The 144,179-nt window shown below is 36.3% G+C and overlaps 5 protein-coding genes across 5 annotated transcripts; 1 reads left to right on the top strand and 4 right to left on the bottom strand.

The window, feature by feature from the left end:
• Nucleotides 1-29,500: 29,500 nt before the first annotated feature.
• LOC113095142 (succinate--CoA ligase [ADP/GDP-forming] subunit alpha, mitochondrial-like) lies at nt 29,501-47,729 on the bottom strand. Its single transcript, XM_026260755.1, has 9 exons — nt 47,605-47,729; nt 46,191-46,291; nt 43,208-43,324; nt 42,729-42,941; nt 41,140-41,197; nt 40,193-40,276; nt 39,949-40,100; nt 32,553-32,741; nt 29,501-29,821 (listed from the first exon to the last, which is right to left on the bottom strand). The coding sequence occupies exons 1-9, from the start codon at nt 47,636-47,638 to the stop codon at nt 29,795-29,797; spliced, it is 975 nt and encodes a 324-aa protein (XP_026116540.1). The 5' UTR covers nt 47,639-47,729; the 3' UTR covers nt 29,501-29,794.
• A 948-nt stretch (nt 47,730-48,677) lies between these two features.
• On the top strand, nt 48,678-51,260 carry cisd2 (CDGSH iron sulfur domain 2). Its single transcript, XM_026260770.1, has 3 exons — nt 48,678-48,926; nt 49,548-49,762; nt 50,293-51,260. The coding sequence occupies exons 1-3, from the start codon at nt 48,824-48,826 to the stop codon at nt 50,380-50,382; spliced, it is 408 nt and encodes a 135-aa protein (XP_026116555.1). The 5' UTR covers nt 48,678-48,823; the 3' UTR covers nt 50,383-51,260.
• Nucleotides 51,261-51,454: 194 nt separating this feature from the next.
• On the bottom strand, nt 51,455-60,875 carry LOC113095149 (sodium/hydrogen exchanger 9B2). The gene is made up of 12 exons (XM_026260768.1): nt 60,038-60,875; nt 59,378-59,591; nt 58,969-59,139; nt 58,244-58,386; nt 57,917-58,044; nt 57,655-57,830; nt 56,448-56,554; nt 56,184-56,333; nt 55,746-55,854; nt 55,446-55,582; nt 55,116-55,299; nt 51,455-52,906 (listed from the first exon to the last, which is right to left on the bottom strand). The coding sequence occupies exons 1-12, from the start codon at nt 60,128-60,130 to the stop codon at nt 52,845-52,847; spliced, it is 1,674 nt and encodes a 557-aa protein (XP_026116553.1). The 5' UTR covers nt 60,131-60,875; the 3' UTR covers nt 51,455-52,844.
• Nucleotides 60,876-91,304: 30,429 nt separating this feature from the next.
• LOC113095189 (neuromedin-K receptor-like) lies at nt 91,305-125,684 on the bottom strand. Its single transcript, XM_026260825.1, has 5 exons — nt 125,096-125,684; nt 120,114-120,302; nt 119,282-119,432; nt 95,814-96,010; nt 91,305-92,666 (listed from the first exon to the last, which is right to left on the bottom strand). Exons 1-5 carry the CDS (start codon nt 125,461-125,463, stop codon nt 92,378-92,380), a joined length of 1,194 nt encoding a protein of 397 aa, XP_026116610.1. The 5' UTR covers nt 125,464-125,684; the 3' UTR covers nt 91,305-92,377.
• A 3,127-nt stretch (nt 125,685-128,811) lies between these two features.
• Nucleotides 128,812-136,631, bottom strand: LOC113095182 (arylamine N-acetyltransferase, pineal gland isozyme NAT-10-like). Its single transcript, XM_026260816.1, has 2 exons — nt 136,256-136,631; nt 128,812-131,581 (listed from the first exon to the last, which is right to left on the bottom strand). Exon 2 carries the CDS (start codon nt 131,572-131,574, stop codon nt 130,732-130,734), a length of 843 nt encoding a protein of 280 aa, XP_026116601.1. The 5' UTR covers nt 131,575-131,581; nt 136,256-136,631; the 3' UTR covers nt 128,812-130,731.
• Between the last annotated feature and the right edge of the window lie 7,548 nt (nt 136,632-144,179).

Genomic DNA, 144,179 nt, shown 5'->3' with positions numbered 1-144,179 from the left:
TTTTTTTGCATTATTTATGACAATGCAAGCTGCATGGTTCCAGGAATGGAGATATGCATGCTTTCATTCTCAGCTGTGTAGACATTCTGCACACTCACACTCTCTAACACTGCTGTGAACTTGTTATGAACAGTAAAAACCCTGATGCTCCACACATATTTTGAGTCATTTACATAAAGTATAAGCACTGACCCAATGACAAATCAGCCAACGGACTATACTTTTCTGGAGGCTGACCAGTAAAAATGAGTCCTACGAGCTAAAGGAGGATGATAGATTGATGTTATTTTGGTTATCAGCTAGTATTTCTTCATTTATCATAAGATTTTACTGGATATTTAATCACAAGTTTAACATTTATTAATCGGAATAACACCTTAAAATTTATATTTTTAACAAATTCAAAAACATAAATTTTCATAATGTAATTTATACATTTTATGACAACTAACATCAGTATTTACAGTATTTAAAAATACCATTTTATTTTTTAGTATTTGTTTGTGTGTGTGGGGGGGGGGGGCATGTTTTTGTGACATATCAGGACACAACTCTGTATAATGACATGGGTATGACACAGGTATTACAAGGAGAGGGTGACTTATGAGGACATAACCCATGTCCCCATTTTTCAAAACACTTATAAATCATACAGAATGAGTTTTTTTGAAAAGGTAAAAATGCACAAAGTTTCCTGTGAGGGTTAGGGTAGGGGTAGGGTTGGTGAAGGGTGATAGAATATACAGTTTCTACATTATAAAAACCATTACGCCTATGGGATGTCCCCACTTTTCACAAAAACAAACGTGTGTGTGTGTGTGTGTGTGTGTGTGTATACACACACACACACACACACACACACAGGTGCATCTCAATGAATTAGAATGTCATGGAAAAGTTCATTTATTTCAGTAATTCAACTCAAATTGTGAAACTCGTGTATCAAATAAATTAAATGCCCACAGACGGAAGTAGTTTAAGCCTTAGGTTCTTTTAATTGTGATGATTTTGGCTCACATTTAACAAAAACCCACCAATTCACTATCTCAACAAATTAAAATACTTCATAAGACCAATAAAAAAATAAAATAAAATAAAATGGTGAATTGTTGGCCTTCTGGAAAGTATGTTCATTTACTGTACATGTACTCAATACTTGGTAGGGGCTCCTTTTGCTTTAATTACTCCCTCAATTCAGCGTGGAATGGAGGTGATCAGTTTGTGGCACTGCTGGGGTGGTATGGAAGCCCAGGTTTCTTTAACAGTGGCCTTCAGCTCATCTGCATTGTTCGGTCTCTTGTTTCTCATTTTCCATTTTAATTAATCAATACAATCAAGAAAACTGCCTAATGTAAGTCCTACAATTTATTATATATCTTTCAATCAAGCAGATACATTAGAGAACAACAAATAGTTGCAGCAAAGATTTGAAATGTGAAAAAAGACACTTCAAAAGCATATCTGCAGAAAAGAACATTCAAAACCTTTGTCAAGAGACCCCACAATAATATTGCAGACACAAAATAAAAAGGCCAGAGATAAATTAACCAAGAATGTCCATGAGACTTTTCCATTCGACTTTGGCTGGAGCATTGCATGGGTGATTTATGAGATGTTCTCGGTTCAATACGGGCAGAACCCTATAATACAGCACGGTCTTAAAATGCGCTTCTCTCCAGCTTGCTCTTCTCTGCTCTATCTCTCCGTCTCTGTTTTACATCGCTACTGGCCCCGCATACTTTTAACCTTCTGTTCTTCTCCAGATGGCCACTCAGTGCCGGAGATATCCAGAAGCGTGACCTCTTACTGCGGGTCAGCCTCACTCACTCTGGCGATAGAGCTCCAGCTTTAAATAACCTGTAGCCGCAAAAATCATCTGTCTGGACTAGTGCAGACAGAGGTGTAGCTTTTGCGAATATTCCTAATGGCTGGTTTTATGGGAAGAGATTTGTGCCTTTCTTTCCACCGTTTCCTTTAAGAGCGATAGGCTTTGAGAGATTGAGATGATAATGCCGGGGGATATAAATGGGAGCATTGAGAAATCTCATTTAAAAAGCAAGGGGAAGCGCAGCCTTGTAAACAAAATTCTATTTCACATTGTTAAAAGGTAATTTGTCTCCTTCGTGGCAGGCAGGGCCTTCATAAATAAAACAGCGAGCATTTCAGGTGCTCCTCTCGTCTTCGATTTCTCTTGCGCGCTTAACTTTTTGTTTTGCCTTTTCTTTTATCATTTCTACATGCGGCGCGAAGGTTGAGGGGATGAGAAAAGGGACGGCAACATGAGACGGGCTGAACGGATTTAAAGACTTCCAGGCAAGATTTAAAGGAGAAGCTTTTAACCCGACGGCACAACTATCTGTTTGCGAAACCTGTTGGAAAGAGTGTGTTATTCTGTAAGTGTTGCGGAGGGACTGCGCTCATGGAATGTGCTCAGGGTTAATGTGTGTATCCAGAGGAAAGTACAAATGCATGGAATTTCAATTTCACATGCTGCTCTCAGTACCTGAGGTGTCTTTTCTTGTTAATTTACATTGGTAGTTATTAAAGAAAAGTCCCAATTACAAAGTCTATGCATGTAAGGGAGCCTCATAATGAATAAAACAGTTGAAAAGACAGATGCCACCAGCAGAGAGATATCAAATATTGTACTAGGGTCAATGACAAATAAGAGTGTATGAGAAGCAATATATATATATATATATATATATATATATATATATATATATATATACACACACTGTATACTCTGCTTCTCATACACTATTATTTGTCATTGTCAAATACATGTGTATTCTATTTATGGTGATTTCCAGAAATTATTTTATAAAGATACAAAAAAATATCAATAATAATTTTTCAAACTTTTTTGCGCAACATCAACTGCCCTTGCATTGTCATAAAATTGCCAAATTATCTTATATTTTAAGAGAATTATTGACTTTTTTAATCAGGATGTGGTAGTAAATTTCATAAAAAGTAAGTAACATGAAATTAAATGTGAATCATTTAAGTAGAAAGACTGAAATTGTGTATTCTCAAAAAAAAAAAAAAACACTTTAGATGAAAAAAATACAGTGCTCATAACTTTAATTTGGCTTGCAAAAGCATTTAAATATTACTATGGGGGAAAGTATTCATTCAGTTTATAATTTGTTTTATTATTATTAGTGCTGTCAAATGAATAATCGCAATTAATCGCATCCAAAAAATCCAAAGTCTTTATTTACATAATATATGTGTGTGTAGGCTACTGTGTATATTTATTATGTATATAAAGATGCACACATACAGCATATATTTTGAAAATATTTAGCTATATAAACGATATCATATATAAATATTTAATACATAAATGTAACATATATATATGTTATGTAAAAAAAAAAAAAAACTTTTATTTTGGATGTTATTAATTGAAATGAATCATTTGACAGCACTAATTATTATTATTATTATTATTATTTTAAAAGTGTCATGAAAGTGTTACTGGCCCTTTAAAATAGTGAAAATGATAACTAACACACTTCAGAAATTGTACTGCATGAAAAACTGCCTGATTTACAAAAAATCAGCTCCCATCAGACATTGCATTTAAATTGTAGCTTCATCTGTAACAATCTCCAAAACAGCAGCAATTCCTAAATAAGACACAAAAGGAACAGCATTATTTTGAACGGAGGAAGGCTAGTGGTAAGAACACAGAATCGTGAGCAGACTGAATCCTTCTGGTATCCATCAGAAGGAGCTGAAAGGTGTAGACACGGCACATTGTAGAACATCTCCAACTCCCAGAGCGGCTGAATCATTAACTACTTCGCACAAGGTTACCCAAAAGGCCCCATGTATTTTACATGCCCTTCTGTACTGATATGGCAACCACTGTCTGTCTGCAGTGTGCTGATTTAAAGCACTGGGAGTTAATGTTGCATCCACAGCTGAATCTATTCCAATACGCCCACCCTCGAAACAGGGCTCTAAATCAAGCTAGGCATCTACATGCAAATTCAATTAGTGAGATTTATGTCACTAACGTGCTCGTTACGGTGTTAGTGACAGAAGGGGATGTAAGACATTGCCGACCAACTTTCAAGCACAAATGATTCCGTACGTACAAAGTTCTAGCTTACATCGTATATTTGTCCTCTAAGGATGTAAATATCTTTACGAATGTTTAAAACAAAATTTGCATGTGTAGCAGGAGCAGTTCAACCAAAACAATGTAAATGTACTCAACCTCATCCAGATCACTGGAGAAATGTATCATTACATCACTTGCTCACGAATGAATCTTCAGCAGTGAATGGGTGCCGTCAGAATGAGAGTCCAACAGCTGGTAAAAACATAATCCACAAAGTAATCCACATGGATCCAGTTCATCAAATAATATATTTTAACCTTAATTAATGTAAAGTGAAAAGCTGTTGGTGTTAAACAAATCCATTATTAAGGTGTTTTATAATCCAGGGTCTATAATCCATCCATAATAATAACACTTCCTCCTGTGAAAATGTCCATCCACCATTGTGGTCTCACATCAAAACCCACTGACATATTTGTTGCAAACTGTTTTGGACTCCGTTTACTTGGCTTGGTCTGTGCATCCTTCTCTACTGATTCAGACGTTTTCAAAGAAGATTATAGAGGACTGGCTGGAAGCAACCATTTGAAATTTAAAATGTTGACTGATGATTTTTTTTTTTTTTTTTTACAAACACATTGTTTTCTGCTTCACAAGATGTTAACTATGTGTGGAAAACTTGTGGATTAGTGTTGTGTTTTTAACAGTTTGGACTCTCATTCTGACGGCACCCATTCACTGCAGAGGATCCATTGGTGAGCAAGAGATGCAATGTTTTCATTTCTCCAAATCTGTTTTGAAGAAGAAACAAACTCATCTACATCTTGAATGACCTGAGGGCGAGTATATTTTTAATTATTTGCACTCTTTACATTTTGCTGCACAATTAAAACATTTACCTCTATATTAGCAAATAGCATTGAACATTTACTGTCCGGACAAATCATATAAAGAGCTTCCACCCTGAAAGAAATCCAACATATCATAATCTTATGTAATTCATTATTTAATTTCATTCCATAGCAGCTGTCATATTTTAGATCCAAAAAAGAAAAGTACTGTATTTATGAAAGCTATTACTGCTGGCAGTTTCTACAGTAGTCTACGAGCAGTTTTGAAGTGCTGGAGGTTTTTCTTGCATCCTCAGAGTATGAGTGCATATAAACAGATTCATAACAGAAGAGAAATTGCATCGAACAGTTTGAACACTAAGAAAGAAACGGTTACCAGGCAACTTGGGCTGTGTCAACTCAACCTCTTTTTCAAATCCAACCTACAGGACTGACTGTACGCTCTGCAATTTGCAAGTGATCAAGCCTCGGTGTGGAGTGATTTTCTGGCATGTCTTCATTGCTTGCAATAGTTAAGAAAACAGATATCAGCATGGTGCCAACCGTCTTTCCTCTTCAAAAACTGGCTGTAGGAAACTGGGAGTTATGAAGAGAAAACACAAATCAAAATACTTATTCATTGTGAATGACATAAAATAGCATCAGTCTTGAGGTAGCCTACAAATACAGTCATGTTTATTATAATAATAATAATATAATTAAATTCAAAAGATTGGCAAAATCTTTTAACATTTTTGAAAGTAGTCTGTTCACCAAAGCTGTGTTTACACAGTACACAGGAGTATTTTTGTTTTTATATCATCATATTTATTTTATTGAATTAATTTATTTATTTTACAATTTTAAATGGGAAGTTGTGGCCTAATGGTTAGAGAGTCGGACTCCCAATTGAAAGGTTGTGAGTTCGAGTCCTGGGCCGGCAGGAATTGTGGGTGGAGGGAGTGCATGTACAGTTCTCTCTCCCCCTTCAGTACCACGACTTAGGTGCCCTTGAGCAAGGCATTGAACCCCCAACTGCTCCTCGGGCGCTGCAGCATAAATGACTGCCCGCTGCTCCGGGTGTGAGTTCACAGTGTGTGTGTGCATTTTGGATGGGTTAAATGCAGAGCACAAATTCTGAGTATGGGTCACTTGGCTGAATGTCACGTGACTTTCACTAAATATCTGTTTTATATTTCAATTAGCAGTCATTACTGCAGTCTTCGGTGTCACATGATCTTTCAGAAATTCGGATTTGGTCCTTGGGAAAACAAAAAATCGTAAATGGTTGTGTTGCTTGACATTTTGGTGGAAAGTGATATTTGTTTCAGGATTCTTTGATTAATATAAAGTTTAAAAGAACATAATTTATTTGAAATCGAGCACAAATGACCCTAAACTTTTGAACTATAGAGTGAGTGAAAGAGTGTGTGTGTGTGTGTGTGTGTGTGTATAAATTCCCCAGTTTAATGGTCTGTTAAAACACATTAATTAAACCATTTAAAAGGTCAATACATTTTTTTTCCCAAAATATAACCCTATATCAGAATAAAAAATTAAAAAAGTGCAATAAAAAAAAAAAAAGTTCAACAGAACACAAATATTAATTCACTTGATGTTAGATTTGAAGCTAGACTTTCTTGAAGACTGTAAAGAAATAATTTTGAAAGCTGTTAAGTAAGTGGATCTTAAGTTCAGCTGAATTATATAATATTTGCTTCTTTTAGTTAACAAGAACATAATGTATTGCCTGGGAAACACAGTCATGTGCTCCTTATGTGCCATATAAATCTGGGAAAAACGGGATACTGGGAACACAGGACTGACCCCATCTAGTGCCATGCTCACCATTATGCAACGAACTTCAGTTACATTCGCTGCTTTTTTCAATGCCATCATTTCTATGTCATGTACAGACTGACAAATCTTAGAAAGTAGAGTGAATGAAAAGTGAATGAGAAAAAGATAGATTCTGCGATCTCCAGACTGATTAAGCCAGAAGCAATTCCCTTTACGTTTTGTGGCCAACGTCTTTTCTTCTCTTCAGAAAAATGAATTTCCCACAAACCTACCAACCCTTGTTCCGAGTCCCAGAATCAGAGCGTCGTACCTGAGCGTCAATCCTGCTAATGCATTGCATTCGATTAGATCTTTCCAGACGTCAATCACAGAATGAACTGGAAGCAGACCAGTATTCTCCACAGGATTAAGCCTCTGTTAAATTGGCTGCTCTATGAAAAAAAATAGCCATGAAGCCAGTGAATAAAGCAGGTCCATAAAAAACAGATATGTTTGAGAGGCAGAGAGAAAAGGATTGCAGGGGGTGAGAAAAAGTGAGGCAGCCCTCTGTTTAAATTAGAGAATTACTTCTCTGGCTCTACGAAAATGGTGGCAAACTTTAGGGAATTATTCACTGAAGGATAATTAAATGCTCCGTGAAACTTTAAATAAGCTAAATAAATTGCTTTTCGCAGGTATGCTTTCTTCCACCTTCATTTTTCCCTGAGTCCTCATGTGGGCCAGTGTATATGAAGACCTCTGGGAGTGCAACAATGGCGATAGAAAAACAAGCTGAAAGTGGCAACATAACAAAAGTAAAATGTATCCATACTGCAACATTAAAGAGATACTGTAGTTCACCCAAAGATGAAAATACTGTCATCATTTTCTCATCATTTCAATTCTGACTATTCTACTGTACAACTCGAAACATGATATTATGAACAACATTTCAAATGCTTTTCAATGGAGTCCAACTAGGGGTCATTTGTGGGAAAAGATAAATATCTTTGTCATTGTTCTTATCTTTGTTATTAAAAAATAAGAACAAAAATCTCCATTACAAATACACATATTATACAAATAAAACAAAAAGTGCTTTATTTGTTTCAGGTAGTAAGTGTATGTAGCAGTAGCATTCAATAAATTGTATGAACAGATAATAATAAAAATAAAACACTATATACACTTCATTGTATAAATTGTATAAATATATTGATTCTTATTAAAGCAACTGTATTAAAGTTCTTCAGTCAAGAGAAGTGAGTGATTTTTCTCTTTGTGTTTTGTTTTACTAACAAAGTTCCCACAAAAATGACAATTTTAAGTTATTTTAAACATGACTGAGTTTCATGCTTTTGTTGATCAGACGTTGTTTTGAAGAATGTGGGTAATCAAACTTCCATATTTTGGTTACTGGTTACTAACATTCTTCAAAATATCTTCTTTTGTGTTCACCACGAGAAGAAAAAAATCCATGAAGGTTTGGTACAACATGAGAGTGAGTAAATACATTTTTGGGTGAGCTATTCCTTTAAAGACAAGCAGCAGCATATTCAGTGCTATTAGTCTGCTGTCACTTTAAGACATGCATCTAATCTACAGGCATGCGCTAATTTTTTCTTGACTTTTTACTTTAACTTTTGACATAACCAACTTATATGTAAACCTTGTGTGTTTTTGACAATATTAGCACAATCAGTGAAAGATAACTTAATCCAGTAATCAAATGGATGCTGTTTGACAGGCTTTTTAGTGTGCATGTGTTTCAGGTGTACCAGCAAGGTTTTAAAGCACTTGCAAATAATGTACATTAGTGATTGTGAATAAACTGTGCCATGTGAGTGTACTCTACAAATGATGTGTTGTATATTTGAGATGAACGCACCAGAACTGCAACTGGAATGTGTGCTGCAGCATGATACTATGATATTTCTTTCGTTTGACCACAGGTGGATGTGCACCTGGTTTGCTTGGCCAATGCGATTCTTCAATGAAACCATTCAAAAGTTCAGCATTTTAAAGCAAATACTTTCTTTTCCCCATTCTGATCTGGTTTGCTGAAGTAATTTATTTCCCCAAATTAAAAATACATAGTCTCAACACCCTGAGCTCTGAGTAGCTCTGGTCACGTTTCAGTAATACAGCAGTTCATATTCAGCAGTTCATTTAGACTTGCAAATCAGATCTGCAGAGACACTTCAGTTGGTTACTAACCCTTGGCCCTTCTATAAATTATACAACCTGCAGTTTAAAATAAAAAATAAAAGAGAGAGAGAGATTGAATTAAAAATCTCAAGCAAACCACGGGACAGTCAAAAGGATAACTTCTGCATAATTTTACCATTTTACCCCCTTTTTGAATTCTTTCCCCTAAGTCTGAGATCTAATGGTCAATTCCACCTATTTCCATCTGCTCTGTTAAATATGGAATATGCATATCTCATAAATTAATTCTCTGCAGTACTTACTAAGCCCGTTTCCACACTCAGGTTAACAAAGTTGTGATTGCTGTGCAACTCTTTCCTAAGGCAAATGTCAATGTCAGTATGAACAGCTCAAGTCTTAATATAAGAAGATCAGTGTGGTATGATGCCAGCTTGAGTAATAATGTGGGTTGCATTTGCAAATATTATTTTTTGGTTAATTTACTGGGTCAGTGAACCTGCAAAAAAAGTCAACTGAAAGTATTCAAATTGAAAAATGTGTGTTAGCTTATTTAGAGAAATTAATTATTCAAAAACAAGTGTTAAAAACAAGTTAAGCCAATACTCCTTCAATACAATGCTTGTCAATGCACCTTGTGTAAGTTTTACAAATGTATGCCATATAACCAGAGGTGTATAAATACCAATACAACAAATAAAATAAAGTACTAAAATAAAATCCTAGTATCTGTCTCACACACACCTGTTGTGTTGCATCAGAAGACGTTGGATGGATTTGTTTTGTGTGGTTTTAAAAGCATCATTTTTATCGTTATCATCTGTTTGTATTCGTCTCAAGAAAGAAAGTCATATGCATCTAGTACAGCATGAGAGGTGGCGTATCCAGCTTGGATATAATGCCGCCATAACACATGTAACCTACAAACTGATAATAATCAAAAGCAGGACTTTCATCGAGTCACACAAGCCACAGGAAGGAAACTGCAATTGTGCAGATCATTTGTGGAATCGAGTGACATTGTGCCCACTTTATAATCTAAAGCAAAGGTTTTTCTCAGTCAGTTCTTTTGTCAGTCAGTGGCTAGTACATCTCAGCCTATCTTTCAAACTCATTTTCTTCCTCAGCTAACACATCTAGTGATCTGAGGTCGGTGGGAAACATCTCTCCTTTTCCCAAGCCTCATCTGTTCTCCTGTCTTTCTTTCATTCACTGTACACCCACCATCCCTTCCGCTTATTCTTTTTTAAGAAGATGGTTCAGCATCAAAAGCAGCGGAAGGAATTGTCACTTCAAAGTCTGGTACCTCCAATCCCTCAACCCAAACTCTTCGTTCTAAACATGTACTCGTTGTTAAACTGTGTGACTTTCTTTCCTCTAGAGACCACCAAATGAGATGGGACATTCTTTTCCATACAATCAAAAAAAAATAATAAAAATACACAAAAGCATCAAACCTGTAGTACATACCACTTCTAAGTCTTTAGAAAGTCATTCGATAGCTCAGTCAGAGGAGATAAAAATATATTTAAAGGGGTACTTGCCCCACAATTTTGTTTAATTTTGTCATCATCTATTCACCCTGATGTTGTTCCAAATCTATATGAGTTTCATTCTTCGGTTAAATGCTAAATAATAATAATTATTAGAAAATGCAGGTAACGTTTTCTGTTACTAATTGACTCTCTTTCTCTTTTTTTTTTTTAAACCCACAACCTCAAAATATAATTTGTGTGTGTGCGTGTGTGCATGTGTGTGTGTGTGTGTGTGTGTGTGTGTGTGTGTGTGTGTCACAGAAAGACACACTGAGGGTGAGTAAAGAATGACAGTATTTTCATTTCTGGGTAAACTATCCCTTTAAGGCACTGTTAAACAATCTTTTCTTTCTGCTACATCTCTGTAATTTGTGTGACTGAATATGTACATATTCAAATGCGCCACATTGCGGTTATAAGACATATGAGAACCAATAACGTTTGGCATCATTGATGCAAACCTGCTCTGACACAATTTGCTGTGCTATATCTGAATATTGTAACAACGCGAGTAAATGATGATAGAATTTTCCTTTACGAATAGAAGGAGTAGGCGGGAAATAATAGGCATTAATACTCCTTTACTCGTTGCTTTCATTTCATTCACACTAACGGATGTAAATTTGTCAGGTTGTTAAATGTAATTTGCCTGTGGAAATGTAATTTCCCATGAGAGACTTCAGTGCTGTATATTGGTGTGGGCTGTTAGCATATGTGAGCAAATCATGGTCTTCAATCAGGTTCTGTGCACCATATGGCTCAATACAATATTATATCTCTGCTACAGTGCCAATATTTTAGGGAAATGTGATAAAAATGTCATGTTAACATTCATCTGAAGGCTTCAGCCTTCTTCGAAATATTAAGTGTGTGGATTTTATCACATTCTGGGTACAAATATCTCAACAAACGTATCACTTCTAATCCAAGCTGAGTGAAATGCAACACTTAATTTAATCAATATTTAAAGCTTTCTTCTTTAAACCCAAATTGAATAAAAGAAATAGTGCTATGAGTATGCTATGAGCACAGCCAATGAGTGAATAAATTAATATTTTACATTTTGTATATTAAAAATACATAATTATATTAATATAGTATTTTATAATATACAGTATGACATATTATATGTATAATACATAGTATAAATGTGCCTTTATACATGAAATATAATTTCTCACATATTTTAGGAAGGGTAAGCAGATCATCACAACAATAACACGTTTGAAAAACCTGCTGGTATTAATTTGATTGTTTGCAGATTCCATAAATGCAACCGAAACCAAACAATGACAATTTATGAGTTTGAAAACTAAACCCGTTAAAGTTTGCTGACAGTTTCCTTCTTCTGTTCTGTCATTTAACTCTGCTCTTTCTTGTCATTATTTTATATTCATATGCCAACATCAGAGTCAGTCTACTGTAACATGATTTATGATGTTGTGTGCTAAGTCGCCGTGTGCATGGGGGGACAACAGATCATTCTAGGCATTTCTTCTCACTTCTTCTAACACATCAGCACAGTGACAAATTAATGATGTGAAGATGCATTTTTTGGCTCCTCAGTTTGAAACTTTAGTGAACAGCATGAGTACTCCAATGGTGCATTCTTCTTTTGAGATTACCAAAACATGTCAAATGTATTTTAACTATTTGCAAAAAAAAAAAAAAAAATATATATATATATATATATATATATATATATATATATATATATATATATATATATATAGGCACACATTCACTGTTACTGTATTTTTTAAATTCTGAGAACAGGTGTCAAATACAAATGTCTTCCATACATATTTCCTGAAATGTAGCGCTGTGTTTATTTCACTGGCAACCTAAATATAGTGCAGAACTGATGCATTTCAGAACGTAAAATCACAATTATAAAACTATTAATTATTAAAAATACATTTTTAATGGGGTCTCACATGTTTGGACCCCACTGTACATGTAGTACTACTTTTAGAATCTTTTCAGAGACATGAATGATAAGAGGAAAAAAGAGTGAAGAGAAATACAGTGAGAGAGAGAGAATAAAAATGACCACAGGGGACAGTCTGGCTGAGAGAAGAGAGAATCATCATGTTGATCACCGGCACACAGCGGGGGGACGCGAAAATGTGTCAAAGATGACAAGCAGGAGTACAGGGGCCACAGCGTGGGCTGTCGCAATATATGAAAAAAAAAAAAAAAAAACAGGATCTTGGAAGAAAAAAAAATAGAAATTGAAAGTGAGAGAGAAGAACTATTGATTTCAGATAGCACCCTGTGCCAGAGCGAGCAGCTTAGATCCAGATAGCCACCATCATTAATGTCAGCCCAAAGTTCACACGGATCAATTTTGGGACTAAATAAAAACTGGAGGTAATCTCCCCTCAATTCCCAACTGAACACCATCAACCACTAGCTAGAAGTGCTGTATCAAGGTAACCTTTTATAAACTGTGCCCACCAGCATAAGCTGAAAACATAAAGAATTCAATGGGCACCTCAGAAGGATCATGTGGTGCTTAAACTCGTTTGCGCATTTATTTTGGCATCTGTTCAGTACTGAAGCTATAAAAAATAAGAATAAAAAAAAAGTAATGATCACACAGAGGTTATATTATTTTTTTATACAGGATTTTTTTTTTTTAACCTTGCACACTGAACTATGTTTTGCAATATGTCTGCGCTGATAGCCTTGTGAGCAACGTGATGACACATTGTGCAGTAGAGCTTCAGGTGTCCCAAGATCAAATCCTACCTCGTGGACTGTTCCTGTTCCCCGCATAACTCACTTCCTGTCATATCTTTACTGTCCTGTCATAGAAAAATCCCCCCCAAAAAATACAAAATCCTGGAGTAAACTACCATAGTAGTAGTTTACATTCAGTAAACCAGGCTGATAAAATTCTGTCCTCATTCCATCACCTCCATGTCATTCTAAACATGTAAAGAAGAAAAAGGTTGTTGTTATGTTTGTTTCTCTCCATAAAATGAAAGTCAATAAAGTTCAGTGTTGTTTGGACATTTTTCACAATTCTGCAAATGAAATGACTTGAGGGTGAGCTTATTTCATTTAATTTTTGATGAGATATCCCTTGAAATACTTAATTCATCAGAATTGTGAAATGTTATGAACAGGTTCTAAATCCTGAGATGCTCAGACTGAATTGAAGCAGCAGTTGAAGAGAAGAGTGATTTGAGATTTCTGTCTGGTTTCACAGCTCGCGGAGAGCAACATCATGCCATTTTGCCTCAAGCCAGCCACACGATTGCAGTCTTAGATGCATTAATTATGAGCCATTCTGTCTAGTGAGAAGATCTGATGGATTTTATTTATTAACTTTTTGGGGGGTGGGGTTAGTTGCTTTCTGAACTCCTGTGTCTTCCAGAGTGAGTTCCATACATAAACTCCGGCCGTAAAGCTTTATTTAATACAAGGGGTCATCTGAACTTTTAGGTAACCCTCAGGGCTCAGCCTTCAGGGCAACATAAACAAGACACAAGAATCAAAAAAACAAAAACTTCAGGAAAATAGAAGAGTTTTGCCTTATGTTACAGTATCTTTTATTTGTTTTCTTTCATAACAATATTACAATTAAACAAACATGAGCAACAGTTAATTATATTAGAACTAAGTAGGCCTACTTCAGTTTAAGCTGGTATTGTTTTTATTTCTTAAAAAAAAAAAATGGTAACATCTAAAATTGCATAATGGCAGTTTATTACGGAATATTTTTTTTTTCTTTTATCTTCATTGTTTTTGTTTTACTCTTTAATTAAAAAAGAAAAAATAAATGTTTTCTTGTAAACATTGTTTTAACTGATCGTCATTAAGACCCCAGTATCATCTTGTTAAGTTAATAAATTAAAACAACCTTGCATTATATTATTAATATTTCGATAACAAAATCATCTTTAAATCTAACTCTCAGTTGACTTCAGCTTTTTTACTTCCAAACTGTTAGGCATGCCATTAATATTCTGGCCATTGTGTAAAAAAATTAATACATTTATGAATTTTAACCGCTTGAGCAGAGCATGCCTGCTTCACTCTTTTATAAAAATAAATGACACAAGCAGATTCATTTTTTACAGTTAGTAAGAGTTCAAAAGGTTCTGCATAACACTTCTATATCATAATTAATTCACCTAAACTTTTAAACTGAACGGCAGGCCTGCCTGTTACATGAAAATTGTCAATTTTAATGAAAGGGGAGCTCAATATCTCATTTCCTATCTTCAAATTGAGCTCCTGAAACCGATTTTGGCAACCTTGAACATGTTTGGTTCTTAACTGCTATTTAATGTCTATATGGAGGATGTGTTTGAAATGAAATGAGTTATGAGACGCACATTTTTATCAGCGAGACGCTGAAGGTGAGCTAAGCAAATATTAAGAGAATAAACTGTGTGACAGAGGCCCATCAGAACCATTATTGAGCTGATTATACAGCATGTAAATCACGCCGTGCATCGCAGTCGCCAGAGAGGAGCCAGACAGACCCGATCACCATTAAGCTGACAGATACCAAATGAAGAGTAAAACACCACTGAACTCGACTCGTTTTCCCTCAAGCCAGGTGATTCATAGTTCCCCAATCATCCCACTCTCGCTGCACTTTTCCGACCTCCTACAACTGATTAAAGGGCGCTTTTTAATATCTGTCTTAAAGCTGTGCCAGGGTCTTTAGAGCAGAAGCTTTATCAACGAGAGCAAACCGTCATTAAAATCAGAAAAACCATCAAATATGGCAGGCAATGAATGTGTTATTTCTCACCTAACAATTAAGTCAGGCTGGAGTGCCACCGATTAATCAATGTCTAAACGACAACAAAAGCAGAGACTGATTAGAGCCGAGGAATGACCTGGAGACATATTATGTGCCATCTGCACACAGGAAACAAATAACTGTCCACATATCAGAGCAAGCCAAGGCATCTAGCTTGTGAATTTAATTTACCTTCCAATGATTGTGGCCAGAGTATTTACTTCTTTTTGGGGGGCAGCCTGCGCCAGCTGGACCAGCTGGATTTCTGCAGCAAGGCCAAACTTTAAAATGTAACCTAATTTTAAACACAATTTTTCCATGTCATCTTAAAAACCACAGTAAGAATATATAAGAAGGCAGACAGCAACTTTATTTCTTTAAAGGGAAATTTTACTCTAAAATTAAAATGCTGTCCTCGCTTTGGAGTATCAATAAATAATGACTTAAATTTGAGTTATTATACGGTTTCATAAGACTTAGGCTTTGCACTTTGTAAAGCTTAAAAGTTTTAGAACCCATTTATTGCATTAATTTTTTTCCCCTTTCGGTCGTTAAATGATGACAGAATTTTTTAGTTTTAAAAGTTTTTATATGAACTATCTACATTTAATAGTCCACCACTTTTCAACATAGTGGCAGCTTCAATTTTTCTTTCTTTCCTTTTTTTTTTTTTTTTAAAGAAATTAATACTTTTATTCAGCAAGGATGTATTAAGTTGATCAACAGTAAAATGAAAGACTTCTACATTGTAACAAAAAAACTTTCTATTCATAAAAAAAAAATCCTGTAAAAACCCATTAAGGTTTACATTACAGCACAACTTTCAGCATTGACAATGCTATATGTTAAATATAGCATTTAATTGATATATATATATATATATATATATATATATATATATATATATATATATATATATATATATATATATATATATCAATTAAATAATTTAAATGCATTTTCAATTAAATGCATTTACCAAATATTTGAAGGGTATACCGTACATGCACTTTAAACTTCTGAGGTATTTTCTTAATCTAGCGAGACCTGAGCTTCATCCCTTAAACTTGCAGACTGCATTGATTTGTGTAAAAAAAAAAAAAAAGTCAGCACAGACACTTCAGGGATTTTAGAAATTTCAAACTGTCACTAGGGCAATCTCTCTAAATATTTATGTACCAACCAGCACAAACTCAAAGCAGACTTCTGGACTTGCGGTGCATAACCTTGCTGGGATAAATTAGATACTGTCTGCTTCAATACTGTTAGTAAACGCTTGCTCAGTGAGAATTCATCTTAATTTCCTGAAAGTAAAAAGGTTTTATGCATCAATATCGCTCACTCTCTGTGACTTGCATGTTGCTTTTAATTTTACTTTACAAGTTTCTTCATTGGCTATGCTGCTTTCCACACCAGAATTCTCATTCATATTTTGTCTGATTAGAAAATGTCAGGCCTCACCTTCACCTTTAAATTTCACAAAACTTATAAAAGTGGATGCCTTGTAGCAAGTCTGAAGCTCACATCATGACTAGTGATAATGAAGTAAAGTAGTTGAACAGTGCAAAACTACCCTGGACTTTGAACTCAGGTTGAGTACTACTTAAGCTGCAGCTCTGCAGAAAAAGCATTTGTGGAAGAATTCTGTAGAGAATTAAATACTATGGAAGTCAATGGGGACCATCAGCTGTTCGGTTACCAGCATTCTTCAAAATATCTTCTGTTATGTTCACCATAAAAAAGAAACTCATACAGGTGAGTAAATGAGGGTGAGTAAATGATGACCCCATTTTATTTTGGGGTGTGAACTATCCCTTTAAGTGCTCTGATGTAATTTAACAAAATTATGTAATTTGATGACTGCAGTTTTACCCATTTCTAAGAGATCAAGTAAGACATCAAGACAAGCTAAATGTATATGTTATAAATGATTACAGATTAAAAACAAGATATCACTTAGGAATGAACACCAAACTTCTGAGGCTGGACAGGACTGTAAACAAAATATAGCATTCAAAATTCACATTAATAAGTAAACGTATTTAGATAAAGTAAGGAATTTGATGACTTAGATTTGAGAATGTAAAAATTAAATATAAAACATGCTTTGATTAGCCAGTGAAATGATCGTGCAATAAGAATTTGTTCCTAGAAATTGTTACAAACAATACTGTTTAGAAACATTAAAAATGTTAGGAAAGGATACAAAGGATGTTTGTGGATTTAGAAAAGAGAATAGACATTAAAATGGATCATTTCAGCCTTTGGTCATTTGCTAAACCCAAAATAAGAACTACAGTATATATATATATATATATATATATATATATATATATATATATATATATATATATATATTCTACTGCAGAGTTCATTCAAAGCAATTAAAGTTCAAAACAGAAGCAAGTACATATTTTATTACTTGTTTAGCAACTTTTAGGAAACAGTAGTGCTGCGGCTAATGTTTTGCTTGTCTCTTTCACTTCATAGCTAACTTTTTTAGGATGTCAGCTCAGTGAGCTGAGAATTCAACTCGGCAGCCCTAAAATTTTACTTTATTTACAAGCAGCCTTTCAATGGCAGTCAAATAAAGGTTCAGTTTCACAGAAAAGACAAAGTACGACGAGACTGTCATACATCAGCAGCATGGATCTCCGTCAGAAGTCATTGGAGCAACGGACAGACGAGATCAAAAAGCATTAACGATCTCTCTAAAAATGTCCAAAAGAGAATGAAAGTGAAAATTTTTAAATTGTTTTTGTCCCTGTCACTGGAGTGAAATAATCCATCTGAGCCTTGACCAAAAATGATATTTTTGTGAACCGTGACATATACGAACTTCAGTGACAAACTAGATGAGAGCATAAGGGCTGAAATCAGAACTTGCCTATTTGCTCCTCTGGCCGGAAAATAAGAAAAAAAAAAAAAAAGGAACTGGATTCTTGAATTGAAGCCTCAGACGAAAATGGAAAACCTAATGGCCAACAATCACCCACCTGACAAACATCATGATTGTGAGTAAATTGTTTTTAAAAATAAAAGAACGTAAAAATAGATTAACAAAACATTTGGATTTACTCACAATCATGATGTTCCAAATACATATTGCTGGTTTTCTTCTCTAAAAAACAAATAGCTAAAAAGACATGAAGAATACATTCCTTTCCATATGATAAAAACAACTAAAATGTGGAGCTTTTTGTGCTCATGAATCATATTTTAATGGATTACCACTGAGTAACAACTTAAATGTAGGTCTTTTCCTCAAGAGCTCACACATAGGCTACTGTATAACCAGTCATTTGGAATGCTTTTATGACACTTCTCTGGTGCTCTTTTTGTTTTGTTTTTACTTACTCTTTAAAAGAAGCCTGCTCGTAAACATCTCTGTTTTATGTCATTTTATTTTTGGCTGCTAGATTGAAAACTTCTGAAAATACCTGCTTGGTTTCCACAAAAAGCATTCGGGGGAAAAAAATAATAAAAACAGTTATCTACTGTTATCTCTGCTATAGATTCACTTTTATGCATCCACTACATGCTGTGTTTCTTCAATTCTTCAGCTTTATTATTTTATTTTATATTTGTGCTGAAGAGAACTTATATGCCTTTGTGTGTGTGTGCTTGTAATAACAGTGTGACTTACAGTATATTGTTTCATGGCTGTGACAGTTTATTTTAAATGAAAGGCACCGATTTCTCACCTCTCAAATCTCTCTAGATATATTTCCCCTTGCTTAACTTTACTCTTTTAACTTTTTCCTGGCTTGTCTGAATCGACCTAAATATATATTATATAAAATTATATATATAAATATATATACTAAACATATATATATATATATATATATATATATATATATATATATATATATATATATATATATATAGTTATGTGACTCTACAATTTTCATAGTCATGAAAATAAAGAAAACTCTTTGAATGAGAAGGTGTGTCCAAACTTTTGGTCTGTACTGTATAAACATTTCTAGCCGCATTTGGGTACTAGTTACAAAGATAAATGTTTGATATGAAATAAAAAAATACACAATGGTCAGAAAAAGAATCTTCCAAAGAAACTCCTGAGACACTTTGACCCAGTTGTTCTTCTCTCCGGGGGAAAAACACACACACAGAAATAAGACATGCATGCAGAAGGAACCCCTGTGGAGAAAACTTCATTCAAAATCAACACCGTCTGCACAGCTTAAGAAGAAGTCCAAAAATCTATTGTGACTAGGGTTGTTTCAAACAACACAAAGAAAAACACAACAAACACCAAGAGAGCTGCACATCATATTCAAGATACCAAATATTAAATTACTAAGTGTTGACGTTCCCTCTATAGCACTAATGGAGGCATCATTTCATCTGATGGGAAATGCAAGAAAGATACAGATGCATTCATTTTTAGATAATGACAAAACTTGCAAACTTAAATGAAACCCTCTCTCTTATTTCAACAGTGTTAAAAGCATCTCACTTTAATAGCTCTCCAAGCAAAGAGCTCTTTTGTTTGACTTTCTCGATCAAAAAGATAAATTGACGTGTTTATTTTGACGCTGCTGCTGTATTGTTTTTTTTTTTACAGAGTGGGAAGTTGGCAAGGAAATGCACTGCTTCTAATTTCATGATGTGATGGGATCTGCCTCCCTGGCACATGACTGACGAGCTCATCATATGGATGGATAAGTGATGCTAAGTAAACTGTTTAGAATGTAAAACTGTCGCTGTGATGCAATGCTATCGCTTTCTTTTCACAGGCAAACAACAAGCCTTGGGAACCCAGAAGCGTGATGAATGGAAATGCCTTAATCAGTGACTAGACTGCAAAATCCACCATCAAATTAGCTCAGGATATCGCCGGGAGAGAGACGAGGCAAAAAGTGAGAGGGTGAGACAAAGATGAATGATATCCTTGAGACGCGATGATGGAAGCCCTCTCACTATTTCATGTTTTCAAAAGTGTCGCCTTTGAAAGACCGACCAGGGTTCTCTTTGCATCGTTATTAAGTTGCATCCGTGGTGTTTTGCTGCTTGATAAAATCAGCATGGATGTGTGTAGAGGTTAAATTGCATTAGCATGCAGCTGCGTGGGGAACGAGGTGCTTTGAAACAGGATGTGATCAGGCCCCGGTGCTTTGAAACGTTCAGACGTTCGCCGTCAATGTAAGCGCACACTGGTGTAATCACAGACTGAACTCAGAAACCAACCGGGGAGCTCAAGTATAGCCCACAGCTTTTTGAAGTGCAAAAACTGAAAGTATTTAATCTTATTCCAGCGCTAAGTGGGCAGCCCGGGCCGCGTGCTTTATAGCGGTCTTATACGAGCACTTTACCTTTTCTCCAATTTCATGAATTCCAAAAGCAATGAAATAAAAATGGCTGGGGACTCGGGCTGGGAGAGGTTTGAAGCCAGTGCCAGGAGCTTAGCAGTGTTAAATGAGAGCAGCTGAAGCATTTTGGCTTTAAGTAAGATGTCAGGCTGACTGCTTGACCAGACCACGGAGGGGAAGACTTTATTTCTCCAGCTTACTGAGGTGAGCGCAGCTGAGAAGAGACTAGATGAAGCACAGGATCGCAGCATGGCTTGTTGTAGCCTGCAGCTGCTGGTATAGTTAACAGGGTTGGACAAAAGAGGAAGAATGAATCAGTGGATTTTCATTAGGGGCTTTAGAGTTCTGTTTGAGGCACTCTGAAACACGTATGCTGGATTTTGTTATGCCACGGCTGTGATTTCAAAGTTAGGGTTGTGAAATATAATCTGCATTTAATAATTGTTGGATGGATGGACATTTTGATCATCAAGCCAATAGAATACTATGATTTTTAGGGTTCAATCAGCTGTTCACTATAGTATGCAGGCAAAAGTCTAGAGATGAGAGACTAGGAGAAACTAAAGAAAAGAGAAAAAGAAAAAAGAATAATAACCTTGTTTCTTTCCCCAAGCCTTGGACTCTTAGAGGTGAGCTGAGGAACAAAAAAAAAGTATCTGTCCACTGAATACCAAGAGATCTGAGCAGAGAGATTCCACCTGAGAAACTGTACCTAAGGAAATTAGACTGGCCCCTCTCCAAAAACCCTGGCTTCCATAGACACTCAAAATGAACTCGAATGAAATAACTGACAGGCGGGAAACGCTTCAGTGTCTTCTGATTGGCCAAACAACAGTGCCATGCAGTCAGATGCGTTTTACATTGATAAGCCTAGGGCTGTCAGAGACAGCTGTGATATCTTAGGACATATATTCCAGTGATACCCGTCAAGTGAGAAACATCTTCTATGAGTTATTCTTTAAAAAAAAAAAAAAAAACACTTACTGCTTCTGAAACTGCTTCTGAAACGGAAGGAAGAGCATGACATTGTCGACACAAAATCATGATTTGATTCCCCTTTAATACATGAACTGGTCAGATGTTTAGCAGTCATTAAGTATACGTTGCTTTGAATAAAATTGTCTTCCAAATGCATAAAAGTCATGTAAATGTTATTTTAGCAACATTGCCAGCTGTAAAACCTTGTTTTTATTTATTTGATGGAGCTGACAATCACTTTGAAACCATCTTAAATCTCTTAATTCATTTTTAATCACAATTAAATGCTAGCTTTGTCAATATTGATACAAATCCTAATTTGAATGTAACTACATGTTTTTCATCTGACAGTTCTGACAAATAATGAAAGAAAAAGAAAAACATTTAGCCAGAAAACGGATGAAACAGAAGATTAAACGCAATTGAATCCTGTTTAACATGCTGTACAGATCCAAAAGAATTCCCTGGTAAATATTCCATAATCTGTTTATTCTTTTTTTTATTATTATTATTATTAATACATTTTCAGGAATTGATTGTGGATATTATTCATTTCCAGCCCTAGTTTAAAGGAATAGTTCAAGTAATGATGAAAAAACCTGCAGCTTTTCTCCCCACAAGGCATTAACTGATGGACTGGAGAGATGTGGATTACTTGTGATGTTTTTATCAGCTGTTTGGAGCCTCATTCTGACGGCACCCATTCACTGCAGAGGATCCACTGGTGAGCAAGTGATATAATGCTGAATTTCTTCAAATCTGTTTTGCTAAACAAACAAACTCGTCTACATCTTGGATGGGCCGAGGGTGAGTCAATTGAGCAAGTTTTTATTTTCACGATATTGTTATAGCTTAATACCGGACTTTAATGGCTGTTTAAAAAAGTTGGTGGCAACATCTATCAGAGTTATCCTGGTTCACTACAGTGAAATAGAGTAATCCAAATCCTTATTACGTACTTTCAGCTCGCAAATAGTACTGTCACAGATAACAATAGTACAAATGCTAATAATACAGAAGCTCATCAGCACAATAATAGTACTGTCCCTCTGCGCACATAGGAAATGAAGGTATAATGGAGTTTCAAAAGCCCCAGTTAAACCTAAGTTCGCAACAATAGGCGATGTAGCCATTTGCTGGTAGATTTGAAGTCGATTGTGTTAAAATGAATAAAGAACTTCAGTGAAGCTATCACAGCCTCTTCAGAAACACATTAGGAGGGAATTCTTTCCATTTAAACCATGATCACATTTCTCAAGCGAAGTGTCACAGTGAAAAAACAATAGCTTATTCCTACAGAACCGCCTCGCTTTGTACTCATCAGCTTTGCAAGCGTGAAAAATGAAACCTTATTTTCAGCCCAGAGCAAAAATCATCTCTAACTGGCTTCAATAGGAAGCAACTGTTTATCTTTTTCCCACCCATGCTCGCCCTCCCTCTCTCTAACCCTCCTCTTCATGTTTTTTTGAAGCGCTGCGGTAAGTCTGAGTCACTGCTATTGGCATACAGCAATACTTCATGCAAATGCTAATTTTTTATCAGTTTTTATCACCTCTCTCTCTCTCTCTCTCTCTCTCTCTGTCTCACAGGTTTGTTCATTTAAAAGGATTTATGATGAACAGCCATTGCGGCAACAGTGATGAATCATACTGCCTGTATATCACTCCATGTTTACTTCTAGAACAAGCGGCAGTATCTAATTACATGGATAAACACCACAGAATGTTAACTATGCAAACTTTGTACTCCAATTTCATGGTATTAGAGAAATTAAACACTTAAAGGGATAGTTCAACCAAAAGTAAACATTCATTCCTCATTTACTCACCCACCAGTTGTTCGAAAACGAATATATCTTGGACAATGTTAGTAACCAAACAGCAGTGGCCACTAACTTACATAGAAGAAAGAAACTCTGGAGGGTGAGTAAATGATGACAGAATTATAATTTTTGAGTGCACTATCCCTTTAAAACAAAGGTGACTTTTTTAATACAGTTTTAATCATCATACTGATGGTACACAGAGTTCGAATAAGGCGAATAGCTTCTGTTTTCTTAATGTATGTGAGAAGTTTGGTGAGCGGGAACGATAATCCGCCAAGATGGCGGACTGCATTATGGCAGCAACAAATGGACATGTACTGTCCACCTTAATTACGACTTACGACTTAGTTGCAGTTCATGTCTGTAATGCAGTTCAGAAACTGAAGCCCATTGCTTGCAGCAGCAGCAGCACTCGGAGTGACAGATTGAACAACTATTTGTGAGACTCACAAAGAACCCACACCGACTTATCACAGAATGAACAGCACTTACCAGTGCCCTAAAGCCTTTTGGGATTGGAGAGGAGGTGGGAAATCAGAACTTTTCTATTGCCTTTAGACCCATAATTAATGCCTTGCAGCTATTTGCATGCATGCCCAAAATCATTCTGAATATATTAGACATCTTATCTAGCAGGCCTACATGTGCACAACTTTAGTTTCCCGGAAAGGTCTCTGGTGTCTGGCTTTTGTTAATGAACAATTTGGGCTGAACAATTATGAACAACTTGTTAAGTGAGTTGGTGACTCTAAATTACAGAACTGTTAGGTCTCCTTTTCTAGACACATACAGCTGATTTCCCTGTAGAAATGAGAGGTGGTGTTGTTAAAAGACGTATGGGATTTCTGTACTAAAACAGATTTTTTCGGTGTAGTGGTGGTGGCAAATGTGTTCAATAAATATTACTGGATTAATGACATGAATGGATTCAGCGCAGAATCTAGCTTAATAATTATTAATTTAGCTAATGTTTTTACTCAAAGCAATAACATACATTAAATAAAATGTTAAAAAAAAATCACAATGGAGCACAATTGTGATCATTGATTGATTAAAAAATAGATATAAAATATATACCATACACATTTTATAGCCAATATTTGTTAACTGGGATGGAAAAAGCGCTGTTTGCTACAATGAATGATTATCTGAATGTGTACCAGATTTGTGTTATTGAATCTTTTAAAGATCTTCAAGAATTGTGATTGAGGCAGATCATGTTAAAACTAGAAATCCCTTAACTTTTGCCAAACAGCCTTTTTTTTGTTCCATGCCAGTCTGTAACAACTGCTAAACACTGCATAAAACAAGCAAAGTGTTGTCCCACTGTTAACAGTGGGAATAATTGTTTAAAAAATGCCCATTCTTATATCTGAATGAACAGTTCTCAGCCAAAATAAAATAAAAAATAAAAAAGCAAACAAAAAAGAAAGCAATGTGCGCCCATCCAAGCACCCTGTAATGCTTGTATGACTCTTTTCATCTCGTGTTTTTCCACTTGGTTAATTTTATATGACTCATAAAATGTTATAGATATAGACCATTAAAAATACCCCCAAAAAAAGGATGGAGGACAGTGTTCAATTCAAGACACTCCCTAAAACCACACTATTTGAGTATATCCATACCCAAAAAAAAAAAAAAAAAAAAAGTCTTTAACTACACAAAATTGTTCAGTTCAGTAATTCAGCAACAAATCACTCTACCTGTGGCCGCAGGATTCACAAACAATTACGAGTAGTTTATATGAGCTGTTATATGAGTGAGACATTGATTTGTCTGAGAGGCGGCGGATTGATTGTGCAGTCGCATCCATACAGACGGAGTTAATGGTTTAACTACAGGAGAAGAGAGAGGAATGGAGGTGAACAAAAGATATATTATATTGCAGAGGCCACAATGAGATACTTGCAGTCTGGCTACCCTGGAGTGCTGAATTTATTTGACTTTGTGCCCCTTTTGAAAACAGCAAGCGTGTTAACTTTTCTTAAAATACAGCATGTACCCAAACCACTGGGCAATCGTAAAGGTCTGAGAAAATGTGTTTGTTTTTTAACCAAATTCTTTGGTTTTACAGCTTCTTTTGCATATTTGGACCCTTTCCAACAATTATTGTATGTTTTTGTGATCCGTCTTTTCACACTGAGGACAACTGAGAAACTTGTATGCAACTATTCCAAAAGGTTCAAACACTCAAGGATAAACAATGCATTAGAAGCCAGAGGTGTAAACTTTTAAACAAAATGAAGAATAGTACATTATTTTGCCTGAATATCTTTCATTCCATTTAGTACTGCCCTTAATAAGCTACAGAAGATACATGCTTCCCAGAAGACAAAGTAAGCACAATTTACACTGTTTTTCAAATACAAAAAGTTTTCACCCTCAGGCACTTAATGCATGGTGCTACCTTCTGGAGCACCAATGAGATTTTGAACTTTGTGTATCAGTTGCATGTAAGTCCCTCAATTGGAAGTCTTTGTTGGAAAAGGGTTCAAATATGCAAAAAATGCTTGAAAACCAAATAATTTGTGGGACCTGAAGGATTTTTCTGAAGACAAGCGGGGGCAAACGAGGGACTCATGAACATTAAAAAAAAAGTAAAAAAGACAACATTAAAATAGTCCATATGACATCAGTAGTTCAACCATAATTTTAGGCATCTACATACTTTATTTTTAAATTTTAGCATGCCGCACTGAACATATAAATAACACATTCATGTGAATCTGAAAGTAAAAGCCCCCACACACACATGCATCTTCCATTTTGACAAGCTTGTAATAGGCTACATGTGTTCGAAAGCATTCAGTGGGTAAGCAACATCAACAAACCTCTGCAAAAACTTGACGTGCTTGAAAAAAGCGAGTTATTTTTGTTCGTATTATCGCTTGTCACACTGCCAATGCGCACCTCTTCATAGTCAAATCGAAGGCACTGAGGTATAAATGAAAAAGCGCAGTGTGCACCGCAGCGCTGCTTCATTAGCTTTGCTCAGAGATAAGGAGTGCCACACCAGTGCTTGGCCACTGTAACGTTCCAGGAGAGCAGATACCTTAAGCCCCCAAACAAATAAAGCCTTCAATTCGACCTCCAGTCTTTATTATGGTAATTTCTCTAATGCAGATTGGAACATAATTGGTAACAATATGTACACAGCCTAATCTTTTCCTAGGCTGACAGTGACGAACTGGAGATAAGCGTTCAAAGATGTCTGGTGACATCTACAAAATGTTGCTATTTAAAGCATTGTATGAAGCTAAAGAAATGGTTTACCAAAATCTAAAAATTCTATTATCATTTACTCACCCACATGTCGTTCCCAAAGTCAGACCCTGACTAACATTTGCATGGAACAACAGAAATAAAGCATTTTCTTCCATGAAACCTTTGCATCACACATTTTAATAATCTGAAAACCCTTTTTCTGCTACAAAAACCTTCTGTGTGATGCAAAGGTTCCATCATGTTCTTCACACAAAGAAATAAAATGGCTCTTTTGGAAGGTTCTTTGGGGAACCCTAAATGGTTCTTCAATGGCATGCTTCAATAAAAAACCTTTTGTAAGCTTTATTTTTAATGGTGTACAAATTCAAATGACTTTGAATATAAATAGCAACATTAGTTCATGAGTGATCCTTTAAAGTCTTATTTAGAACAATAATACATTAAATCTTACCAGCCATTTCCAGTGTGTCTCTTTTTTTCCTCAGAGTCCTTCATATATTTTTTCATAAAACATTTTAAACTAAACTCCCATGAGGCTCTTCTTGTATGAAAAGATAACGTGGTTGAACTGTGAGGAATGGTTGTGGAAGTGGTGAAGATGATGATGCATGACAATGGAAATAATGGATCTTTATGATAATATGAAGGGTTTGCATCTGTATCGGTGTTAAGCAGCAAGGAACTTCCGTTTTTCTTCGTATGCTGTGTATTTACAGCTTCACTACTATGAAAAGCTGCCACTGATGTTAAATTTACCGTCAGGGTTGTATGAAGTAGTACACCTGAGGAGAAAGCATGCCATTTTAAACTTTTCATGTCATTATTAACATCTGCAGCAACCAAATGGATATTAAATCAATAAAAAGTGCAATCCTTTACTGATTCAGTTAAAAGTGGTGCGGTTTAAAATGACAAATGCTATTTTTTTTTTCCAGTCTGTCAGACACCACATTTAACTTTACATGAATGAAAACAGAGACAGAAGTACAGACTGTTCGACGGCTTCAGCTTGGTGTCGATCATTCAGCTGCATGATGCAACATATCAGTGTATTTCCAAAATATTACCAGTGGACTTTAATAAAAAAAATGAATTAAAAAAACATGGGTTGTGGAAAACAGACATGATGGGGGATCTAAGTACAGCTTTCTTTTTGTTCTTGTCAAAAGAAATTTGGCATCAACCCAGACTAAGATCAATATACTTTTTTTCTAAATGGAGTTGTTTTAGGTCTGGCCTTTAGGTCATGTACATCAATGTTTCACCTCACAGATACATATATGGTGTACCATTAAGATCATTAACCATGGTTTTACTACACTACACTTTAAAAAAAAAAAAAAAAAAAAAAACACTATACTATACTTACTATAGTTTAACCATGTTAACCACAAATTAACAATGGTTTTGTTGCATCAACCATATATACACCATTGAGTAATAACTACACAAAAGCCCGGTCTTTAAAAGTTTATACGTTTTCAATAAAAATTGAATTGAAGAAAATTAATGAAGTTTTTACTTTGGGAACTGTTGCGCGATTATATTTTCCTGAAAATTATTTTCATATTTATGTATACAAGTTATTGATTATCGATGTAAAAAAAAATTATAGGCAAATGAGGCATGAAACATGAACTATAGAATCAAACTGAAATACTCAGCTCTTCAACAAGATTTGAAGTATGCTTATTAGATCCACAAAAATAAAGGTCTCGAATTCCTCGACTGCACTTTATTTAAAAGTAAACTCGTGACTTATGAGAGGTTAGAACAAATAGTGCAACCATACGAAATATAGAGCAAGTTACAAACTAAACTAGTTCCTAAGCCATATAGTGTGAACTTTCTGTCCCAATTTAAGAAAGAGTTCACAAACAACTGGTACAAGCCATCTACCCTGGTGAGCACTAATAACTTCAAGTCTTATATCTAAGAATAAAAGCTGGTACGCATCCGCAAATTTTGCGACACTGTAGCATTAGATATCACCCAGTCAGCGAATCTGTGATCATTTTCTCAAAGAATGTGTCCCAATTTCTGTTCGCCACAAAGACAGATACAGAGATGTGATGCACATCAGTTCAAGAGCTCATCTCACTCACTGTTTTTCCTGCCCATATTCTTCCCATTACGGATCAGCTGGAGGGCTGGAACGATACAGTCAGCGTACGATACATTCTGTGACATTTCCATACTGACCTCCTCCCACTCATTCCACCCAAATTGGTGTTTTTCAAATCTGAGAGAACTCACTTTTTTTTCCCCGATACAGACAACCTGTGCAACCTTGCATAATTAAGGCTGATAAATATGTGATGCCAACTAAGAATATTCATCAACTCTGAGCACTTCTCAAGACCTGGATTTTCATTCTTTCTCTGAATAAAATGTGAATGCATGTCATTAGGCAGGCGAGATGCAATTATAGGGCGAAAGGAGAAAGTCCTCCCACACACATTTTACCTTCCAGTGAGGCATGTCAGAATGAATAAACCTGTGTCTGCAAATGAAAATCCCTGCTAAAAGCCTGGGACAGGTGACATGTAGTTCCGTTCTTTTCAATGCAAACTAGATTCCAGTAATTTGGTTCATTTTGCGCTCCGATTTAGTCACGCTGTCGTAAGAAAAAGACTAAATAGTACGTCCCGCATTGGCCTTCATTATGACAACTGTGGATTTTGTGAATGGCAAAGAAAAGTCACATTTAATGCACTCAAAGGCTTGGGACAATGGTCACGCTGAGCTAGTGTGAATTGCAATGGGAAAGAATGTCAAAGGCTTACAATTGCACAAATGAGTTCTAATGCAAAGGGTGAACATCATTGTGCCGTTCAAAAATCACACATAGAGAGGAGATAAAATTCATCAAGATAACATGCTCCTTTCAAGTACAAAATCGCCGGAAACCTGCATTGAGCTGCTGTCAAGAAATGGAGCATAATGGTACATGTAAAAAGAAGTCAACTACTACAAGGAAGAGAGTGTAAGAGATATATTTTCTGTTTCAGAAGGAGAGAAAACATTATGACAAAGCAACAACATGGCTGACATTGCTGTGGCTGGATATGTTCCTGGACTGTACACTTCTAAGACGAAGGCTGTGATAGACTTTAAAATGTTTTTTTTTTTTTTCTTCTGATGGAAATATGGAATATGCACTCAAATCACAAAGTGTGCGCACGGTTGAGCCTGGAGGAAGTTGGTGGGCTCCAGCAGGGATGAAGGTCCTAATGCAGGGGGGCGGTTTGTTTCTTACACTTCCTCTAACAAGTTACAACATCTTCCTCTTCTCAAACTCCTGCAGAGAACAGGGAAGAGTAAACAGGGGTCAAACAAACATGATCGGCAGGGTCTGGGAGCAGGGTCATCCTTCACTGTGTCCATAGCAGGAGTCTGTTATGCAGTTAGTTTTGTTTGAGTCAACAAAGTATACTGCCATGATTTGGTTACATTTGCCGTTTTAATAAAGATTACACTGTGCTTAAAGTGCTGAAATAATAAACAAAATAAGATTTGTGCAGCAAGAGTCAATTGATATTTTTTAAATCTTTTCCATTATATGTTTCATGTTCATTTATTGATTGTACTTTTTTTTTTTTTAATGAAGGTTGTTTTTATTATGTAAACCTCTGAGAAGCTTTTTTTAAGTGCGGCATAAATTTAAGACATTAAAAATTAAAATGCAGTCATTTTCTTTATCTCACATTGTTCCAAACCTGTTAACTTTATTCTTTCAGTGGAACATAAAAAGAATGTCCATGTTGCTCTTTTCCATAAAATCAAAGAGGATGAGGATCAAGACAAAATTAAGAAAGGAGAAAGGAACTCACGCAGGTTTATAACAACTTATAAATTATGATAGAATTTTTAATTTCTGGGTAAATTACTCCTTGAAAATGCAAAATATAATCATCATCATGAGTGTCCCTCAGATTATGACATGCTGATAACTAGCCGATAAAGCGACGTTTCCCTTTTTGTTTTTCATCAAGTTTGGAAACAATTCTTTGGAAATGTGGATTGTACTGTATTTGTCTCAGATATTTTTCACATTTTAGGTCTGATTTGACCTTGCCTGCCTGTTGCACAAAATCTTTCATTGCTGAATCAAATTGAGTTTCTGGAGTTTGTGTGTGTTTGCCATTTTTTTAAGTGTCTAGACTGCTTAAAAAAAAAAAAAAAAAAAAAAAGTCAAATAGGAAACTATATATTTCATATTTCAGTATATCTGATTTATCAAAGTGGAAGTTCCAACAGCTGGAAAGCCCTCTGCACTAAATAGAAAATGACACTGTGAATTTCAGGATTTAAGGCCATATAAAGGTTAAATTGCGCAGGAAAATCTTTACAGAAGCTGTGAGAAATGCACTGTATGATACAAAGACAAATGTAGATTGTTCCAGTCAGGAATAGCTATTTACATAGTTAATTTACAAAGGCTTACAGCTACAGGGTGATGCATTGTGCTTTTGAAAATGCATTTTCCTCAACTAAGGGTGACGGAATGGTGCTTTTCGGAGAGAATTCCCTTATGCAAATGTCATGTTTCAAAAACGAAGATGCACGGGTTTATCTGGAAAAATACTTGGAGCTCTACTGCCATCTAATGTTCAAGTAGTGCCCTGTCTGCTGCAGACTGAAATATTCTGGATTGGAGGAAATGGCCTTGAGTAACACAACAAGAAATTAAGTATTTGCTGTGATTACATCATTAGCAAAAAGAGAGGGGAAAAAGAACGAGAGCTTGTTTAGTATTTTCCCGTGTGTAGTAAATGTAAGCTAATAGGGCTGGGTGTTTAACAGTTGCAAAGATTTTGTGATATCAATTAAGAATCATTGTGAAGATTGATTGATTGTTTGGTCATTAATGTTTCTGAAATGGTGAAGCGTTAAAACACTTTAGATAGTTCAAACTCTCTGTGTAAATGAAGATTCAAAACTGTTATCACTCAAAAATCTTTACATAAGTGTCGCATTGTGACAGTTACATTCTTTATATTCTATATATTGCTGTGTGGATTGCTATTTTATAAATACACTACCGAACTAAAGCTGAAAACTGTGGGATCTCTATGATTCTATTTTCATGTTTTTCATTAAACAGTAAAAACAGTAACATTGTGGAATATTATTATTATAAAATGAGACGTAATGGGGAATTAAGGGTTAATATTCAGGTTGTGACTGGGGCAGTTACACTGCGAGTGAGTTGCCTCCATATGTGTGCGTCTGTTGACATGGAGGAAAAGCAGGGAAACACACAATCAAGTTTGAGGCGTGTGTATGTGCCATCATTATTAAATTGGCCAATGAGATAAACACAGATGTATGAACACAATGGGCTGCAAAATTAACAACCAGCCAGAGTGTTTTTCATCATTACTTCCGATGATTACAAATTAGAATCCAGGGGAGTGGTGGAAGAGGAGAGAAAATGGTATTGAAGCAGAGGAAGGAGCGTTTGCTAGGGCTGATAATGAAAGGCTAAAATGATGAATGAGTGTAATACAAGCTTTCACTTTTTATACATCTTGTTAAAAGTCCTGGCTATGATAAATTGAGATAAAGAGACAGAGCTGCTAACTCACCAATATAAATGGAGCTTTGTTAATTTCCTCTCTTGCGGTGTAGCTTTCTATCGAATATCTCACGGTAAAAACTGCTGTGATTGTCTAAGGGGGACCTTTATATTAGTCACTGCTTTGGCCCACAGAATGCTGAATTTTCCAGAGCCAGTTCTGCTAGAGCCACACAAGCTGATAAATCTACTTTAAAAAGAGTTATCAGCAAACTCACATAACTCTGAGACTTTAAACTAAGAGATGAAAAAAATAAATATACCGTGTATATATATATATATATTTCTTTTTTTACTAAAAAGGTTTATTTTTAAAGGCTTGCTCTCAGCATGTTTGAGTTTGCAGAACCAAAAACAGCACTGAGCATTTAGTGAGGTAAAACACGAGGTGACAGCTCTGTGGTGACTCTGCCTCTGAATTACAGCTCACACTGAGAAAAAACGTTCTCACCTTGTGCATGGTGCTGCCCAGCTGAGCCGGAGACATGCTGACGACGACTCCAGCCGACTGCAGAGCGGCGATCTTCTCTTTGGCACCCCCCTTGCCTCCGGCAATGATGGCTCCTGCATGTCCCATTCTCCTTCCAGGAGGAGCCGTCAAGCCAGCAATGAATGACACCACTGGCTTAGCATTGGCACCCTAAAGAGTAAAAAAAAAAAAAACATATATGACACAAGTCTTTGAAATAAATACATACTCTTTTGTTTTGAACGAAATTAATTCTTGTATACAGAAAGGAAAGGATACACTGGCAATGTGTAAGGTGACAACATTGACAATTGACTATGATAGTAAATTGACAGTAAAGACATTTAAACTGTTACAAATGGTCTGTTTCAGATGATTGTTTGTGAACTTCCTATTCAATGAATCTTGCTATATATATATATATATATATATATATATATATATATATATATATATATATATATATATATATATATATATATATATATATAATCATATACCATCATGATGTACATATTAACCAGAACAATTAATATTGGTGATTAAAAAAAAAAAAATTAGAAGGGAAGAAAACATTTATTTCAATGCTTTTACATTTACTTTTAAAAAGATTTTTAGTTCTCTTGAAAGATTTTCTCTCACAAAATGTAGGTGTTCCCTGAAATACATGCACATGTTTTTTTTTGCATTCACTTACAAAAAGTATGGGTTTCCCTAAAAAATATATTTAGAATCAGAGCGACCCAGCCTCTTATTGGCTGGGAATGTGAGTCAGGGGGAAGTCGTGGCCTAATGGTTAGAGGGTTGGACTCCCAATCGAAGGGTTGTGAGTTCTAGTCTCGGCAGGACGGAATTGTGGGTGGGGGTAGTGCATGAACAGCTCTCTCTCCACCTTCAATACCACGACTTAGGTGCCCTTGAGCAAGGCATCGAACCCCCAATGCTCCCCGGGCGCCGCAGCATAAATGGCTGCCCCACTGCTCCGGGTGTGTGCTCACAGTGTGTGTGTGTGTGTTCACTGCTCTGTGTGTGTGCATTTCGGATGGGTTAAATGCAGAGCACAAATTCTGAGTATGGGTCACCATACTTGGCTGAATGTCACTTTCACTTCACATATCAGTGCAGTGAAATCTTCGGATGACCAGGTTATCACAAATCCTATGTTAATTAACAACAAATCTGTACAAAACCAAAACCTATTTTGAGGAGGATATTTTGTAGAGAGTCCTGCATCGGACCACACAGTAAAGATCCGTTCTGACTACAGACCACTATCACTCATCCCATGCAATCGAAAAGTTTATACTAAAACGCTTCACTTTAGCATGGAGAAAGTAATTCATAGCTTAATTAAGAGGACCAAACCGGTTTTATTAAGAGACGTCATGTGTCCTGTTATGCGTGTCGACAGTTTCATGTACTTGATTTTGCAGACTCTCTTCCGAGTCCTTTTGCGCTCTTTTCACTTGACACAGAAAAAGCCTTTGACAGGCTAGAGTGGAACTATATGTTGGCAGTTCTGCATTGTTCTGGTTTCTGTGAACATTATATTTATATGATTAAGACACTCATACCAATCACCTGAGGCATCAGTCTTATATCAACTCTCCTATCCCTTCATTCATTCCTATTACAGATGATTTAATTTACTTGAGTATTACCATATATAAAGACATTCATCAAATTGCCGGAAACACTTTTAATAACATTTAAATCAAGATCAGAAGGGATACTCAAAGATGGAATAATCTTAAAGTCTCTCTCCAAGGCCACCGTTAAAATGAATGTTACCTCTGCTTAATTGTCTTTTTTCTATGCTGCCGCTTTCCCCTCCTCCATGTTATTTCTTATGGTTATCTCCAGGAGATCAATTCCATAATTTCCCAGTTTATGTGGAATGGTAAACGACCCAGAATAAAACATGTCACATTGCAGCATCCTATAATTTCGGGAGGATTGGCTGTGCCAAATTTTGAATTATATTAGAATTTAAGGCTCTTCTTATTTGAGTTGATCCTCAATCAAAAGCTTTATGGAGAGTAATCAAAGCTGACAAGGTTAAACCACAGAGGCTCCAAGATATTTTATTTGCTGGCACAGGAAATAAAAATGATTTTAAGAAATTTGGCCCGGTTGTGGCCAATTCTATTATTATCTGGAAAATGGTGGAACGTCTGATGGAAAAACCTTTCAAATTTTGTAACAACACACCCTTATGGCACAACTTTACATTTTTATGTGGAAATCGCCCATTTATCCAGCCCTCTTGCTCTCCATTGGGCATAAACACATGCTGTGACTTCTACGATAACCCAGGACTTTGCTCATTTCAAGAACTAAGTTTTGTTTACCAGCATCATCATATTATCTTTTTTCAGTTACTCTCTGCTCTCAATGCCTATCGAGTTCCCTGGGTATCCCTCATTTCCTCTCATCCTATCTGGGATTGGATCGCACCATTCTCTGGTTGGCCATCTGTTTCTTTAATATATACTAAACGTAATGATCACACTGTAATGTCTCTTTCTATTGAACTTATCTGGAATTGTGAACTAACAGATTTTGACTTATCAGTCGACTGGGAGAGCGTGTGGTCTAATCTGACTTTAACTTCTAAAAACTTGAGCTCATCATCTGATCCATTTTAAAGTCATCCATAGAACATCCATTACTCCTTACGAGGTTTAAAATGAAACTGCAATCGAACTATAACTGTCATATCTGTAACATCAGGTACTTTTCTCCACATGTTTTGGAAATGTCTAATCGTTGTCAATCTGTGGACTCGTGAATTCTGTTTTGTCCTTTTTACTACAACTTAATTACATGTCCAATCCATTTTTATGTCTTCTCAATGATGATTCTAACTTCTGTATAAGTTCATTAAAGAAGATAATGTTGTTTGCTGGTTTTACAACTGCAAAGAAAACAATAATACAAAACTGGTTTACTCCGCACATATGCAAATACATTCTGGATTTTGTTTGTTTGAGTTTACGTTCTTTTGTTGAATTGAAAACAATTTTAAAAAGTATGCTTTTCCCTTGAAATACTTTGTGCTCGCTCACAAAATTCATGGGTTCCCTTGAATTATTTCGCATTTGCTGACAAAGCGTATGAGTATCCCCAAATTATTTTGCCTTCACTCACAAAATGTATGCAATCCCCTTAAATACTTTGCGTACATTTTTGCATTTGCTCACAAAACGTCCGTCTTCCCCTGAAGTGCATCACGTTCGCTCACAAAACGTATGTGTTCCCCTTAATTACTTTGCATATATTTTTATTTTTCGCTCACAAAACGTATGCAGTCCTAAACTTCTGTAAGACATGTAGGTGTGAGCAGTATGCAAAAATATTTACCATTTCTTTTTCTTTTCTTTTTTTGAAATATCACGATTTTAACAAAATTCTGTGTTAAGTTGTCTGAGCATTACAGCCAAACTACTTTCCTTTTTATAAAGACAAAGCCTTTCAAGGTAACAAAAATAAATAAATAAGAAGAATGGCAGCTATTTAGGCCAAAGACAAGAAAGATAAAAATCTTGTTCTTATTTTTTTTAATAACAAAGATAAAAGAATAATTAAGATACACATTACAACTACACATAATATATATATATATATATATATATATATATATATATATATATATATATATATAAACCTGCTTTATTTTCAGGTACAATAGGTGTATTTAGCAGAAACATTCAAGAAATTGAAAGTACAAATATAAAAATAAAACACTATATAAATTCATTCCTAAAGCAACTGCATTATGGGTCTTCATAAAAATAACCATTGCCATAGTGGCATTAAGTAAGGCCTACAAGAAAATGTTTTGAGACAATTACAGGAGGTGAGTCTATTTTTATTTCCTCAAAATGCAGTTCACAGACTTGTAAATAAGAGGTAAAGATAAGTGCAGAGGCTTTCAGATGGCACATACTGTGCTCAAAACTGGCATTAAAAGGGAGGCTGATCAAGGCATGTAATAGCTTGTGTGGGAGTAAGCAGATGGGCAGACAGTGGCTCGAGTATGTCATTTAATACAATCTCACTTTCAAAGAGGCCAATTTGTCATGTCCACGCCAATTAACTGTCATTGCTCATGGACCATCATGCTCAGGTCTGTTTTTCCCTCATTCCCACCATATTCTGTCTTCGTGAATGGCAGAGTGGGATGTGGGTTGTCATAATCACAACCGCAGCTGCCAACAATAGAATAAAATTGTAGCCTACCATTTTGGATGTTTTGGGGACATTTGGACAGCTTTTCTTAGAAGGCTGAAGCTGTACCTGGGGTGAATCTCAAACTACATGTCAAGTGTTGGCCTGGTTAGCATGCGCCAGCCCCTTCATTCTGCATCTTTCTCCACTGACAATCACTCAAAAAAGCTGTGCATTCTGCTCAAGCTCATTAGCATCTCAGAGAAGAATAGGTTCCTTAATTTCACTGTCAATTTTTTATTTGACTAAGAACTTTAAATGGGAATGCAAACTTTAGGTGGAGAAGATGAAATGAATGTGACCGCCAGTCATTGGCAGCCTGACTAATACTTGATAATCTTCAACTACCCACTAACATTACGGCGCTCCACAGGAGCCGTCTTCGGTTCAAAGCTCAAGCTGTTCATGCTCACGCAGCCGACTACAGACTAAAGCCTAATCTGGGAAGATTACGATAATGAACGGAGGTAATTATATTTTGCCCATGCACAAAACCTAGAGACAATTTCCTAGTGGAACACCATCCTTTCATTTTGTACTCCCTTTTTAGTTAAATGACAACTGCTTCTTCAGACACTCTCCAGTCGACCTTATTTTGAGCTTGTCTAGGAAGAGTCAAAAAAGGGTCTTAAAGGAACAGTTCTCCCAAAAATGCAAATTCTATTCCCTGTTTACTCAAACATGTTTTTCTACAAAAATCATTATGTATTCCACGGTAAAACATACCAACACAGAATTGTCATTTTTGAGTAAACATAAATTTAATGGATTTTTTTCAGAACAAACTCCAGAAAAATAACTGATAGGTATGCAAAGGACGTTTGCCGAAAACACAGTTTGTCAGGTTCCACATTAACAGTTAGAAAGCTTCCTCTTGATCATTCAGCAGCTTCCAATGGTGTTGCAGTGACTGTGGACTGCAAGTGGATCTTAATGGGCAATGCTTCCTAGGTGACTAATGTTAGCAATAAGCAAAAACAAGCGTGAAGCTGACAAGCACTTGAGAGGAATATTCATATCAGTATGCTAATTTGGCAGAAAAGCAATTTTGCAGTTTGCCTTAGCAATTCTGACACAAGGACTTACTGGTTGTATGCATGTTGGGAGTTGATAAATTAGAAGAAGAGGGGAAAACAGGGTGCTTGCACCATTATTTGTACAACGCGACTTCAGCTAATGGAAAGCAAGCATCAGATATGGATCCAGCAGGAAGAGTGGGGGCGTAAAAATGCACTGTGACGTTATGGGATTGGACCATGAGCCCTTTGTCACTACTATTATTCCATAAGAAAAACAGGCATTCTTCCTAAGCCAGTTTAAAATGGTTCATCCTGCAAAATAAAATATGACATGACTTTTTCTGGAGTTAATGGTTTACAAGCTCCTGTATGTCTCGCCGCTTCCATTACCGCCTGGAATCTGATGTATCATCCCTGCCCACACTTCTTAATGAGACCAGTATGCGTTTAACAGTCTGATCAATTCAGCTCTTGTTAACAGCAGCATAGACAGAAAATTTCATAACTGCCAAATACTTCTCCCAAGGCTAAAGCTGCTGCATGGAATGTAGCATGCCTATGTATTGATCTCCATTATTCATAGCCAAGGCCATCTTTAAAAACTACCTTGTTGAGATAATGAGAAAAATTCATCTGAAAGGAGCAATTTCATACAATTTGCAACTAGTCTGTGAAAAATAATTTCCGGCAAATCAATTCTCCCACTAATTTAATTGACAACCCAGAAAAAAAAAACCCTTTCACAGTGCTAATGTGTGCTCAAAGAGCTACACGCTAGCTTTTCTCCAGGTACACCAAAGTGTTTAATGGTTTCTGCGACTGTGAAACTCAACACTTTCAGAAATTCCAGGTTTTGTTATTTCGGTTCAGTTCAAATGTGGCGACAATAAAAATGAGCTCTTTATCATGGACTGATTCAAAGAATGGAGTGTTTCTTTGAACATCCAAGCACTCACTACAAAATAAGGCACTTGTTCATGCTGTGAACGTAACCGGAGCGATTTGCTTGATTTTTCTGTGGTTACCGTGCCCCAGCACTACCACGCACTCAATCATGTCTGGCCCCCTGGGTTCCTCTTGAAAAAAAATGGACATTCGCATGTAGTCTGCCTCAATCAGTGTAGCTGAAACTATGAGTATTCACTGTGCCAATGCTAGTTTTATTTTATATAACAGACTGAAATTTCTTCCAATGCAAGACACTTAACACATAAGCCTTCTGTATGACTCTCAAACTGGAGGAATAAATCTGACATGGCTAATGATGAGACAAGCCAAGGTGCTGTTAGGAGTGGAGGAGGTCTTTGACTGAGTGGAATCCAGCCTGACTGGTCCAAAGATCACAACAAAAGCTATGTAGACTTTCCTTCACAGCCAAAACAGATCAAAGAGCAGCTGGAGGCTGTGTTCTCATTCACAGTAACAATGTGAGCTCCAGGGTCGAGGAGCTCCTGCTAGCAAGGAAAGAGGAGCTCCATGTGTGGTGAGGGTTCCTGTTTGTTGGAGAAAGCTGCCAATATCCAGAAGATGAAAAACAATATGTACTTCCCAAGGGGCCAGGAAAAAAAACAAAGCACTGGTTCATGGGCCTAAAAGCAATCCATGAATGAATAACAATGACTCTTCTCCTCTGAGTGGAGACGTGTAGAAATTCTTAAAGGAAAAGTCCACCAAAACAATAAAATAAAGCTTGCATAAAATATGCATATGACTTGTGCATTATACTACAAGTCTATAGAATCCATCAAATATTTGTGTGTTGTGAAGAGACAGAGATACAAAATTTTATTTGCATGTGTTCAAATATGACTGATTGCCTATTTGGATGGAACAACATTTTTAGGTTAATTCCTTGGCATAAATTTCCCTGCATACAGCTAAAAAAAAAAATATATATATATATTGCATATATATTACTTTTCTATTTATGTTTTTTGAACAAATCCCTTCCCAAAAGTAAATTAGTACATAAACAAATGTAGATGGCTCAAAGAAAAATCAGTTTGCCTTGTGTTACGTGAGTGTTCAAGTTTTAACTAATATTATTAAATCAAGTTCATATTTATATATACCTTTTACATTTAAAGTTTTTTTTTTTTTTAGATTTGAGCATATGAGAAGCAGCTTACAGAGTTGTGCTGTTTCAGGTATTCTGCTGCGTTCTCTTCTGCATCTCCCCCAATCTCTCCAATCAGAATGATGCCCTCAGTTTTGGGGTCCTGCAGGAACACCTCCAGGCAGTCAATGAAGTTAGTACCATTAAAAGGGTCTCCACCAATACCTGAAAGAAATCACACACTGTTCAAAGACCTCTCTGCTCTAAACACTCCGTAGACTAATAATAATGGATGACTGATTGCTAGTTTTCCATACCAACGCACAACGACTGCCCTAGACCCACTTGTGTCGTCTGATGTACAGCTTCATACGTAAGGGTGCCCGATCTAGATACGATGCCTAAAAAAGGAAAAGAAGAGAGCAAGATAAATATTAATTGCAATATTATTATCATTTAGTTTGGTTGTTAATTAAACATATTAATTTTACTTAATTGTTAATTGTGCATACATTTGATTAATCAATAGGTATATAAAATAAATTAGCATTTAAATTTAATCAGAGGACATCAATAAATTAAATACAACATTTAACACAAGCATGAGTCTCTACTTTTCTTTCATTGATTATATGATCGCAGATCATAATGTCCTGTACTGACAATTGTCTAGAAAGCAAAAATATAAATTTCTAGTACTTTTTAACATATTAATGCACTTTTTTCTGCTGTTCTGTTAAGCCCAAATGCAACCAAGCAGTATTAAAAATAAATAAATAAATAAATAAAAAACCTTGGAAAGGGCCAACTTTGGCTCAACCATTTCAAGAGAGACATTTTATGAGATCACAACTTTTATTACAGAAACAAGCAAAGTCTGAGTACTACTCAAAAACCTGTGCCATCTCTCTAGTGGTTTGACTTGAAAATGCAGTTTAAACTTCCCTGACAGATGACTGATGCACCTCTCTTTTTAGCAGCCTGAACTCTGTGCTACAGTCTACATCGGAGTTCATATCTGACATGGTGAGAAACTCAAACATATCCAACGCATTAAAAAGTGTCCATCTCAAAACGAGACCCGCTAGCTCTGTCTTTGATGCTTCTTTTATGAGCATGAAGACACGAGGCACGCTAGGCTTGTCAAGGATCTCTTAAGGTCCTATTTGATCAGCATGTTATGCTCCACACTGTCAAAATCTTCTAAAAGGATGACTGAGTTTTTCTTTGCCATAAAAAAGGTGTCATTCCATGGAGCTCTTACCAATTCTTCCTTTCTTGTGGATGTGTCCAGGCATGATCCCAATTTTGCACTCGCCAGGCTAAAAATCGATAGAGGAAAAAAAACCGCCATTAAAGTTCATTTAAAGTTAGACATTTTACTTTAGGCAAGTAAAGTTGCAAGCAGCAGGGGTATAGAGTCAACCTAAATTCACAACACAATTTACTACACATTCCAAATTATTGTGAATGATTCATTTCTGCACATTATAAAAAGTTCATCTTTTATCCAAATGTAATAACTTGCTTATAACTTGATGCCACCTGTCAAAATTTCAAGGTTAGTCCAATTTATGTTTTTTTTGGCTACATTTAATCAAAAACACATTAAAACAGTAATACTGTAAAACAGTTTTACAATTTCAAATAACTATTTTCTATTTTAATATAGTTGTAATGTATTATATTTCTGTGATGGCAAAACTGAGTTTTTTAGCACCCATTACCCCAGTCTTAAGTGTCACACGATCCTTCAGAAATCTTTCTACTATGATTTGCTGCTCAAGAAAGATTTCTCATCATCATCAATGCTGAAAACAGTTGTGCCACTTAATATTTTTCGAGAAACTAAGACTTTTTTTTTCAAGATTCTTTCATCAATTGGAAATTCAAAAAGAAAATCACTGATTTAAAAAAAAAAATCTTTTGATCCATTTAATACATAAATAATTTCCTACAGTGTTTTACAGTAGGCAAAGAGTAGCTTCTTTTTGTTAAAATTACATTCACAATTTTGCCAACTTCAACCATACACCTAGGGGTGTGACGGTTCGTATATAACCGTGAGACCGGCGGTTATAGTTGAACACCGTCATTAGAACTCTATAACCGCCAAAACCGTGTCATTAAAATATTTTTTACAAACATTTTTTAGATAGGATCATAAGATGTGCAATATATCGTCAGACATGATATTTACCACTTCATAAAATTTTGCTTTGTAGAAAACCTTTCATAAAAACGAATTTCGTTTTGTACAAATTTTGTCTTAATTTTAATAAATGTTTCATCAACCAATTGCGTGTATTTTAATAAATAAAAAGCAAATATAGCAGACAATGATAACCGACATGGAAGCACCAGCGCGCCGCGTTCACTTGCACTGCACTAGAGCGCATCTCATCATAAATGAAACTCAGCGTAGGCCTATGCCTCATACATTAGCATTAAATATCTTTGCTGCATCCTTTCTAGAACAGACAATGGCATTTTTTTTGTGGCCATAGACCGCAAAACAATCAGCGGATGGCGGGCGGGTGCGGCTTTGAAATTTGCTCAAAAAAAGTTGGCTCGGATGATGAGTTTTGTGACCGATCTCCTTAATAAATGGAGGTCTGAAATCTCTGCCCCTTTACCGATCAGAGCGCGCGCTGACACAAAGTTACCCCCCCCCCCGACGGTTATGTTATGAACCGTCACATTTGACTCACGTCATAACCGTCATCACCAATTCTGAAACCGGCACACCCCTACATACACCTCTTCAAACCATCTAGGTGAGCTTCCAAAAACAAAGCTGTGTGGGCACAAAAAAAAAAAGGAAATAAATAACAGTATAAGTGCAGCCCTTACGTTGATGACACCGGGACAGTTGGGTCCGACGAGGCGGGTCTTGCTCTGGCGGAGCAGCTTGTGTTTGACGCGCACCATGTCTTGCTGAGGGATTCCCTCTGTGATACAGACGGCCAGTGATATCTCTGCGTCAATTGCTTCGATGATGGCGGCTGCCGCGAAAGGAGGAGGCACATAGATCACTGTGGCATTGGCCCCTGTGCCATCTTTAGCCTAAAAAACAACAACATCTGAACAATCAGTCACAGAACCAAATCAAAAAATTTGTTCAAACTTCCAATTTTGGGTATTTCAGTTGGGCTTAATGTTAAAGTGTTTAAACTGATTACACAACTGGCCTCTGGTCTTTAACGCTTCGGTTACTGTTGGTGGTATTTGCTCTAAATAGGTCCCCTAATACCCTCAGAGAATCAGAGCAGCTGTCCAAAAGAAGTAACTGTGACTCACTGGAGACTGTCAACAGTCACACAGGCCATTACCTCCTTCACAGAGTTGAAGACTGGCAGACCCAGGTGTGTTTTGCCCCCCTTGCCTGGGGACACTCCTCCTACTAATTGCGAGCCATAGTCCAGAGACTGCTGACTGTGAAAGGTGCCCTGGAGACAGAGAGAGAAAACAGACATCTTTCAACCAAGGACAGAGAAGAATTTGACTTAAGGTTCAGCACAGTCAGCTCCTATAAGTGAGTAAACAAGATGATTTTCACATAATTTAGAAAGAAAAATTCTAGGCTACAAGCTCCAGTTCTCAAAAATCACAGGAACCAATGTGATTTATATGTTTTATTGCCTTATTCAAGAGATTTAACATTTTTAGTTTTTCGCTAACCAAGCATAAATTTTTTTTTTCCCCAAAACACAATGTTGTACATACATGCTGCTCACATATTATTATAGCCCAGTTTGTGCTGTTTACAGTGAGATTACACTTTACCATTTAGATGTGTATAAGAAACTGAAAAAAGCACAAATGCCAGGGCATGACAAAACTTCTCCAGGCCCCAAAAATACCCTTAGACTCCAGAGGGTTAACTCCAAAGGGGACATATAACAAAGAATCACATTTTACTTTTAAATCATAAACATTTACATACTATGAAAACATACTGTATCTGAAACACAAAACTTCTTCGCCAGTCCAAAAAGATCATTTGTTGATGGTGATCCACAGTCCACTGCTGCTTCTAAACAAGCAGATGCTATCATGCAATGAGCACCAAAGGAACTAAAGATACATTAGAGCAAACTGTGTGAAAGTTCACTAAACCTTGAACCACAGCTGTTTGTGGGAAGCACCCGCTGTTCTACAAATCTCAGCATTAGAAGAAATGGCTGAAGCTTATTTTTAAAAAGGTCCCTGATTATTTTATTAGATTTGTTCTTAACTTTTAATGCAGCACTTTTTTTATTGTTTTGTGAACCTGCTACAACCAATGTAATGCAGAAATATGTTGTTAATAAAGGATGTTAAATAATAAAATCTGTACTAAACCCAAAAGCAAACCTGCTGCCAAAGCATGAACAGCATAAAGATTTTAAGTACATAGATAAATCCTTTCACATTTAGAGACACTAATGCAGAACGTGACATATCTTATTCATCTGCATGTAGCCCAGAACATAGACTTACAAATGCAATTTTAGTATGTGATGCACTTTAAAATCAATGAAAATGAAAATGACTATTTCCCTATGATTATGAATTTGACCAGTCAGTGGAAATTGTACATCATGAACTTTAACCTTCCTTCCCCACCACATCCATGTTAATTATTACAAATTATTTTGAAACATCGCAGATAAGTCCAAAGGCAAGGGTCGCTAGTACCAAGTCAATATCTTCCACTATAATGTTAGACATATAATTAGAAAGAATGAGAAATCTGGCACGTTTTCGATCCATTTCCACTCAGAGCATCCTCTCGCCAACTTTTCTACTATCATTTGTTCTCATGCTTTCATTAGCACTGAAGTGCTGTGCTAACTTCGCCGTTTTTCCTGAACGCTGCCTCCGTTATCAGTGTGCCGATTAATTTGAGATATGGTTTGCTTATGTAGCCGTACAGCAAAGTTAATATGCCGCGATGACACTCCAGTCATTCCTCATCCCCTTCTAATTATAACGAGTGTTCATTAAAACTTCATCTAATAACCCTTTATTATAGTAAAGAGTCATTTGAAAGAGGGTGAAGGAGATCGAGAGAAATACAATGAGAGCTACGACATAAATAACAGGGGTGAGAAAAGCAAGGTTATTGGATTTTGGAGCCAGCAGTTTTAGTGTAAAGGGCCTATAGACAGACATCAATCCTTATTTCATAAAATAAAAAGAATGGAGAGTACATTTCAAAACCAACTCAAGTAGGACTGTATGTTCTGAAGTGGTTATATTTATCTTATATGAAAAAGTATTTAATTATTTTATGATTTTAGTTTAAAAATTATCTTATTTGTATTTATTATTATTATTATTATTATTATTATTATTTTTATTACTACATCACCATCTCCCAGATATGTTTCTTTTTTGGAATCAAAACCCACGTTGCTCTCAAAATGTTATGCTCACATTATTACAAACAAGGAAGAAATAATGACCACTGTAGCCTACAGATCCTTAAAATGTTGCGTCAAAATTATAAATGCTATTTTGGAGTTCCATAAGCATGTAGGCTTTACATCAAAATCATCTGTGTTCTGTGACTCACTGTTTGCAAAACTGGATTTATCCACTTTCAAATATTTTGGGTCAAATAAATGTTGGCTTTATCAACAGCATCTGTGGTATTATGTAAATGAGCAGCAGATAAAATATTTTGAGTCCCACAGTTTAAAAAAAAACAAAAAAACAAGAGTATCAATATTACATTTATTGTTGGAATTTTGTTATCAAATTGACAGGATTTGTTTTTCACAGTGTAAAAAAAAATAATAAAGCACAAAGTTTATTGTGATTGTCGGATGGCAGGAGTGCAACAAATAGTGTTACTTTAGTGAAAGTTTGTTTATGCATAAACTAAAAACAGCATAAACAGAACTGGTTCATCAAAATGAAGATCGATTAAAAGCAAGATATCAATATCGTTAATCCAGCACTGGCATTCACACAGCTGACATGTTTACCTGTTGAAGTTTATTCACATTGATTGTATGGAAAAGACACGTTTTCCATCAGAAATGCACAAATTAAATGTCACTGTTTTGGTCAATCATTTTTGCCCTCCAAAACCTTTAATTTCAGTGCATCACTAACGTCTTCTGTTCAATTATGCTAAGCAGATAATCAAGTTTAAAATACAGTGAGTTTTACTGCTGTTGCTCAGCCAGTTACTTTCACTCAGCAGAGGCCACAACCAAGTAGACTGCATTCCAATTAGTGACTAAATAAAAAACAGGAGAGCCTTTTAAGATATTTGGGCTGAAATGCAGGGTGTTGAGAGAAACACAGACTGTAGCTACTCACCTGTTTTCCTGTGAAGCCTTGACAGATGACCTTAGTGTTCTTGTCGATGTAAAGGTTCTTCCTGTTGCCAGTATAACAGTGTCTCACCCCTGCCTGCTGCACTGCAAATACAAACACAACAGCAGTAGAATAAGAAGCAACCTTTAAAATAATGACTCTTAACTTTTATACAGAATATATCTTTGGATTTGAGACTTTAGTCTTTAGAAATCTTTACAGATCTTCTTTATGCACCAAGAGCTTGTAACACTCCAAAGAGGAAGGAGAAAATTGAAATTGCATCATGTGACCCCTTTAAAGTCAACTTTGCAGATTCATTAGTAAACTTGGTCTAGGTCTAGATTCATTCACATTACTCTGTAAGCTCCCTACAGGATCTGATGTCCAAATGTCATGCTGCCTTGACCTCACATAGTCTGGAAATAAGATTGGGGTCAAACCGACAACACTAGTTACAAAGCATCATGCTTAAGTTTATAAGTGATCAGCAAAGAGTTTTATCTCCTGAATGATGTAACAAAAGATCACGAGTCACCACTTCAAGAAACAGGCTATTGATCACAACTGAGAGGATTTAATGGTACATACATTCTCTTGGTTAAAGTTCACTTTAAACCACTCTTAGACAATCAGTTGCTTATCTACTCAATAGCATATCCATTTTGCATGAATTTCTACACATGTGAAATAAATGCAACAATAAATTACACTGTAAATTAATTTAGCATACGGTTGCTTCTGAAAAAGTATAGTACGCAGTGTACCGCAGTGTTAGAGAAGTTGGTCAATACTACTTTCTGTGAGTGAAAATTCCCTTATTGACATTGCACAAGACTGGAAGAGTTAAGAGAACAAAAAGTTTCAAAACTGGCAATACTCTTTTGTAAAACGCCCTGACCATTTTGATTTACTACTATATTCATTTTAAAAGAGAAAACAAAAAGGATTTAAAGAGTTATGCACTGATGACAGTGAAGTACAAGCAACCACACACAGCTTTTCACACTAGTCTACGTGAACTAACACCTATCAAGCTATTACGATTACGCCAAGTAAAATAACTGTAGCCAAGACACAGACCTTTCCAACATATAACATAAAATTACACTGCTGTCAGTCTGCAACATTTCATGTTCACTAGCACTGCTCTATTAAATACAAGTTAACCTCGTGATGAGCTTGAAATTGAGCATGTTTGCCAGTAAAGGTCACGTTCCAGAAGTATACTGTTAATTATGTTACACTTGGTGCTGATAACACCAACACAGCAGCATTAGCATTAGCTCACTGTGTCTGTTCAATGAAAATAACAAGAGATAAATAACTCCAACGTTAGAAAAAAGGATGCAGTAAGGTCAAAACAAAAACAGCAATGTGTTTCAAATGTAACAACACTCGTGTCAGTTTTACTTACAGAGCAACCGGGCAAACAACCTGCTATGAGACATCTTCGGTCATTCACCAATGACACCGGACGGCACAGACACGGACCTAGACGACAGCACACATAGTAGTCCTGCTAGATGCCTGAAGAGATAGAAACGCCTACATAGGGCGTAAATAACATGTACAACGCACCGTATAATTAAATGTGACTTTAGAAATAAATTTAGTTCGGTGTTTTAAAGTAATCCATGAAAACAGACATTATTTTATCAAAAGCGCAATGAATGCTGGGTAATGTTGTTCTTTCACGACTGCCTTTAATAATAATGTAATGTAATTTAACCTAAGAATTAATCTGATTATATATAATCAGCAGTAAATTACAATTATTATTATTATTACTCTTTGCACTGTTATTACACCTAAGAAAGTGACGCTGTACACTGAATCCATTTTTTATTCATATTTTCTTTTCTTTTCTTTTTTTTTCAATTTGCAAGACAGACAGGGGGGAACTTAAGGAAATAGGAAGACAGATTTATTATTATTATAATTATTTCAAAACAGATCCATATTATTTGACCTCGTATAAACGAAATAAAATATGGCTTAGCTTTAGTTCATTTTCTCACACCAATATGATATGTTTATAGTAAAATAAAGAGATGTATGGTTAAATCATATCCCAAGCAATATTATCATGTACAAAAAAAAATCTAATAATAATAATAAAGATTCTTGAAAAGTTCGAGAAATCTGTCAAAACAATCATGCATAAACACACGAAAAAGTTCCTTTTGCAACACCATACAGTTTGCAAGAATGACAAAATCCAAAATAAATCAAATAATTCAAACAAATAATTAAATTCAAATTTCTTAACAGGGTAAATCTAACTCGATTATTTATGAAATATTAGTTTGTTATTGTCCAGAGTCCATTTCTGTACGCGAAAAGTAAAGTGCATTTGAATAGAACCAATTAAACCAATAGCAAGTTGCGCGGTGAAAGTAGCCAATCGGGCGCCACCAACTCTGCACATGCTGATTGGTTGACTCTTTTACTGCGCGTCGTGCGCTTACGCTTATTCACGGTCATAGTTAAGTAGATTCTCCCAGCCTTGAGCAGCCTATTCAACGAGCAAACGGAAACGAGCAAACGCAACTGAACTAACGCGACGACGTACAATGTCCCAGGAAATATCCTGGCTGCTGTCTTTCAATTAGAAGCGCACAAAGTCATTCAAGATGGTGTTAGAAAGTATCTCTAGGATTATCAAAATACAACTTCCAGCCTACCTCAAGAAACTGCCTCTTCCGGAAACAATCGGCGGCTTTGCGAGACTCACAGGTATGTGTTTTATATCGCAAAATGACACAAGCGTAGGAGGAAAGTTAAGTTAAGCGCACATGCCTGAATAGAAAGAGTGATGTGTCTCTGTTTTCCGTCTGCTTAACGCTCAAATAAGTAATAACTTATAAACTGATTAATACAATTTCACCTTCCATGCATTTTTGGAAAACATACTCAATATGTAGTGTCTACTTGCACAAGTGATTCTACTTTCGGATACTCACAACAGTGAGCCTCTGTTTCAGAAATGTGAAAGACCAAATATGCAGAGCATCTGACAGCATGCTTAGCTTTATTATAGTTTTATAAAACGTGGCACAATAAATGCAAGACAATTTGCATCTGTAAACGTTAAAAAAGCAGCCTTTACAAACAACTAAAATAAGCAACTGTCATTGTGTAATTCAACAGATCATGACAGGTTAATTGTCACTTATGCACGTGTATAAATATGATAAGTGTGTTAATCATTGAATATTACTTTATCTGTCACTCACCACACTTATTTTTTTTCCACAGCTAGCAGTAGAGCTCTCACTAAGTAGATTCTGTTGTCAATGTGATAATTAAGAATTCAGCAAACTCTATGATGAGTTGTATCTCTTGATTGTGTCTCAGTTTCAGAGTGGCTGCGGCTCCTACCGTTATTGGGGATTTTGTCTCTGTTGGGTTATCTGACCATCCGACCATTCCTGCCCAAGAAGAAAAAGCAAAGAGACAGTCTAATAAATCTGAAGATCCAAAAAGAAAACCCTAAAGTGGTGAATGAGATCGACATAGAGGACCTGAGGACTCCAAATGTTTGCTACTGCCGCTGCTGGCGATCTAAAACGGTAGGAGGTCCCATGCCTGAGAAAAATATAATATTTTATGTAAAGCTGTAAAGTAGATCAATGTACTATGAACATATAGAACATCAGCACCAAAGTCAAGTCAAATTTTGTATAGCACTTTTCAAAATAGAGCAGTTCAGAGCAGAAAGAAAAGAACAGAAAATCATGATGTTAATGTTTATAATATCTTAATGAATTAGGATGATAATATATTTGACATCGTGCAATGATGCAAGCAATCAAACAGTATGAGGAAATGGACTTGAAAAAAAAATAGTAATAATAATAATAATTAACATTAAAATTGGACCAAAGAGGAAAAAGCTATTCTGAAATTAATAAAAAAATATGATGCATTCCGTTTACGAGAAAAACTGTAGTGAAACTATTAACATACATGTGTGGGAAAAGAAAAAAAAATGTGTGATTTTTCACTTCCTCTTTTTGAGTGTCACTTTTGTCAAAAGCATCAGGGTGCCTAAAAACCACTGTCCCAATCAGCATTTAATTTGTCCTTTCTTATCTTGCAGTTTCCTGTTTGCGATAAGTCACACATAAAGCATAACGAGCTGACAGGAGACAACGTTGGTCCACTTATTCTTAAGAAGAAGACTCTGTAGCCCTCCTGCTTTGGCCCATATTAAAAATGGGTGTTTTTCCACTGAAAAACCTACCATAATTTAGTTTGTTGTACTTACCCAAAACCATTTCCAACTTCTTGTGTGGTATGGAGTATAAATTCTGACTTTAATGCTCAAGATGTTGTGGTTGATCGGAGAGATTAAGTAGATACCTTTTTGTTACATTGCTCTGGTGTGTTTACTTTTTATACTTAACACACGTAGTCTATTTTTTTGTGCAATATAACTTGGCCATAAATGCCGATTACTGTCACCAATCAGTCTTCTTTGCCATGAAAGTGACTCTTCTGTTCTTAATCTCCATCTAGATTCAGTTAAAATTTGTACTATTACTATTGTGTTGTCATTGTTATAAAAATGTTGTTTTTTGAGACCGTATAAAAAAAAAAATCAAATACTTTTAGCTTTTCGGTGTGAAGTACAGGATTTGTTTTTGTAGTTTTTACCTCTGCAGAATTATTCCTAAATCAACAAGAGTTCTACAATGTTTGCTAAATTATTTGAAAGTTTTTAAGTGCAGGATACTAAACTTGACTTGTGTTTGCATACATAGGCATTTCACATTGCATTAGATTGTAACAAATGCTTCTGTCACAACTATTGATATACATTATTGAAATATTTACAATATTTATCATAATGTAAGAAAGGACTGTGTTTCCTTTCCACTTCCACCTGGACCAGCATGCTGTAACAATTACAATGCATAAAATGTATGCATTCAATTCTATTCAAAATAGTTTTGACAATCCCTTAGTACTTTTTTTGTGCCATGTTTCATATCAGATGGCTCCTTCATAAGTTTCATAAAATCACTTAATTGTATATTAACTGGAATGTGCCTAATGACTTTTGTAAAAAAAAATAAAAATAAATTAAATAAATAAAAGGTAACCAAACTTCTTTTACATCCCTCGAAATGCAGTTATTGTTTTGCTTATCTATTGTGTTAATAATCTAATAAGTGTGAGTGATGGATATGTGTTGCAATGCCAACAGTCTACTTATTTATTTTATTATAAGTATACAAGTAATTTTTTTCCTTTTTGTACTTTTCCTTAAACACAAAATGGTATAACTCTACCACACCAATGCTTGAAAAGTCTTCTCAGAAAAGTAACAGTGCTGCTTATTTACATCTGATTTGCCTTAGATGATAATACAAGATATGCTTTCAAATATGAACGGGGGGTTTTGCCTATCATTTACTGAAAGGGCAAATGTCATTCATTTTCTGCAGCAATACATCTATAAATAAACTACACATACACAACAGAAATAAAGTTACTATATAAAGATGACAATATGAGAATAAGGTCTTAAATGTAGTGGTTTAATAGCTTAAATGAGCAGTGACTGCATGTAGCATTACCATAACCACAACACCAAACCTCCTAAATTTGAAGCTGTAAACATTACCCACTAACAACATTCACAAAATAAGTTATAATGACAATTCCCTTTCATAGGACTCTGTATAACATTAAAATACACTTTTTATCAAAACAATCATGGAGAAGAATCTAGCTAATAAAGAGTAACACGATGAACTGTGCAATGCTGGGCAAATATACCATGTGTCATTCTATTACTACTAATAAAACAAAATCCTTCTTCACGTTCTAAAATGACTTCCACTGTAAACACAAAATGTAATTTTTCCAGCAGTAATTGATTGTATGTATAACAGAGCTGACAAGATATCTGCAAAATACTCTGATCAATCTCAAAACACAGATTCATGACTGTGTTTGGAATAGTTCGATTTACTTTATTATTATTAGTATATAATATGCCTAAAATACTTTGATAAACACTACATAAAGACTAAATTTACCAAAATGTAACTCTTGCGTGAAATGCTCTATCCTGCAATGTACTCAACTTAATGGAGAAACTGAAGGAAGCCTTATTTTGGATGTGTTAAATCGTTTGACAGCACTAATTATATTATTATAGACAAGCTGTGAATATAAAAAGTTATATACTGCACAGTCCTAAGTAAATGCTAAGCTAGTATTCCATTCAAAACATAGTCATGAAATTACTGGCATCTATACAACTTTCTGTAACACTGATATGCAGTCACTGCAGACTCATCCGTAATATATCTAATGTAAACACAAGCCAGTAAGAAAAAAAATAATATTCATAAACATGTTTTTGTACTCGATAGTGCTAGTCAATGACCCCTATAGTGTTCCATCCTTCAAAATCCCACCTTTTGGATGAGAATAACTTTTCACCTGGTGGTTTGAGAGTTTCAGTCCACCTTTGAAGGTAAAAAAATGAGAGTTGTGTTCCTTCATCTGAAAAGCAAGTCTGCCACTGTTGCAGTCTGACTTCAGAGGGTTGCAGTGATAATGAGTTTGAGAATCCACTGTGAAGACAAAAGGGATCATCAGCAGCCTTGGACGCTGAGTTGTCACTTCCCAGAAGCATCACAGGGCGCTCTCATATGTCACCGGGGTCCCCGATGCAGATAAAGCACCTTGACTGACAGCTACGAGTCAGAAAATGACAATTAATGCAATCATTCATTTAACACAAGTGCTAAGCAATTGTTAAAGAGATTTCAGTTGCTTTTTACATCTCTTTATACTATTTATATGCAGAGTAAATACAGATATGTACAGTGCGCTAGATATAAGTGGGGTTAATTTCATATTTTCACACAGGACATGTTTATAAATTTGAAGAAAACAATCTACTGGTCTCAGTTAGAAGCTTGAGCATTTGATGTTTTTTAACACATTAGCAAAGTGCCATAGCCAGCACTGTACAGACAATAGAGCAAACACAGAGTGAACCAGGACACCCGGGTCCTGCCAGCATGCAAATTCACCAAGCTGTGGTGAATTTCCATGTGCATCTCATGTCGCCTGTTTATTAAAATAGATGAGTTGCTATCTACATATTTTTTGTGATGGCAAGACAACTGCAGAAACCTACTTCAGTATTATTTGCACAGCTATGTTTAGATCTGACCCAAACTCTGTTTACTTTCTACAAAAAGCAGCATCCTAACCATCATGAACTATCGTGACTGATAACTAAATATATTTTTTATAGCAACTTAACACTTTAACGTACACCACAAAAATAGCACTTATCGTGTGAAGAGCAACTACAACTGTTGCTAAGCTAATGAACCAATGCTGTAATACATACTGTAGATACATTTGTACATCAAGATTCCTAATATTTTTTCCACATTTTGGAGAAGTCATATTCTATGCTTACCCAGTCTGCATTTGTTTGATTAAAAAAATACAGTAAAAACTGTTCTTTTGTAAAATAATTACAATTTAAAATAACCATTTTCTTTTTTAACATATTTAGTCAAATGTAATTTATTCCTGCAATGGCAAAACTTAATATTCAACAGCCATTAATTATTGTATTAACGTTTTAAATATTAGCAACATTTTTGCCAATGGTTCCTAAAAAATTTGTCACAATCAGCAAACTTTCAAAAACAAGTTATTTTATTTTCACATTTCACAAAGACATCAAAATGATATATGATTTGTTTGAATCGGATGAAAAATGCCTGCGCTACACTCGTTTAAATCGATGAATATGAAGGTAATTTAATGCCTAAAAGATCTGCATACGCAGGGTAAGAATTGTGGAAGTGTATGGAAGCGTAAATTACATTTGCATGTGCAAAATAAGCTTTGTAAAGGTGTAAATCGTGTTTCAAGCATATAAATAAAAATATTTGCAGCATTTTACTATTACTCGCAAGTGTAAACTGCAGCTTCTGATCTGATATGATCTGCATTCTTCTGACTACCGTTTTTCCCGTTTACACTTTTGGTATGTTGTTTTTAGTAAAATACGGTCAAAAGTACTGCAAGCCTGTGAACAGTAATTTTCAAGCGAAAACATCACTTTAAAGAACTGCAAAACAGACTGCATAGAAAAACGAACTGTTGCAAATGTTCCCAAAATAAACCGATATGTAAAGCTAATAATCACTTCAGTGTGTTCATTACAAATAAACCGATTATTAAAACTACAAAAGCACTTCAATCAAGAGCAGCGATCTTTTCTTTTATTGTTTGATTAACATTATTGAGAAGACGGCATATAGTAAGTCCTACTGTACTGCACAGATCTAATGTATTGTTAAACATCAGATCTTGTTCCCCAAACATTCACTTAAGTCACAACTGAATGTTTGGGTGAATAGCTTACATAAAATACTGTATTCTGTATTTACAGTATGTGTATGTATGGAAGCGATTCATATAGTATATCAGTCAAAGGGTGGTGTTGGCGCAGTGGATAAGACACATGCCTTTGGTGCCTTTGGACACCAATGTGTCCCTGTGCAAGATACTTAACCCCTAGTTGCTCCAAAGGAGTGAGACCTCTGAATTATATATAGCATTTGTAAGTTGATTTGGATAAAAACGTCGGCTAAAAGAATAAATTTAAATGTAAATGTCAACGGCAGCACGAGAAGTGAGCAGAGAAAAGGGTACTCTTCTCAGAAAACATACAATTAAAGATCATTTTGGATGTTTAATTACTATTTGGAGCATTGGGGTTGCTAGACAAGGGCTTAAGGAAGTTGTTTTTTGAAAACCTGAAATTCAACCAAAAAAACTTTTTTTGTCTGTAGCTCAAAATTAGCTTGTGCGCATTCTGACTCATTTTTCCAGCACGGGTCACATATGGTTGTGTGTGTACAAATATCTCACCCCACTCAGGGTTCTTTGGTTTCTGCAGGAGTCGAGGTCCGAGCAGGCTGATGAGGAGCGCTCCAATAGGAGCAGTGATGAGGATGGACAGCACAGCCACAGTGAGGACGTCCATGCCGTACCTCTGCAGCTCAAGATCATTCTTGGAGCGCGCCATGTCCAGAGCTATAGAGCCAATCGCAGCCTGAAAACAAATCGCACAGCACTCATAGGGATCTCGTGTGCATTTCATTTTTTGTCATGTAGCTCAAACTTGTCTAAAAAACCTGAAAGGATTGAGTAAAGTCATAGTAAAACAGAGGGTCTATTTGATAGACTTGGTAAGTATACCTGTACTGTGGCTTTAGGCATCCAGGCTAGAGCGATGAAGACTTTTTCTTTCAGGTTAAAGCCGGCTCGCAGAACCACAACAAAAGTGACAATCAGGCGTACTGTGAGTGCGATGAACAGGGCTGCTATACCCAGAACTGAGGACACATAACATTAGAGTTGATCAACAGCATGTTTGAAATGCTATACATGTGAAAAAGTGCACCCTGCTGACATCCCAATTGCTTTAGTTTATTCCAGCTCTTTTTCTAAAACCAGTTTTGTAGAAATGACAGTGTAACTTGAAAGTGTAGCACTCACACACAGTTGTGACCTCTAAAGAAGTAATGATAACCTCAGCACCGATGAGACCAAAGAGAAGAGGCTGGAACACTTGCCAAAACCTCTCCACCACTGCTTCCACTGGAGCCTAAACACACATACACACTGAAATTAAATGGGCGATCTGAAAGGGAAAATCTATTCGTGCTGACACAGGGAAAAATAATGCATGTGAAGAGTAATTTTACTCTAATGGCAATGAAGTTCTTTTCAGTGCCATAAGAGTTAAATTACTGAACGTAAACATCGGAACCTGAGAAAAATGCTCATTTTAGAAAACAATTTTAAAAAGCACTTAGAGGCTTTTGCATCTGAACTCTTCAAAGTCTTTGTAAAAATATACGGCAAAACAAATTGTCAAAATTTGGTGGACTAGTCTTTCACATCTCTGTTGTGTTTGGAAGAAGAGATTTAGACCTTAGCTTTCCCCCAGCCTAATGCAGCCACAAATGCCAGCACTAGTGTACAGAGTCCTCCTGCACCAGGAATCCCGGCCACATTGCTGCCAAACAAAGCAAACACGGCCAGCCCCAACACCAGGAAGGAACGCTTCAACGCGAGGTTTCCCTGTTGTAGGTAAAAGACACAAACAACCAACAACCATGAAAACTGTTAACCGGACAACATCAGTTTTAGAATCTGAACATGTACTTCTCAATCAAACAGTTGTAGCTCACGTGCCTGGTCTCTGTTGGGGAAGTATCGTAGAAAGTACCCTAAGGCCACACCGGTGACCGCCCCACCTATTACCTCCAGTGGTCCCCTCAGTATATTTACCCACAAAGTGTCTGCAGAAGGTAAGAGAGAGAACACTACTGTAAGATGGGACCACTAACACCAAGGACATCCATAAAGCCTGGAGAAAGAACCTTATATAAGCATATTAAAAAATATATGTTAATAGGCAAAATGTAATGATTCATATACATATATTATTAAAAAGGCTGGGGTCTGTTATTTTAAGAGAATTACATTTTATTTGACGAGGATACAATCAAATGGAGTAAAAGTGCCAGTAAAAGAAATTATAAAGTTTTCATTATAAAGTTACATTACTTACGTTAATTTTCTATTAATAAAATAATCATTGAAAAAAAAAAAAAACACAATTTCCACAATTTTTTTTAGATTATTTAAGTGTGTGTGTGTGTGTGTGTATATATATATATATATATATATATATATATATATATATATATATATATATATATATATATATATATATATACACACACACACACACATATATATATGTGTGTGTGTGTGTGTGTGTATATAGGACTGGAGTAATGATGCTGAAAATTTGGTTTTGACACAGGAATAAAAACATATACCAAAAAATGTTTTACATATTACAATAGGAAACAGTTATAGGAAATTGTAATCATATTTCACAATATTATAAAAAAAAAAATATATATATATATATATATATATATATATATATATATATATATATATATATATATATATATAATATATATATATATATATATATATATATATATATATATATATATAAATATATATATATATATATATATATATATATATATATATATATATATATATATATATATATAAATATGAATGTAACATGGCAAAGATGAATGCACTTTTGGAAGTCTAATGTAAGGAAAATATAATTTTGGAATTTCTGTTGTCTAATGTGATTTTGTTATAATTTATAATATATATTAGAATTTAGCAAACATCTAAACAGCTTCCGTTTGCAGAAAAGCATTCTGAATTCTTCTGTCTGACTGGTTAAGTTATTGATATCAAATGAATACTGAATCCAAAGTCAGCTGACTTTACGTTCTCATTTTTTACTTTATTTTAGAAATATACTGTGTATTTGCTCCCTTTTGGATATCTATTTGCATACCTGTGGCGAAAGCTATACCCAAGCAGGTGGTGAAACAGGTAATGGCAATGATGTCATCAATGCTACAGGCTGCTATGAGTAGAGTAGGTATACCCTGCTCTAAACCGTACCCCTCCTTATGCAGAAGCAGCATAGATGGAACCACAACAGCAGGAGAAACAGCCCCGAGGACAAACCTACAGAGCAAAACATGGCAGCAGTTTGGTTGGTAGCAGCAGACATTGTCAGAGAGGTTCTTATGTTATCAAAATCAGTGGTTTACCCTAAAATAAAGGCCCAGACCCATGGAAGACCCAATATTAAATAAGAGACCACAGCAATAGTGATGGCCTCGCAGATCAGAGGGAACATGGACAAACGCAAACACACGGTTTTGAGCTTGATCAGAGCCTGAAATACACATAAAAACAAAATGTATTAAAGACCCATTTATTTTTGATCAGTTAAGCCTTCATGAAATGAAAGTGGATATCAACAAACAATATGGTGTTTGGCTGAAAGAGAATTCTAAAGAGCATGAAGGCACATCCTCTCGGGTTAGCAGCAATGTTTTTGTTGTAACTCTACTGGGGCCGGTGAGGTTTCTTACCTTTTCGTCTAATTCCAGCCCAGCTTTGACAAGAATGACCCCCAGTGCAATGTTCCTCAGAGAAGCAGACCATCTAACATCAATGTAAACTGCATCTGTCACCACAGGGATGTTTCTGAGGATAAACCCTGCCAGCAGCATGCCTGCAGACACACGCAGAGAAAACAACACAAACAGAAACCCCACAGTCATTCATTACATTTCTCACACTGACAATGAAACTGACCACTCTGAGAAAAAACAAAAACATAACACAGGCAGTTTATCTTTGAGTTGTGGGGGAAATTGAATTACACTTTTACAATCAATTTAATACTTGCTATGAATTTGACGTTCAAAATTAAAGTTCTTAAGGAAGTTACAATCAAAATAACTTAATTTTTTAGGCTATTTTTTGTGTTCATTATGGAAATAGTATAATGGCTATATGTTTTAACATAACAGGTAGAATACAGTATGTACTGTTCTGTGTGCCATATGAACTGCATTCCGTCCCTTACACAGCCATTATTTTCTTAGACTGAGATTACATTTCCCATTTGACATTTGACTGAAATTTTATAAATGATAGCAATCAAAAAAGTTCCAAATGCAGATTCCACTCAAGTCTGAGTTAGACACATGAATCCACCATGCTGACCAACAGACAACTGTTGTGTATGCAAGTGTTGTGTTGTAATTACTACATTATTAACAACAGACAACAATGCAGAATTCGCACATACCAAGTAGTGGAGGTAAAGGTGGCATGTTTGGGATGTGTATGCGTCCAAACAGTTTCCCCCCGGCTACAGAACAAATAAACAAGGTCACGATGCCAAAGAGGTTCCCGCCAGGAAGACATTCCTTCTCTGTAATGGACCAAACAACCCCAAAGAGCACTGCGGCCATGGACACTACAGAGGGGACAAGAACAGATGCTGCGTTCACAGGAACAATTACATTTGAATATATATAAAACAGCTATATTCAGTTGTACTAAACATTTCATAATATTACTGTATATTTTTTTTTATTAAACAGAGTATCAAATTTATTTAGAAAACCTTAAAAAATCACCTTTCAAGCCCAAGTTTTTTGTGTGTGCGCAATCTCTGTTATGATGTTTTGGAAAATGATTGACACTTTTCTAACCTTTGGTGATAATGGTAGCCAGCAGGCCTCTGGGTGGACACGGGCACAGTCTGCGCAGCCATGGGCAGCATTCGTACGGTGGGTCTGTATTAGTGCAGGCGTCAACTGAAGACACCGGTCGATGGACGTATGTCGTCTCTTCAGTCACACTCGGATTGGGGCTCTCGGAGCGCTTCGGAACCACCAGCACTGTCTGACTGACAGTAAGGTGATGCTGTTGGAGAATATAGAGAGAAGTTTATATATAAACTTGCATTTAATTTATATTATATTTAAATATTTTATATATAGAACTTATCTCTCATTTATATATATATATATATATATATATATATATATATATATATATATATATATATATATATATATATATATATATTAGAAGCAAAACTGACCCTAGTCTCAGTTCTCTCAGTGTGTTTTCTTATACATATTTGAAAGTGCATGAACTATTGCTCTATAAATCATTAAAATGTTTGTTAATTGAATAAATTACGTTTTTTGTACAGTGTTGAACGTTATAATTATCCATTAAGGCTTGAGATCATTTTAGCCACAAACTGTAACATCAATAAAGGCAACTGTCCCATTTTATAGTACCAATATTGAAGTAATAAAGACAGAAACAGCTTAAGTGGGAAATTCTGACTAATAACCTACTTCAGCATGATTTCCCAAGCCAGAGGCTGCATCCTCGGTGGTCTGTGAGTATGTAGAGTGGGCTGAATGGGGTCTGGACTGGACATCCTCCATGACACTGTACTTCTGCTCTATCCTCGCTCGAGTTTTCTAGCCATTGCACGTGTTCATGACCGGCACCTGTTTATCAACACTCGTCTGTGTAAATATAAGTCTCGTTTACAGCGTCTGCCTATCGATGAAGCCCTATAAGCAATTATCAATGAACTTCGAAGAGGAAATAACACGAGTACTAGAAATGAAACCGACTGGTTTGTTTTTCGACAGGTTAATCGGATTGTGACAGGACTAAACGCGACGCCTGGGCCATAAGGTGCTTTAGCAGACTGAAGAGCGCATGGCATATGGTCTCTGTTTGTAAGACCGTAGTAAACCACTAACTGAATAGCATTACTGACATCAGTGGACTTAGTCCAGGTATTCTTATTTATAGCATCTTCAACTATCGCCTGTATTATAAAAAGAATGTCCTTCTTTATTTCAATCCTGTTGTTTTGGGTAATAAATAAACTGTATTTTATCTTTGGTGATTATTATTTTTGTTATGATAAAGCAATTGCCTGTGATGAAATAATGAAAAAAACAATAATGGCTTCAAACCTTACTGCCATCAAATCAAATCTCATGCGGAATTGTCTGTAAGTTTTACCATCTGCAAGGTATTGACCGAAATGTGTTATGGTCCACACTTATTAAAAAAATAACAATGGAAATATACGCGCTTGATCCCTGATGCGCGGATAGATTTTAAAAGGTTAATCTTTTACTCGGTAGAGGCATCCGGAAGTGTGAGTGACAGCTGGAAGGTGGTTCTCCAAACGTCCAACCCTAATAAAATGGTCCAATCAGATCCAAGCGGTGCTATTTTCCCAACCTCTTTGCTGACAAGTCCCACCTACTGTGGAGTGATTGGCTAGAAGTGACAATAACTGACCAATCACAAGACGTCGGCAAGAGACTTCTGTTTATCATGATCCCATAATCATGAGACATCCACAATGTTTTATGCTTTATATAGTTTATTTTTAAAATATAAACGGCACTTATAGTCAAGCTAAAGCTAGGGAATTAATAATATAAACACCAAGTGTTTCAAAACTTTTTTTTTTATTACTAAGTTTTAATTCTATTGAATAGTATTATTATTTTTGTTAGAAAAAAAAAAAAAAAAATTTTTATTTTTTATTTTCTCAATTTAATGCATCTTTGCTGAATAAAAGCATTCATTTCTCTTTTTTAATTTTCCTCTTTCAAATTCTCTGAATGGTAGTTTATACGGTGTTCACATATAGCTATTGTAGCTATTAAAAAGCAAAGCATTTTCAACATAGACAATATGTGATCTTGTGAGACCGAAAGTTGGATGAATGGCTTCTGAAAAATCTGATTTTCATCATAGCAAGACATTTAAAAAAATATATTAAAATAGAAAACAGTTATTTTAAATTGTAATATTTCACAATTGACCGGTAATGTATATTTACATTATCTTTCTTCGGCTTTTTGCTTCTGTTTATGACTACAATGTTGTTGTAAAATATAAACTTTAAGCCTCATTAACTTTCATTCAGAGAAGTTAGAGCTCATCTCTATAACTGCTCAAGTATATCATCATCAAAAGTTAGTTGACAAGGAGTTGCTGGCATGTTTCATGTGTTCACTTGCTTCAGTTGGCTGTTAGCTGTCTTCCCTGAGATCTCTAGAATGCTTTTGCATTTGGAAAAAGACAATAAAAAATTACGCAAACAGTATTTCTTGGCTATATAATACAAGTCTTTGTAATGGAAGCAGTACCTGCTCTGGATCAGGTCTGTCCTCAATTCTTTGTCATAAAGGCGTACAGTTCCTGTAAAGGTCAAAAGAAACAAAATGACTCATAAAATCACTAGGTACAGTGATATTTTTGTATGTTGCAGGTTTAAATAGGAAACCAATCAGTAAAGCAGCATACTTGATACAATTGCAGCAGATCCCCTGTTCCAGGTGCCTCTGTTTTGGTCAGTCTAATGACGGCAGCTTCAGATGTGCTGTAGACACATTGGTTCACAACTCCTGGACATGCAATTAAGGATGAGCAATTAGGAGAGGGCAAACATCACTTGACCTGGCATTTATCCAATTTCAGCATCAGCCAAAGTGGAGATAATGGGGGTAAGATAATATGCCAAGAGCTACATGGAACAATGTCAATCATCACGTGTAATTAAGAGCAAAGGGCCAAATCTTGATATAGAGTGTGATGTATTACAGCAGCCAATTTATAATTCAGCATCAAAATGCAAATAGGTTGTAACAGAATATAATTATTGTCTTTGATACATGATGCCACGGATGCCATATTGATGTTATTACCAGATTTACGCGGCAGCATCTATATGGAGATGGATAAGGAAAAATCAGTTTAAATTGGCAGTTATATACTTCAAATCAGTTGACAGGATTGCAGTCATGTAGCTTTTATTAAATGTACACCACCCATCAAAATTTCTGTATTTTATGTTAAAGAAATGAATATGTTTTTCATCAAGAGTGCATTCAATTGATCATCAGTGACAGTAAAGACATATGTTACAAAAAAAAAGTCTATTTAAAATTAAAGCTTTTTTATCAACATGTTTTTAATTGAAATGTTACTTGAGCACTAAATAAAAAAAAAAATGTAAAAAAATGCTTTGCCATCACAGGAATAAATAACATTTTAGAATGCATTCATATTAATGCATTCAATACAGTCATATTACATTTTTATAAACTTAGCAGCCCAAACTTTTGAACAGTGTAAGAACTAGTATTCGCATAGTGATGTATAAAATTTTTACTAATTTGACATACATTTATATTTCTTAAAAAAACACACACACACACACACACACACACATATATGTAGTCACTAAACATTAAACCATGTTTTACAGATCTGTTTTGTTCTTAAGCCAAAGAACAAATTAGATGGGGATGAAAACATAATCTTTAAATACGAAGGTCTTTTCCAGGGATAATCGGGGAGAAAAAGAAGAGGTAGCATGAGGTATTCTGGGATAATCCTAGAGAGAAGGACACGATGACCTTAGGCACGAAGGCCTTGATCATCAGGTGCTATGGACATTCACTTTCATAGTGAAGTCCCAGCCTGATTCCTCACACTCCTGAGCCATAATGGACAAATCTATGTCAAAGAAAAAAAGAATGAGAAACTGTAAGGAACCACTGAAAATGAAATATATTCATGCTATTGCATCATTCCTGATTTCTAGAAGGTGGTACATTCTAGCCAGACTACAAATAGAAACTTCACTGCTTTTAATGAGAAACACACAAACATTGAAGAGCGTATCCACATAGTCAAAGTCTTTGGCCAAGAACTCTATATCTGGTCTTTCTTGGTAACATCAACAACTTTGGTTTCGATCCCTAAAAAAAGCAAGGGAATAAAAGAACATTCCAAGAATAAGAACATACAGAAACCTGAGTGGAGAAGCACCCTTGAACTAAAGCAATTCGTTTCCAACATAATGGGATTATGTTCCAAAGCAGAGCAGTATGAAGGGGGGCAAAAAAAGGCCCACTGGCCTTTGAAATCTTTTATTATTGGGGGAAAGTCTTACAAAGACATGCTGAAAGATCAAAGATAATACTTGAGCAAATTAAAAATCGCACATATGCACCACATCATGTCCATGACCTCAGGTAGGATTTGAGAGTTCAGCAGTTCAGGTAAAAACAATCATTTTAGGTAAAAATCATTAAAAATGACTTAATTCATAAAACATAATTCAACAGTGACAGTAAAGACATTTATATGGTTGCAAAAGATTTCTATTTTAAATAAATGTTTTTTTTTGACCCTTCTATTCATGAAAGAATCCTGACAGGACATTTATCTTGGTTTCCTCAAAAATATTAAGCAGCACTAAGCAACTTTTTTCAACATTGATATAATTTTAAGAACTATTTATGAGAGCTAAATCAGCAAATTAGAATGATTTCTGAAGGATCATGTGACACTGAAGACAGGAGTAATGATGCTGAAAATTCAGCTTTGACATCACAGGAGAAAAAATTAAAATAGAAAAGAGTAACACAAGTTACTGTATATTTTATTACATAAATTACTAAATTCAGCTTTCTTTTTTTTTTTCTTTCTTTCTTTCTTTCAAAAAAAAAACGTACCAACACAAAAGTTTTGAACGCTAGCTGTACAAGCTAGCTTTTGCATAGTGATGTATACAATTTTGACAGACATTCATATTTCATAATTAATGTAATCAGAAATGTATCATGGGTTTCTTTCATTAAGATTTTATAGCATATGTTTTAAATCATACTAAATTAGTAAATTATGTATAGTTGTTCAATCATTCAATATTGCATTATTAATCTAGATTCAAAACTCTGTAGAAAATTACAAATCAGTTTCCAAAAATTAGAGCTGATATTTTAAGATTGAGACTACAAAAATGTAATGAATAGCTGGGAAATTACAGATAAGGATCTTGTACATGTCTAGATAAGTTTTTGTTTCACATATTCCCACTAGGTGGCAAAACAGAGCCATTCAATGAGAATGCCATCCGGCAAATTCGTCTCCATTGACATCTGTAGCAGTGACTTGGACACATTCCTTGGAAAAAGCTTGTTACAATTAACAAGACACTACTGTTAAAGTCAGTAAACAACAATATGCATAGTTAAAATGATCTTTCTCAACATCTGAATCTAATTTAAACATTTTGCTATAACATTGACATGCAATGCATGTAATGCAAAATTGTCATCAAATCAGTTTCATCAAATCCATTTCTCCTTATAGCAGATATTTTAAAGCTCAGATCGAGCAGGGTTAGTGCACACAGCAGGCTGGGCTGATATAAAATCTTGCCATATCTAGACTTTCAATAACATTCCACTGGTGAGATTTCATTTGATGACGATTGTGAAATGGCATGTGTTCCCTTCATGTGATCCGGCTCAGGGTTACAGTGTTTCCTCAATCTGCAGTTTCTCTCATTTAATACTCATTTGAAAATTCACTTGATATGGAAATGTATTCACCTAGCAGGTGTGCATCTTAACCACCTTCAGCGCTCTGATGATAATGTGCTGTTGACTAAGATAATTTGCCTAAATGATGTAAAGCACTCTTTGCTTCACCCTTTAATGATTAATTATAGCCGTTTCATATTAAAATAGCTTGTAAAACTAGGAAATAGGTCACAAATTCTAGAAACATTCTTCCCTCAAGCTGGTTTCAGCATTCTTCTTATATGTCCAAGCAGTCTGCTTCTAAACTTGACAGCCCCAAAATGTCATGTTGACACCCCCTTGCATGGCAAGCTTTAATTCAAAAGGAAAAAACATAGCAATTGTAAACCCTCCAAGTAAATCCATTTATTGTACTCATCTAAGTGGCATGCAGGGCTGTCAATAAACCACAGCAAAATGCAGCTAACATATAGTTGTAATGAGGACGTAAAATCTTTGAAATGCATATAAAATGAATGGTTACTATAGCAGAAGCTTTTTCAATGCCTTATGCTGCTGTAGAAAGGACTATCACATTCCCATTCAAATCCTGTTTTCTTCAATAAGAACCTAAACGTGTAGAAAAAAAAGCTTAAAATTGCATGGCTCATTAGTTTGACTTAATTGAATGCTGTAAAAGTCCATACATTTACCATTTTATAGTCATACTAAACAGTTCAAAGGGTCATGTTATGCCCCAGTTTAACACAACCTGTATGCACACAGATTTTCTTGTTTGAAGCAAACAAATGACGACCTGAGAATGTTTTGATGGGTAATTGTAGGTGATGAATATTCAGGAGCATACGATTCATCCTGGAGCAGACAGATTATGCATTTTGCGAAGTTAATTTAGTTATGTTTCATTAAGCACCGCAATCGTGTCACGTGACGAGTGTAAAGTTAATTCAGTGCAGCAGTAAGTCTTATGAATGACTGTAAACATAAAAATAAAGTGATGCAGTTCAAGTTTAAGGGCCCTTAATACTTCACAGCTAGTCAGAGGGAAAATGTCTGTTTACAAAAATGACAAAAGTCAAAGAACTAACAGACAACTTCTTCGCTTACTAACAACTTCTTTGTTCCTGAAAAACACATGTGACGGGCCAATATCCGTGTCGCTCAGGACCTCAGGTTTCTATTTTCTATCTAAATAATAATAATAATAATTAATGTAATTAATTATATATGATTAATAATAATCATGTAACATGAAAAACATGAAAAAGTGTGTGCTCTGTTAATTCAGCAGCTCGCGGCTCTGAAGTTCTTTCAGATGATGCTAGGGCTGATGGCTTCCGCCTCTCCAGTTTACCAGCTCGGCCTCCTACGAATGCGGCCCCTGCAATACTGGCTGAAACTCCAGGTCCCACTTCATTCTTGGCGGCATGGCCGCTTTCGCATCAGCTTCAACCAGGCCTGTCTGGCAGCCCTGGAACCTTGGATGAAACCTGTTTGGTACAGTCCTGGAGTCCCCCTACAGGCGGTTTCCAGAAGGATGGTGCTCTCAACAGATACGTCCAACTTGGGTTGGGGTGCTTTGTGCGAGGGCAGACCAGCTTTCGGCTCGTGGTCACACAAGGAGAGCCATCTCCATATCAACTGCCTTGAGATGCTGTCAATGGAACGAGCCCTTCAATCCTTTCAGGCGATCCTGAAGGGGTGCCATGTTCTAGTCCAGTTGGACAGCACGACAGTGGTGTCCTACATAAATCACCAAGGCGGCATTTTGTCCAGCAGCCTCTACGCACTGGCAAAGCAACTCTTGGAATGGGCATTACCCAGGCTGCAATCGCTCAAGGTGACGCATTTACCTGGCAAGACAAATCTTGGAGCAGACATGCTATCTCGGAGCAATGTCCCCATGGACAAGTGGATGCTCCATCCCCTGACAGTTCTCAAAATCTTGGAGATCTTCGGGAAGGGAGAGGTTGACCTCTTTACCTCAGAAAGCAACTCTCATTGACCAAACTATTTTTCGAAGGACACAGATGCGCTGGCCCACGACTGGCCCAGCCTCCTTCTTCACGCTTTTCCCCTGATTGTTCTGATCCCTCAGGTCATCAGACAAGTCACGAAAGACAAGCACAGAGTCCTCCTGGTGGCCCCACTCTGGAGGAGCCAAGTTTGGTCTTCAGAGATATTCAGGCTTTCAACGAAAGCCCCATGGATACAAGACGCCTCTACGCCCAGAAATTGTCAGTCTTCGTTGACTGGTGCTCAGCACAAAACGAAGACCCTGTTGAGTGTGACGTATCTTCGATACTGTAATTTCTCTGAGAGCATCTAGACAAGGGTCTCACCCCTTCCACGCTCAGGGTGTACGTAGCAGCCATCCCAGCATTTCATGCTCCTATCGCTGGCCAATCAGTGGTAATCTACAGGCCCCCTCGGTGAGCCATACATGCATTGAATTTGGGCCCAATGACTCGAAGGTCATTTTAAAAGCCAGGCGTAGCTATGTCCCTAAAGTGCTTTCGACCCCGTTCAGAGCACAGGTCATTTCCTTCCCAGCACTGCCTCCATTACTCTGTCCAGTAAGGGTTTTGAGGATATACATTGAGAATTCACAGCCGTTCCGGCAATCTGACCAGCTTTTTGTCTGCTTTGGTGGCCGCACCAAATGGTCTTCAGTCTCCAAGCAGCACCTCTCACGTTGGATAGTTGACGCTGTTGCTCTGTGTTACTCCTCTATGGGCCATAGGAGTAACAGCACACTCCACTAGAGGGATTGCCTCTTCATGGGCCTGGTCTAGTGGTGTCTCTATCATGGACATCTGTGAGGCGGCCGGCTGGTCCCCAAGGTGTCCAAGATAAGTCTTGTCGTTCCCTACCGTGGCACGGCACGGTTGAATTCGTTCCCCATACACAGTATGAGTGAAGTATCGAAAGGGAACGTAATCGGTTACGAATGTAACCTGAGATGACCTAATTTCCTCTGGCGATTTGCCTGCTTATATAGCCATTAACCCCACCCATTTTGGCGGGTTTTGGAGCGCTGCATCGCCACAGCGCTGTCATTGGTTTAAAAAAGTTTACCAGATTTAACCAAAGGCAGTGCAGTTGCACAGCATTTTAAAAAATGGCTTCGGTATAGAGGAAAAAATGAACTTTTCCCCATACGCAGTACTTGTTCCATATCTCAGGGAACCGAGGTTACGTTCGTAACCGAGTACATTTTGTTCCATGAATAAAGCAGTTTTTGAATGAATCAAGAGAGCCAATGATTCAATGGCCCATTCAGATGGACACTTTCCCTGCATCCCATCTGCCCTGAATATTACTGAAAATTACTAATATCACATAGAATTTAGGATGGATAGTATGCACATTGGAACGCAGGCTTGTTTAGTTTCTCATTGAATCAACTGTTTTGAGCGAATTGTTTGATTTGAACGATTCAATAAATCATTTATCAAAACAGGGGCTTGCTGCCATCTACTGGTGGTTTTATAGTAATCATTATTAATCCATGACAGGCCTAAACTAGCCAAGGTTTCAGCACAAAAGCACATTTTGCTAATTATTGGTTAATTATCCATTTTGACAAAAATTACTCCATTTCAGGCCCAGGGGGGAAACAGGCTTATAAATAATAGTTAATTAAATGATTACATTTTGTAATCATTATGTAAAATTAGCTACAGGACACCCCCCAACCCATTTGGCCTTCTCAAGCCAACTTAATTAATAACAACAACATTACAGCAGAAGTGACACATGTAGCTCAGTTCAGAATTAAACAATTGCCAATAACCATTCCGCTCATAGAAAAGACATTAGCTCACATTCAGATCAATTCCTCTCAAATGGAATCATTATAAACTGTTAATATTGGTCATTCTTTATTAACATGAATTTAAATAGATTTCTAAATGTGTTTTATATGGAAAAGAAAACAGAACTGTTTTATACTTTGATAAAAATGTGACACATTACATATTTCTGAAGCACTAAGGAAGAAGTAATTGTAGATACAGTTCTGCATGAAGCTCCAAGTTGGTGGTATAACGCAACAGCATGATGTGTAATGGCTGAGTAATAGAAAACTAGCATTAAACAGTGATGCCTACAGTTGCCGAGAGAGCTCCACGCGCTGCAACTTCAGAAAACACTTGCAAATAGAAAAAGCATCAGCAAATCAAGAAAACATCTTTATCAGTTTGACAGCAGTTTGACAGCATTTGCAGCATGTGTGTTGTCAAATTGATTGAGTTGTTTTCTTAATTTGCAGGAGTTTTATATTTTTTTTTTTTTTTGCAGCGCGTAGATGCCACAGTTTATTAGGCTTTTATTTTGAAATACTGTAAAGATTAACTTGGTTCAAAAGTCATCTTGGACTTTTTTTTTTCTTTTTTTTTTACATTAATGGAGTCACAATTTGTAGAGAATGAAGACACCACTTGACATGATTCCGTACATTTACTGTCAAGAGGTGTTAGGACCCAAATCCAGTCTAATGCAGAACAAAGCCTAAATAGACCCACATGCAAATTATTCAACTCTTAATATTTTGATGTTGAATCTATCCCATCATCCAATTCACCGAGTTGAAATTTGTGCTTTGTGAGCTTAGAGGCATGAAAATAAACACAGTGCTGCAATGAGATACATATAGATGGTCTGTGTAGTTCAATGGATGTCTTATTAAGGTTGTAGGAAACCTTTAATGGCTTATCGATCCTGCACAAAAGTGGAGGTAAATAAGGTTTTTATGCCGGGGGCTTCACTTTCTTTTTACATCAAAGGCTTGCCATTAAGCCATCCATTCCTTTGATTTAAACACATTAATAGATTTATTAATACATAAGCACATTTTACACAATAAGGAAAAAGTAAATACTTCCAATAGAGGGTAAATAAAAATACAGATTTTGTAAAAGAAATTAGAGTTTGTGTTTTTCATTTGTTGATTCTGACTGGTTAACTGATTAAAATAGTGGTATGACTATTATAAAAGACATTAAACCATACAGATGTAACTGTCTGATTCATCTTGCAGGAACATAACTTTAATGTAAAGATGTATTTTACTTTATTTCCACAAATGGGATATATATATTGTTTTTTTATATATATTTTCTTTTTGTTTACAGCATAAATTTAGTCACAAATTGTAGGAATTATTTTGTTGATTGGCCTGTTTTTACACGTGAAAAGCACATGTACACACATTTTTTCAACCAAATAATGAAAACTGTGCCTGCCAACCTCATGTCTATGAGGACATACATCATCTTATAGATGTAATGCCATTTTAGATGAAACATTGACATATCAGATGCTAAGTACAGAATAAAATGGCATAGAAGAGGTTCCAGATAAATGAGTGTTATATATTTTTTCTATTACATGATATATATTAAAATATTCTGTCAGTGCAAAACAGACTTTCATATAGCTGGAATCCTGATATGACTGATTTGTCACATTGCATAAAAGCTTTAAACACTGTCTGCAGAGACCAATATATTCATTATTGTGAATGTTAGATTTAATCCTGCTGAATCAAGTTTTGGACTGTAACAAAACAGTATCAGTTTGATGCAAACACATAAAGTGAAAGAAGAAAAAAATCAAGCTTTCACAGCTTATTGATTCATTCATTTCACCCCATGTTGCAAACCAAGCACATCAATTGATTCCAATCCTGTGGACAGATAAGTAATTGTCACGGGAGAGTGTTTAAAAAAAAAAAATGCATGCACACACACAAACACCTAGAATGTCTGTGGTATTGTTAATTAGCATCTTAACACCTAAAATGGAAAGGGCAATCCTTGGAAGACTGGATAATTGATTTCTTATTGTTTTCATATTACTGTAATAAGGCATGTCATAAATCAAGTACCCTTAATTAGTCTGAGCTTCAGGGAGTAATGTAACTGTCTGATTCATCCTGCAGGAACATAACTTTTATGTGAAGATTCATCTTACTTTCTTTCCACAAATGGGATTTACTATTTTGATTAATCCCAAGTGATAAGTGAGTAAATTCCTTGTATTTTAAAATCTACTTTTAATAGATTTTGTTGTAGAATACTTAAAATATACTTCTAAAAGCTCACATTGAGTACTGATATAGAACTTACACTTTTGTTTTATTCTTGATCAAACTAAATAAATGTGTAAGTTACATTTGTTTGTTTTTTTCTGTAGTATTTACTTGACCACAAAATATTTTTATCAGTGTAGGTAGATAGATAGAAAGACAGACAAATAGATATACAGATCTTTTCAATTCATGCATTCCCTGGGAATCAAATACATGATCTTGATGATAATAGCATGCTTTACTACTTGAGGAATTTTTTTTTTTTTAGCTTTCATCCAAACTTCTTTCAAAACCAATCATTTCAAAATGTTTGAAATTTCTTTCTGCAATCCTGCCTGACAACATGTCATATGTAGGCCCTTAAAATGATCTTCATGTTCTCTTCAACTTTACCCATCTGCAATCTACAGTATATTTATCATGGCACACCACTGAACTGAATAGGCAGCATTCCGTTTTAAATTCTTTACCTGATGGAAGCTTTCCATCGAGTGCTGTTGAAATTGCAATCGGACACTAATTGCAGGGACAGATTCCCTCGAGCTACTAGGGTTAAGTGCCATTTACTCAATGTGAGCGAGCAGGATTGTTGACCCAAATGTTGCACTGGAATGAGTCATAAGAACAGGAGCAAGTGCATATAGAAAAAACACTGCTGATTACAAGATACTGATTCTTGTACTGATACACTGTTAAACAGTGTGCATAAAAGTCTGAGGTCACTAGTAATTTGCTATGTTTATTTTCTAATTTAATTCCTTTTTGTTTATAAATGAGTGAAAAAATTTTGAATTTCAGGTTTAGTATTTGGTATTTCCACAGGTCTCCAAAATGGTCTCCATGAAGGAATTGCCTTGCTTTAATGACAGATTTATTTGAAAGATAACCATGAAATTTGAAGATGTGAACTAGCAATCGTTCAACTTTTGAAATTGAACTTTTTCATCTTGAAATCTGAAATTTAGATTTTTTCAATTCATTTATAGGACAAAAAATAAATAATGAAATTAGAAATAACAATGGCCAAATCGAAGCGGTTTCCCTAATCAGTGGGCTCAGTCAAGATGTTATGAGGTTTATTGTGTGATATTGCTTACAATAAAGAACAGCTATTTATGTAGTACAGTAGATAACTTACATTTTAAATAAAGAAATATGTATTTATTTATTCATTCATTCATTAGTTCGTTCATTCATTCATTCATTCATTCATTCATGCATAGATGCTCTGCCACTAAAATTAGTTCAACAAATCAACAGCAGAACCATTGAAAACATATTGAAATATGTTTGTTTGTATATATGTTTTAAATAATTTTTCAGTGTTCCTACTTTTTTTCCCCAAAATTTGCTAGGAACTTCTGAGTGAGAATTATTTAAAAATGCATTTTATACCAGTGTTTGCTTGTTTGGTTGTAACTGTAATGCATTTAATCTGCAAAACATTTTTAATCAATAAGAGCAGTTACAGAATCATTTTCTCAAACAATGTGCTTCTCAACATTAAACTGCAGCTGAGGCGATTTTCACTCATCCAAAGAGAGGTACTGAATAGGACAAATAAAGAACTGCTCAAATCCACTCTTAGCCCCAGTTTGTGAAGACAGTTCCATCATTCTCCACAGCAATGATTAAGTCTCCAGCATCAGCTGCAATAAACAGCTCCACTGGAGATTCCTCCAGCTCCATCCTCTGCACTGCATGAGAACCAGCACAGCTGAATGTGGCTTTCCCTCGTATTGCTGCTCTCACCCAGCTTCTTTCTGCTACTACAGATAACATAGAAGGTCTTCTTTTTTGTCACTAGGATCGATAAATGCTATGTCTTGTTTTTTTTCAATGAGTCAAATATTATTGGATAAAATGAAAAATGAGTAATGTCATTTAAATGTCAGAAAAGAAAGTGCCCCCCAAGCACACAGTCATTAGTGAGATTAGTGTGCAAATGGATTTGTTATGCAACACCCTTGATGAATTTTCAAGAAATCCATCCCATCGTTTCCCCGTTTTAGAAATCTGCAATTATTCTGCTATTACATTTGAGAGTATTTTTTTAAAACACCCTCTGTGTTTTTATTACACAAACATAAGCCAATTCTATATCCTTCAGGTTTTCAACAAATGAATGCAAGCATATGAGCATCATTGCCATAATGCTGCTGCACTGTAATGTGTAGATTTCCATCAACTAATTGGAAAACAATGAAAAACACAATCTATCTCAGACTGCACAGGCACAGAGGCTTCAAACAGCCATAAACATAATTTTTCCTAAAGCTATCTTAAATTTAATAATGACTGACACAGCCACAATGGTGTTGCATATAAAGATGCCCAATCCTGTTTCAACAGGATTCAAGTGACAAATACTCAAAGAAAGAACTGCTCCAGCCTCCAATTAAAGTAGCTTCATTACACATGCAGTTTCAATTAAATTCAGCATTTAGTTCATAAATCAAGGCAGAAGGCTAGAGAGTTTATCACTGCCCAAGAGAATTCCTTACCACTATCCAGTACTCTTTCCCTGCGAGAGACAGAGAAAAAAGAAAACTATTTGGATATTACAAAACCTCCTCAATCAGATGCTTTAAGATTGTAGGTAAATTAATTAAAACATAAAGACAAAATTTGCTTGTGGGATCCAGAAAAACTGTCTGTGCCATCGCTTTTAGACTTCATTGAAAATTCCTCACTGAATAGTTCACACTTTGAATCACTAATGAAAAATAACTGCAGGGAAACACTGATGTAAACAGATAGTTCACCCCAAAATGCAAATTGTCTCATGTCAAAATGTCTCATTTACTCACCTTCATTTTGTTCCAAACCCATATGCCGTTGCTTTTTTCTCTGAAATGTAAGTGTAGAAAAAGAGAGAGCAAAAAAAAGGTACAAAGGTGTCACTGGAAAGATGCCCTTTGGTACAAAAGCTAAAAGGTACATTTTTTTCCCTTATTTACCCCTAAATGGTACCTAAAGTATGCATATCAGTAGCCTTTAAAAGGATTTTGTCCCAGTGACTTTTTTTTTTTCAGAAGAGTGTATAAACAGGGCATGTCAAGATGCAAACAACGCACCCCAAAAGTCATCCATTATATATTCCATGTCTGTTGAAAGCATAAGTAATTATTCATTGATAATCATGCCATCACACAAGGCTCATATCTAGCACACATTCACCTTAAACAAGTCACAAGGCGTAAAAGGAAACAACAGCACTTGATTTATATAGAGTAGCTAAAAGACAGCAAATCTTATCAAGATGACGAATGATGAAAAATTGGTAAATCTTCACTCTGCAGATTAGTATATTTATTTTGCCCTTCCAGAATTCTAGAATATGAATTGTCCAAATACGTATGCAAATAAATATGCATTGCAGACAATAGCATTTCCAACGGCATCTACCTGTATCTACTTATGTAAATGCTCACAAAGCCCTCCTACATTATTCACCAGATTAAATTATTGCTATTGAAACAATATATTCTACATTCTGCAGGATCATTTACAGCACAATATGTGGCTATAATAAGGATGCCTTTAAAAGCATGTTGTAGGCATTCGATTCACAGATGGTAGTTTAGCAGAAGAACCAGACCGAGGAAAAGAACTGCTAAAGAGATCCGCCCGGAAGGTCAGAACACTAATGGCCAATAACAGATGCTTTTCCAAAGATATGTGGATCAAACCACTTTCATCTCAATCATTTCAAACGCCTCTGTATCACACGAGTCATGACTCATGACTCAGATAACTTGTGGATGCTGTTCTCTGTAACACCTCATTGCCTTTTATATAATCCTGCATCCACTAAGAAATGACTGTCCTGTTTTTGGGTTGCTGTGCAGTCCAATCATTCATAGAACAGTTATAGAAAAGACATATACATGTGGTCAAGATGATGTTTTGATCACCTTTTAAAAATGGCTTTTGACATACAGAAAATATATCACGACACTGACTAACTTGGTTCAGTGAGTCAGTGAGTTATTGATTCAAGAACCAATTGGAATGATTCAGTCCGATAAGTGAACAAATCATTTAAACCGTTTTTGTGAACCAGAACAACAAATTCATTAAGTTGTTAATTAATGTTTTTTGGGGGGAGTGAGAGTCCATACCATAAAAATCAATTTGAATTGCCTTCTGTTGTTCATGTCTTCTTACTTCAACCACTTGTAAATATTGGCAGGCATTGTGTACTGTTGGTTATTTGGATCGCCATTTAAATCCCCACATGAGTCACTGCTCACCAAAACCTTTTTTGAAATATGGAATATGGAACAGCAATGCAGAAAAGATTTATTGACAGAAAGGTACAGAGCACACATGGATTCTGAAATATTCAAAATAAACACACGTTTATTCTGAAATAATTTATAAAGCAGCTCAGAAAGGTTACTACTTTAATTATAGATGTATATTCTTCATTTATTTTGTTCCACATTCAGTTTCAGGTGTACACAATGCAATAATATTTGAAGAGTTATGTTCTGAGCTCAATAGTATATCTGTAAAGTCATGTTGTCATACATATAAGAGGAAAACAATATGTATTGGTTATGGATTTTGAGCTAATTATTTTACAGGCAGCCTTGGATCTCCAAAAGTAATATTTCAATAATCACCACAGAAGAACAAATACCAACCCAACAGCTTGTACCTACAACGTTTTGGCAGAAACTGAAACCAATTACAAGACATAATCTGAGAAATAATTCATGTAAGAATTCTTGATTGTCAGAAATTTCACTTGAAGGTTCTATGTTCTGTGCCAAGTCATTAGATCTCAGCTACAGCAGAATAGTGAATATGATGAGATGAGTCCAGAAGATTGAGCTTCCTGCCCTATGGGAAATCCATCCATGCTTAAAAGAGATTTTCATTACATGGACTTTGGATCTTTCTCCAGTAACCAGAAATAAAATAAGCAAGCTAAAAAATATTTAAGTCCATGTTTTGAACAATCATGCATCTGAACCACATACTGTATATGGCATATGCAATTCCTGTCTGGAGATTTGAAACTCAGAAAGTAAATATTGTATGTAATATGCAAATATAAAATCTTCCACATCTCTCTTTGAATTTCTCACTCCTCATGTATCATTCCCTCATATATCATATCAAGATTTGATTTCTTGCTCGACTTAGCACACTAAAATAGAACAGGTTACATCTCAGCATGTCTTATGCCCTTAGGAGTCTGTTCAGAGATATCTGGCCCTTGATCATGACATGCACCCGATTTGAAAAGACCAGTGAACTAAGAGGCAACATCATGCTCATTTCATCTTTTGAAATCGTCAAAGCCTCTTAAACTAAGCATGCCTTAGCTACCTTCAGTTACAGCATGTCAGTGTGCAGTAGCATCTGTTGTGTTTAGACATGGAAATAAAGGTGATTAAAAGTTAATAAATGTTTTCTTAAAATGTATATACAGTATATACCATATAAAATGACAAAATGACAGTTTTCTGTTGATTTTTATGATTATTTTAAATGGTTTAATTGAGTGGTTGGATACACTGATGAAATTTAGAAAAGTAAAATTGCTGAAACTTTGTAGAAAACTTGATAAGTCAAGAATCCTGTTTCCAAAAATATTAGAATAATACCATTTGAGTTTCATTAAATTACCATCCCAACAGAATAAATTCCAGGTATCTCTTGATCTTTGAAACCACAATAACAGGGAAGACTGCTGACTTGGGAATGGTCCAGAAGACGATCACTGACAAAGAGAGTGAGCCACAGAAGGTCATTACTGAAAGGGGGGCTATTCACAGAGTGCTGTGTCAAAGCATATCAAATTCAAAGTTGACAGGAAGGAAGAAATTGTGTCGGAAAAGGTGCACAAGCAACAGGAATTACTGCATACTTGAGAATACTGTCAAGCAAAGCCTATTCAAACACTTTACATTATTATCACAAATGAGTTGAATCTGCTGATGAAAGAGAAGGGGAGGGGGAGGCAATCAGCCTCGAGTGTTCACTTTCAGCGCTGAGGAGTGTTGAGAAAAGTAACATCATACAGGAGTCTAGCCTCCCTTCTGGTATATCAACCAGTCATCATAGAGACGTAAATTACGTTATATTTGTTTGAACATTTCCCAGAGCAGCTGAGCTGATAATTTAACAAGTATTAATAATGAGTAGCGATATTGTATATATTTTAGTGGAGTTGTTCTCCAGATATTAGCATAAAAAAATTAGATTTTTATTTTTATAAAAGTTTAATAAACTTAGTTAATATTAAGTGCATTTTAGGCACCATATTGCCTGTTTTAGCTCTATTTCACCAATGAAAAAAGTTGAAAACTAAGCTACAGCAATTACAGCACTGTAATTGTGTCTTTGAGAAACACACTGAGGAGGTGTTTCCTAACTGAATGAATCTGCTTTTTGAACAAATCAGACATTGACATAATAACTTATTTTTATTTAGCTTTTTTTTTTCTCTCTTTTACGTCTATACTGATCTCACTATACAGTTGTGTATAGGTGTATGTCTAAGAGAGTGTAGTCATGTCTTAATTTTGCTAGGCATGGTCAATGTTTTTATATATGCTTTTATACCTATATTTTTTAATTATAACTGTGAAGAAACAACATTGCTATTAAATGTGCTATATAAATAAATAAAAGTTGAAGTTAAGTTCAAATTCCATTGTATTTTAGTAGCTTGATTGTGTAAACAACTTCAAAAACATTGCAACAAAATGTTTGAAGAATGTTTTGGTCAATTTAGTCAGCTTTTTCATTGAACCAGAAAGAAACTTTGAGAAGAAGGATAATGGAACGGTCTCCTTGCAAAAGTCATTGATGATTAGGGTGCTGTGGCTTCTGCTGGTGTTAATTTTGTTATCTGGTGTTAAAGTCTAAAGTCAATGCAGCCATCTACCATGAGATTTTGGAGCACTTTATGCTTCCTTCTGCTGACAAGCTTTGTGGAGATGCTGATTTCCTTTTCCAGCAGGACTTAGCACCTGCCCAAAGTGCCAAAACCACTTCCAAGTGCTTTACTGACCATGATATTACTGTGCTCGACTGGCCAGTCAACATGCCTGACCTGAATCCCATATGGAATCTATGGGATATTTTCAAGAGAAAGATGAAAAACAGTCGATCAAAAAATACAGATGAGCTCAAGGCTCAATAGTGCCTCAGCAGCCCACAGGCTGATCGCTTCCAAGTATTGATTGCTTAAATGAACATACTTTAAAGGACTTCAACTTTCTGTTTTGCGAATCCTTTTTTGATTGATCTTAGGAAATATTCTATTATTTTTAGAGACTGGATTTTTTTACTTTTATGAGCTGGAGATGATAAATGGAAAAATATACAGAAAATATGAGGGCCCGGTTCCCCAAAACGTTCTTATCGCTAAGTAGTTCTTAACCTATTCCTTAACCTCTTTCTTAACCTTATGGCACGATACCTTACACGTTTGTACACTAAGTATATCTTCTGTAAGTCACACTTTCATAAGGTTGGTCTGGACCATTCGTAAGCTCTCTCTTAGCGTTGTTTGAGCTCAAGACATAATTACCGTCACTGTAACTATGTCTAGAAAATAGAAATCAGCGCAGCGCAGTTCAAGTCAAACTATGGTATGACAACAATGATTTTATGTTATGGAAATTTTAAGACTCATAATAAAATACATTTGCAATGGATACAGGCCTATTTATGAAGTTGTCTTTATGTGGTATCAGAACTCATATGGTGGTAATTAGCATAGGCTATTTTGTAATGTAATTAAAGCTTTTAAATTGGCAATCACTTTTGATAATTAAAATCTGGCAAACAATTTGGCCCTAAATGGCTAAGATCTATAAATGGGTAAGCATGGTGGTGTCCAGTAAGCCACCAAATATAGCGATCCAACGTGTCCTTGTATTGAATCAAAGAGGGAGCCGGACGCTGAGCCGTTTAGTCCATGTCAATTTTTTTATTCGGCAAAACTTAATTTACATTTTGCCTGACGTGGCTATATAAAAAAAAAAATGCCTCCCAAGACAACTCATTATGGAGCTGCCGGACCTTCTCAGACCTGCGCTTGCCAGGCTAACGCGGCGGAATTTTGCTTTGAGTCCTAAAGGCCAGCTGCTTGCAGCGCTACTTTTTTTTTTTTTTTGCTACAGGGAGCTTCTTCGAGGTCATGGGAGAGGGCTACGGCCTAATCAAGACCTCGGTGTGGAGGTGCGTCCACACTGCCACCAACGCCCTTCTGCGCCATGCTGGGAATTACATCCTAGTGGATGGCACACTCATCCCTATCGCCAATCCATCAGTGATTGATCAGGCCTACATATCGCGAAAGGGATACCCGGCCATAAACGTGCAGGTTATAGTGGACCATAGGGGTGTGATCTCTGACCTGGTGGCAAGGTCCAGCAAAACTTCAAGTTTCTCTGACAAGAGGCTTGGTGCCTTTTTTTACGTTGCTTCCCCATCATATTCTGTATCTAACTCACTCTCTCTGTTCATTGTAGATAGGTTGCTTTTTATTGAAAACATTAACCAATGGCAATCAATACTGCATTAAACAGAAGTAACTGCAGCTGCTTGCCAATCAATTCTGATTGTAAAGTACCTTACCATTAATATAAAGTGTACTGCATAATTTTTAGAAGTCGTTAAACCCATGTCAAGAAGCGGCACAAGTGGCACAACAGGATAAGGAGGGTGGATGATTAGCGAGGGATACCTGGTTCATCTACCCGTCACAACATATCGTGTGAACATTTTACTGACCATTTGATAATTTAATTCATAGTCTATATTTTACTGATAGCGCGCTAAGAGTGAGCGTTATCGGGGAACCGGGCCCAGGTGATTCTGTGATTCCTTCTTTGCTGTAATATCTAGATCAAGAATATTGTCCAGTTTTGGATTATTTTACTTTATGGTGTAATAGGATGAAATTTGATTTTAATCTGTCAAAACAAAAGAAATGATCATCAATTTTCGTAAGAAAAAACTTGCACTTCGAAGGGGTAGTCATTAATGACACACAGGTTAATTTAGTTGTGGAATACAAGTGTTTAGGAACAGATGCATCATTAAAAAGTCACATTAAAAGATTGTTTGTGCTGAGGAACCTGAATAATTTAATATACAGAGAGTCATTCTCAGGACTTTCAATACTCAATTTATTGAAAGTATCATGTCCTTTTCCTTTATTTGTTGGTTTTCCTTATTGTCTACAAAGAACAAACCTCGTTTGCAAGGTATTGTTAATATGTGCTAAAAAATGTTAAGTGTTCCCTTGCGAAGTACATCTTATTATGAACCGCGAGTAATGAGGATGGCACATAAAATAACAGGAGACTGCACACACCCTTTGAGTTATTATTTTGAGTGCCCCTTGGGCGACATTTAAGGTCAATTAGATGTTCCACAAATCGGTAAAAATTTTCCTTTGTGTCTGAAGCAATATGTTTATGTAATAAATGTAGTTGATTTACATTATTTATGTAATAATTTTATTTTATGCTTTTAACTCCCCTCCCCCACCCCACCCCCCATGTATCTGGTGTATTTGTATGTGTGTATTAATTGTTTTATACAGATTGTGAAGCAAAACACGAAAGTCTGAATTAATTGCCTCAAAGGGATTAATACAGCTCTAAATTAAAAACTGTAAACTCTAAAAACATCATAGAGTAACATCATAGAGCAAGCAAAAGGCAGCTGGCTTTTTAAAAAGGATAAAATACATGTCTTTTTCATCATTTACTCACAAAGTTACAAACATGACTTTTTCTTCTTCTCTGGAAAACAATTTCTCTAATGACAACATATCTCAAGTGTTTCCAGTGTTGTTTTGTACACCACTGACTTGCAATGTTTAGACAAAGACACATGAAACATTCTGCAGAAGAAAAGGTCATACAGGTTTAAAAAAAAAAAAAAAAATACAAAAAAAAAAAAAAAAAAAAAAAAAATATATATATATATATATATATATATATATATATTTATTTATTTATTTATTTATTTATTTATTTATTAGGGCAGTATTTCATTTAATGTGAAGTATTTCTTTAAAGTCTATTTCTACAGAAGCTATAATGAAATTTTGATTTTCATATGTCTGAGTGGTCAATATCATCCTCCTTACTCTGTCTTGGATTCATCCAATCAACATCAGCAAAATTAGAGCTTGATTGGAAAAAATTAACTGACAGACACACAAAGGCCTGGTGTATATTTTTTACTATTATAATCCACATCATATTGAACTGGCTTCTGCATTTAAGATAAGACAAAGCATAGCCATTCCTTCAAACAGATCCAGATATCAGTATCTGAGCATGGCTTATTCACATGATTGCTCAAGTGAGAAGCCCATTCATCTGATTAGTATTGTTATAAACATATTAAGAATGGACTATCTGCAGATGTGTGAAGAATAGTGATAATCCAGTTAATCCCAAATCGAGTGGCAGAAGCATAATGATAAATTGCACACTGGGATGTTAAAGTGAAAACTGGTTAAGATGTGTAATATTGTTTTTGCATTTTATTCCCCAAATGAGCTACTCAAAGCACCCTAGCAATATTGTTATGCCACAATAACTCAAAACCATTATTCAAAAGTCATATTTTGCAGGCAGTTAGTACACAGAGTTGAGTGCTAATGCATATGAAGTATGAAAATGGCAACACTAACAGGTGCTACATTTACAGCAGTCAAATTAACTTATGATGTCAATGACAAGCCTGGCATCATCAGTGTTTGTATACGGAGCCCTGCACATGACATGCAAAAAAAAAAAAAAAAAAAAATTGTGCGCACGATTTATTAAGTCGTTCCCTTAATTTAGTAAAACATGCACACGATTACTATTGCGTTCCCTCGATTTACTATTGCGCTCGCTTGATTTAGCAAATCGAGGGAACTGATTAGTAAATCGTGCGCACAATTTATAAATCGAGTGAACGCAACAGTAAATCGAGGGAATGCTATAGTAATCGTCTGCACATTTTAGTACATCAAGGGAACAAATTAGTAAATCGTGCAAACTATTTAGCCTTATATTTTTCATATGCGGGGCTCCGTATTTGTAGGTATTTAAGGGTGCTGCATATTATTTTTACCTATATATAAAATAATTCAAAGGTAATGTTCGAACATACATATTGGGACATACTTTGAAGAGAGAAGTCTGTCTTTTGGACTAAACATTAGAAGGTTAAGAAAATAAATCAATAAAAACCAATGATACATAAACTCTCAGAAAAAAAAAATGGTATAAAACTCTCACTAGATTATACCATTTCAAAAGGTAATAATATGCACCATTTAGATATTAATGTGTATATTTAAGTTATAGTTCACCAAAATTGTATTCTGTCATTAATTACTCACCTTCATGTCGTTCCAAACCCATAAGACCTTTATTCATCTTCGTAACACAAATTATGACATTTTTGCTGAAATCCAAGAGCTTTCTGACTCTGCAACTACAGTACCATGTTCAACGCCCAGAACATGGATATCAATAAGGACATCATTAAAATAGTCCATGTGACTTCGGTGGTTAAACCTTAATTTATGAAGCTACCAGAATACTTTTTGTAAGTATAACCCATCTCTCCCGGGTCCTCACCTCCACACCTTGCCCTTGCTCGAGTGGGCCTCGAACCCAGGTCCCTGGCATGGGAGGCGGACGCACTAACAAGGTGGCTAAATGACTGCAGCCACCTACCTAATGGCCTCCATTACACTCATCTCCCAAAACCTGACTCCCATCCGGGTCACGGCACCAATGCAATCCCTTTCTCCTGTGTCCTCAGGGCCACACCTCACTCTGGCTCCAAGTGGGCCTCGAACCCGGGTGTCTGGCATTGGAGGTGGACGCACTAACAAGGAGGCTCCATTACATAAGCAAAGAAAACTAAAATAAGAACCTCTTTGAGGCCTAACAAAAGTTGATAAAGAGATAAAACTAATCCATTTGAAATGAGCAGTTTAGTCCAAACTTCTGAAAAGACTTGATTGATTTATATAATGAACAGATTTAATTTAGCTTTTATTCACATATTTATATTAATCAACGCATACATCGGTGATGGCAAATGGAAGCTTAAGTATGCTTGTTTGACATGTGAAAACCAATGAGGTTCATTCATGTGTGTTGCGCAGCTTGTTTGAGCTTCCATTAGAGACAATAAGATTTGTTCTCATGCATCAAGCAAATATGGCTGAGCTTCTGTTCATGTTCACTACATGTGAATAAAAGCCTAAATGTAATTAAATTCATCATAAGAAAGTAATTAAAGCGTCAAAGTGTTTAGGCTTGGGTAACATGATAGAATCCTTCAAAACATGTTCACCATGACTGTTGGATGTTTTCCCACCTTCAGGATAACAGGTGCAAAAGAACAGGTGGGTTGATGGCACAGGCATTACTATGCATACAGACTACCTCAAATGTTGTGGCTGCATTGTGTCAATGCTTTGTGTTGTGTTGGAATCTGCTCCAGCCCTGCATATTGGAACATCTGGAAACAGACATCAAATATATTTGATCCTCACTCTGAAGTGCATGTAGAAGCAGGTGGTTGATGAGCAGTAAGGTGACTGGACCCCATTTCCAAATGTCTCTTCTGGGCATTCACTGACTTCACATCATTTGAACCCCTTTTCTTAAGCCAGAATTGAGGTCTCCTTGACATTTTTAAAGAGATTTGTGAACGCCAGCTCCCTTGGCGCATAATTTAAAATGACATGGATGTGAGAGACTGGGTACATTTCTAGCCCCTCAGCATTTGTTGCCCGAAGCATATATTTGTGGGATTTGTTGGACTATGAGAAAGTGGGTCCAAAATCAATCCCTGTGAAGGTGATGCATCACATCGACATGATGAAAAAGTGTCTCGGTTCCTGATTTCTCAATAAGGGGCTATAAGGACAAGCTCTACAGAGATAATTTCTCTGTGAGAGAAAATGAAAACCAAACGGTCCAATTCAGCAATGTCTTCTAATCAATTCTAATGAAAACAGTATAAGACAGTCAACAAGCAATCATATCCCAAGGACCATTTGTTGTGGCTCCACTGGACGTTTATAACATCAGGACCATGGACAGTGACCAAGCAAGTGCTTACGTAGTACCAAGGAGATACAGTATGCAACAACAACAATCATCATATCAAATGCATCCCACAAGATCAACATCTCTATATCATTATAAGTCTCCTGTCATGTTTAACAGCAGGTGACAGATTGAGGGTTAGGATCCTGTGGCTTTCCTCAAACATTAACAACATGTATGGGGATGTTGGAAATAGAGTGGATGTTGGAAATAGAGTGGCTGATGACTCACCAGACCCTGTTACTTTTTTATTTATTTTTTTATGTTATTCATAATTAATCATGTAAATCAAACTTTAACAAAGCTGTTGTGTGCAACAACAACAACAAAAAAAAACATTTATTTTGTTAAATTGACATTTTCAAACGAACGAACTGAATAAATGTATTTATTTAAATTGTTTCAATATTTTAAAAGTAATTATTTTTGTCATTTTAATTCCTTTATTTCTTTAATTTCTTAAAATAAAGGGACAATAACCTGCCAAAAATCCCCCCAAATAATTAAGACATGTTTATGGTCTTGGCCCAAATCATACTAATCTAGTTTAATTTACCCAGTTGCTTAACTATCTAATGTGTCATATCACAAGCAAGATTATAAATACAGAAATCACAAACTCTCTCTAAAAATGAAGGACTGCGATTTCTGTCAGTGAAATATGTGTGTGTGACTGCAAACCAGGCATACCTACCAAAAAATGACCACAGATCGGGCATTATTATGCACAAAATGTAGTAAGGAAATAAAAGAGGAGAAATAGAGGCACAGTGAATCAGGTGCCCCAGTTGAGTCATTTCCTGTAAGGAGAGAAATGCCTTGTGGGAGTGTTTCACACACTCGTGTTCCTTTTGTACATTCCTCCATTGATTAGTAACAGCTCTCACACAGTGCAGATAAGGCATCTCTATTTGTTGTGTCTCTATGGCTGCTGGCCACTGCAAAACTGACACATCCTGAGTCTTACTGCGCCAGATGTGCAGTTTCAGGGCATGTTCAGAAAGTATAATGCTGTATGCTGTAAATCAATTTTGGCCTAAGGACAAACTGATCAAGCTCTTGTAAAGTGTCTAAGTTGGAGATCAAACAACTCAGGCAAACAGCAAGATGCACCTTCAACTTGTAGTGGCCCTTGAGCGTTTATATCCTTTACTATATTGTGCCTTGCAGCAAATACATTTTATTTATCCATTTCCACATGAGCTTCACTCAGCTTTTATCACTGTTCTGTGTTGGTCACAAGAGTGGATGAGTTTGCTCATATCCCCACTTGATATACTGCATTTTGTTGGTGTATACGAAAATTTGTAATTTCGTCAGCAAACTGTAACTCTGGCATATCCTCGCTTATTCATGGTTGTTTTGTTTCCACATTCAAATTCTGCTGTTTTATTAGAATACTTCTTTCAGAAGCTATTTAAAGTAACAGCCCAATAGTTGGTGTTATTAATAACCATGTGCGCAACCATGCTGTTGGAGACCAATTTCTTTATGACTGTACCTTTGAAAATTAACTATGATTTTATAAAACCAAAAACCATGGTTATTATAGTTTAACCATGGTTTTGCCACACTAACCATATTTTAACCATGGTTTACATAATATGTATTAAAACTGTGGTTATACAAACAGTAATCAATACGCCACAAAACCATGGTTACTACACTTTTACTGAAATAAAACCATTGTTAGTTTTTATTTTCTTTGTGACTGTATGACTGTGCATCAATTAAATTCTGCCTAAAATAATTTAGCTTATTTTAGAGGGGTTTGAATTATGCTGCATGTTTTGCACAGAGCATTTCTATTTTACCTTTGCTTAACTCATTCTTTTTACCTTTTTATTAGTAAGTAAGTTCTACTCTCATATAGAAATGTATGATAAAGACAGAAATGCTGTGCTAAGGTTTAGCCCTTCAGTATTCATAAGTATCTACAGGGTCTCTGAAATTGAGCCTCGTAGATTAACCAGTAACCATTTCATATAAAGATTTATTCTTGCAGTTTGTGATGGTTCCTTGTGTTAAATGATGTTGGCTTTAAGATTTTTTAAGCTCACTATTTGGTGTGCACTGGTAAACGCACATAATTTTAGTGTGGGAACATTCCATTTCCAATAGAGCAAGAAAGCAGGGAGTATCTCAGAGTGGGAAAGAGATACACCAAGTGTTATCGGGAGGTTGGGGATTAGTCTCATTTGAGTTACACCGGATTTAATAAAAATCCTGTGCACACATGACTGATGCTGAACTATTCTTAAAAGTACTCCATCTAGTCCTACGAGTGTAGATCAGTGGTTAACTAAACCTCCCCATCAGCTTCAACACAAATCATAAACATGTTGAGCCCAGAGGGGCTTTATTTAATTTTATTATTTTTTTACACTGCTCAGCTGGGCCATTTTGATTTGAGTAACAGCAGAACCAAATATTTATTTTCTAAATATTGTTTCGACAGGGCTGTCAATCGATGAGGACTAGAATCTCACAGTTGTCATTTTAAAAGCCTTTGAACACATTTATTTTCATCAATCACAATTTGGCAATTACAATAGTTGAACTAGAGTCAGAATATCTAACAAAAACATTGGCAGTACACAGCTTTTTGACCAAACATATAAAAAAAAAAAAAAAAAAAAAAAGAAAGGAGACACTATAGTAAATATTACAGTTATTTAAAAAATGCACTATTATGTGCAAAATCAGACAACACCATTATCAAAAAAGCTAGTCATTTGTAAAAACTTGCCCAATGTAACACATAGCTTCATCCCATCATTTTTATCCATTCTTAAAGGAATAGTTTACCCTCATTTGCTGAAAAATTTCTCATCCTCAGGCCATCTAAGACATAGTTGAGTTTGTTTCTTCTTCGGAACTGATTTGGGGAAATTACATAATTTGCTCACCAGTATATTCAACGCTATCTCACGACCAATACGTACGTATTTTACAGTGTGGCTAATTCGTACAAATTTGTACGACCTCACTCGTATGATTTTATACTATTTGTCTAAGCCCCAGTGACGTTTAGGTTTAGGGGCGGGGTTAGGTGTAGGTCATTCGTACAAATTCATACGAATTGTGCAACTCGTAAAATACGTACGATTTGGCAAAAATCTTATGAATTTGTACAAGTGTGGTTGTACAAATTCATACGAATAAGCCACCTTGTAAAATATGTACAAATTGACGTGAGATCGGGTTGGTATATTCTCTGCAGTGAATAAGTGCCATCAGAATCACAATAATCCACAAGTAAATCTACATGACTCGATAAATTAGTGCCTTGTGTAGCTAAATGTGTCACGTTTGTAATAAATGCATACAGACATTTTTAACTTCACAAGCTATCAATAATTTATACAGAAAGTTGAACTTATAGTTACATGACTGATGATTAGGCTATACAATCATAGACCTACATAAAATAAAATTGCAGCTTATCTAATTAAATATAATAATACTGTTTTAGATAATACATGAACGCACCAGCACAAACATCCACAAGTATACGGAGTGTTTTGCTTACATAACTACAGTATACACAGAAAATCAAATGTCCTTGTGTTCATTTGTAATAGGAATGGCTCACAAAAATCCATTGAGCCTCGGACATCAAACACAATTAAACATTTAAAAGAAGAAAAAGAGAAGTATATCTCTTTAAATTGTACACAATGGAATCAACAAAATGCATGACAAACTATGACATACTGTACAGTTGCTGAATGTATTCCATTATGAGTATATGGGCCTTTTAACTTATAAACATACATGAATTTCAGAAACACAGTGATAAGGCAATAAGCACATTCTCCGATGCTTTGACACGCATACATTCGCAAGTGTTCTTTTAGACAGATGTGAGTTGATAATGGGGTGATCATTTATACATTTTGTTCAGTCTGTTAGCAATGCTGTGTACAACACTGTCAAAACATGTCCATGATGTTTTCTACATTCATGGTTAATACTTTCAAATGGTCTTAGCACATTCACTGGGCAGGTGCATTGGCCTATTGACAAAAACATCAGTTGTAGGCTTGTAGAAGTGCAGTTATGCACAAATTAAAGGTTACTGATATGCAAGATGTTAGACATCAACCATATTAACACTGAAACATAGACACTAATGCAAGGGGGAAAATGGGTTCAATGAAAATCACTAAAAGGACATAGAACAATGCAAGAGTTTGAGAGAGCTGGTATGAGACAAGAAACCAGGCTACACAATGCCAGAAGTGCTTTGTTTAAACAACATTGAAGGACAAAGACAATGTTCTTTAATATTGTGACTGTGAGAGTCATTAACCCTATATTTGTCCATAGGTTATGTAGTCCATATTCATTAAGGTAAAAGTGTGACTTATCAGTTCATTGATGACTCTTTAAATGATTATATACAGTGAAATGTACACTTCCCATTCAAATGTTCGGGGTCAGTAAATTTTACAGTAAAACAAAAACAAAACAAAAAACAATAAAACTGGACATTTTTATGTAATTTATTCTTGTGATGGCAGAGCTGAAATTTCAGCATCAATATCAATAATATTTTTATTTTCTTTAGGATTTTCATTTAATTAAATATTTAACATTTAATTATTTAAATATTCTGAACCATTGTCACTTTTTATCAAGTACATTTTTCCTTGACAAATAAAAGTATATTTTATTATATAAATCTTACTGACCAAAAACTTTTACATATGAACATTAAAGATTTTAAAGATGCTTTTGTACAATTATTTGTATCAATTTCTTAATCTTATGTGTTATCAAGGATATTTTCAGGGATTCAGATAGTTTTTTCTGTAAATAATAATAATAATAATAAAAGGTATTTGTTTTTTGTTTTCTTCCCTTAAAGGCTGGCATACTTTAATAATGCCCACATTAATTGATCTTACGTCTTACCAAGAGAAAGACACAAGGTGTCAGAAAAAAAAAAACTGTAAAAATGCAAACATTACAATTACAATTGTTAAAACAAAACAAATCACTATATTATGATGAATATATGCAGTATGCATGTTATTTATGCATACATGTTTGGGTGACCACAGCTGGTTTTCATCACTATGGAAAAAAAATGCAATAGGTGGTGCAGTGAGGGTGAGCATACCAAGGCCTCCAAACATGTTTTCTAAGGAACAACTTAAGAGTCAGATTTGTGGCAAGCAATCCTTACCAATCAATGCCTATGGCTAAGCCAGCTATAGATCTTGTTTTGTGTTTATTAGTGATGGATTACCTCATAATTGCTTTTAAATTGGTAAAATAAAGAGAATGGAGGAAAACAATATATACCCTGCTCGAGAAACTCCACTGAGTGTTTGATCTATGCAAATTTATAATAATACACAGCAAACCTAGGGATCATTTACTCACCCTCATGTTGCTGCAAATGTTCTTTTTGTAAATAATTTGAGTTACATATTGTTCATACAACAGAAGTCAATGGTCACTGTTACCAACATTCTGTGAGGAAGTATAACAGATATGCTTTCATGTTCTGCAGAAAAATAAAAGTCAATCTGTACATGTTTGGAACAACATAAGGGTGAGTACATAACAGAATTGTAATTTATTTATTTATTTATTGGTGGGGGGGGGGGGTGTTTAACCTGTTTAAATATGTGAGCCCTCCAGATTCCCGTAACACAGAGCTTAACTTAAGAGCACAGACGTGGAGTCTATCATGATTCATGAGAGTCAAGTACAAACCCTGGAAAACAACCTAAGGACAAGATAAGAGAGAAATGTAAATGGGTCACTTGCATCACTCCAAGGCTGAGCAAGGTAAGGTTCATCCAGGTATTGAAATTCATTCCTTCATGTTAAGGAAAATCTTCAACCTGGTTTACTTGTTTTTTTGTTTTTGTTTTTTGACAAGACCACAAACAAATGAGGTATGACAACATCAATAATAAAATAATTGTTATTAAAAATTATAACTGCTTATATATTATAACTATATTTACGTTTACACTTTTATTAACATTTATATTTACTAAATCAAATTTGTACTACTGATACATGCAAAGCCACACGTCTATAAGCCATTGCTCCAGTCTTTCGTTACTTAAACTAAGAAAAATTCGAATTTACTGTAGTCCTTGAGAAATCTGTGTGGAAATGTTTTTGTTATTTTTTTTTTTCACTTTCTTAGAAAATACATATTTTTTTCCTAGAAACATCAGTGCCTGTTCCGTGGCTACTGTCTTTGAAGAAAGCAAACGAAATCTAACCAGGGCAGAATGTGGACGGCCCAATGATCAACAACAAGAAGACAAAAATAATTTGAGGAAAATCAGACCCCTCACTGCTGCTCAGCTGGAAGCTTCACTGAACAGTACAAACAAAACACCAGCCTTGTGCCAGAGTTTCAGTGAACAATCTTCATATTCCATTTCTGCAAAGATGATAGGAAATGTATTACACTTGCTGTCCTGTGGCAAAACATGAAGGCCGTTGCATTTTTAAACTAATGGCGATTGATTGCGATACATTTGGTAATAAACAGATTGTGGCAGATAAATACAGTGAGAACTTATGTGTGGTCCCTCTGCCTCATCCGATCACAAGCATCTAAAACCCACAGCTGTGGATGGAGAGCACTTTGAAAGATGCATCCAGATGAGTGCAGATGTAGCCACAGTCATCTTACATCCTGGCCATGTTCTGGATCAAATACTGTATAATATTTCATACTAGTCAGTTGAAATGATTAATCAGCTGGGCTGATTAGGCATTAGATGATTAATTTTACATTGTATACGTTTTGATTAAGAGTTAACTAATTTTAAGCTTTTCAATTATGTGCCAGCTAGCATACTATTTGCAAATGTGAAACTGAAGTATATTATGAACAGTTTACATCACCAAAAATGTTATGTTAGTAAGAAATTAATAGTTATATTCATAAAAGATGCATTATAGTGATCAAAACAACAGTAAGACATTTCCAACAGACAGCAGCAAATCAGCATATTAGAATGATTTCTGAAGGATCATGTGACTCTGAAGACTGGCGTAATGATGCTGAAAATTCAGCTGTAATAATGTTTAATGTACTGCATTTTTGCACAATCGAATGCATACGACTGCACATTATATTTTAAAAACCCAAGACACATTATGCAAACATTTCAAACAGCATCATGCTACATTATTTTGTCAAGACCTTGCTCTGTCCATGTTTAATTTAGCATATAGCGTCTAGTTATTGTAAAATAAAAATAAAAATTTGATCAGCAGACCAACGAAACCAAGTAACAACAAAGAAAACTGACGGTTCTTTCATCACACTGGAAATGAATGGTCATGAAAAGTAATATGCATTGCACGAAAGGGATACAGCATCCCATGCAGTGCTCTCTGCCAAATGAACAAGTCATCCAGCTATTCCATGCAAACAGAAAATATATACCATACTGTACATACATATAGTGCAGTAGCAGTCTACAAGGTCAAATTTCAAAATTGATCTTAGCTATGCTAATACGATGATGCACAATTGGTTTACCATCTCATCAATTACATTAAATGTTTTAGATGAAACAGGAAAGAATATGAAGCTAACAAATTTCCCTACACGATTCAGCCAAGCAGCTCGTGTGCTGGAAACACACCTGCTTATTTACCAGCTCAGGATCGGTCTCAACCTTTTCAAACATGAGAGATTTTAACAAGAATTGAGCGTTCAGCTCCAGGGAGAAATCAAAACTTTGGCATTCAGGTAGCATGCTGTCCTTGCTAACCACATGATGAAAGAGGACCTGATTGGCATCAAAGGGCAGCCGCTATCTACAATTTCTGCTATAGACAAAGTGCTCCTCAGATGCTGGACAATATTGGTCTTTGTGGTGATGAGTGCTGGGGGTGACTCAAATTTTTTTTAAGGCATAGCGCACCAGACATACGCCACAAAACATTACTGTATCAGGATGCTGTTTATGTGTTATACACTTGCATTTTCAATTAATGATATGACAAATAAACAGTCTACTTTTCAATTCTTATCACCTCCTTCCCATTTACAGAATGAGGCTTTGTTAAAACGGCTGTTTTTGATACTTCAGCACAAATCTTACGTCAAAGTCCATCTCAGCAGAATTCCTCCTTCAGGTCGCTCGGCATATACGTCACTTCTTTGCTCTTGTTAGGGTTGGAGCAGCCGTTGTGCTGGTGGTGGTGAAGGCTCTTTCGGCCTAGGTGACCGGTTGGCTCTGAGGGGTCACACACAGCTACGATGGTGCTCTCTATTCGTGAGAGTGTGTACATGCTGCTCTGGCGCGCTACTTTATGCCGCATGGCCCGCAGCTCAAGCTCGTCATAGTCTGACACCCGCACAAAAGGGCACCAGCGGAAAACCCGTTTGAAGCCGGCCCGAAACCTGAGCACAGACAAGGACATATACAAACCAGATGAAAAACTGAACAAATCTATGGGCAAAAATGCAATAATATATTAAAAATACAGTTATTTCATTAGTTAAAATCTCTAAAAAATATTTACTGACACATCGCTTGAGACTTACTGATATGGAAATTATAATGTGCATAATGCACATTTCTTAATAAACCTAAAACATCCTAATGATTTTTGGCATGAAAGAAAAATGTATAATTTTGACCCATACAATGTGTTTTTTTTTTGTTGTTTTTTTTTTTGTTTTTTTGACTATTGCTAAAATATACCCCAGTGGCTTAAGACATATATTTTAATATATCTTTAGTTGGACCTCAGACCTACTTCCTCACAACTACAATGCATTAAGTACACAATTAGTTGTTGTAGTTTAACAGACTTTAAGGATACCAGTTTAGCATACTAAAGATACACTTGTAGGGTATTTTTATTACATACATAAAAATATACATGTATTTGTAATATACTAAGGATGAGATGAATGCATTTCAAATGCATTTTAGTATATTTATTTTTAAGTGGGGCCTTAATGCATGATTTTATTTCTTTCACTTTTATATGTTGCAACTACAAATTTTAACACAGTGTTTGTTATTTCAAACTTTATTTTACAATTACCTTTTTTATTTTTATATTATTTTTTTACCCTGATGTGCAAACAGGCTTTCATAAGAATGAAAATGGTAAGAAAAAATCTTTGCAAATGGCCAAAAGCCATTAAACACGATAAATTTGTGAAGTCCAAGTACTGCACAGGACAAAGAGAAAACCAATATCACAGGTTAGATATCAGAGTCTTTTTTTTTTTTTCGTTGTATTCAACTCTTTGATAATGATTTTCTGGTTATTGGATAGCATATGGTTGCAAATTGTCATGCTCCAGTACTGGTCATTTTGAACTGAGCCAAATGGGACCTGAAGAAAATAGATGTGGATTATTTATCATTCAGTCTTGCATTTTAGCCATGTATTCCATCTGTGGTGCATTTACATAAAGTCAATGTTATGGCTGTCCCAGACTGATCACGTTAATGGTGGATAGCAACAGTTGCCAGGCTACAACTGGTAGAGTGCTCAAAAAAAAAAAAAAAAAAAACTGCAGCGCTGAGTAAAGGTCATTATGGGGAGCCATATAACAGACTTCTATATAGCTCTCATAGTAAGGTACAGTAAGCCTTTAACCAAACCTGACACAACCGTTTCTAATGTCAATGATTTTGTATAGCCATGAAATAAAAAAAATAAAATGTGCATTTTATTGAACATGTCTAAGTGGACAGACCTAATGTCTTTAATCTTAAATAAATTCTAAATATTCACTATAGATCATTTAGCAAAAATAATCCTAGGCATGTAGGACTTTATTACTAATGTAATACTTGTGAGGTATTTTCTTTACAGTGCTTCTCTGGTTAATAGATGTACTGGCTTTAAGTGAGTTGAAATCTGGATATAAACATATTTTAATCACACTAATCTCATTAAAATGTCGTGTATTTTTTTTTTTTTTTTTTTTTTTTTTTTACTTTTTAACAGCGAACATTTTAATCAGAGCAGTCTCTTCCAATGTAAATGTGCTTTAAACATAACTTCTAGTTTTAACAAACTAAAGAATGTCGAAATTTTCTTCTGTGGCAATACACCAAGGAAGAAGTCGATAGAGCTTAACTTGTATTGAACCAGGAACATTCCTTTAATTAAATCCTTGGACAAAAATCATTGACTCTAAAAGGCTTTCTAATAGTCCCTGTGCTGTTGTCATTCACATCTGTATGTCTTATTTTCTGTCGGCTATACACAGGATGAATAAAGATTTGTTACGCTGCACTGAACTAGTTCACCCATTTTTCATTATTCATTCACCCTCACCTTTATAACTTTTGAAACAAGAAAGGAAAACTTTTAAAAACATTCACATGTTCCTTGGGACAAAAATGTCCGCATACATGTTTGAAACGACATTAAGATGAGTAAATAAAGATAGGAAAAGATTGGAATAGTGTTACGTTAAAGTAGATATGAACTGAGAAAACCAAATTCCCTTGATCTCTTGACATGAGGTCATTGTGCTATAAAAACATTCTGTATATTTCAGAACTTTCTTGTTAAACAGCTTATACAGTACTAAAGCCTAAAGCTAGTGGAATGTGCAACTTTGTGTCTAAATACAGCCTCCGTAGAAAAAGATCAACACCTGCTTCCACATCAATGCTTGTTTAGCCCCGCCCACCAAATCATGCATGCAGTGTAAATAAGAAAGGTGAATGCCGGTCTACGCAAAAACAAAATGATAACTTTATTTGATTAACCTTATTTTTTATGAAGTGCCAGACTACATCAGTAAGAACTAGATCCTTTGTTCACTTCATCTTACTTCAGATCTGTTTACAAACAAGGCACAATTTGACGTAGGATTTTCATGAAGATTGAAACTAAAAGATGATGCTGTGCCTACTGTATTGGAACTGGCAGTAATGTTGCACCACACAAATTTGAGTGAGTAACTATTTTTAATTGCGTGATCACTTTAGCTTTGTCTGTTATTACAGATCATTTAAAATGTACTGAGTATTTATGCGTCTTTGAACTAAATCACAGCAAAGTCCATCTATGAAGGATGTGGGCTGTCAAACACACACAACTGTTAGCCAATCATAGCAGCTGGAATTTTCTTCTGAGTCTAAAATCCGCTACACCTACTCAAACTGAGTTTTCTGATGAGGGGAGTTAAAAACAGGACAGAAAATAACCTATTATTTCTTAATTATGTTTTTTTCCTTTTTTTTATGTTTTATGACAGTTCATGGCCCCTTTAATTTAATTAATGAATTCATAAATTTTCTGTGTTTTAAGAACTTAAAATTGTAATTCACACAGCATCAGATTAAGCCTGTTTCCTATACCTGTCCTTTTCTTGGAATGATTATTAAAAACACTTTAATTTCAATCATTGATTTATGAGTAATATTCACAAGAGGAACGTCTCAAGTATGTCCATTACTGGATGATATGGCCTATTCATGCAATAAACAGAGGGAACAACACTCATGTTGCTATGACAAAATGCATTTGTGTCATGAATCCCTGTGGCATGCTCTAAGTTGAGTCTTACCTGCTGTTCAAGCAGCAGTAAATAATGGGGTTGTACATGGTGGAGCTCATGGCAAGCCACATGACTGACAAATAGATCTGCTGAATGAACTTCCACCTAACCAGCTGCTTGTTCAACCCCGTAACGAGGAAATATACGTGGTATGGCATCCAGCAGATGGCAAAGGTCACCACCACGATGATCATCATTTTCACCACCTGGAAAAAGACAATGAAGGCAAAAGTGAAATATTACATGGTAATGCATTATAACTGGTGTGTGTTTAATAAATAATAAATGAGATAAATATCAATGTCACAATGTATATATAAAATACTAGTTATTTATTATACTGTTAATACTATTACGAATAGTATTCTCACGATATATATAAAAAAATAATAAAAAAACTTTGCACAGGACTGGCGAGAAATGAGCATTGATATACATTTATTACATAGGTTACATGGTTCATTTTGATGGGTTAACTATTTTTGTGGTGATAAAACAAAGCACCAATGCAGCACTTTATTATTTTTATTTTTATTTTTTTGCACTGAACAAGTGAAATTTGCCAAGATATTTTCAAGATGTTCTAAATTAATAGTTGAATGAATTTTCAATTTTGACAAAAAATTGACAATTGACCTTATTCAAATTTCCTGAAAACAACCCAGCACGACATCCGACAGGTTTTCCCAGATCGCATCACATAAATAGCCTATACTAAACAAGTGGTGCTCGTCATTTTGACATTGTGACTGACCTAATTTCACGCATACAAAAACAAAGAGAACAGTGGAGGAGCAATTACATCACAAATAGTTATACGGCTATGTTTTAATTCATTATGTTAATTCATTAAGACATTGCTTGTCATTCAAATCACACAGCATCCGGCACACCCAAAAGCACAAAACACTGTCAGGATACCAAAATCTTGGTCATGTCATCAACAAGCTTAGACACTCTGGGCAAGCAATGCATCTGCAGCAAGAAAGAAAACCCTGGGCAACACATTTCCAGCAGAGCAAGGACACCACATGAGGTCTTAATGGAATAAGTGCTCTGTGGTGTGAAAAAATAAATACAAAGCCTACAAATTGTATGTTGACAAAGTTGCAAATGCCACAATTCATGTAAAAATTGTAGCTTCTCATGCAGTTCTCTAATGTGTTTCCTGTTCTGCTGTCATTTGTCAAACTGTTGTGTATTCTCCATTCTGTCAGGTTCATTCGGTCCTCAAACTATGCTCTCTCTTCAAGCAAGTGTCCTTCTGGCCCTGCAGGGGCTTCTGCCATAACAAATCCATTTCCCATCCTTCAAGAGGTGAATTGTTTCTGTAACCACTTCATAAAGTCTGATTGGAGGAGCTGGCTGCTTCAATCCACTAATGAATTTAATTACATTGTTCACGCCATCCCACTGAGACAGCGAGTGGAGCTTTCCGCGGTCCTCTAACAATCTGAAAATCCCTAGAGTGCTCCACCTCAGGAATCAATGAACTAATGAACAAATGAATATAATACTACGATTCATGCATTTGGCTCTTGAAATATTGATATTAAAAAGGACATGTAATCAGGCTTTTCATTAGGGTTTGATCATTAAAACTTTAATGTAATTTCTGCAAGTAGACATTTTGACCATTTTTAACTAAAACAGAAATCTTGAACTGTAATGGAGTCAGCAGACACTGCGACAGAAACTGCACAGACACAGACAGACATATACTTAAGACAGAACTTTTCTCTTGAGTTGTGCATTGCATTTATAAGTTTAAGTTGTTTATGTGTTCCTTAGTATTAGGGTTGTATGTATAAATTAACCTTTTTTGCTTAAAAGAATCAGGTATAATTATTAGTCCCAGAAATATATTCATGATGTCGATGTTAAAAGCAGCTCTTTTAAATATATGTATATATATATATATATATATATATATATATATATATATATATATATATATGTGTGTGTGTGTGTGTGTGTGTGTGTGTGTGTGTGTGTGTGTGTGTGTGTGTGTGTGTGTGCGTGTGCATATTCAGAGTAATACTGTATATAAATATCAAGATATATATGTGCTGTAGAATCAAAATGCTTTTTTTGTTTATATATCAGCCAACTCTAAAATTATGAATATGAATATTCGTGAAACATCAATCAAAGTAAAGATCAGAGGACTACACAAGAGTGTTTCACTGACACTGTTAAAGTTATGCCATTAATATGTTCAGAAAAATTACATGTATGACACATAAAATGCATATCTAATTCTGTAATTCAAACTCTTCAAAGAAATCCTGTTATGATTTTCCATCAGTATTCCACAATGTCTCTGTTTTTCCTAGAGATGCCATAAGAATATCCCTAACATTTCTAAGACACAATCAGATATAGCGCCTGATCTACATTTCAGCAGGAGGTGGAAGTGAGAAGGATTCCTGGGGTAAAAGGAGAGCTTATATGTTTGCCACTCACGCTCACCTTCAAGCCAACGTTTCTCTCCTGATACGTCTCCAGACAGAAGCTTCTGCATACTAAGAGCTGAAAGAAGGGCACTGCGTTTGTCACCACAACAGAGTGACTTGTTTGTTTCTGTTATCTCGCCCTGCCTCATCACTTCAGAGATAGAGAAAAGACAAGGACACGCGGACTGAAATAGAAGTCCTTTTGGTGACTGGCGCTTGAATAGGGACTGCACAACTGTGGCAAATAGAGACGGGAGATCATTCTTAAGATTGTAGAATGAAGAATTGGAAACTAGATAACAAAGTACTGATCAAAACACTGATATAGATCATAAGAGAGACGACAAAGAAATGGCACTCAAGAAAAAAGAAGATAGTTTCGAAATAGTCTCCGTGTCTTTAACATCATGAATTCATCATTTCAGGTTTACTCTACTAGTCATTCATAATGAGTCACAATGGTTGACTAATAATTTACTAGATTAGTGGTTCTCAAACTTTAATGTGGCAGTCTTCTTTAACACACACAAAAATCTGTGGAGCAGACACATCAAATCTGGTAAACTACCCAAAAGAACAACCTGGGCTCACTGGAAATTGAGCGTCTAACCTTAATTTTGGCAAATTCTTATATATATTTTTTTTTTACATTACCATTAGGTTAATGGAATCATAAAGCAGTGGTTGTGTTATTTTCATGAACCTTTTAAGAACATTCACCAGACATTTTATTTCTGATGTAGTATATACAACAACCAAAGGTCCAAAACTTTGTTGTAGTCACATCGATCTGTTTTAGTTTAAAATTAAACATAATTGTACCCCAGCACAACTGGAGATTTTAAATTGAAAGTGTCATGAAATGTGAAAGAAGCAACATAATCTAAATTTGCCGAAAGGTTGCCAGGCTTTCCCAAACAATAACAATACCTATAGTTTTAAGTAGCCTACATAAACATCTGTAATAATGAAGTGAATATAACAGATGAATCCTTGAATTCGTCAATGAAGATTATAATGTAACAATCATTTTCCCACATAATCTAACAAATGCATCAGAACTAGGGACGCCTGATTCACAAATGAATCACTCTTGTGATCTAATAGGTCAAACTGGTTTGTAAAAATGTCATGAATTCTTTGTGATTCAGTTTGATTCATTAGGACAGTTCAACCACACACTGAAAAATCTACAGCGGTTTCACCAATAGTAATCGAAATAGTAATGGGACAGTTTGTAAAAAAGAAAACAAAAAGAGTAATGGTGTCACACACCTGGACTCATTTAATGTTTTTGCCCCAGTGACCCAGTTTCTGTCTTCCGTGATTAGTTCCCAGGTGTGTCTATTATCTTCCTCATGTGTTCCATGTCCCTGTTAATTTAATGATTCCATCCACCTGTGTTTCCCCAATTATCTGTTGTACATAAGCCTTGTCCTTCAGTTCTGTTTTGTCGGGTCTTCTCACTTGCAGCTCACTTGTGCTCACTTGTCCTCACTTGTGACCATTTGCTACTTACGTGTGTCTACCTCTGTGCTCCATGTTGGATATCCCCTGTGTTGGATATATTAAAAACCTTATTCCGTTTATCCTCGACTCCGTATTCCTTCAGGCAGCGTAAAACCGTGACAGAAGACCCGACCCGAAAAAGAAAATAGAAAACTGCGTGTTTTTTCCCTCCGTTTTGTTTTTGTGTTTTCAAAGTCTTTTTGTTTCTTAGTGTCTATGGATCCCCTCTATCGTCCCGAATTCCTCATCCTCCTGCTGAAGCAGGAAGGACGTTCTCTCGAGGACCATACCAAACAGTTTTTCCTATTAGCTAATGCCACCAGCTACCCGGACGGCGCGCTCTGCACCTTCTACAACACCAGCCTGAACTCCAAATGCAGAGCGTTGTCGTCCGAAGATGGTCCTCGAGAGGATTTCGCCGCATACGTGGAGTGGACTCTGGCGAGAAATGGGTCACCTCTCACCGTCTGCCCCATAGAGGACCTCGCCAGCCCCACTCCCGACCCAGAGACCAGCCAGCCACCATCACGCCGCACGGAGCCAGAGCCCACCGCAGCCGCAGAGTCCGAGCCATCCACTGACAGGGAGCCGGATCTCGAGAGCGCGACTGACCAGGTGTGTGAGCCGGCAACACTGTGCATCGTGGGAGTCCTCGTGGAGATCGAGGGCATGGAGGAAAGCCCTGCCCACACTCCTGCAACTGAGGGTGAGCTGTATACAGTCTCTGAAAGTTATATGGAGCAAGTTCTGGATCTGATGGACTGGTCTACGGAGGTAATCCCTAATATTCCTGTTTCCCCGCTGGTTCCGTCCAGCCCTGATTCCCCTGTATACCCTCTCAGTCTCCCACTCCTACCTCCTCCAGTCATTTCCTCTGCTCCATTTCCGCTGGTTCCGCCCAGCCCTGAGTTTTCTGTTTCTCCGCTGGTTCCGCCCAGCCCTGAGTTTTCTGTTTCTCCGCTGGTTACGCCCAGCCCTGAGTTTTCTGTTTCTCCGCTGGTTCCGCCCAGCCCTGAGTTTTCTGTTTCTCCGCTGGTTACGCCCAGCCCTGAGTTTTCTGTTTCTCCGCTGGTTCCGCCCAGCCCTGAGTTTTCTGTTTCTCCGCTGGTTACGCCCAGCCCTGAGTTTTCTGTTTCTCCGCTGGTTACGCCCAGCTCTGAATCTTCTGTGTCTCCGCTGGTTCCGCCCAGCTCTGAATCTTCTGTGTCTCCGCTGGTTCCGCCCAGCTCTGAATCTTCTGTGTCTCCGCTGGTTCCGCCCAGCTCTGAATCTTCTGTGTCTCCGCTGGTTCCACCCAGCTCTGAATCTTCTGTGTCTCCGCTGGTTCCGCCCAGCCATGATTTTTCTGTTTCACCGCTGGTTCCGCCCAGCTCTGAATCTTCTGTGTCTCCGCTGGTTCCGCCCAGCTCTGAGTTTCCTGTTTCTCCGCTGGTTCCGCCCAGCCCTGAGTTTTCTGTTTCTCCGCTGGTTCCGTCCAGCCCTGAGTTTCCTGTATCTCCGCTGGTTCCGCCCAGCTCTGAATCTTCTGTGTCTCCGCTGGTTCCGCCCAGCTCTGAATCTTCTGTGTCTCCGCTGGTTCCGCCCAGCTCTGAATTTTCTGTGTCTCCGCTGGTTCCGCCCAGCTCTGAATCTTCTGTGTTTCCTGTATTCCCTCCCAGCCTCCCTCTCCCGCCTCCTCCCAAACCTGCTGGTCCCTCTACTCCTCTTTCGCTGGTTCCGTCCAGTCCTGATCCTCCTGTCCTTCCTCCCATCCTTCTCCTCTCTCCTCCTCCTAGACCAGCCAGTTCCTCGTCATCCCTGCTGGTGCCAGTCAGTCCCGCAGCTCACCCTCAGTCCGCGCCATCGGGGCGCGGTGGTTCGCCGCTGGACTGCCAGTCTCCAGCTCCGCCTTGGCGTGTTAAGGCCCTGTCTCCGCCTCCAGCCTCCGAGCCCTGGACTCCTCCTCGGTCCTTCGACCCAGCGGCTCCGCCTTGGCTCTTAGCTCCCTCGTCTCCACCATGGCCTGTCATCTCACCTGCTCCACCGGGCTCCCTCGTCCCTCCGGCTCCACCTTGGTCAGTCGTCGACCATCCGCCGCCTCGGGACTCCACTCCTCTGGTTCCACCTCGTCACTCCATCCCTCCGGCTCTGTCAGGCTCCTCCTTCCCTCCAGTTCCACCTCCATCCTCGGTCACTCCGGCTCCACATCGGTCTGCCAGGACCCTGCCTCCGCCTTGGTCGCCTGAGCCTTCTGCTCCACCTAGGCCCTCCGGAACCTCGACGTCCCCCTGGCTCTGCGGCTGTGCTGCTCCATCTTGGGCTCCTCACCCACCGGTGCAGTCTCCGCCTGTCGGCCCCCTGGTGTCGTCGACCCTTCCTTCACCATGGCTCCTCCCGCCGTCGACTCCACCTTGGATCTCCGTCCTGGCTGGTCTCTGGTGGACCATCTGGCTCCTCCTGCTCCTGTCTCCTCCCTGGCTCCTCCCTCCGTCGTCTCCTCCCTGGCTCCTCCTTCTGTGGTCCCTGTCTGCTGGCCCCCTCCTGGGAGTCCGTCCTCCACCGGAACCTCCTCCCAAGTTTCCACCCACGCCTCCCTCTGTTGTTTCTACGGTGCGAGGACGCACCTACCGGGAGGGGGGAGTACTGTCACACACCTGGACTCATTTAATGTTTTTGCCCCAGTGACCCAGTTTCTGTCTTCCGTGATTAGTTCCCAGGTGTGTCTATTATCTTCCTCATGTGTTCCATGTCCCTGTTAATTTAATGATTCCATCCACCTGTGTTTCCCCAATTATCTGTTGTACATAAGCCTTGTCCTTCAGTTCTGTTTTGTCGGGTCTTCTCACTTGCAGCTCACTTGTGCTCACTTGTCCTCACTTGTGACCATTTGCTACTTACGTGTGTCTACCTCTGTGCTCCATGTTGGATATCCCCTGTGTTGGATATATTAAAAACCTTATTCCGTTTATCCTCGACTCCGTATTCCTTCAGGCAGCGTAAAACCGTGACAAATGGAGGATATTGACCTATAATCCATTGTAGAAAACCAAACTTGCAAATTAATAATATTGATGGTCAGTGGTGAAGAATATCTTTATTCTGTGCACAATGAACTACTGCAAGTAAAGGCAATTAACAACCATTTATACTAAATGTGGGGCCTGTGCCCCACTGCTGATGAAAGACTAGAAACACCCTGCCTGAAACCAGTTTATTTAATATAGGAAGTTTAATGCTTAATGTAGTTGTCACCCCCATGGACGTTTTGTTGTGTTTTTTCCCCAATGTGCTTACAGTATGTTTGACCTAGTTTCTGTCTCCATTTTATTATGACATTTAGTTCAGGTGTGTCTGGTTAATTATCTTCATTTGCTCCCCTGTTTAAAGTGTAGTCTGTCCTGTCTTCCTTTGTCTGGTATTGATGAATGTTATCCTGTGTGTTAGACCCTCTTTTTCATGTGGATTACTATTTAATTATTTGTTATAATCGTAATTGTGCCTTTGTCTCCTTAACAGCAGTATCATGACAGCAGTTGTTTAGGCAACCAACCGAGAATGCTACAAAAAAAAAAAAAATCTAAATTCCCCTTCGTGAAAACATTTGACTCTAATATGTCAATACACTGAAACAAAAATTTTGAACCTGGCTTAATTCAGTGTTTAGATTTTGGTTATGGAAATGTATGCAAGTTAGTGCCTTTTAATTAGATAATGCCCTGTTTGCATTTTTAAATATAATATTAATGAAAACTTTGTTTGCAAAAAAAAAAATGGGTAACACTTTAGAATACTGTTTCTTACTTACTACATAACTAATAAGGAATTATTAAAGAACTAACAGGTGATTATTCATTAACACTTAACTCACTATTGTTAACTACTATGAAAGATGTGTTAATTAGTATGTATGTAATATAATTGTATTATTATGTTAAGTGACAGTTAGCTAATCAATAACTAATGTATTCTGTCATACCTACTGAACAACTACTATTAATTATCTACTAGTTAAGGTTCAAGAAAAATAACTGAAGTAACTACTAATGAACAGTTTTACACAATTACATTAAATTGTGACCCTTTCATATAAATGTTATTAGCAATAGTAGTAGTAGTATGAAAATGCAATCTTAATAAATGCAATACATTAAATAGAGGTTTTGCCTAAGTAGTAAATTGTTTTGTGAGTGTGTTTTGTAAGAAATCAGCTTCCAATAGGGACCCCACCATGACTCCAGTGCCTTGCGATAACTTACTTTAGTTTTTATATTTTATATACAGTACTGTATGTGTGCCTCCTCAGCAAATACAACATTATAATTAATTCAATTTCGGTATGTTAGGCGAAGCCTGAGGAAAATACAGGTATCCAATTTGTAATTAATAAAGAATTATAAAATAATTATGCAAGACTTATTTTGAACCTGAAACATTAGGCCTATTCTAAAGTGAAAATATTAGGAACCCATTAATAATGAATAAAGAATTATCAGATAATTCCTGAAGAATTACTTATAATCTGAAACAGTATTCTAAAGTGAAAACATAGGGAACCCATTAGTAATTAATAATTAAGTATCAAATAATTCTGCAGGACTTATTTTGAACCTGAAACATTAGGCCTATTATAAAGTGAAAATGTTGAGAACCCATTAGTAATTAATAAATAATTATTAGATAATTCCTCAGTAATTACTTAGAATCTGAAACAGTATTCTAAAGTGAAAACATAGGGAACCCATTAGTAATTAATAATTAATTATCAAAAAATTCTGCAGGACTTACAGAATTCTAAAGTGAACCTTTTGGTAAATAATAATAAACTACATCATTTTGACCAAAAAAAAAAAAAAAAAAGTAATCATAAACTTTGTCAAATACTCACATCTTTTTATTTCAGATGAGAACATTTCTTAATACAGCATATTTTATTCCATTTTAACATACTGCCCACATTTTAAATAATTTAACACACATTTCATAAAAGTTAAACATTTACAAGCAAACAAAATACATATTTCATTTCCATTATAGTCTTATAACTGGGCTGTAACAAAGTTGCTACTGTAGTAGTACTTTGTACTTGTCCTTTTACTCAAGTAATTTTGAAAATGAATAGGCCTACTTATAATTTTACTGGAGTAATATTTTATTGGGGTATCTGTACTTTTACTCAAGTACTTGATATGTGGGACATATCCTGATTATTATAGTGATTATTTGCGTATAACTGTTCAGTAGTAGTTATTTCATAGTTATTTTTCTTGAACCTTAACTAGTAGATAATTAATAGTAGTTCTTCAGGAGGTATCACAGAATATATTAGTTACTTATTAGCTAACTGTTTCTTAACACAATCATAAAATTATATTAAATACTGATTAATTAACACATCTTTCTTAGTAGTTAACAGTAGTGAGTTAAGTGTTAATGAATAATCACCTGTTAGTTCTTGAATAATTCCTTATTGGTAATGTAGTAAGTAAGAAACAGTATTCTAAAGTGTTACCAAAAAATGTAATCAACCGGCGGGGGAAGCTATTAGTTATACCTATTATATATTTTTCCCCATATTCACGTGATGTCATGCCTTAAAAATAAATATTATAATTATGACTTAATTCTTATTTTTCTGCAAAATTATAAGGTAACTATAGGGTTTTATGGGTGGTTCAATAAGGAAAATATTTTTTTTTCTTGGGTTGACGTAAGTGACCAGGAAGCTATAAAACCACATGCCACATAAGCTTCGAGTACAAGCAAGTGCAGGCAGGGGTGCCGGGGGCATGGTATCGAGACGCAGTGTCTCGTTCCCTCGAGGAACCATGGTTACATGCATAACCTAGAGATGTTCCTCTTCAGGAGCTCAAGCTGCATCGAAAGCATTATGGGGAACGAGGTGCCCATGCTGCCAGACTAAAAAATCCCTGCCTAGTGTGTATCCGAAGAGCACAGCTTAGAACGAGAGAACAGGAGCGTCTGGAGTAACTGGCATATCTAGGCGAATGTGGAGGGCGTGGACCACCCCGCAGTGTTGCAGATGTCCAGCATGGACGCACCTGCTAAGCAGGCCTTGGAGGCTGCCATACCCCATGTGGAGTGAGCCTTGGCTCCCAACAGCGGAGGAAGACCAGAGTCTTGGGTGGTGTTGATAGCCTTGACTATCCAACAGCTAAGAATCTGCTAAGATGCAGCAAAGCCCCTTTTGGGGGGACCGTAGCACACTAGCAATTGGTCCGATTTCTCCACAGGACAGCTCTTTGGACGTATGTGTCGAGCGCTCGAGCTGGATACATACAATTAGCTTATTCTGGTCGGACTCTCGGAAAGGAGGAGGGCAGAAGGCCTACAGTACTATCGGTTGTGGTGTGACAGAGGGAACTTTAGGAACACAACCCGCTTGAGGGTATAGAAGTGCTTTGGCCATGCTGTGGTGAGCCTCAGTCTCAGCTCACCACAGAGGAAACATGTAACTAGGGGGTGTCTTCCCAAAGAGTGACCATCGAGAGGAACATGGTAGGCCGCAATGGTCACCACGTAAACCTTCAGTGTGGAGTGGGTCAACCCTGCAGCGAACCTGGCTGCAGAAACTCCAGAACTGTACCAACTGAGCAAGTTGGCTGGGTCAAGCTGACGGTCTCTGCACCATGAGGTGAACCGTTTCCACCTCAGTGCGTACAGTTTCCTCACAGAGGGAGCTCTGGATTGGAGGCTAGTCTCAACAACCTCGGTTGAGAGACCGGATGCTATGAGCTGTGCCCCCTACGGGGCCACACCCACAGCTTCCACAACTCCGGGCAAGGGTTAATTATTGTGCCCTATGCCTGTGAGGGAAGGTCTGTCCTGATCGGTATCTCCCACGGAGAGCCATCGAGAAACCATTGGGACCGACACCACGAGAAACGCTGGCGAAGACTCCCTCTCGAGGAAAGCACTCCGAGATCAAAGTGTCCACACTGGTTCCTACCGGTGCAGGCAGTCGGCTCCCTCAAGAGCCGAAACAGCATGCTTCAATCCCAGACAGACCACACACAGAGTGTGTATCTCCACTCGTGATGTAGCGAGGTCAGGGAGGAACACACACTCTGAAACGCGATCGGGATTCGCCTTTCAGATGTCTTGTCTAAGCTTTGCTTTTTGACTATTGCTTACTCTTTGAGGAGCTAATAGTGACAAACAACAATAAATAAGACTGACGAGACAGAATAACCTGCTCACACAGAGTGCTTGCTGAAAGATGTGAAGCTGATGCCAGCTGTGCGACATGTGCTTTTATAGCTTCCTGGTCGTTACGTCACCACGCCCGCGACATCACGCTCTTCCATAAAACAGATTACACATGAAAATCAAAGTCACTAACGCTAAACGAGTTCCCCATTGCATTTTGGACACAGCTCAAGTTAATTCCACCGGCTTTTATTAAAATTAATACATGATGCACATAACCCATACTGTAGAAACAACCAATAAAAACCTCAATACTCACTGTATTATACTCACTGAACTGGATACTTTATCAAGCTGACAAATTTGACAGCGTGGTGTTGATTCACTTCAGACTGTCAGTAAGGCAAATAAACTCACTCTTGACTTCTGCAGACACACTCACTCTCATCCTAATCAGTATTGATTCAGCCAATGATTGCTTGACAGAAGAATCATGGTATTCTTAAACAGAAGCATGTGAACTGAATCCACATCACCATTTACAATGCTATTATCAGTTACATCACTTCCTCTGGTGCATAGACCTAAATCACTGTTGTCAGAACATATCAATGCACAGAAGAAGGTCCATTACATCAATACATGTGTCAGAAAATTTGATAAAAGTTTATACCTCAAACATTGCACATTACAAACAGCTGATTTAACCTCAGCAGTTATAGTCACAAGCTGTATTTCCTGTATATGTAATACCAGAAAAATTACACTCTGTTTAACACCACAGATTGTGTTGCTTTGCAACCTGTATTTAAAGGAATAATTCAGCCAAGAATAAAAATAGTCATCATTTACTTACACCCATGTCCTCCCACATTATTTTCTTGCTTGTGAAACACAAAGGGATTTTGGTGAAAAAAAAAAAATCACTTTTTTTCAGATCCACATGAATTTACAAAATGGGACACAGTTGTATGTTGCTGTGTTCTACAAATTATTATATTAACTGCAGCTGAAAACTTTATAAAAGTAAAATGTAACTATGTCAAACAGACTTGCAAAACAGATCCGGCTGGAATGAGATTACAGATGACAGAAAGGCTGTAACGCTGACCATTAAGGTGTATTGATATATTCATTCCAGAAAACAGTGCTGGGATCATTTTGAATAGTTATTTAGTGAAAATGGAGCCTAGCAGGGCCGTGCACAGACCTTTTGAGGGGCATGTGCTGAAACTGAAAAAGGGCACCCCCCCCCCCCCATTTTTTATATCAAGATTATTTAGTAAGCCTGCATAAAAGGAAGAAATGGTCACATCTTCATGACAAATTCAATAACACAAAATAATAGCCTCAAAAGCTTTAGATTTATTCACGATTAATAACAATTATAATAATAATATTAGATAATTAGATAATATAGATAAACAGGGTTTTAAGGGCTTCTTTAAACCTAATTACAACAGCAACCTTCTGTGAGCCATGTATCTGGCAAAAATTTGATACTGTGGTGGACCAGGGATGTTGGTCTCTTGAAGGTCTCTTATTCACTAAACTTTCCCTAAAATAAGCCAGCAATGAAAAAATAAATAAAAATAGTGTGAAAAGTACAGTTGCAGTGAAAAGCATTTCTGAAGGATCACGTGACACTGAAGAGTACTGATGTAATGATGCTGAAATTTCAGCTTTGATCACAAAAATAAATTACATTTTAAAATATTCAAATAGAAACATTTATTTAAAATTGTAAAAATATTACACAATATTACTGATTTTGCTGTATTATGGATCAAATAAATGAAGCCTTGGAATGAATCATGAATTACATTCTGTATGATAAAATATAAAGATTTCAGTGATCTTCTGTAATTTCTTTTTTAGTTACTACTACATTACTGTAGTAAAACCATGTTTTACAACATTTTATACAGAGAGTATACAGAGAGTATACCATAACATGATTAGCCTAAATGTTAATAAATTAAGAGTATCATCAATCATAAATCAAAGAAGAAATTTCTTAGAAATATGTTATCTAGGTGACGAGGATCACTCGTCGCTGTGTAAGTTCCAGTATGAAACAGCGGGGGCGCACCTGTTATGATTTTCCGATGGTAAAAACAAATTATTTGTTGTTGTATTACTTATCAATATATCGTTTTTGACCAGCGAATGTGTGCAAATGTGATTTATTTTTTCTGTCCGTCATTAAAACGGCGACGGCGCCTGCCGCTGCGGGCATCACATTACATTTTCATCTAGGTTACAAACTAGTTTTTTTAGCTATATAGACGGAGCGCTCAGTTTTTCCTGTGGTAAAATGCATTTGGCCAAATTAGCATTTTATAAAAGATGAAATGCAACTGTATGCACAGGCTGTGTTGGCTATGTATTGGCTATGACTAGATGGCAAATGCTAGCCCTCTCTCTCAGGTGACGTCCCACATGTCTCAGTCAGTGAGTCAGTCAGACATCAAATAAATAAAATATGAGCCTTTATAGACAGTGTTTAGTAGTACTTATTCAAACAACAAGATATTTATTTACCCTTCGCAAAACTTTGTTCTGCTCAGCTGTTGTCTACTGTGCGGCTGCAGTGGAACTTCAGTTGATTCAATGAATATAGAGGGGGGCGGAGTTATCAGCTTACTGACCGCTTGAGGATCGAATAAGATTTACACAAGCTCGTTTTAAGAACTTTCATTTGGTAAAACAGACAGACAGACGTAAAGGGTGACAAATAGCATTGATAAAAAAAAAATTAAAAAAAAAAACACCAAAAAAAGGGCACTTCGGAGTGTAAGGGCAAAAAGGGCATGTGCTCTGCACAGGTTGAGCCCTACCTGTGCACGTGCCTGGAGCCTAGCCTAAAACAGCTCCTGCAGAGAAAATGGATCTCAATCTGATTGTGCAGAATATCTGTAAATCTGTCTTGAGTGTCTCACTTTGCTCTGATGTGCTGTTTGCTGTAACCAGCCTGTAGATTGTGAAATATCTTATATTCAGAATGAAGGTATCAGCAGTGATAAACTGTTTTAATTCATTTGCTTACTCAACATATTTACTTGTTCCATATATGTGAGTTTTATTGACAGCAACAGCATAAAAGTTCCACTGATTAGTAAACTGTCTAATCAGACTGGAATTGAAATGATTCAGCGTCAAATTAAATTCAAATCATTTGTTTCAGAAAAAAGGGTAAAAGGAAGAAGAAATTTGATTTGCCTCCACACATATAAATAACCAACTATTATTACATTTAACCTTTCCAACCAATTATGTTTCAGTATCAGATAAAGAGAGAATAGAAATATATATAGGACATAGTTTAAAATCAGTCAGTTAGTCAAATTATCAAATTTCAATTTTAGTAGGTGCTTTTCTTTATTTGAAAATGGTTACAATTATATTCCAGAAGCAGCTTTTGTTCTGATTTCCAGTGGAGGAGCCACAAAGCTAATATGGATGGAAATGGATTGTGATAGTGTTGTTGCTCAGGCACTTAGCTCTCTGTTTTGGATGAGATAAGCAAAACTTCTCAAGTGCGCTTTTGTGATTACAGTTAACACACTATGGCAGCAGTCATTGTCTTCCAGCAGAGCTGGATTGATGCTTTGCGCTCCAAAATTGTGATTATAATTATCTGCAGCACACTCTAGAAATGTTAAATAGGTTTGCAACTGAACGCTTTCACATACACTTTTAACAAATTCAATTGATCCACAGTGTCAGATTGTAAACACAAATGAGCACAAACAAATGTAAATACACGCCCCAACAGTTACACTTGGTCTTCAAATGTAATTTACTAGAGAGCTTTTAAAAACCTTTATGTAGCCATAATGTATGTATGTACCATCTACAACATCCTGTGTATGCTATGTGAAAGAATATTTGAATATATACAGTGGTGGCCTAAATTATTAGAACACTAGTATTTTCACCAGCTAAAAAAAATGTCTTCAAGTCAGTTATTTCTGTCTTTTGCTGTAGTTTCTCGTAACTGGAATTCATTTTCCTGCACCTCTCCATGCACTTCAGGAACCCGTGGGCTCTTCCTGGCATCTGCCCTCTGGGTCTCTGCGGAATCTCCAGTGGATTATTCTGCCCCTAGCTCGGATTAGCGAGCTGCCTAGCCGGCCTCATCTCCACTGCCACGGACGCATCTTCTGCCAGCATGTGTCACCAACCCTCCTGGGTGGAAGGAGATCCTTCGTTCTCACGAACTGGCCACTGAATTGCTCTCTTCCCTGATTTTTCTGTTCAATAAAGCCTCTGTTGTACCCGCATCTGCATTCAGCTTTTTTCCTGACAGAAAACTACCTGCAGAACTATGCACAAGTGCACCGATCACAAAAGCTGTTTTAAACTCAAATTACGGTCACACCTTTCTCATGGTAAGAAGATCAATAGCTGAATGTTCCATTCTGTCGTTTTTTTATTTATTTATTAAACATGGCCCACCCCTGAAACACAAACAAACACCTTCCAAATAACCAGAGAAAAAACGTGCCTTAAGAACCAAGTGAGGTCAGTCATTGTGACATGATCCGAGTCTGGCTCATCAAAGAGCCCCCTAATCCATAATCATCAGAGCAAAACTGGCAGGATCACTTTCCTCAAGCTTAGATTAGAGTTAATACATGATTCCACAGGGATTAAAGTAACAACAAAAATCCTGGGCCTGAACTTTATTCCGGGGGTTGGGGGATATGGGGCCAGACACAAACATAGGGTTATTTGGCAAACAAAAAAAGAAAAAGATTTTTCTTGAAACTAACTAGTAACATATCTGCCATTGCCATTAGCCCTTGACAGGCTCAGACTACAGATTATGGTGCGATATTTGAAAGAGGAATAAAAAGAAAGGTTCTCACTGCTCACTACAATATGGTGCAAACACATTTAACATTTAGGATGCTTCTGGTATCAAGTTTTGCTGGTTAGCTTTGTCCTTGACAGGGTACAAGATGACCTAAAATCTAAAACGTGAAATTTCTGAAATTGTTTTGTTCAAAATGCATAATGGTCAATTAAATGCTAGGAAATTAATAGAAAATAGAAAATATACAAAGACAGTTTAATACATAAAACTACAGTTCAGTTTAAATAACAACAAAAAATTTTTTTAAATGTTTTAAGGTTTTCAAGGACTAAAATCAGATCTCACTTATCAATCAATATTGTTATTATCTTTCAAATTTGAATAAACTAGTAAAACCAAATGGTACAAATAAAGTGCTGCACATGCAAAAAATGCAATGACTGTGGCAAATTTCATATTTGAAAGGATACTATGGCAAAGTTATCACTTTCCTTATTCATACTGATTTTTTTTCATGAATATATGAATTGAAATGAAGAATGAAAGTTTTATCATACACTTATAAAATTATGAGCTTTATAACACTCATAGACACTAGGGGTGTGACAATACACATAAGACAAATACTTTGTTCTGGGTTCTACTTTTTGGCATTTATCCAGCATCCGCTGGCATAATAGTTTTTACTTTTCTGTCCACCTCACTTTCGGCAGCAGAAGCAGCCCTATAATTTTTGACATGTTGTCAGAGGCAATCTGCTGCCTTACTTAAATTCCCACACTGCCGCAGCACTGCCAGTTCCCTTAGGAGTTTTTCCATATTTCCCCACTGCCGCAGCATTCCCCGCTCCCGCAGGAGTTTTCTTTTCAGATGCAGTGCCCACTTTCGCAGAGGGCTCTAGTTCTCTCATCTAAAGCCCCAGCATTGCCACTTCTACAAGTGACGTCCAGCACCCCACCAATCAAATTTTGGGGGGTTATCAACACTCCTCTCTGGCTGCTGTACTATACTAATTGCATCTTTTGGGGAGCACTCTGGGTCTGGACTAAAAGCAGAGCTCAGACCCCTCTTCATGGACAGCATACCAAATACGCATAACCTTTACTCTGTTCATTATATGTAAGAGTGAACTTGTAAAGTGATGTTTTATTAAATTTCTTGAGGAGCACGCGCAGATAATCAACATGGACAGTTTATCATCAGTAATTACACCATCTATCAAATCAGAACAAAGAGAGACCCCTATAAATAATCAAAGGAACCTAACCTCCATTATCTCTAGTCTTTCAGAATCCCTCCACCACCCTGACTCCTCACCTTCAGCCGTTCCTACCCCAGCATGGGGAGAAACACTCGGGGGAGCAATCTGGGTCCAGGCTTAAAGCAGAGCTCGGACGACCTCTCCTCAGACAGGGGGAGTTCCACGGGGCTTGAGGGTAATTATCAGGCTCGGAGCCCTCTCCCTGGACAGAATGCCAAATACGCATTACCATTACTCTGTTCATTATATGTAACTGTGAACTTGTGAAATAGCTTTTCTTTGTTAATAAGACCCTACATGGAAATCTTTGACCATTGCACCTTCAATGTGTCGCGTTCAAGACTGAGGATTATTTTCCCTTCATCGACTGCTACTCGGCAATTGGATACTATTATGCACATCTCATGATCTGATTGGCTAGTAAGGTCAGTTTTGTTGAGAGTGAAAGCTGTGTTCCTGTCATACATTGGTAGGCGAACTCATAAACTCGAACATAATATCAATGTGACGAGTGGGGCGGGGCCGAGAGACGTGGGAACAGGAGCGAGGCCAGTGGAGTGATTGGGAAATGAGCGACACCTGCTCGACCCACCGGTCTAACCTCCATGTAGGATGATTATCATTTTACCCCCCGCACCCAAATGCCATACAACGGAGATCCGGCACAGTTGTGGAGAACTTTAAGCCCTGAATCCAAAGTAAGCACTGCCTTTGGTGAAGCTTTTAACCCATGATGCCTAAATCCTACAAGCGAAGTCAAGTGCAACAGCCTAAGGCTTTCAGCTATTATGACAACATGTGAAGTTTTAATGACAAAGTTTATGTTTACTAACAATGCATCCTGCTCTGGATTAAGATGATGTTAAGGTTAAAGGGATAGGGAACATTTCATAATGCAGACAGGTGCAGGTGTTGTTTTATCATAAAATAGCATAGAATGTTAGCAAGATTGTCTCAAGTGGATGAATGGACACATTACTTGCAAGGTTTTCCACAATTATATTACAAAGAACAGTGCCGGCTATAATTTAAACTGAAAGTACATTACATAAAGATGATGTTCTTTTAACATATCCATGCCATTTTGCACTCCATTCATTCATGTGAAAAAAAAATGGATGGCTTTTCTGGTTTGTCAATGGCCACACAAAGCCCTGGAATACATGAGTATTGGTCACCCACTAGCTTCTCCAATCTTCTCAGAGTGTTACATTTGAACTGACAATGAAAATGAAAATGTCCCCAGGCTTAATTGAGTCTTCTAAAGGCTGAAAAGAATGTTCATGCTTCTGAGTTTCATAATCCTCATAACACATCACATAAAGTGGGGGCATATGGAAAGAGCAAGAGTTAACTGGCTCCAAATACTCAAATCTGGCATGCCAGCTACTAATGGAAGAAAGATACATGATGAGGGACAGCCATAGGAAGCGAGCAAGATGTAGTGCTGATCGAAATAGAGATCCAGCACAAATGCAGCAGGTGTTAATGAAACATATTACCAGCAGACTGAGCTCTGAATGCTATTGATTGGAATATATAATATACAAATTCCTATTGAACCAGTGAACATCTGTATTCCAGGACTGAGCGAGTCTCTTCAAAGCCCTAACAATGGCTTGTAAGACCAGATTCAGTCTGAATGCATGTTCTCTGTTGAGCTGCAATATTGTGAACACTTTGAAAAACATAATTTACACTTAATGGACCATCTGACACTAATTAACATATTTTCCCACTGGCTACACTTAGAGGTGCCTGCAGGATTCTAGTCCATGATACACAGAAGAATACATCAAGGTGGCACTAATGTATTTATACAAGAATCCCAACTTCGCGACAGAAGGGATCACACACTCCAAATTTGATTCTGGTGCGAATCGGAGAAAAAACAAATAGAGCTATGCTTGCTAAAACAACAGCAAATTTATGAAACAAAGTAGCTCAGAGTTGCTTTCCACATCAGTCTACAGAAATGTGTCACTAGTCTACTAGAAAAGAAACCAGAAAGCAATATATTTGTTTTTCATTGATTTCAGTACATACCGTGAAAGAACAGAAAATTGGTAGCAGGCCTAAGCTTTTGTGTTGTTCCCCATAATTGGGAGTTTTTGATTACTTAATTCTTGATTGGTTTAACATTAGCTAAGTCAACGAATGCTATAGATCAACCATGCTTATTTGTTAAGTGTTTTTTTTGTGTGTGTGTGTGTGTGTGCAAATGCCCCCAAGCTGACCACTATCGTGTCAATGTTATCAAGGAAAATTACTGCATTCAGTGCTAAGAACATGTCAATCAATGCCTCATACAAGAATTTCACACTTCAATATTTTCCACTTGAAATGAGTAATTATGAGATCTGAACTTTTAATTTGAAATCTTAAACTTTAACATAAAACAAAACTAAAGCATTTAGCATAAATGGAAATAAGTCAAAAGTAAAATATACAAAATATCACTTGAAAATATATATATACTTTTAAGTTTGCACTTACTGGTCCTGTATGTTATCACTTCCATTATCAAGAACTACAGACAAATTAGATATGCCATTTTAACACTTTAAGCACAGAGTTTAACAGTGAACATATCTGTCTATTCTTCTTTGAAGGTTTTTTTTTTTAAATGTATGTCACCATATATGACAAATACTGCCCTATATCAAGAGCTATATGATATATAGCCATATATGCTATCTCTAAGAGGATAAAGATGAATATAATAATATGAAAAATTTAATTCCCATATTAAAATTGTTATATTTTCATGTTAATTTCTACAGTATATGTCCAAAACTGCATGACATTTACTTGTACATAAACATAACATGGGTTAGATATACATGCAAACAGTGGCGGCTCCAGACAATTTTGATTGGGGGGGGCAATGGGGGGTCCTGGTCATTTCAAGGGGGGTCTCATGAAAACCAACAAAAAATACATTGGGCACGGCTAATAACTGCATATTACTGCATCGAAAGTACATTTTGTTCCAAATAGCAAAAACTATGAAAAAAACTTTATTCAGCATTGTCTTCTCTTCAGTGTCTGTTGTGTGAGATTTCAAAACACTGAAGTGTAGTGATATCCGGTTCACAAACGAATCATTTGATGTAACCGGATCTTCTTGAACCAGTTCACCAAATCAAACTGAATTGTTTGAAATGGTTCGCGTCTCCAATAAGCATTAATCCACTAATGACTTAAGTGGTTAACTTTTTTAACATATCAACATGACCCTCCCTCTGAACAGGGCCGTGCAGAGACCTTTGGAGGGGCAGGTGCTCAAAGTATAAAAGGGGCACATGGAACAAGGCTTTAAATGGCGCTGTTCGAAATATCAATACAGCAATATATTGTGATGCATTCCTTGCTGATTCACGTATAGATATGGATGGTTATGTATTGATACAGCAGCAAATGCTTTGATGCAGTTTTGAAAAAGAAACAATAGAGAAGACAATTTTAAGTTTAAAATAATAATAGCTCTGGGATTAGAAACTGAAATTGTCCCAACCTGATGGCTTTTTATTCTCTGTTCTATAACATATATAAGAACAGCAGTTATAGTAAAAACTATAGAAAACACTTGTGCCTCTACATTTCCCTCTTTCTCACCAGCCTCTGTCTCCTGGCTTGCTGTTCCCTGCTCTCTTTCTGTCACTTGTGCCTCTACATTTGCCTCTTTTTCTTCCTCCATCTCCATCTCCTCATTTGATCTATTACTTTCCACTCTCTGTCCATCTAGGAACAAGGCTCAATTTACTATTTAAGCATAAATCTATTATTTTAACCATCACTACTACTCTTGCACCTAATCAATAAGTCAAAAATTTATTTTTAACATTTAAACATAAAACATTAAAAAACTGATACACTGGAATACAGTGATTAATATTATTATTACTGTTGTAGTTGTTATTGTCTAAAATTGAACCCCTTTGCAATGTAAACAAATGACAGGCTACATTTGTTATTAAGATCCTTCACACTGCACTTTCATATATTTTATATATTTGGTATATTATGCATTTTTTATTGACATTGATATTTTTACATTTATTTCCAGAGAGATATTATTGATTGTACAGGCTAAAGTGGTCTTGCTATAGAAAAAAAAATTGTGTCACATTTAAAATATAATTATATAATTAATTTCTGAATTGTTTTTATTTTTATAATGATAATTCAGAGAATGAGAAAATCTGAATAAGCCTTACCAGTGTTGTGATAATTATTTTAAGGCACTCAACTTGTTAAAAAATAAATAAGTACTGTAATATAATAAAAGTTTAGTCAAATAACATAAAGACCAGACCCCTCGATGCCTGTGAAACTTTTCTCCCTCAAACAGCACACTAGCGTTACTTCTACACTACAGGCTACACACAGCAAGATAAACAACATATCTGCGTGTTCTCACATCACATCGTTCTTGTAAAATAATAATAAGTATATAAACATCAAAATCACTTCGCTGAGAATGAAACACCACTTACCAGCTGCCACGGTGTTGAAAATATCCTTTAGCAATTAAAAAATGCGCGTGCAGCGTGAGGAATCGTCCTGGTCAGGTGAAAGGTCATCATGTTGGTCATTTTATTTACGGCTAAACTATTATTAATAAATTGTACTAATGTTATGATTGGGCATGGGCAGGCATTCACAAAGGGGTATGTTATTACAAAAAAAAAAATCGAGGAAATTTTGGGCAAAGAAGCAGGTGCTCAAGTGAACCGGTTATTTCAGACAATTCGATCAAATAAACCAGTAAAAAAAAAAGCAGTATCATCAGCTCCTCGGTTCTCGAATCAGACACTTCTGACAGAAACGGTTCTTGGTTCAGTGTACAAATAAATGTTGAAATAATAATAATTTATTATTGTTCTGAGTAGTTTGAAGATAATCTTTTTTTAAATCTTTATCCCGGATATATATATTTTTTAACCAGGAAGAGGATGTGGGGTCCTATGGGGGGTCAGAGCGTTTTTTTGAAGGGTCTTGAGACACCCCAAGACCCCCCCCTGTTGCCGCCGGAGCATGCAAATATACAAAATTGCTCTACAAAATTGAAATACATTTTATATTTAGACTTCATATGACCATATATTTCAATTATGGAAATGTAATGTGTTTATAACAGCTGCTGTGACTCATCTCTTGTAAGGCTGAAGATTAACATAGAGCTGTCAGTTTGTTAATCTACTTCATTTAGTGTAATGATCATGAATCATTAAACACATTTAATTTGGACCCCTGACCTGTACTACATGTGACACACCTCCCACATGACACATAATTAAAGCAGGTGGCACAGGCTGGGTAGAGCTTTTCACACAAAACGCCATCGTGCATTTAAAGCATATCATAAATAATCTGATAATATTTCATTATATTATGCAATTACTGTAGATTACTGTAGATTTTGATTACTTTTTAAATTAACTGACAGCCCTAATAAAAAAACAAAATAACTGATTGGATAAAACTTGATCAAACAAGTGCAATTATACTCTGACCTACAGTAGTTCATATTCAGTAAAGTAAAATAGCTGGTTTATGGACAAGAAAGAAAAGAAAAAAACATTGAACACATTTAAAAATGAAACCCTCCAGTATGGATATGGGTTAACACCTGCTGACAACCATTAAATGCTGAACTCACTGCTGAGTTTTGCGATTTCATCAAAATCACTGGGAGTTCTGCATAAAAATGACTGACAGGCCAGATTCGGCCAGCAGGCTGCCAGTTGCTGCTATAATCTCCATAGCAGGAGCAAATATTAACATTTAATTAGTTTGACAAACATTTAGCTCATTTTCCCTTCACCATGGCTAGCAGTATTTGTATACAAAAAACCCCCCAAAATTCTAAATCGACTAAAAGCCAGCTCTGTCTGGGTCTATCACTGTCTGCATCTCTTTATGTATCCTTCTCTTTCAATGACTTCCTGCTACCTGCCAGACCATCCAGCCCTCTCCGTTTTCTTAAAAGAACTTCCTTCTCTAATATCTTATTGATACCACGTGTAATGACCCTTTAAATGTGAGTGTGTGGTGTTTACTTTGATGTTTGCATGTGTCATTCCATCAGTTGAACACAACATCGCTGTACAACTGAGCTCTACATCAAGCATCGTGGGATTAGTATTTAATGACCACTTAAATTTCTCTGCCCAAACCTTGGACCACCTAGTCTTAGAGTTTTACTTTTTAGGCTCTGGTGAGACGATTTTTTTACAAGGGTCAATCTAAGAGACCCTCAAGAATCTGACCTGCTTACCTTTCTTTTGGCTCGCAGTTGGCCCTGATAGTTGTCTGATGAGACTCCAGGAATCTCTCCTCCCCAAAGCGTCAAACCGACAATATTGTAGGTAATTCCCATGACCACCAGGGGCAGAACGTACACCAGCAAAGCCACTATGATATGATACCTGTAACCAGAGAGAGAGTAATACAGCACCTGTGCTGCCAGTGAAGATACAAACAGGAAGTCCCTATCACTACTTATACAGTTTGGGATTTTTTCATTCTAAAATTAGATTTAATGTGGTTAATGTTGTTGTTAATAAAAACATTGCTAACAAAATAATTATTTATAATGTTTATTCTGACTATAAGGAATAATCTGTATAACAATTAATAACAACTATAAGTGTTTTTATTATTATTATTATTATTATTATTATTATTATTATTAACAACAACTAGTAGTGGTAGTAGCATTGTGGTTGTTAATAATAATAATATCAATAATAATAATAATTATAATAGTTGTTAATGATAATAAAAATAGTAATAATAATACTTGTTTAACTACTGTTGTTGAATGATAATGTCAATTATTATAAATATTATTATAATTAGTAGTAGTGGTAGAAGTGATATTAACAAATCATTTTGTAATTATTAATATTAAGATTATGAAACCACCACCATCACAGCAACAACAATTACTATTATTAATATGTGTTAAAGGTGTTTTATTAAGAATAATAATAATAATAATAATAATGATAAAACACCTTTCACACAAGATTATACTTCAAAGTGCTTTACAAATAAACTGGGAGGAAAGAAAGAAAATTGTGCATGCATATTTAAAGAGCTCTCACATGAAAGGGTCCTCTGAAGGTCTTGGCCAGGCAACGTAGCAGAGGGTCCGCTTGGGCAATTTTTTGATGGTTGAAAAGAAACACAGAGGAAAGGCCAAAACCACAGCCAGAACCCAAATACACACAATGATCACCTTAGTGGCTGTGGCTGAGAGCCGTGGCTTCAGGGGATGGATGATGGCCATGTACCTGTGCAACACAAACAGATGACTGCTCAATCTCAAATACCATCATCAATATGATAAAACATCAAAGACGCACCACAGTTGGGCAATTTTAAATCTGCAGGTTGTGTAATGATCTATTAACTAATTGATAATGGGCCAAATCAAAAAGACCAATCATATCTGTTGCTGCTGTATGTGTGAGCTAAATATTTCTCTCAAATTCTATGGAGAAATTCAACCTGCCAGACGAATACAACATAACAGAATAGTAATAAGAAGAACTTTCACTTCAATTCTTTATTTTAACCATGGAAACGCAGACCAATCATATGCCATTGATTACTTGTGAACTTGTGGACGATAATGTGAGGCTAAGCCTCTGTGGTTAACGTATTCAAAATTATTCACGAGTCATAATAGGCCATTTGCTTTGTTAACGACTCACTCTTGTAGCAGTGAATGGCTTATTAGACAGCCAATTTTACTCTTGGGCAGAGAAGGTTATTTCTGGATATGGATGTCAAAGCACTTTTGTAGGCATCTTGGATAAACAACAGGAAATATGACAGAGGGGTACACTGTGTATAAGTTATAATAGTCATGAATATAAATCTCAGCAAGTATCTAGTAAACATTCAAAAGCGTAGGTTAATTAGTATACCGCAATTAAAAACAGCTCAGGTCATGCTGTGATGTGTACATACAAGCCAACACATGTGATGGATACAGTACAATTTGGCATCCCATTTAAAAAACAAATCCTGTTATTTATACTATTTAGCATAAATAAACGAATAAATAACATAGCATAGTTTTAAACATCCCATTTGGGCTTTATTTGATTTTTTTCTGGTTAGATTATTTTATTATGTATGAATGCATGCATGCGGTTACCAAAAATCTCAATAAAAAAAAAAAGAAAATGTTCTTTAATTTATTGAAAATCAAAGTAATCAATAAATACAAATACAGATCTGACATTTTAGGCTATACATAAATACAGCAGATTTTAGAGTTGTCCTCTGTTTATGTAAAACCACTCAGCTAAATAACATTGCATTGAAGTGTAATGCCACTGATGACAAAATGTTTGAACTGACATTGAACTTAAAGGCCTCCACTATTCTTTAAAAATGTTACACATAACAGTTTCATTAAAGTTTCATAAACCAACACAATGAGGTTTTGTTAGCAATGCCATCTCTCTAACAGTAAAATTAAACATTTATCCTACTAAAAAATACTGTCTGGCCAAGTGGTGTCAGCACAAATCTCACACTTTCCTCTAAATGCGGCAGTGCAAGCACACTGACCCACTGCAAATTCCTGCAGACGTCACAATAGCTCTGTATATAAGAGTAGTGACTGCCTACCAGCAAAACAACAGTAACAGCAAACGTGGGTTGTGAAATATGTAGCCTGGAGCCATGAGCACTATGTGACATTTTGAGCACAGGAAATAACAGTAACTATCTCCTGGTTGCTTATGTATACTGGTTGCAAAAAACAACATACATTTTGTTTGTTTGTTTGTTTCCAAGGTCCAATCTATATTAGTAGTAAATGTTTTTGGAACAAAATAAGCCATAATACGATAATAATTATGACCATTTTTATGACCATATTCCATTTTTCATCCTTGAGTATCAATTATCTATTGAAAAAAGCTTGCATTACACTGTTACAGGATCAGAAAATAACCCAAGCTGAAAGTGCAGCACGGACTATTCATATCAGGCTGAAATAATTAGGGACCTTGAAAAAGGAAAAAGTTAATGTTAATGTCGAAGTCAAGTCAATCGAGGCATTTGTGCAGTCGAGTTTCAATAAATTATCTCATGTTTTTATAGTAGTATGGATTTGGAGTTAATTGGTAACTTGGGATTTAATCTTAAAACATAAATGAAAGGTTGATTGGCTAATGATAGGATATTTTAATAGAATGTATGGTACTTCTGCTTTTACAGTAATAAAACAATGCTGATAAAAGCCTTGTAAATTACTACAGTTGCATCCTCAAAGCAAGTCCACTTTTTGGAATTAATTAATATTATATCAGGATTAAAATGCAAAGCAGTTCAGCTCATCAATTGCCAACTCATCTTTTAAGCATTTTAATCTTATATATATGGAAAATATTCTGTTATGTTGGATGAATAATAGCTTATGTTGTATCTGATTGACCTGACATTTTACTAGAAGTCAGTCAACCTGTGACAGAAACCCAAGCTTCAGACCATGTGCTAGGTATCAGTTCTAAACCTAATCAAAAGTTATGCTGCTTCCATCATTTTCACATGTGCAAAGTGACAACTCGCTTTCTGACATGAGTTCCACTGACAGGACACAGAAAAATCATGGATAGATTCTGACATTAGAGTGATGTCTGTAAGACTCAGCTACAGTTTCTAGCTTTTGGACTCATTGTAAAGCATTGCATTACTCTGAGAACTCATCTTTACTGCAGAACACATACCACTCATGATACAAGGGCCATAGATAGCGTCACAAATAATTTTCCTAAGTAAGTACCCAGATACTGACATTTACACACTGTGCAACTAATCGTGCAAACTAATCGTACCTATCTGTTAAGGTTACTGCTGAAGTTCTAAATTCCCATTTAATATGCAATTATTTTCACTTTATTTTGTTTGTGAGATTAAAATCTGAGTTGTCTAATTACTATATATGAAACATAAGGAAATATCAGCAGGGTACAAAAACATCAATGAAAAAATGTATATTCATTCAGAAAGGATGCAATAAATTGATCAAAAGTGAAAGTAAAGATATTTAGAATGTTACAAAAAAAAATAATTCTGTTAAAAAAAACTTTAAACAAAGAATCCCGAATATATATATATATATATATATATATATATATATATATATATATATATATATATATATATATATACATTTTTTAAATATATTAAAATATTAAACTGTTGTTTTAAAATTATAATAATATTTCAAAATCTTACTGTTTTTACTGACTTTGGCTAAATAATGCAGGCTATACTTTCAAAATCATTTAAAAATCTTTTTTTAATCATCCTTTTCCATATCTATCACTGTACTCTAAGCCAAGGTACAAAAGCTAAAAGGTACATCTTTGTACCTTATGGATGACTAATTGGTTCTAATTGGTTCTTCTTGAAAGTGCATATAAATACCTTTTGAAAGGGTGCCATCTCGGTGACAGTATCCTACCTTTTTTCTAGGTGCAAGCATATTATGCATCGTAAAGACCTGGATAGTTAGGGTAAAAAACTTGTAGGATACATTCAAATTTCCTCAAAAGTTCCAAAGCAGTGCTTTTGGCAAAATAACATGATTCGGACAGCACTGAGACTCTCTGAAATATTCAGCATTCATTATTGCGGCTTCTATCCTACAGATCTCCCAGCAGTTGCACTCATTCACATTAGTTTGAATTGTTCTTTTAAATCATTTGATTTCAAACAGCTGATTGGAGGTAAAAAAAAATAAAAAAATAAATAAATAAATAAATAAAAGGATCAATATAAATTAATGCTATGTATAGCCATAGAAGCACTAGCTCTCTGTTAGTGCTAAATGCAAACAATTTGTCTCTCTCGACTGTGTCCATTGTTCATTGAGAGCCCATTAATTTACTATTGGATTGGTATGGATTCATTTCACTACTCAATATGGTCAGGCTAAATTAATTGTATGGTGCACATTAAAAAGAAAGAAGAATAGAACAATAGTACTTAGATGTCATGTGATCTCCTCGAGCTACCCACTCAACAATAATCATCAATAATCTGAATGCATCTTAAATGTGACAAATTCTTGACTGCTTACCAACCTTACATTTTTAAAGAATGCCACTGATTTATCATCAAAATGGATTCAATTCAATTTTGAGCTTTTCAATTCAGTCTACGAATTATACAATAAATTATATTCATGATGCTTATGGTTCCAGTTGCTCTGTGTTATTTCCATGTATTGAATGAATGTGCATCTGCACCTGCCAAGATGCCCCCTGAAGGTACTGTAAATATGTTAGCAGAGCTCACTGATCCACAATCATTGCGCAGCAATTCACTTCAGTCAAGCATTCTGCTATGAGTAGGAAAAATTGCCTGAGGCACTTTTCCCAGTTAAGAAAAATTACAGGCACATGGAGCACAACAAACAAACTAATATCAGCACACAAATAACACATAAATGACGGCTTAAATCAGCCTTAACTAAATCTGTAAAACTATTTGAAATACACATAGAACTCTTTAGAACAAACAAAAGGGAGAAGTGGGGGGGGGCATAACAATTGGCTTTGTAATTGGCAATAAATATAAAAAGCACTGAATATCTCGTCTATGAAACGTTTTCAATTTCTGAATTACAAATTATAGTGTGTATTATTTAATGTATTTCTTATTCATTATTGTTATTATAATAATAATTATTATTGTTTATCATCAGTATTTCCATAAAATATTTCGTGGTTTTATTTATTTATTTACTTATTTATTAGCAAATAAGAAAGGACTTTCAATTTAATTATTAAAAAAAAAGGACAAAAATATATATTTATATATTTTTTAATCGCTGTTATGCTACATTTAGATTCAATTTTTTAACTTTTTTGAGAAAAATATTTTCTTCATTTACCAATGTAAAAAATAGATTGCATTTGTTAAAACAAACAACAACAAAATGTGTTGCAATTAGTGTATTTGATCACACTTCCGACAGTGAATGAAAGAGAGCATGCATTAAACACGACACCCATCAAGTTCTCACAGTGATTAAACGTTATCTTCACGTGTACTCTACCTGTCGACTGATATAGCGCTCATCGAGTAAATGCTCGCAAACACGGAGGTGACGGGGAAAAAGTTGTGAAATTTACAGTAGGCTTCTCCAAAATACCAGTCACCATGCGTGGCATAAACAAAATTAATCAAAGTGTTGAAGGCGGCCATCGATGCGTCTGAAAACGCCAGGTTGAGCAGAAAGTAATTGGTGACGGTTCGCATCCGCTTATGAGCCAGAATGATCCACATGACGATCAGATTCCCGAACACCGCGATCGCCAGGATGGAGCTGTACGCCACAGACCAGAGCGCGACGCGCCACGGCGGCTGCACAAACTGATTTGTAAAGTTTCCCGTCAGGTTAGATCCGTTCTGTGGCGGTGCCATGGCGAAAATGACCAGAAAAATCTTCTGATGTAAAATATCTCAAGTGGACTGGAGACCGCTCACGATGCACACTGTTCCAAACGCGCGCGACAGAGTCTTGTGCTCAAGCGAAAAACGGCAACATGTCACTTATAAATGATCGATCTGATGAGAATCGATGCAAAATGCACCGACTGAACAATTATGTTGTCTTCTCTATCGACAAGTAAACCACTTCTAAGTTCTTAAATGCGCGTGACTGTCTCTTTACTGCTGTTGAACGCAGCCACGAGCGCGACACACTCTGTAGTCAGATGCAGTGCCAGTGTGACAACTGGTCTAACTAGTGCCACTGGGAGAGAAAGTGATCGATTGATTCACGGTGTAGACTTAAAGTACAGACAAGGACAAATTGAACTGATTCCTGAATAGAATCAATGGGTAAACAGGTCAATGCACAGTAGTTCAGGAGAGAGAAAAAAACAAGGGCAGAAGCTATTGTCCCCTTGTATTTTATATGAAATTATACAGTTATAAAAAAAAAAAAACACTGGTTAAGCTGTCAGTTACAATCTTCATTGCAGTCCTATTATAAATGAGTTTTATTTCCTTAAACCCTGAGCTGAATGAAATTCAGTATGCAATTTATTGTGCACATATTGTAACCTTGGGAGAAATGTAAAATACGTCTGGGGCGATGAGACTGGTTTACAGAGCAACTGCAGCTGAAAGGGATCCACATTTGATGGTTATCATTACAATATTTGAGGAGTGTTATAAATGCATTGCATGTTCTCTCTGCACATAGCAGTGCAAAATGGTAAATGGTTGTAAAGTAAATTACAAACTTCAATAAGCTCAAAATTCAATAAGAGCATAAAATGCAAGGAAAAGCAATATAAGAAGGCTTCACCATGACCATTAAATTGTGTTTAACAGTCTCTTAAATACGATTGAGTGGCATTATTGTAACTGCAGGGGAATTGGAGCTTTTTTACCTAGCAGATGTTCAAGCTAATGAAACAAATCTGGAGGAATTGCATGTTCATTAATCATATGTTTCCTGCTAACCATCACCTGCATTCATTTAAAGGTGTCATATGATGTTACTAAAGAACATTATTATTTATTGTTTTAATTTTTTTGTATTTGGTATAATGAAATGTGTTTATGCGGTTTAAGTTTTTTTTTTAAATTATATATATATATATATATATATATATATATATATATATATATATATATATATATATATATATATATATATATATATCTTTATTTTCCACATACTGAAATCATATACCTCTGTAAATAAATACAATTTAAATTCACGTCTCGCACACTTCAGTGCATTTTGAATGTAACATATACGCTTTAAAGTGGAATCATGGTGCAGTATCCTGTGATGTCCACTTCACAGGGCACTTATGTTCGAATAGAACAAACGTTTGAAGCCATTAAAGAAACATTCAAAGTGTGCAGAGAATGGGGGCGCGAGGACTGGAATTGATAACCCGCTGCTCTACACTGCTCAAAACTCGTGTTTGAATCACCAGTGGCAAATCCTTTACATATGCAAACATACTAACAGACTCTGTGTCAGAACAGCCGGCATTGTAGCCTTCTCTCCCAGGATCAGGAAACAATCCTCCATAAAATGTGCTGCACACATCTGAATATTTGAGTTGAACTATTCTGGAACAGTGTTGTAAATAACTTAACCACTGATTTCTATTGCATCATATGACCCCTTTAATAAGTGTGTTTATGTGTGTGTATATAACAAAAAAAAAATTCATCCTAGCAATTGCACTTCCCCATTTTCCTACACACATAAGAAATGTTCCGTTATATGTTAGCTCATTCTTTCAAATCAAATGTATTCAGAGTGAACCTGACTATCACTGTATTCATTTTCAAGGCATTTTACTGAAAATTAACTTTTTCACTTTAAAGGAATAGTTCACCCAAAAATGATAATTTTGTAATTATCAACTCACCCTCATGTCGTTTCCAAACACATAAGACCTCTGTTCATCTCCGGAACACAGTTTAAGATATTTTAGATTTATTCCGAGAGCTCTCAGTCCCTCCATTGAAAGTGTGTGCACGGGATACTGTCCATGGTTAGAAAGGTTATAAAAACATTTTCAAAATAGTCCACGTGACATCAGAGGGTCAGTTAGAATTTTTTGAAGCATTGAAAATACATTTTGGTCCAAAAATAGCAAAAACTACGACTTTATTCAGCATTGTCTTCTCTTCAGTGTCGGTTGTGAGAGAGTTTAAAACACTGCAATTTGTGATATCCGGCTCGCGAACAAATCATTCAATGTAACCAGATCTTCTTGAACCAGTTCACCAAATCGAACTGAATCGTTTGAAAAGGCTCGCATCTCCATTAAGCATAAATCCACAAATGACTTAAGCTGTTAACTTTTTTAATGTGGCTGACACTCCCTCTGAGTTAAAACAAACCAATATCGCGGAGTAATTCATTTACTCAAACAGTACACTCACTGAATTGCTGTGAAAGAGAGAACTGAAGATGAACACAGAGCCAAGCCAGATAAAGAACAAAGTTTGACTCATTCATGAGTCAAGAACCGGTTGCATCGGTTTTTGGATCACCAGTAGTTCAAGAAGACCCGGAAGAGAAGACAATGCTGAATAAAGCTATATTTTTTGCTATTTTTGGACCAAAATGTATTTTCGATGCTTCAAAAAAATTCTAACTGACCATCTGATGTCACATGGACTACTTTGATCCCAATCCCAGAACTGGACACCTTCTGAAATCCTGCCACCAGCAGTGGACGGGCACCCAGCAGACTCTACTGCCTCGAGTGATGACCGGCCATCCACTCCACCTGCTACTAACACTCACATGATTGGGTCTCTTCCATCCACTCCTTCCCATGTGGTACTTGACTATGGTGGGGGTGCGGTAGGAGGGCAGGACAGCTCAGTGTGTTTGTGTGAATGAGAGTGAGTGAGTGCCCGTGTCCGAGGCGCGCCCCTCCCCCTGTCTGATCCCCGCGAAGCAGCGGATGAGTGTGTGTGAGAGGGATACGGTGACCGGTGCAGGTAGTTAGCTGTGTGCAGGGTATTTCAGTGCAGCCAGCAAAATAAAGCACCTAAACTCTTCGGCAAGATGGCCTCTTTGTTTTTATATGCTACCATCGCACTAAGCAGCGTGAAGTTTAGGGAGTTAACCCCGGGAGGAGAACTTCCGGCCCTGGAGGAGAAGCCGGATCTCCCAAGTGTCTCCCAACCACGGTTAGGAAACAGAAACAGGAAAGGTTAACAGCAGTAACTTGTAGGCACACAGCACAAGACACTGGTATGTAAAAATCAAACAAGGCTTTATTGAACTACTCTAATACACACAAACTAAACTAACGAAAACAAACATTCATTCAAACAGTGACCGAGACAAGTGATGTTATTAACGGAGGGTGAAGGGAGTCCCAAGTGTCTAGCGTTAGACACTATTTCTTGACCGCAACCTGAGAGAATCAATCTACTAGCACTTTAATCTTAGTTCGTTTTCTTAATAAGATTTGCACCAGTTTCAGCCAGAATTAGGAGATATTGTGCACTTGCGTTTGAATGCTCCTGTGGGCGCGTTGCTGGAAGTTGCTGGAAGTTGCTGGAGACGGATTCTCTGGCACTGATTGATTGGCAGTCGGTTGATGACACTGTCTTTCGGGACAGCACTCGATGATGAGTGGTTGGTTGGCTTTGCCTTGTGGCTCTTCGTTCGCGAGACTACCAGGGTTGCGGGTTGCTATGCTACAGAGTTTCTCTGAGAGGGTTTTTCTTTAACGAAGTTCAACGAAGGATCTTACAGAAGAGTTGATTAGTTTTGAGTGAGCTCTTGGTGGTTTGAAGAGGAACACGCTGGACGATGGAAAGGTCAGCACAAAACACTGGCAAGAGCCCAAGTCACTGCAAGCAGGGCAAAAGTGAGGCAAAAAGCAGGAGGCAAAAAGCCTGTCATTGGGCTATAAGTGTGTCCATCTGACCCGTCCTTCTTAGTACGACAGCCAATCAGATTTTGTCTTGGGCGGGCCTACACCCCGCCTGTAATTAGCGTAATGTCCACGTGATCGCGTATGTCCAAACTTCTGAGAGTTTAGATTAAACGCTTTAATAAGCAAACTAAATAGTTTAAATATGGTGCATCCTACACACATCTACTTTATATCAAAATTCTAGAAATCATTTACCCATCAAGTGGGTACCAAAATACATATACTTCCCATAGTTGAGGTGGAAGTAAATAAGGATTTAGCAGTGATAAGTGTTTAACACACAAAATTACTTGACAAATATAAAGCATGCATAATACAGAGAATACACATGTATGAGGCAACTTCTGGTGATTAGTTCCTATAACTTAGAAAACCCTACGAATAGGCTGTAATGAAAGATAAACACAGAAATGATTCCACAGGTTATATAAAACATACATGATACTTAAAAAATGTGTGAGGTAAAAAACAAAACAATCAATTTTGCTTATTGGAAGCAATTTTCAGATCGTTTTTTGTATTAAACCACATGTGGGTTAAATTTTAATGTTGGTTTTTGGGAGACAAAGTCTCTGGAATTTACAGCTGCAGCAAGGAGGTGTTCCCTGGTTTAAGGTTTTTGGTGATCCTGGGCCAAGGGAATGCCTTAGCATCCTTCCTTTCCTGATAATGCTGAGGATTTATGCATTGGGGTAACCACAGGGTTGCTGGCCATTTGGTCTTAAGTTTGGGGAACAAAGAGAAATCTTTTCCTGCTGTCCTGACGTCGCTGGTATAAGATTAGACAGGCACAGAAGGGAAAGGAGGGGTTGACATCTCCTTTAGCCATCTTGGCACCATGACTGTGTTTTATGATGTACTAATGGTTCAATGGGGAATTGTTCTGAACTGTGGAATGTGGTGTTGTGTTCTTTTAATTAAATGGACTGTTCAAGGATAATCAATCCTACAGCGTCCTTCTTAGAGTAGTCTGACTTCAGCTGACAAGTACAAATTCAAAAAGTATTGTTATGTCAAGCAAATACAATGGAAAATTATTTTTCCACATTGTCCTATGACATTTGTAAACTTAAAATGGAGACATGGTTTCACAGCCAAATTAACAAAAATATATATATAAAAAATATTAAATATATATAGAGAGCATTAACAAAATAATTAAATACAAAGAAGTAGAGCGTTCAGAGAGCACAATTTGTATCTCAATATTCAAGAAAAACACAATGATTACTAACATTAGATGAGCTGAGTACTAAATGCAATAATTAGCATTGTTGTTTTTGGGTGTGAATTTATTAACTAACACCACGTTAAACTTGTCCTTTAGTAAAGCCTCTATCTCACAGTCTGGGATTTCTTTCATGTCCACCAAGTCTGAGTCCTCTTTAAATGTGACCTCGCTGTACGTCCAACCAATTAGGGCTCTGAAGCCTGTGGCTGTCTGAAGGGAGCAAATGGATTTGAGCATGAACAGAGAATCTGCACTAATCTGCAGGCAATCGGACATCTTTTGGAAATGATCTACATCACGGGGTGTTAATGTGAAGGAGTATAATGTTTTGGTGAGCCGTTTATCAATGAGGCTGGAATTATCAAAGGCCTTATCTTGGATCAATTTCTTCCTGCTGGTCTTCTCCAAAACCCACTGCATTCCATTATTTATGAGGCGGAATACACCTGGAGGCTGTGGCTGGTCTTTACCTGAGATCAACTCTAAGGGATGCCAGATTTGGCCCGACACTCCAAAGCTCACATCTGCAATATACTGCTTCCCATCAATCTCCACCAGATTGATGAGATGAGAGTCCAAGGTGAACACTTTGGAGCCTAGTGTAGTGAATTTGTAACCCATCTCCTTCAGGACCCATGAGAACAAGTGGTTGTTTTCACAACACCAGCCTCCCCGATTGCTCTTGACTATTTTATCATAGATGATTTGCAGGTCCAAAGTGTTCTTCTCGCCAGAATGGATGCTGAGGTTCTCAAATGGAATATTCATAACATGCAGCTTGTGGATGGTGAACAAATTGTCCAGGTCGGCTTTGTCATATTGGCCAGTAAACCCAATCTTGTTCAAGTACTCTTTCAGGTCCATTATATCCCTACAAGCAGCAATGTACAAAGTTTTAACATAAAATGGATAGTCATTTTACATGGCTATACAGTATATGAAAATCAAATTTAAGTACTTACAAGCATGTTAAAGTATGTTGAATAGTGTGTCTCAAGGTCAAGGATTTTTTTTATTATTATTGTTATTATCACATGTAATCTTTCAAATGCCATAATATATTTAAAGGAGCAAGGTAATATTTTTAAATCTTTAAAATACATGTCAGATTAATGAAATTCTTTAATTAACTGTACATCTAAATAAACATGTAAATTTAGATATTTTAGTAAATAAAATGTATTGAAAATGTTATTAAAAAAATCTATATCAGTTAATGTTTGGGCTTTTTGTATATATTACAAATAATTTGTATATACACACACATACAAATACACACACACAGACACAATCCAATTTCAGAGAAGTTGGGACAGTTTGTAAAATGCAATCAAGAATCTCTGATTTGTTCATTACTTTTAACTTTTATTTAATTGAAAAAAATACAAAGAAAAGATTTCTAAAGAACAAATTTAGATTTTGATAGCTGCAACATACTCCAAAAAAGTTGGGAAAGAGGCACGTTTAACACTGTGTCACATCAGTCTTCCTTTTAATTAATGTTTCTTTGTTTGGGAATTGAGGATACTAATTGTTAAAGCAAAATTTTTGTCCAGTCTCACTTCATACAAGATTTCAGAAGCTCAGCAGTCTGTGATCGTCGTTGTCTGACTATCCTTTTCATGACTGGTCATACATTTTCAATAGGAGACAGATCTTGATGGCATGTAGGCCATTCTAACACATTCACTATGGCTCTACGAGACCATGCTTTTGTAGCACATGCAGAATGAGAGCTGGCATTGTCTTGATCTAATTACCATGGACTTCCCATGAAAGACATCATCTTGATGGCAGTATCTCTGTACAATCCCAATATATGACTCCATGTCAATGGTACCTTTGCACATATGCCAGTCATTTTTCCATATATTTTTTTTTACTATCTGAGATGAGCTCTTGCCCAGAGAAACCGGCAGCTGCATATAACTGATAGCTTTCTACTATTAACAGATATTCAAGTTGCATTTCTTGATGGAGCAGCAGACTGTGGTAAATGACAGTTTGGTCTAAAATTATGAGACATGATCCAACTTTGCTTGCATTTTATTTTAAGGCACACCTTCAATGAATGGCCTATTTTAGAACTGTTTTCATATATAGGGTGCACCGGATTATAAAGCACATAGAATAGAAGATACTGCAGTCAAACGTTTGACTGGGCTTGCGTTATGCATCCACATGCAGCTGTGCTAAAGGGAATGTCAACATTTTGACAGAGCGCCTTGATCCATATATAAGGTGTTCCGGATTATAAGGCGCACTGTCGTTTTTTTAGAAAATTAAAGGCTTTTAAGTGCACCTTATAGTGCGGAAAATACGGTATTACCAGTTCACCTGCTTACTGTGAATTGTTACAAAACAGAATGCACTATAACCTTTTCAACTTTATTTTTTGCCTCTTATCCAACTGGAATGTGTTGCAGTAGTCAAAAACATAATTTTTTCATGTTTACAAAATACATTTATGTTGGCCAGTGAAAACTTTGGAAATCTTTTATTTGTACTTTTGTCATCTGAATAACAGTTAAAGAGAATTAACAAATATATATAGTGGGTAATGGGTATAATGGGTACAGAAAGTATTGAGACCCCCTTCAATTTTTCACTCTGTTATATTGCAGCCATTTGCTAAAATCATTTAAGTTAATATTTTCCTTATTAATGTACACATAGCACCCCATACTGACAGAAAAACACAATTGTTGACATTTTTGCAGATTTATTAAAAAAGAAAAACTGAAAATATCACATGGTCCTAAGTATTCAGACCCTTTGCTGTGACACTCATATATTTAACTCAGGTGCTGTCCATTTCTTCTGATCCTCCTTGAGATGGTTATATACCTTCATTTGAGTCCAGCTGTGTTTGATTACACACACCTGTCTATATAAGACCTTACAGCTCGCAGTGCATGTCAGAGCAAATGAGAATCATGAGGTCAAAGGAACTGCCCGAAGAGCTCAGAGACAGAATTGTGGCAAGGCACAGATCTGGCCAAGGTTACAAAAAAATAAGGTTTATAAGAGCACAATGGCTTTCATAATCCTTAAATGGAAGATGTTTGGGATGACCAGAACCCTTCCTAGAGCTGGCCGTCCTAGAGAAGAGCCTTGGTGAGAGAGGTAAAGAAGAACCCAAAGATCACTGTGGCTGAGCTCCAGAGATGCAGTTGGGAGAGGGGAGAAAGTTGTAGAAAGTCAAGTAGTCAACCATCACTGCAGCCCTCCACCAGTTTGGGCTTTATAGCAGAGTAGATGGAAGCCTCTCTTCAGTGCAAGACACATGAAAAAACACCTGAAGGACTCCAAGATGGTAAGAAATAAGATGCTCTGGTCTGATGAGACCAAGATGGAACTTTTTGGCCTTAACTCTAAGCGGTATGTGTGGAGAAAACCAGTCACTGCTCATCACATGTCCATACAGTCCCAACAGTGAAGCATGGTGGTGGCAGCATCATGCTGTGGGGGTGTTTTTCAGCTGCAGGAACAGGACGACTGGTTGCAATCAAGTGAAAGATGAATGTGGCCAAGTACAGGGATATCCTGGACGAAAAAAACATCTCCAGAGTGCTCAGGACCTCAGACTGGGCAGAAGGTTCACCTTCCAACAAGACAATGACCCTAAGCACACAGATAAAATAATGAAGGAGTGGCTTCACAATAACTCTGTGACTGTTCTTGAATGGCCCAGCCAGAGCCCTGACTTAAACCCAATTGAGCATCTCTGGAGAGACGTGAAAATGGCTGTCCACGAACGTTTACCATTCAACCTGACAGAACTGGAGTGGATCAGCAAGGAGGAATGGCAGAGGATCCCCAAATCCAGGTGTGGAAAACTTGTTGCATCTTTCCCAAAAAGACTCATGGCTGTATTAGATCAAAGGGGTGCTTCTACTAAACATTGAGCAAAGGGTCTGAATACTTAGGCCCATGTGGGGTTTTTTTGGTTGTTGTTTTTTTAATGTGCAAAAAAATGCCAACAATTGTTTTTTCTGTCAATATGGGGTGCTGTGTGTACATTAATGGGAGAAAAAAATTAACTTAAGTTATTTTAGCAAATGCTGCAACATAACAAAGTGAAATATTTAAGGGGATATTTGTATATAAGTGCTGTCAAACAATTCATCACGATTACTCGCATACAAAAATAAAACTTTGTTTACATAATGAGTATGTACTGTGTTTTCTGTATATAAATAAATACACACACATACAGTAGATATTTAGAAAATGTATGTAATACTATATAATTTAATATATAAACATAACTTTTTTTTTTTTTAAATGTATACATTCATGTGTTTTTATATATACATAAATAAACCGTACCAACTCATATTATGTAAACAAAAACATTTATTTTGGATGCGATTACTCGTTTGACAGCACTTATATTTTTAATACACATTTTCCATGCAGGTAATTTAGTTTCAAGCTCCGTTTTGAGACATAGCAGGTTAAATTCATCTTAACTGGGACAGTTTCAGTCATTTGAATGGTAAAAGTGTCCCAAATATAGACCCCTTAATCGCCTACATCACTGTCAAAAAAACACAAAGGCTCTAAGGACTATTGACATCTGTAAATCCCTAAAACTGTTTAAATGAAATACTCTCGTATTTTTTTTTTCTTCTTCTTTTTCTGTTTTGCTTTGTTCTCGCTATATGTTATATCTGTATTTTGTTCTTAAATTTGCTGTCTGTATTTTGTAAGAATTTAATAAAGCTTTATATAATTTTTTTTTTTTTTAAAAAGGCAGAACTCCTAGCAGGTGCGCTAAAAGTTTGAGGTTCTTGTTGTGTTTTTGGCTGCCAGAGTAGAAGGAACAGCACTTTTGTTTCAAAACTAAAGTTTTACCGGATCCCGGCAGACATTCCTTCACATAAATCAAGAAGACAATTGTGGTTGAATGCAACACAGCGTTAAGACTGGACTGAGATGATCATAAATAATGCTCGTGTTTGCAGTGCGCCCTTCATATCAGGTCAAATAATATATGCATATGAATTGGTGTGTTGGTTTTATCTAGTAAATCAGCAAGTTTCTGTTTTATAGGTGAAAAGTCGCCAACCTTCAGCGCACTAGCTAACGTTAGTTTAAATGTTAAACAAACATACAGCGATAGATGTGTGTGCCATCCTTTGAATGGTCTCTTAAAATAATACACATTGCTAATCATATTTAGCCCAGCGATAGGTTACATTAAAAAATAAGCATTGACAAAAAAAGTAATTCATATGGCCTTATGGCATACGGGTCAGGTAGCCTGCTTCCATCCGCGAGAGTTAATTTACAAAAATAGCTCTCACGGTCCCGCAGAGGCAGTGACGCTTGTCAACATTGCGTCCGCGCCTCTTTTTGACTCAAGCTAAGCCCCGCCCACCCGGAGACGTTCCAATGTTTACAAACTTTTAAGGGGTCTATACAACAAAATATTATATTCAGCTTAACTGGGACATTTTCACAGCCATTTGAATGGTAAAAGTGTCCCAAATATACAACAAACAATAAAGAAAATTCTTTAGAATTTAAAAAATCCTACCGTTAAGATGAATCCAGTGAGAGCTGAAGGAAGCAAAATACTCAGAATGTCTGCAAAATGAGAGGACTGAATGATACACACACACAGAGTAATAAATGAACTTTGATAAACAAAGGGCAAAATCCACAAAGGCTGAACATTCCTGTACGACTCAACAGCATTCGTTACTACTGCTTTTTAAAGTATTGTTTCACAGAAAAGCCGTGATGAACACTCAAACCAATGCTGATCTGTTTGTTTCATTTGCAGACCATTACGCAACATGCTTCCTGTCTTGTGACCGTTGCTAAAATGACTGTGCGGCATATACTTCCTGTCATGTGACTGTTGATAAAATGAGTTTGGCCTAATCTTTTGTGTAGGCTAATGTCTCTACTAGAACTGGCTAGAAAATAATATTGTTTCTTAGATTTCCTGCCTAGCTCTTGCATGCTTGCGCTCTCTCTCTCTCTCTCTCTCTCATTCGCGATTTGAAAATACAGGGCCAAGCCAGCCCGCTGCACTTATTTTTATTTTTCTTGACTTGCGCGTGTAATCGTGCACTTACGGTACGGGTGCTGAGAGCAGTCAAAATGCATGTAAGAAGCTGTAACACACGTTTCCTTTATACTTTTGCTTATTTTAACTAATTTTTTTTTGTTTTGTTTTTAAATAATTTATTTTTGAACATAAAAGTTTGTATTGTACATTATTATGAATCGTTTATTAATGTTTATAAATGTTAATGATTTTCATTCATTGATTTTTATTTCACGTTTGTGTATATGTATGTGTATATATATATATATATATATATATATATATATATATATTCCTTCATCCAGAATCTCTAGAGACCCTTTAGATTCCCAGCTCCATGTTGGTGCTTCTTCTCTTCAGTTCACCCCACTCATTTTCTGTAGGTTTCAGGTCAGACGACTGGAGTATCCAAAGCAAAAGCTTGGTTTTGTGCTCACTGACCTATTTTTTCAAGTCTGTGTTTGAGTCAGTCACTTTTTTTATATGTTGGTATTTGGTAGAATCCATAATGCCATGTATCTAAACAAGACGTCCAGGACCTCCAGCAGAAATATAGGCCCACAACATCAAAAATACAGCAGTATATTTCATCGTACACATGGGGTACTTTTTATCCCTGTGTTCACCAAACCCATCATGAGTGTTTGCTGCTAAAAAGCTCATTTTTTAATTTCATCTGACCAGCCAGTTCCATTTGAAGTTCCAGTCGTGTCTGATAACTAAATATGCTGGAGTTTGTTTTTGGATGAGCGAGGAGAATTTTTCTTGAAACCCTCCCAAACAACATGTTTTCTGCACTTCTCCAGTTGTGGTCCCTGGAAAGTCTTTAGCTACTCAAACTCTCCTCCTCACCGTGCATTAGGACGATATAGACACACATCCTTTTCCAGGCAGTTTCGTAAAGTTTTCTGTTTATTGGAAATTCTTAATTATTCCCCTGATGGTGGAAATAGGAATTTTCACTGCTCTAGCTCTTTTCTTAAAGCCATTTCACTCATTTGTGAAGCTCAATAATCTTTTGCTGCACATCAGAAATATATTCTTAGATTTTTCTCATTGTAATGAATGAGTAAGGGGATTTGGGCTTTGTTTTCCCTCGTATTTATATTTCTGTGAAACAAGAAGCCATGGCTGGATAATTTCATATTAATAATCACTCTGGAGTGTTTAAAATTGTGAATATGAATGGGAATATACTTCAGAGATATTTTACTCATAAGAATTTCTAGGTATGCCAGTAATTGTGTCCAATGTGTATTTGAGAAAAACATTTATTTCATAATGATAATTCTCCCCATTTTAAATTCTTCTTATTCAATGAAAGGTTAGATTTTTGTGATTTTGTTAAATAAAAGATCAAAAGGATTGACAATGCAGATTAATTTTCACAGCCTTCTTTGATCATATTTACCAAGGGTGCCAATAATTTTGCCAATGACTGTAGGTTTGCTCATTCTTTCAATTGATTCCTGTTCACAGTCACCCTGACTAGTATTAATGTATTAATTCAAATAATAATAACTAATTAAGAGCACAAAAAAGAGGTCAGGAAAGTTCTGTTTGATGACACTTAAAATAAGACCTGGCTAAACTAATTTAACTCTTGCATCCTGTTAAATGCCCTATTTTGAAACCAGGGGGGCAGGGTTTCATTTTTTTAAAGCACCACTGGGCGCCGCCATTGGCTAGCGGACCCCCACCTGCTGTTAGCATCCCATTGACTCCCATTCATTTTGGTGTCACTTTGACAGCGAATAACTTTACATCTGAGCTGTTTAAAGACTCCATTTGTCCATTAATTATTTCTAAAGAAACACGAAAATGAATAAAAGGCTCCATTACCTTCTATCTTACATAATGGTCCTGTAGAAGCAGTTTTTGTAAAAACTAGGCTAATAAGTGCGTCATAACCAGCGACTCTCTGTCGCACAGTAGAGAAATTACCATATGGACAGGAGGAGAAGCTCACAGAGAATCTTTTACTGTCTATGAGGCTATCGGGGGGACGTGGAAGCATAAAGTCAAGGGAGATAATTAATCTGAATACTTACCAAAACTTGTTCACGCCTTGCTTTCTCGCCTTGGAATATTCAGTGGTTGATACAGATCTCTCTTGGCACTGCGATTAGAAGACTTACAGGTTGCTCACGTGACATATACGTCATCAAGCTCAGTTTGAGTCTGCGCAGCACACTCGACCCCCAGGAAGTGCTTGCTTCTAATTGACTTAATTTGTCTCGGTTGAAACCAATGGGGTCGCTGTGTCCATCTCTTTTACTGTCTATGTTTGATACATATAGCTTATCTTTTGAGATTAAAAACACAAAGTAAGTATTATATAACAAACATTATTTGCTATTATTAATATTAGTCTATCATTGTTTCAGTGTGAATGGTAGAAAACAGTCATGTTCATGTTTTGATGGGAAAAATGTTGAGGTTTCTTTTCCATTATTTTATTTGTTGTTGTTTTTATTGTACAGAAAGCTTGTAACCAATTATAGTCCTCATGCCTCTGCAGAACTCCTTGGAGTCATTCTTCCACAGCCTCTGCTGCCGCTTACTCCTATAATAATTTAATAATAATAATAAGAAAATTTATTAGGCACCTTTCAATACTCAATGACACTTTGAAATAACAGTAGGTTATTGATTGATCGACTGCAATGCAACCTAATGGAATTTAAATGAGTTTTATTAAGACTGAAATAAAGAAATAAGATGTGATAGGAATTATGTTACCTGTGTTATGGCTTTTCACAGATACAAATGCAAATATGTTATTTTTTATGCAATTAAACAAAAGCCTTATATGAGAAGATGATTTTAGGTGTATGCATCGGTGTGCAGAAGACAGTCACTAAATGTTCACAGGTGTTGAAGGCCCAGTAGGCACTGTTGTGCAGTCTGATGGGATATGCAAGAGTATGCCCAAAGTGCTATTAATTCTTAAGATGTACACAGTTGTTTTCTGAAACAAAAAATTGCAGCTAAGCAGACCTATTCAATAGACTTATAGTTATGGTAAACCAACACAGCAAAACAAATAATAGCTTTGCAGGCATAATAACCATAAACAAATTCAACAACCTCAGGGCTATAAAAGCAAATACATAAGAAATTTTACTAAAAATTATAAACCATGGACACAACTAAGTACTGCTTAAAGAGGTGATTAACATAATCAGTTCCTAAGGTTAAAATGAACATTTTAACTTAATTAAATGAGACACTAATAATTAAAATGTAAGAAAAGGTTGAGTGTATGACGTCAGGAGGATATTTCTTAGCAATTTTGACCAATACTATTTACGAAATAAGAGTCAGTTTCATATGGTAATAAGCATGTTACATTTGCACAATAATTCCTTCAAAAACTGACACTTTATGTTGGAAAATGGAATATGAGTGCAACAACACAATCTATAAAAACATTTTTGAAGTGAGTTTGCGTTTATTCGAAACTGTAAAGTATAATGACATGAAAATTAATACAGTAATAGTCGTGGTCACTGCGAACAGGAATCAATGAAAAAAATGAGCAAAGAAAAAAAAAATTTTTTATGAGTTTTTGAAAATGGGAGCAAAGGTGCACATAGATACTTGGGGTGAATTTGCCATTAATTTTCTCCCAAACTTTACAGAAAAAATATTTGAAAATTACCACAGTAATATAGGATCACTGTGAACAGTAATCAATTGAAAGAATGAGCAAAAGGTACAAATAAAATATTTTTATGGGTGCACTTTTTTAAAAAATGATTTTGCCATCAATTTTATTCAAAACCATAAAAAAAAAAAAAAAAAAAAAAAATCTTCCCACCCCTATCAGAAATGCTGAATCTCTGGCACTTTTCAAGCAACAGATGAAAACTCATCTCTTTCAAAACTACTTGGCTTCATCTTAAAAAAAAAACACCTCTCTTTATTTATTCCTTCTTTTTCTAGCTTGTACTTATTTGAACAATGTCTGAAACTTGGTATTACAAGCACTTCCTGTGTCTGTTTGACTCTTTAAGTAGAATCACTTTATGTATCCCGCTGTTATAAGTCGCTTTGGGATAAAAGCATCTGCAATATGACTAAATGTAAATGTAAATGTTAATCGTAATAATAATAATAATCATGTAATAGTCAGGATGACTGTAAACAGGAATCAATCAAAAAAAAAACAATCAAACCTGTGAAAGATTTTTATGAGTGTTTGAAAATGGGACGTGATGTCAAAGTGATGCACTCAGATGCTTGGGGTGAATTTGCATTTATTTTTCTCCGAAACTGACTTGTAAATGAAGACAGTGATAGTCAAGGTCACTCTGAAAACATATGATTTGAAAGAATGAGCTAACCTATAAAGGAACCCTTTTTATGAATGTTGGAAAATGGGGAAAAGTGCAAGTGCAACAATGGAGATTGATGTTTTGGGTGATTTTGCCTTTAGTTTTTTTCCAAAACTATACAGTAAAATGCCTTGAAAATGTATAATAGTCAGCGTCACTCTGAATACACATGATTTGAAAGAATGAGCTAACCTATATGGAATATGGGACACAGTACCGGTCTTGGAAAGTATGTTCTAAAAATCTGTCGGTTATGTCTTAAGTGAAAGTAAACAGTGGAGAAAGAAAACGGATCTGTATCATTATAATGGATGCCTTGTCTCTTAAAGTGACCGTGCCTAATTAAAAAAAAAAAATGTATTAGTTAATTTATGTAAGTGAGTACAGCAAAAAAAAAAAAAAGCAAACTGTAAAATATTATACCCAATAATTCTTCATAGTGTGGACTACCAGTGAAATTGTTCAAAACTATTTGGGTCCAAAAATGATTCAGACATTTCGACCTGACCATGTTTTGCTTAAGTGTTTTTCTTTAATTGCCAATTAACCAAAGACTGAACAAAATTAAACATTGCTTAGTATTGATAGTTGTGTAAATATTGTCATACTAACAGTTTTGAGAAGACGTTTTGTTTGATTGTAATCAATTACACAACTTTTTATTAAAGTTTTCTGACATTATCACAATGAATTTGTTCTGACATTTTAACTCTGAATTCTTGTTCTATTTTATTACCATGTTCTTAGCAATGTTGAAGGTATCAGAATATATTTTAATTTATATAATTTATATTTTATTTTACCCTGAAGACTATGCGGTGCTATTTGATTATTCGGTTTCTGTGCTTTGACACCTACAAACTTTAACAAGTTTAAACATTGTAAATAGCACAAATAAATAGAACGAACATACAAGTTTAACAATTTCAAAGATGGCCCACTGGTACAACCTCCACCGGGGCCCCGCAAACCCCAGCTACAGGGCTGACCGTGAGTGCATGATTACACGAAAAAAAAAAAAAAAAAAACAATTCCTGCTGGCTTGACCCTGTATTTTCAAAGAGCGGCTGGCTTGACCGCAGTTTCTCGTTGGCTGCGGCGCTTGCACCGGATGGACGGCCCAGCATCCTGGCCCGAAGGCCGTGTAAACCGGTGCGGTTCTCCTTCGGATCGCGGGTCCGGTGGGATGCCGATGATAATCAGGAAGGAGGCAGCTGACTCGTCACAACCTATAAAGACCTGGGGTTTGTAGCTCAAAGAAGCATTCAATCATTAATATACGGAAAGTGTTAATAGCTGACTGCCTATGAAAAGTCTGACAGCAAATTGCAGAGTTCCCTACGTGCAAAATGTCACAAGCAAGCAATGCGTTTATGTTTAATTGAGTCTCAAATAGCTGGAGAATATGAGTTTTATTGTTTTGTTGTTTTCATTTCCCGTCAGTGTGATAAAGTGCAAAGTTGCTCAGATACTACACTTAAGTGTGTATATACATGCATTTCTTGTGTATTTTTTAAATGAAGAACCAGAACATTGCATCAGGTTGACTCCCTTTGGGCCCAGTTGTTTCCATCCAACACAATTGCTAATTGTTCAAATGCAGAACATGCACATGGAGCATGGGCATAAGTCAGAATGGCAGTCAAGAACTGCGGAGAGACCTCAACATCGATCCACAAGACATAATGTCTTCAATGTTCTAATTACGGCAGAGATTTATAAATTAAATTAGCTGCTACATGGAGAGTCACCGCAGAGGTTCCCTTCAAAAAGTCTCACCTCCTTTCAGTTATCACATCAACATGTCACATTTGTAAATGCCGGGAGGAAATAAACAGCTAGCCTCATGGGCTTCACCTGCCACCATCTCTGACATAGCCTAAGGTCACTCAGAGCCATAACCAACACACAACCCCGTGAGCTGCTTCTGCCAGAGTGTGGAGAGAAAACAACTTTAAATTAGTATCCAAATGAAAAAAAAGCACAGCCCAAAATTGATTTGTCAAATGGTATTATGAAGGTAGTTTTCAGCTAATCAGTATATCTTCTTTACTTGAAAATGGGGTAATTGAATGTAATTGTTGCACATCTAAACTCCTTTGGTGATGAAGAAAATAGGTTTGACTAAACCTTTCAGAAATCGATGGAAAAGTGATTGCTAGACTGAGATGGTGTAATACTCTAAGAAGTTATTTGAAGAAATTTCAGTCCTGACTGTCAGTGTCACAAATGTGAAGTGTAAATAAGTGTCTGTTAAAAAATAAAAAATACAAGGTTACATTTTCTTGATAGTAAGCATCAGTAGCAATGCTTGAGAATCTGAGGCTATATGTTGAGTAGTCCCACAGGCCCAATTCTTGCTTCAGTCGTATACAAAAATTTCCTATCTGCCAATGTTCATTTAATAGTAAAAAAAAAAAAATTACAAGTCTTTTGGGCATTATCGATTCCCTTACAATGCAGTTCAGTGACCCTTTAACCTCAGCTAATGAGGTGTTCAATACTCTCCTAGCAGTCTTACACAGCACATTTTGCAGCTAGGGGTCTAAAACAAGTTTAATATTAATGAAGCATTCACGAATGTCCAACATAAGCCTATGAATCAAAAGGTGACTAACAGTAAGTCATAACCTTGAATACATACACGTGTGAACAAATCAAGGTTTTTTAAGCCTCAAGACAGAGTTTGAATAGCATTACAATATCAGACTTGGATTCATGAGAATAAGTTGGCTAGTCAGACACTTGGATTTGACGCTGAAACTCGAGCTGGGGACCTTGTTAAGCTTTCCTGTCAATCATGTTTGACTGACAAAGACAGTTTTCAGACAGTAGTGCTGACTCAAACTCAGCATTTTTTGCTTTCCATTTTTCCCTTGAAATATACACAAATAATTAACATAATAATTATATTATATTTCTTCTAAATTATGATTTGCTAAAGCAGTGTTTAGAATAAATTATCTATCAATTATATAAAAATTATGTTCTCATCCTTGCTACATTTCTGTGCGTTGATTGTGAAGATATCACTATAGCCCCTTTCACACTGCGATTCCAGCAAA

This window comes from Carassius auratus, unplaced genomic scaffold (assembly GCF_003368295.1).
Source record: "Carassius auratus strain Wakin unplaced genomic scaffold, ASM336829v1 scaf_tig00215630, whole genome shotgun sequence".
Lineage (NCBI taxonomy): Eukaryota > Metazoa > Chordata > Actinopteri > Cypriniformes > Cyprinidae > Carassius > Carassius auratus.
Note: the sequence above shows the minus strand (reverse complement) of the source record. Positions and strands in the feature narration are given on the sequence as shown.

Coding starts and splice junctions, on each gene's coding strand:
- LOC113095189 (XM_026260825.1), bottom strand. CDS start 125,463: ATGGCACCGCCACAGAACGGATCTAACCTGACGGGAAACTTTACAAAT. Junction 96,011..119,281: donor AACTGCGAGCCAAAAGAAAG/GTAAGCAGGTCA, acceptor GTCTTTTTCCAG/GTGGTGAAAATGATGATCAT. Junction 92,667..95,813: donor TACTGCTGCTTGAACAGCAG/GTAAGACTCAAC, acceptor GTCTGTGCTCAG/GTTTCGGGCCGGCTTCAAAC.
- LOC113095142 (XM_026260755.1), bottom strand. CDS start 47,638: ATGTCTCATAGCAGGTTGTTTGCCCGGTTGCTCT. Junction 46,292..47,604: donor GTTGTTTGCCCGGTTGCTCT/GTAAGTAAAACT, acceptor TTGTATTTGCAG/TGCAGCAGGCAGGGGTGAGA. Junction 40,101..40,192: donor AGGGCAGTCGTTGTGCGTTG/GTATGGAAAACT, acceptor GATTTCTTTCAG/GTATTGGTGGAGACCCTTTT.
- cisd2 (XM_026260770.1), top strand. CDS start 48,824: ATGGTGTTAGAAAGTATCTCTAGGATTATCAAAATACAACTTCCAGCC. Junction 48,927..49,547: donor CGGCTTTGCGAGACTCACAG/GTATGTGTTTTA, acceptor ATTGTGTCTCAG/TTTCAGAGTGGCTGCGGCTC. Junction 49,763..50,292: donor GCTGCTGGCGATCTAAAACG/GTAGGAGGTCCC, acceptor CTTATCTTGCAG/TTTCCTGTTTGCGATAAGTC.
- LOC113095182 (XM_026260816.1), bottom strand. CDS start 131,574: ATGGACCTGAAAGAGTACTTGAACAAGATTGGGTTTACTGGCCAATAT.
- LOC113095149 (XM_026260768.1), bottom strand. CDS start 60,130: ATGGAGGATGTCCAGTCCAGACCCCATTCAGCCCACTCTACATACTCA. Junction 59,592..60,037: donor GCTTGGGAAATCATGCTGAA/GTAGGTTATTAG, acceptor ATTCTCCAACAG/CATCACCTTACTGTCAGTCA. Junction 56,555..57,654: donor GGGTATAGCTTTCGCCACAG/GTATGCAAATAG, acceptor TACCTTCTGCAG/ACACTTTGTGGGTAAATATA.